Raw genomic sequence first — 110,000 nt, 5'->3', positions numbered from 1 at the left:
GTGGCCCCTGCCCTGTGCTCTCCTGTCCTTCATATCCACCCCTCATAGCAACTCCTGCAGGCGGTGCTCGCCCATCATTCAGCTGTAGTGTGGAGGAATAGCAGAGAAGCTCTCATATGGATGAGCTGAACTGTCACTCCTCTTGTTTTGTTTAAAAACAAAGCAAGGCGTTGCTTGGAGCAATAGTTGGAGTAAGCAGAGCACACATCTGGTCTTGGCTTCGCTCAGCTTTCAAATCATTCTGCAGTCACAACAGCCTCATTTTTTTTGGATATGGGTCGCTGCTGCTGTTGGGCTGAATGAACTCGGTCAGGCATGGAGCTCTGTGTGCCAGAGCACAGAAGCCCCAAGTCTTGGGGGGGGGGGGGGGGGGGAAGAGGGAGGCTGGAGGTGCTAGAGAGACGCGTGGTGTGTTTGGATATACACAAGGCAGCTTCTGTTCCCCTTAATAATTTTGGAACAACTGTTAAATTGTGACCTGCTACCTCCAGGCTGCAGCCAGCAGGCCAGGAGCCTGCTTGTTTCTGGCCCCATCTCATGAGTGCAGTGCTTTTGGCGATGCAGGCCTGCACCAGGCCTGGCTGTGGGGGTGCTTTGGTGCCATGCTGCAGGGAGAGGCCTTGGTCTGCCAGGGATGGGGGCCCTGGGCGGGTGGCTGTGTTCAGTGCTCACGCCTGCAGAGACCGCAGGAGGAGATAGTGCGGTAGCGGCAGCTGCCCCTGAAATTATTTGTGCACGTGTTTGGTTCCAAAGGCTCCTGCACAGCTGGTTGGAGGTCACTGTTGATGCTGATAAGGATTTGCCAAGCAGCAAGAAGATGGGACAAGGTCAGGGGCTCTTCTGGTAGTGAGGCAGAGTGTGTTTAGCAAACACCGTTATCTCCTGAATTGGGGTGAGAGATTTCATTGACAAAACACGCGGGGGAGGTCTGGATGCTAGCAGAGGGCAGGAGAAATGTGCTTTACAGCTTTTGGCTGGGTTTGAGAGTAACATGGGAATGGCTGCTTCCTTTAAAGCTTCAGGGAGCTGAGGGGCTGGGTGCAAGAGGAACTGCGGGGCTTTTTCTTATTGTGGCTGAACACCTCGTTGCTGGTGACAGGGCTTCCCTGTCACCCCCAGGCTGTTGCTGCTGCGCTGTCCCCTTGCTGTGCAGCTGATGGCAGCACATGGCCTTCAAACCTGTCCCTCACCTGGGGATTGCGACCCTCAGCAGGGGCTGAGGGCAGGGCACCCTCACATCAGACACAGCTCTGAGTGCTACTTCTAGGAGCGGAGGGGATAGTGCTCCCAGAAATTTCCATTAGGGGACAAAGAGTTCCTGACAGGGACCGTGAGGGGCGCTGTCTCTGTAGTGACTTGTTTCTGCCTCCAGTCTCCATCTGCCACTGTGTGTACTGATGTTTAGCCCTTGCTGGCAGCAGCATTGTGCCCACATCTGGGAGCTTCTGGAAGGTTTGAGGTGTTTGCTAATGCCCGGACTTTTCATTTCCTGATAGCGGACCAGTGAAGCCCCTCACCCACCTCCCTGCCTGGACAGAGATGAGAGCACTGCTGAGCAGGCAAGGCAGCACCTCTGTCTGCATGGACAGAGCAGGTCTGGGGATGCCCACCCCTTCTCCAGGCCCATGGAGTTCTTCCTGCTGCTCTGCTCCCATCTACTTGCACTGCTGGCAGAGCCAGTACCATGCAGCCACTGCATTACCTTGCAGATAGCTGCCTCCAGGCAAAATGCTAATGCACAGAGGCTTGGTTGTAGATATCAGAGGTCTGAAGTTAGTATCACCCTTTTTGTTAAAACTGCAAATGTAAATTCTGAATTGTTTAACTATCCCCATAACCCTTCCTCCTTCCCCCTCCGGGCTGCTCTCCCTCTTGCCCACAGATTTCCTTCTTTTTTTGCTCAGTACTTGCTTCAGGTGCCTGTGCTTCTATCTGCTCTTGCTTTGCACCCTTCCGTGCTTTTGGGCAGGTGGAAGCTCTGGCAGCTCCTGGGGGAGCAGTTACAGGGGCAATTTCTCCTCCTGGTGAACACACGCCCTCCACAGTTTTCAGGATGGCTAAAAGTGAGTGAATACAAAAGTGAAATGAAACTTATAAAGGGGAAACCCTGCTTAGGCATTGGTTTACTGAACTCAGTGAAGAAGAGTAGAAAAAATTACAGACTCTTTGCTATAGAAACAAAGAAAAATCTTTCCTTTAGCACTCCCTGCCCACTTATGCCTCCTTGTGCTCATTTATGCTGAGTGCTTTTACTTGTAAATTGCAGGTAGAGGAAGAGATCTTGTAGCATCCAAGGGCTACCTGAGCTCTCCAAGCCATACAGGTAGGGCTTGGTCAGCTCATTTTGGTCTGGGCATGACCTCTGGAGGCTGTTCCTCACGTGGAAATACGAGGTTTTCAGCTCTCTGAAGTGCGGAATGATGGAAGAAGCAGTCAGATGGGTTTGATTTTCCATAACAGACTTGTGAGAAACAGCCAGGCCGTACAGAGACATTGACCCAGATTTTTGATCTGAAGGAGTGTTGTTTACAGGTAAAAACACCTCCAAATTGTGAGGCTGGTTTGCCATTACAGTACCTCATTTTAAACAGTAAATAATGACTATATTTTGTAGTCACTCTTCTCTTTTAGGTGAATGGCTGGTGCTTGTCAAGCTGGCATTGGTGTTCAAGGATGACAAACAATAAGCACACACATGTTGCTTTCTCCAGGCTCTTGCTATGGCAGAGGGAGTGTAGGTCCACCAAGGCTTCATCAGGTGGTCTCCTTTGTTCTTAGTGGGCATTTTGGTTAGCTTTCTACTAGAAGCATTGTGCTGGTCAGAGAAATACTTTCAGGTCTAGCTGTCTGTGAGAAATCAGAGCGTGAAAAGGAAGAGCTGGCCTCTGAAAGCTGAGCTGGCCTCTGAAAGCCAAGCTGGCCTTGCGCTATCATCTGGCTCATGTAGTGAGTAATTAAAAAAATAAAAATAAAAGCAGGAATGTGAGAGTAGGAGGAGAGTGTCGGAGATGCCGTGAGCGCTGCTCCCAGCCGCCTGTCGCGAGTGTGAGAAGGCACAGGTAGTTCTCAGGAATGAAGCCCTGCAAGTCTGTGGTAATGGCATACCCCCCTGCTAAGGATGAGAAGATGGTTCTGACACGACTCCTTGTATCTCTGTTTCTGACTAAGTCCATCGTTGGTTTTAATGAATAAGTAAGTTGTGTTTTGAACTGATGAACACCCCGCAGTCAGTTTCCCATTTTATTTCACGATGAGCATGCTAAGGGATTTGGGCAAGCTGTAAAGGGCCTTCAGTGTAAGATTTAAGGTGTAATTCAAAGTGGGAGGCATTTCTCAGAACTAGCATAAAAGTTTCTCTCACCTCCACCCCCAAAACAGAGATAATGTCTCCACAGACTAAGCAGTGTTATCTCTTAAAACAAGACGGTGACTGCTGCAAATATGGCTGGTAGTTCATTATCACAGTGAGATATTGCGTGTTATGAAACATAAAAATGTCTATTAACTGTTTCACTGCTAATCCTTCTAGAGACAAAATATTACGTTTGTGTGTCTATCCCACAACATAAAACTTCCTTCTCCTCCTTGAACACTGAAGGCTTTCCTGTCCTGTGCCCACCTGCTTACACTTCCAAGCTTGAGCCTTACTTCTTTTGTAAAGCAATTGCGTGCTTTACAAAGGAGAGCAATTTATATCCCCCAAATCAGGAAATGTGAGGCCAGCGTACATGGAAAGAAGATCAAGATCAGAATACATCTTTCCAGGGACTGCCCCTACAGCAGTGCAATTTGTTTTTGCATTAAATTAATTAAAAATCTCCAGTTGAAAGGTAAACAGAATTTATCTACTGATAGGGGGTGATAGCAAACCCCTTGGTGAGTTCACTGCCGAGTATGGCTTGTCTTGCAATAGATGGAGCAGGGTTAGAAAGGCATGGAGCAGAGTTAGAAAAATCCAGAACCGAGAACCCTTAGAAACTCGCATGCAGAAAAACTTATTTTTCTCAAATGCTGGACAGCTATTGCTATTTTCTGTGCTTCTGAGACACAAGAAAAGGAAGCCACAGTAGCCTTCAGACAGGCTTTTATGAGTCTAAAGGCCAAAAGTAATGTCTGGCACAGATTATTTCACTGGGCTAAAGGGGAAATAAGGCTCTGAGGCAAGGAATTCAATTTACCATTTCCTTAAAGCTCTTGGTGCAATCGTGAGAGTGAGAGCAAGCTCTGGTTTGTGGTGATACAGAGGCTTTATCAGTCTCAGATCTTGGCAGGACAGACCAGACTGGTTGTCGATTGCAGTGGATAGTGCTTTTCCTGCCCATCAGAAAGAACAGAAAGGAACTGACTTTCCAGCACAAAGGACTTGCCTGAGGTTTCAATCAGTCTTTTCTCTGTTCAAGTACTTGAGACTTGGTCTGTGATGCTTGGTGTCTGTCTGTCCCTGTTTCGTGGAGGGAATGTCCTTCCATTTTCCCAAGATAAAGCTGAGCCCTGGAAAAGGAGCAGAAACCAGCAATCAATTCAGCTAAGATATGAACAACTCTAGTAGGTCAAGGGAAGGCATGCAAAGGAACCGTGTCAGTGCTGAAGAGAGGTACTTCAGGAGCCAGACTGCTAACATCACCAGAGGACTCACCGTTTCTCTTTCTTCATGTTGTGTGCCCGGTTCACTATAATGGCAATCTTCCCACAGCTGCTCCTGCTGTTCTGACCTTTATCTCCTACTGAGCACATGGGTATGTATTAATGACTGTGTGACACCTCAGATTTAACACTGATGGGAAAATCTATGTAAAACAAGTAACTGAATGCTTCCAATGGTAACGGCGTCTGCATGTGATTACTTGTTTGGCTGCATTGGCTGAAGCTTTAGCTGCTAACTCAGCAGACTGTGAGTAGACAGTATTGTCTTTTCAGTTCATTCTGGCTGCAGTTCAGGGTGTTAATAATCTAGAGGGCTATGTAAGGCTTGGATCCTGGCTATCAGGAGCCAGGTCTCTCAACATATAGGTACAGGAGGTGAGATTGGGGAGATGGTCCTGCTGACAGCTCCCTAATGCAGCCATGAGTGGCAGGCATCTGCAGCAGAGCCCCGTGCCAAATCCATTATTTATTAGGGCATTACTTAGGATGCAGAATGGGTATATTTATTTGGAGTAAAGCGTGAACATCTTGATTACAATTTTAGCATGTTTTTAGACATCAGCATCACTGCTATCGGGATACTTTGTTTTTAAATTGGGAACAAAATATTCCCTAAAAGCTAAACACTGGGCCATGTTGTTATTTTCTTTCTTTAACACATAGGACAGTGCTGAGAGAAGGCTCTGGCCAAGCCAACAGGCAGCCAAGTATAATTTATGACTTATTTTAAACTGATTTGTTGACTTCTTGAAAGGCCCTGTCAAAAAGAACAGTCCCCTGAGTCCTAACAAATGATAACAGTTGTATGGCGTCAGTGCTGAAAAACTCTTGGATAACAGTGAACCCGTCCTGAGAAATCCTTTTAAAGTGCCTGAAAATTGCGCTGTCTAAAAATAAATACAGCTAATGCTATTGTTTGGTAGTTCATTTTGGTTTTCTTAATGCCTCGTACATTTTATTTTCCATTGGTTAGAATTTTCCCTTAGAAGCATGAAAACAAATCTCCATTTGCCTAGTAATAAAAAAAAAAAACCCACACAGCATTCACATGAGATGCTTCTAACAAGGATGTGTGTTCTGTCTCATTTATGTGCAGTGTTGAATTTGCAAGTGACATCACTATTTTTTTTATGTACATCAGTGTGGCGGACAGCTGGAAAAACCGAGATGTGTATCAGCTCTACTTCCCATTGCAGTATCTCGCTTAAGTACAGACATAGCATAAAGGGTGGCCTCAGTGCCCAGCCAGGGTCTGTGTCATTTAAAGCTTCTTTGCTCGAGGGCAAGGCAGGCATGCCCTGCTGTGGGCTCCATTCACATTAGGCTGCTGCCTATGAGGAGCTTACAGCCACTGTGCCTTGGCTCTTCTGACACTGTCCTTGCACCTGCCCTTCAAAAGCTTCCATGCTCATCCTGTCCTCACCTGGCTGTGAGAACAGTGAACAAGAGTTGTAGAAGAGCATCTGTTTTCTCTATTTTTAAAAGCAATTTCTTAGTTATATTCAATACTGTTTCACCAAGCTATGTTTTTCCTGGTGGAAATGCAACGCTTCCGGCAGAGTATCTTCCTCTAAAATCTTGGTAAGTTTTTCAGGCTTTTTTTCCATCTCTCCCTCAGCCTTTTTGGGACCAACATCACAGACCTACAGTGCTGCAGCTTTGCAGGTCTTTGGATGCTTTCCCATTGGTCTTATTTGAAATTGCTGAATATTTTGCTGGTGAAATTCTGGCTTACAGTTAAACAGGTAAAACAATGTCACAGCAAGAACTATAAATATGCCCTTGTCTGAGCACATAACAATGAGTGAGTCTATGAGTGACAGTTCAGATCTGGTTTCCTTCCACCGCCGTGGGAAAAGGAAGCTGCTCCTGTGCTTGGGCAGCTGTGATTGCTTCCTGTATGTGTGGTGGAGTGGGGCCAGCCCCTCCTCGGCCCTGCAGCATGGCATGGCTGTGGTGCCAGGGGCTTCACACCCTCCCACCCACACTGGGCTAGAAGGGACCGGCCCCTGCTTGAGGCTTCTGCAGAATTCAAAATGGGGCAGGGAAGGAGGACAAACTCTTGCAAACCACTGGGAATTGTTAGTCCAAGGTCCTGATACAGGCGAAGCATCTCCATAGCCTTGGGGGGGCTTTTGCAGGCCTCTGTGGCCTTCGTAAGGGTGTCTGCTGGAACATAACCTGCTATTTGTGAAACTGTGAGGGCACAGTAGTACTAAAAACAGCATGAGTCTTGTTTCTTCTTTCTAGGAAAAAAACACAACCACCTCACAGTAAAAACCCAATTAATTTTGATTCAAGAATAGAAGTGTTTTAAGGCAGAATATCTGTTTCATATGAATCCTTGTGGAGCACTCCCAGTGTTAACTAATGAGCCAAGACTGGAACCATTAACACAAGCAGGACTTCTGTCATTTACTTCAGGCTGAGCAGGTTTTGATATACGTCATAATTACCGTAATTTTCTTTTACCATCTAAACAGTGAAAGTGCTGTGCGGCCCACACAGTTGGGTTCTTGTTTTCTGTGAGCAAAGCAGCTCCTGCTTATTTTATTGGTAGGTGCAGCTGGGTAGGAAGCATTTTGAGCAGTTAAACTTCACTTAAACAAAAAAGAACAATGGATTTTGGGCCCACCAAGAATATTCAGTGTTGGTTTGTTTGGTTTTTTCCCCTCCCTCTCTTAGAGGTAAACCTATTGTATGTTATTTTTCTTTTTTTTCTTGTTAGTTCACATTCCACAACTACCAGGGAAGATATTATGTTATACGTGTGGCTGTAATATTGGAGGGTGGCAATACAGATTGCAGTCTAGGATTCTGTATTTCATTGCCTCTCACCAATCCCATGTTAGATCTGCATCGATTGGAAGTAAAAATATTGTAACAGACTTTGAAAACTCTCTTGTAATTACCAGCTCCACAAGCTGTACTTGACCTTAGGGACGCTAAACCCTGTTTCTGGCCTAAGCATTACAATGATAAAAATCCTATTAGAATTTTATGTCTCTTGATGATGCAAGAATCAGTTTGAATCTGTTTCACCTGTTACAGCTTGTGGAAGCAGTGAAGTAATGCAGAGGCTCTTTGTTATCGTTAAAAACCTCTCTCTGATTTGCAACTCTGCCATTTTATGGAGGAGTATTTAATATCTGGAGTTGTGGAATTGGGTTTTTGAATGCGTTCCTCCTTCCTTCCTTCATTACTGAAGCTGGCATAGAAGCACAGGGAAGCATAGGAGGGCGCAGGGCTGGGAAGGCACCCTCTGCGCACAGGACGTTCTTAAGAACCTTTTTCTAACCGTAGCCAGTAAAACTTGTTTGGAAGAGCCTTGCTGGGCCAGAACATCGGCCTTCCAGTCAGCTGCTGGCCTTAATTATCTCCCCAGCTCTATGTCATGTAGCAAAGGTTAAAGCATCCCGACAGCTCATCAGGTTGACTTTTTAATCTTTGTTTTGAAAACGGAAAAATCTCTTTAAGCAGCAGATAACGATTTAGCCAGGTGTGAGCAGGGCACGTTTACTTGGGTACCACCTCGCTGCCGGAGCCCAGCGGGGGACGGGGCAGATCCGTGAGCGTTGGTTAAAGGAGAAACGTGATGTTCCAATCCGCGGGCAGACACGGCACCAGATCCTCGCTCGGCCCCCCAACATGGCGGAGCCCCCAACGTCCCACGCGCTCAGCGCCGCCCCTCGTGGCTGTGCTGCCCCTCTTTACCTTCCCGGAGGCCGCCTCTATGGTCAGGGGCGCGGCGGGGGCGGGGCGCGGGGGGGCGGTTGGAGCGAGTCCCCTTTGTGTCTGGAGCCAGGCGCGGCCGCTGGTGGCGGCGGGCGGGAGGGGGCGCGAGTGGCGGCGGATCGTGGGACTGTGCGGCCCTCGGAGGGCACGGGGAGGAGGAGCCGCGGGACCGCCCACTGCCGGCGCAGCCCGGAGACGGGGAAGGCGCTGGCGGCGCGGAGGGACCGAGCCGCTCCCCGCCCCGCGGGCACAGCTGCGCCCGGCCCCGCTCGGAGCTCAGAGAGGTTGGCCGGGCTGGCGCCGGAGCGGCTCGCGGAGCGCTGAGGAGGACGAAGAGGAGAAGGAAGCGGCGTTCTACAGCGCGGGGCGAGAAGCTCCGCGGAACGCGGCCGGGCGCCGGGGCCGCCGAGGAGGGGCCTCGCTCCCGCCGCCCCGCGCCCCACCTCCGTCGGGGCGGCCGGGGGTGGCGTCGCCGCGAGGGCCGGGCCGCGGAGCCGGCTGGCGGCGTGCGGATGGGCCGGGGGGCGGCCGTAGCCCCCACGCAGACGGCGCGACAGGGCTCGCCTCGCCGCGGAGCGTCCGCGGGCGCGTGAAGGCGGCGGGGCCGGCTCTGCCCCCAGCCCGGCCCTCGGAGCCGGGCGGCGCGAGGGGCCGCCGTGAGTGACAGCCGCCGCCTCCCGTCTGGATATGTTTCCTTCCCAACCCGGCTGCTTCTTCGATATCGTGAAGCTGCGTGGGAAATAAGCGCGTTCCCGAGGCGGGCCGCGGTCCCGACGCCTTTCCCGGAGCGGGGCGGCAGCGGCCGGCGTCCTCCCCGGAGCCGCGGAGCCATGCGGGCGGGCCGCCGCGACGGACTATCAGCACAGCCGGCGCCCCTCACCTGCCGTCCGCCTTCGCAGACCGCGCCGTGAGCCCGGAGCCCGCCGCGGCCGCCGGAGAAGCGAGGAAACCCCTCTCGTCGGTGTCTTTATTTCCCACCCGGCCTCGACCCCCGCACCCCAGGATGACGGCCTCGCTGCGGCACCTCGTGCTGCTGCTCCTGCTCGCCGCCGCCCCTCGGCCCGGCGCTGCGGCCGGTAAGTCCAAGTACCGGGCACGGCGGGGCGCGGTCCGGCCGCGGCTCCGTGCGGGTTGAGGGCCGAGCGTCGGGGCGGCCGGCGGCGTGAATGAATGTGCTTTATTGTGTAAATGAGCCATCCGCAGTCACGGTGCGTGTGTCGTGCGGCTCCGCTTCTCTCGGCTTCTCGCTTGGGTATTTTTCCCAAATTGAAATAATCTTTTCGTTTTGCATGCCGCGCCCTCGGGAAGGTAATGCGGGCGTTTTTAATATATATTTTAATCGCCGGCAGAGCTGTGCCGGTTGTAGTGTGGGATCTCTGGGCACAGCCATTTTTAATTTTATCGGCATCCGCGCTCTTAGGGCCTGAAGCGTGTGCTGCAGCCCTGTGACAGACCCATCGGAAGGTACGTTTGTTTCCCAGGGCTGATCTGAAGCAAACGGGCTGCTCCTATTGTCGCTCGGTGTTGTAGGCCAGCAGCACAAAGCGCTGATGAGGAACGCTGGAAGGTCTGGAAGAGAACTCGTTTTAAACAAGGACGTGGAAGCTTAGATCCTAAGGCTGTCTTTAGCCATATTTTGGGGCCCTTGGACCTACTTTTAACTTTGCTTGGAAGCTTCACGTTTGATACCTGAGATGTTTGATCCCGATTTTGGAGGAGAGGTGCATTGGTCTCCCACTTTTGGCTCTGTCCTGGTGACAGCTGAGCACGTTGGAGCTCCTCAATGCGACTGCCATCAGTAGGCACCAATATCAGTGCCCACCGAACCATCACTGTATTTCCCAACAGTTCTGAGAGACCCCTACAACTTTCCTGTCATTTACTAATCAGAATCCAATTTTGCAGGGCTGGGTTCTTGTGGTGTTGTTTCAGTGTCTGTGTGTAGTTCACAAATGAATTCTTCCTTGTAAGAAAATCATGGTGTGTAGCCAGTTGGTTCATTGCTTTGACTGGACAGCCCCAGATTGCTTTGCTTCCTCTTCTTTAGAAATCTCTTTCAGGAGGATATTGGCACGAAACAACTGATCTTACCAGTATCATCCTTACCTGTGGTTGTTCTGTTTTAGATTGATCTCTGTCATGTCTGTGTTGGTTACCTGGGAGTGATTTTTCTTCAGGAAGAAGGGACTTCTGAAGGTCAAAACTCTTGGTATTTAAAGCATGTAGGAATCAAGAGTGCCCACTACCTAACCTTTCCAATGTAACACTAATGATTAAAAGGAGGACAGGATTTTTTCCTCCTTGAGATGAACGCTTGGGCAGGTTGCTCGTTGCTTTGCCGTGGTGAGGAAGAAGGGCGGTGAAAGAGCGAGCACAGCTGTGAGGCAGGCCCAGGGCTGGGCAGGTTGCTGTGTGAGCCCGTCCACACGGTTCTGCCAGTTCACCTCCGTCCTGACCTGGCAACAGTGTTTTTACATTTCAGTTCTGGTCTTGCCTCGTTACAAGAGTATTAATGATGCAGGCTCGTTTGGCTGTTTGTGAATAGGGACCCATTTTCCCATTGTGATTTATTCCTTAATTATGAAATTTGAACAATCCACATTATACAAACTTTGGTTGTAACCCTCTGTAAGAGTAATTACACAAATGATTTGAGCTTTACTTAAAGTAACTAATGGTTGATTTTAGGTTTACACTGCATTTCAGGGGGAAGAAAAGAGTCTATACACGGTGAAGCTACACTAATGTGTAATTCTGCCCTTTTATGTTCATGAAAGAGCCAACATTATTTCTTCTCTTCCCCTCCCCCCAAAGTATGAACTGCATGCTCACATCAGTGATAGTACTTGTTCTGACCTGGAAACCCTTTGTTAATTGGTGCTTTTGACCGTCGATGGGTGCTGTGTCTCTGCAGTACTTGGAACTGAGTGTTTATAAATGCAAAATCATGACATCAGAGGGAAAGTATTTTTGTGATAGGTTTGTAGCTTTCTGCCTTGAGAATATGGAGATCTCTGTTGGGGGAGCTCAGTGAAGACCTGAGCTTAGTGTGGTAGTCCTTCCTTCACTCTGCTAGATGAGTATATAATGAAGAATTAGATTCAGGTGGGGTTCTTTGCCTCTTTTTTCCCCATTGGACTTTATTAGGATAAAAACACTGCTTGCTTTCTCTGTAAAATCCACATCCTAACAAGTACTTGGTAGCTTTGTATTTAGGTGTTGTATTTTTCACTGCAGCCATTCTCTTAAAAAGGGGAGAGTACATTTACCTCCACCAGTTTTAGGTAAAAGATTGAGGCATTTTAAAGGATGTGGAGGAAAAAAAAAAAAAGATTTGTGCCACTTTGTTCTTCATTGATCAAGTTACTTGAAATGTCTCTTTCTAAATCTTGTTTAGAGCTGAGACATATTTATGCACCCTTATATTAAGGAGGATCTGGATGCACTAATTGTGAGGGCTGTGCCTGAGAGGTGGCTGGTGAACCTTTGAACTGTTCCACAATAGTGCTGAAGAATTTCATTTGGGTGTTCGTATGAAGTAGATATTAATCTTGGTTCATTTGCTTGCCTTATGTGATACACAATACTAAACCACGATTCCTTCTTTCTACATATCCACAGCAGACAACATTCCTTTGTCTAATGTGTAAATGACTTGTGGAAAACATGAAGTAAGAATTAAAGCGAGCAGAATGTCTTTTTATCTTTGTGGGTCTTGCGCTTCTGTATGTGTGGATCAACAGGGCTGCAAGATTTTCAGAGTGAAAAGAACTGCATAGGGATTGAAGGAGTGTTTTTTTTTCTTTCCCCCCATATGATTGTTTTAATTATTAATTAAAATGAGTGAACCGAAGCTGCTTTATCCTGTTCTGTCTTGCCAGTTGGAGCTACTGTGGTGTCTCAACATAATTTGTTTGAAATATGAATTGTGTGACATGAGAAAGAACTCCTTTTGGCCGTTCAACTCAGTTACTTTATCAGTGTTTTGAATTAGTAACTGACTTATCTTGCATATTAAACAGTTTTCTTACATCTATCTGTTCTTGAGTGCCTACTTCTTGACTAGAGCTATACCCATCGTTAATGGCTCATTCAGTTGTAATCTAAAAGTCATATTTACTTTTCTGTTTGGTTTGGGAGCTTTCTCAGAAGTCCAAGCGTAGCAGCTGGACACAGGCTGTCAACGTGAAGGACACAAGCAGTGTGCTGGATGGAGGCACACAAGCACAGCCTGTGTCAGACCAGGGCTTCATTAATTCTCCAGTTGTGTGGCTGTGAAAGTGTGGAATGGTGCGCAACCCCCTCCACCTCTTTGAGAACAGCCTTTTTTCATTAGGCAAATCAGCCTGCATGAACCTCTTTGATATTTCAGCTCTGCTGCTTCCAGTTCCTGATCAAACCTGGGTATTTCTGTACCATGTAGGCATATCCTTTAAGGAAATGGGATATACGCTGGCCAGATTGCTCAGGAGCCCAAATTCTGAGACCTGAACCATTACACAGATGCTTCAGAATGGGTGTTTTACCCTCAAAGGAGCCATGTGTAAATGCTGGCTGAATTGTCTACCCATTCTTCCCTGATGCAGGAGGGCAAGCCTTATTTCACCGGGGACAAAGATGGAGGTATTTCCTGTAAGTATTTCCACTCTCATGATGAAGCAGCTGTTTTGATGACCCCTCTTTAGCACGTATTGCAAACTTCTCTTAAAAATCAGCATATGTTTTTTTGTGTGTGTGTTGATGTTTTTGATGATTATGTCCCACTTGGTTTTTCGTATCTCATTACGTATGGTCAGCAATCTCTAAAGTCAGTGTCACAATCTTCTTGGCAGATGTTTCCTTTCCTTACATTCCTCACTGGAGGGAAGAGAAAGGTGATCTGTTAGGTTCTTCACAAATGCTCTGTTCCCCCAACACAGTGCATGGCTTCCTGTCACAGGAGTTATATTGTATTTGGGCTCAAAGTCCGGCCATGCCATGAACGTGTGCTTTCATTTTCTGAGCAGACTGTGCGTAAGCAGGGCACAAAGTTCCATTCAGGACAGAATGTTTATGTCTGAAGGAAACAGTCCTGATGATGCTGTGCATTGGTAGGACAGGAATCTGTGTGTAGCTTGCGTGACGTTGTGTTAATTTTGTTTAAGTTTGTAGACTCAGTGACATTACTGACTGCTTCACTTTCAACTGAAAAATAATGCAGATCACCAAAACACTTTGAGTGTTGAATATGGTTTAATTGTTTAGTACGCCTTTGAAATGAGCCCACAGAAATGTAAGGCTGGAAGCGACTCCGGTATCCTACGTGGTCTGGATGCATTAGTATAGGTAACCTTTGTCTAACCTCTCCAGGGTCTTCAGTGAAGGATTGAGTAACCTGTCCTGTTACAGTACTTAGTTACTATGTATTTTGTAATGCAACAGTAGCAGTGCCCCTTCCCTGATACAAGATTGTTTATGATAGGCCTCAGTTAATGTGGTGTTGCACCTGAACTTACAGCACACCGTATGCACACAGGCAATCAATTGCCGGAGGGCAACAGAGACCTGGTAGGTTGTTCATAGGTCAAAATGTAGCATCTCAGAGTTAATTCTCATGGCCTGCAGAGCTGGGTGCTGAGCTGAGCCAAAGTAGGATCTGCTTGGGGAGGTCAGTCAGTGTGAGTAAATGGAAGGAGCAGGTTGCAGGGCTGCAGGAGTTTGAAAGGATGAAGGGCTGAATTTGTTTTGCAACAGATGAGAGCCAAGGCATATCAGACAGACGTGTCTTGCATTTGTCAAACTTGCTGGAAGAATGCATGCCTGCAGTTGTGTAGGGGAAGGAGGTTTTTGCCCTGGGGATAGGGAAAGAAAGTATAGTTGTAGGTAGCAGTTTTGAAGGCTTCTGGTGGCTGTTGAGAGAATGAGTGAGACCTAGTCATTTAGATCATGTCTTTACCCTCTTACTCTTCCCTCAACCTCATAAACTTGAAAACCACAAGGTGTCAGGGAGGTGATGGCATTTTGTTCCACATCACTGGGGGCGTTCTGTTTTGTTCATTGCCTGCTTGGGTTTGTAGTGAATCCCATGTTGCGTTTGGGCTGTGAAGGTGTCCGTGCCCTACATCTCTCAGTACTCTGCGTTTTTCTTTTGTCTCTTATTTCTCTGTGAGACAGGGAGAGAAAAACTTGGAATGCAGGTACAGAAGACTCCTTTTGATGTCACTGCCGTCTGCAGGCCCTTCTATTTTCATCAGTAACTCCTGAATCTGCTGGCCAATTTCAACCGTAGGTGAAAGACACTAATAGTCTCTCAAGAGATTAGTTTACTCCAGCTTTCACAAGAATTCCAAGGTAGAGCTTTCCCAAGGGAAATGCTGGGCAGAACTGAGCCCCTACAAGTCTGTTTGCTTAGAATTGGCTGCCCAGCACAGCACATGGATGCCGTACACCTGGTGGTATGTGGTCTGCTCTGGAGCAACCGTTGCAGGTTTGGGCTTCCTTTGGGGTGACACGGGGGTCTGAGGGGCAGCTGGCAATCACTTCTGTGGGAGGGGTGCATTGGGTAAGAAACGTGGAAGAAAAGGAGTGTTTTTAGAAGTTAGATGTCTTTGGTCTGCAGCTGGTGGAACGGGTTGTGTTTGGGACACAATGTACTCAGCACTTTAACTAAACTTCCAAAACAATGCCCAGATCACCTTACTGTGTGATTGTCCTCCATTTATGACTTCACTGTGTGTGTGAGGAACTTGCAGTTTATTGCCTGCATTGTTTTGCACCCTTTTAGAACTAGACTCTATTATCCTGTATATACAGTCCTGTGTATGCAGACTCCTTGTTTCAGACATCTCACACATTAAATGTATTACAATTTCTTATTATGACATCTTTTCAATGTTACTGTAGCGTATTTTTCTTGTGGACCCTTTGAGTGCTTTTGTTATGTATTATACTTGCTTGAATCTGTGAAGAGCATGAAAAATAGTTGTATTATGTGTGTTAAGTAGATGGACTTGAAAGGCATTTACTGTGACATGCGTGATTGGAGTAAATGGCAGATGGTGACAAAGCCACTGGTACTGTGAACCTTTGCTCCAGGGTACTGATTGTCCTGGTCAAGTGGGCTACAGTGATGCCAGCAAATTGCTGGTGCTTTTAGCTGGAAGCTGGTGCTGCGTTTATTCTCTCTATTCTATATGCGCTTATTCTATTTGAAGTTGCAAGAGTTTTTTGTTTTTTTTTTAATTTTGAGATAACTGAAAGGATGATCATAGGTCATATATATATTAATTGGGTTCACAAAGTTATATATTAGAGAATGCAGCACTGAATTGTTATCACAGTGTTGGGGATTGGCGATGAGGCAGTGTCACCTGAGAAGCTGCTCAGTCTTGGCCTTGAGTGAACTTTGGTCTTCTTGTCACAGAGGTCAGGTTCACCCGGCTTCAGCAGCCTTGGCATAGTCCAGAAGACTGACTGGACATGCTCTGCTGCTTTTGCTTTATCAGACTCCTTCTGTTTGACTCTGTTTCTCTTAAAAATAAAACATTCTATTTGTGCCACCAAAGCAGTGTGGATCTGGATACTTGGAACAAAGCTCTTGGAGCATTATGGAACCTTAATTGGATTTTCCAAGAATTTCCAAGATTTTCCAGAAAAAATATTTGATCATGTTATTGTACAAACTGTTTATTAATGAATGTATTAAGTAACTCCAACCTTATAAAGTATATTGTTTTAGGTACTTAAAAATCCTCTTTTTATGAGTCAAGTTTTTCTTTTAGGCATCTTGGTTTGGGACATCTTGTGTCCTTGTAACTTCTACATTGTGAAAACCTTGGTACAGGCCTAGCCACTTATCCAGAGCGCGTGCCCTCTGCTTTGAGCCTTACCAGTCATTTATTTAAACCAGAACCCAAGAAGTGATTTCTCTATCCTTATTTGCAAACAAGGGACCTTCTTACTTGAAAGTTATTTATTCACCATTACTGGTTCTCAAATACAAATTTTAATTATATTTAGCTGAGACTTGAAAGATTGGTAGAGCCAGTATTTGTAAGCTGAGGAAAGCTAAGGTTGTAGCAAGAGAATTTTAGCACATATCGCTTTAGTTACTCTATGGCACCTCCATATAAATGCAAAGCAGGCACTTAGACCAGGAGGGATCTTTCCATATTAAAATAATTCTAGTTACAGAGAAGGATAAAAGGAACCCTGTAATGAAGCTTGTCTAGATGCCATCACAGTGTGGGTTTCTTATGCTTGCATGTTTAAAATTTTTCTTTATTTCTAGCAGTAATCGCCCAGGCCAGGGATCTGTAGCTGGAGCAGCTGCCATGATTGAAATAGACATACATGCTCAGGTCTGCAATCTGAAGTGGGAGCCAAAGGCTTGCTGCTGTGCACACACACCTGCCTCGCAGCACTCGCTGCTGGGACTTCAGCAGGAGGCAGCTGATAAGTGGAAGAACGTGTTCCAGTGCTCTGTGCTTTCTGTGCTTCAGGGGCTGTGATGAGAGTCCATGATCCTCAAGTGAAAAAGATGAGAAAATAGTTTAATTCCTCTTAACTTGGGGGAAATTATTTCTGATGCCCTACGGGAGTATTTGAGGCTCTCTAAACTTTTTCTATATGATGCATCAAAATTACTGATGGTAGTGTGTATGCCTTATATGCGATGAATATGCATATGTGTGTGTTTATGTATGTAATGTATGTGCCTAAGTATTCCATGTGCTATTAAATTTCCAGTCCGCATCACTGCTCAAAACTAGTATTTTAATATTAGCAAATCACCTATTTGGTTGATATTGCTGATTTCCAAAAACTCCTTAAAAACAGCTTGTTTTGTGTCACTGGCTGGTAAACTTCACACTTAATTGCATCCAAGTTTTTTATCAGAATCTGTTAAGTAATTTCTCTTTTACTTCAAAGATGAATCTGGCTTAATTACATTTTAGTGAAATTAAGTTTGCAATAGTTAATGCTGTTGTAGCTGAGCACAATTATTTGGCCACAATTGTTTATATTAGCTCATCATTTAAAATCGCACACTAAATGTTTTTATTCCTTCTGTAACTGTTCTGTGCAAGCGTAGAAATAACTTAAGTGAGGAGTACACTTTCTTTGCTCCTATTGTATCCTGTCAGAGAAGTAGTTCTGCTATTGAAGCTGTCAGCAAATGTGGCTTCCCTTATTATAAGAAGCAGTGGTGTAGAATGTTTGTGTGTGAAACAAAGAATTCTAGTTATTGTTTTGTTTACCTGGACGCAGACTACATGATACCACTTATAGTTAAGGTGTAGCCTTTGCACAGGAGTATGGAATCCAAATATGACACAACATAGCAAATTAATTTTAAACATGAGATGTGCAAAATAGAAATAACGATACAAAAATGTAACTTGAACAGTTTCAGTTTGAGAATGCACAGATACACTCTCCTCCCTTACCTGTGTGCAGGAAAAAAAGAAAAAAGCAGTGAGGTGCTAAGATATGCATAATAAGAAGTGCTTCATATATGGGAACTGCAAGTGTATTCTGAACAGGAGATGCTTCACTGAAGTTGAATGCATTGTAAGAGATATCCACCATTGAATGGTGGATATCTCTTACAATGCACCATCATGCATTGTAAGAGATATCCACCATTATTCTGGCAATATTTAAACACATGTGATGCAAAATATAAATCAAACAGTGTCAGCAACCTTTAGCAGGGCTCCTAATTTAAGCTAGTTAAGGTAATAAGAAATACTGACCTATTACTGTATCAGCCAACTTGTCTGCTGGATCTGATTACTGAAAGAAAAGTGAAAATCTGTGTCTGAGTTCTACATTTACTCAGAAATCTTTATAAAGTTGCTCTTTTTATGCTCTAGGGATGTCAGTTAAGAACCTTTCAAGATTTTTTGTTTGTTTGTTTTTTGACATTTTTGCATTCCTGCTGATAACCAGAACCACTGTGGGACAGTGCAGTTCAGGAACATTAATTTATGTTTTGAGATGCTGAGGTAATCTCACCCACTTCTTCAGGATTGCACTAAATATTTTCCTCATGTATATTTGCCGCTGGTCCTTTGGACTTGAAAGAAGTTTTGGAGACCAGGTATTTTAGTGCAGCTATTAGGAAACTCTGAGGAGGGAAGCTAATGCAGTATCTTTGCTTCTCCAGATAAATGAGGCATGAGTCCTAACTGGTTGTTTAACACCATTATTCTGGGAAAAGGTCCCTTCCCTGCCCCCAGTGTTTTGGTTTTTTGTTTGTTTGTATTTTTAAGGTGGATGGAATGAGCTTATAGGGTATGTACCTTTATGTTACTGATGCTACTACATTGCAACTAAATAGTGTTAAATAACTCAGGAATGCCACGTGCAAATAGTCATCACTTTGAGCTGAAGTACATAAATAAGAAATGAGAGTGAGGTATGCAATGGAATCTGATAGTAAATTCCTTTGTGGCAATTACAGAGAGCTGTTAGTTGCAACATTTGGTTGATAACACCAGAGTTTGCCTCACTTCTGTTGAGGTGAGGGAATATGAGGTGCAGAGAGAGGTAACTGCATTCCATCAAGTTTCAGTCTAGACAGGCATGAGAGCATCGTTCTTTCTGTACCAAACAAGGAAAAGTAATAACCTTTAAAAAGTGACCTTGCAGTTGAAGAATGTGTGACGGTGGGTATGTGGAAAGGCGAGAGTTCAGTGTGATCACCAGAAGTATTCTTCCTATAGTTAAGGATCTTGACTTGAAAAGATGCTATTTGGATTGCAAACCGTTGGTTTCTTGCCATTTCATAGAGCTGGTGGTTTTTTGCAAGAAGTGATTTAATGAAGTGCTGTAGAGTTAATTATATTTGATTGAAAGGGAAGGTTGATATCTAGTTGGAGTGGCAGGAAGTTCACAGTACAATTTTATAGCAAAAGGTATTAGGAAACAGTATTAGAGATTCATTTCCCTCCTGTAATTGAAGAGTAGTAGGGTGAACTTTGGCTTTTTATAATAAGATTTCTAAGGAAATGGGTTTGTTTTTTTTCTTCTTCTTTTTTTTTTTTTTTTTTTTTTTTTTAATAGGATACATGTATGCTTCTAAGGCATATCAAAACTGGGAGGTAATATGCGATGCAGCATAGAGCTGAACCTAGTTTAATTAGTTCAGCTGGACTTGTTAGCTTGACTCCTCAGTAGCTCCTTCAGTCACTGGGGAGGACTCCTGGGAAGGGAACATTGTGGAGCTATGAGGAAAGTGTGGAAAGGCGTTGTCCAGTGTTCTTGGTGATATGAAGACATGCAGTGAGCAGCAGATGTCCTGATCTGGAGGTAGTTGGCCCTGCCTGCTGCAGGGTGGTTGGAGCTTGATGATCCTTGAGCTCCCTTCCAACCCAAGCCATTGTGTGATAACCAAGGAGGCACAAGCTGTGGGATTCACCTTGTCAATCTGAAAACAAATGTTAAGAGTTTGTGAACAAAGAGATGTCAAGGAATGGGATCAGTTAAGATGGAAGCAAAATAATTTGCCAAATGCTTTGCTTTGATCACTTCTGTGCACATTTATTTTGAAGCATGTGAAAGATGTTGCAGGTGTGCATGTGCAAAGTTGCTGCAGGATACTTGATATACTGCAAATACCCACTGGAGTTCAATGTTTTATCTTATCTGGCATGGAGTGTTTTGTTTGTTCTCCCTTGTCAATTGTTTTGCTAGAACAAAGGTGGAGATAATTCCCCTGCAATTTAAGGTGCAAGTGTAGCACTTAAGGAAGGGGAGTGGTAAAATACTGTATTTAGAAGAGGAAAAACATCACTCTATAGTTTGTTTTCAGTAGCAAAACCTTAATTACTTCGAAGCAGTGCTTTAAAAACAAACATGAGTTCAATCTTGAAGAAGTAGTTATTAGAACTATCTGTCTAGCCTTTATTCAGTTGCATGTTGCGTAACTGTGATACATTCTATGAAATGTTTTTCTCTACAGGATCTCTACCTCATTTGGTGGGAAAAGGAGTAATTTTAGGTTCCTGCAGAGAATTAAACTGTTGTAGTTATAGACCTTGCTCGTCTCTACCCCATGGATGCTATTTCCCCCAGTTTGGAGGTGATTCTTTACATGCGCTTCTTCCCTGGTATTCTCCCTTCTTCATTTTCCCTTTTCCCCATATTTCAATTATTTTGAAAGACATTTTGAAATTTCAACGTTGCAGTTTATGCATTTCTTTGCTGTAAAGAAAAGAAACAAGCTGTATCATGTTACTAAAAAGAGATCTTTGATAAGTGCTCAGATCACCAGGGATGCATAAAGGAAGTGCAAAAGACTGAAGTTTATTCTTCCCTTAAGGAATGCTTAGCTTCCTTGACTCTTCTGGTATGCTTTCTAAAAGTGGGTCATTCTTTTGCTCTGTCTTCTTTTATTATCTTGCAGAGCGCAAACTAGGAGAATCTTGATTAGCAGATAACACAGATAACAGATCCTCTGTGAATGTATCACTTGTTCAGGGGGAAGTGTGGTGGGGTGATCTGCAGAGAAGGTTGATGAGAGGCAGTATAGGACAGTCATTGTCTAAGTTAACTTGGCTCATATCTCTTGGGAGGTGGCTTGTCTACTGGACTTATTTAAAAGGTGCATGTGCTTGAGTAAGTAATTGAGGAAGCGCTCTCAGATGTGTATATTTCAGTAATGATTTCATAAGAATCACGCAAATCTTGGTTTAGGATTGCAGCTGAAGGGAGGGAGCCAGCTGGGATGAAATTTTTTGAAGGGCTCTTCAGATCATTAGGAAATGTAACGGTTCTGTGCCATAGAATTCCTAGCAATTTCTCCTGTAGTGAATTAATCAGAATATTCAAGGACACCTGAAAGGCAAGCCGATAGTTTATTTTTTCCTCTATATGTAGAAAAATAAAAGAAGTGATTTTTAACTACTGAATGTGTGGGAGAAAGTGTGACAATTCCAGAAAAGAATATAATTGTCCTGTTTTGGAGATGGTCTACTCATGAATGGGGTGGCAGATTGAAATGGCACCAGGTAACTTTCCTTTGTAGTTCTTCTAAATTCATTTTGAGTTCTCATCTTTGTCTTCATGTTTGTATTGTGTAAGACTGATGAGCTCAAGCTTTGGAAGCTAGCTTACAACTGGAGTAGCCTTTGCTTGCTCTGCCCTTCCTATCCTTCCGGTTTCTGTTCACCAAATGTATACAAATGTGAATACAAAGACCCTCTTCATCTCAGAAGTCTTTGTTTGAAGACAAAGATAGAATTCCAAGGACGTTCATTCTCCCCTCCATACTTGCCGTACACTGGCATTTACCCAGTTCTGTTCAGAATTGAGAAAGACTTTAGTTCATGATAATAAAATCTACTAACACTGAAATAAATGTTCAGAATTAACTAGGTTTCTAGCAATGGTATTCCCAGAGAAAAGCTTTTAGATTTCTCCTTCATGATGGGCAAAATATTTGATTTTGATCGTCAAGAGCTCATAAGTCATAGTGCTTATGGCTTGTCTCAAGTGTTAGAGATCACATCTATGAGCAGTGCTTAAACAAATGGCAGTAATGTTTGTGTGAGATCTGTGCCTCCTTTGTTCATGCTGGGGGGGGCAGCAGGAGTGTCAGTCTGCATCTCCCGACTGGTCTGCTGCTTCATGTTCAGGCCTTCCCTAATTCAGGATTGCTATTTCTGTGTGGAACAGAAATAGATGCATTCAAAAGTGAAGTCGACTGCTGCCCTTTAAGCAGAAGTTGGTTTTCAAGTAGTATTCAGCTTTTGCAATGGGTTGTTGCCAGCTGCAAGCCCAGATTCTTTGTAAAAGCAGCAGAGGGAAAAGGAAATAGCAGCTAGGTGAAGAAAGGAAATGGGAGCTTCCCTCAAGTGCAGCTACTATGCTAAAGAGTTAAGAATAACTTCTTTGTAAGCAATTGTCTATGTTACATAAACATTGTTGTTTCTTGGAAGTTGGAAGCAACTCTCTTTCCCTGGATTTTCTTTTCTGAAACGCCGGTTGTGTTTTGAGAACTTGTTCTGCACGTACCACTAACTACTGCAGTACAGATATACACACACACACACACACACACATATATATAAAGCTCTGAGGCCCAACTGCGACTGTAATGAGAAAAACCATCAGAGTACTTACAAAGCATATGGCTAAAGGTGGCAGGAGGAGCAGTTATATGAAATACCTTTCTGATAAGCATTCCACAGGAGCATATCTTAGGTTTGCTGGCTACCTGTCATCCACCTCACCATTTGGGGTTTCATTCATTATGATACCAGTCTGATGGGTTTTGGTACATCTCACAACTAAAAGTCCGTTGTGAAAAATTGCTTACTAAGACTACAGCTATGGAAGTAAAAAGTGAAAAGCTGTAAAACATACAACTGCCGGAGATATGCAACTTTGGCTTTAGAAATTTTGCAACCACATTTTTTTTAATTTTCTTACTACTGTTAACCTCTTTCAATTCTATACGGATAGTTCAAAAGTGGAGAATGTTTTCATTTGGAATATATTGTTTTATTTTACTTCTCTTTGAATTCTGCTTAGTTAAACTGAAGTTGCCATGATCGTCCCTGACCTCTCATTTTTATCTACTTGTAACTCCAAGCAGCCCACAGAATCCAAATATCTGTTGTTTTCTATAATCTGTTTATCTTCTGTCTAACTGAGCTGTTCCCATGAAATTCAGTAAACAACTGAACAAATGACCAAGTAGTTTTCTTGGTAGTGTGTGCAGTTGTCCAACTCTGTAAATATATTTAAGATGCAGCAAAAATGTGTGTATTTGGAAGGCACGTGGCAGATGTTCCTTATTTTAGATGAAAGTGAATTTCTAATATTGAGCTGCTTCTCTTTCTAAATTGGGAAGTCCAAATGTCTATATTCAGACGTGCTTTCATTGCTCTGTTTTCAAAGCTGTGGTAAGCTGAGAAAGTTCCTTTTTTTTTTTTTTTCTTTATTTTTGATACTGAGTGTCCTTGTTCTTTATTGCAAGTGTAACAATGAAGGGGAGGGACCTGAATACTTTGTTGTTTGAAAATTCATTACTCTTATTTCCATTCTTCATCTTTGTGTATTGCCCTTGTGTTTCTTCACTTATTCCCCCCAATCATATGTTCTTCAGGTGCCCATTCTGTCTGTGTAGTAGAGTGAAGAGGTAACCTGGGCCTCAGCATCATCCAATTATGTTGCTGGAATGTTTTGTGTCTACTACTGGTACATGTGCTATTACTTTGAGCCCTCTCTTTGATGAAGTTTTTAGGAACTGCCGAGGCACAAAGGACTTCACAACAAGCATACAAACCCCTGAGAACGTTTTGTTAAGCTATTGGTTTTTCACATCTGCAGTTGTGAATCATTTAATGTGTGGGAGTCTGGTTGGCTACAATATATATGTTTTAGAACTCATTTGTGAGTATTGGTGTTGTATTACTTAGTGAACAAAATTAATGGAAAGCAACTGTGAACTTGAGGAATCAATGTGATTTTTGTTGCTTCCACTTGTTTTTCTTCCTTCTTTTCTCCCTTAGCTCTTTCCCATTGCAATTCTGCATTGTGTCTGTCCATTGCCAAAGGAAGGTAAGCCCTAGACAAGCAGTGTTTTAGTTCAAGGTGGCAGTTAACCAACAGTGAATGGTGAGTTTGTCCTGCTTTTGGCAGAGTACTGGCATGTATTAGTTATTTCTCCACTTCAGGTGCTCTGATTTGCCACACTCAGACCATACTGTGTAAGACTGACTCTCTCTTTCATAGACCATCTGATATTTAGTAGTTTTCTCCTGGTGACTGTTGATAATACACTGTTAACCTGTTGTTGTATGAGAATCAATAAAACTAGATTACATGGTTTACTCAGATTTTGCTATCCTTTGTTTGAAAGATAAAGCACTGCTGGGGATGGACACTTTATTTTAACAAAGTGTTTGTAAACTTTTGTCTTTTTAAAAACAAATATTTCTTGCTACTTCTATCCCCATGAGTGCTGAAGAATAGTAAAATTTTTAGTCTGTATTATTGTGAGTGCCAGACAACATGCAGTGGCAATATGCCAGTGAAATAGGGCTGTGTTATCTTCTAATTTTTCTGATTAGGAATCAAAGCACAGAAGGTAGCTTGCCTCAGATCACCTTTGGTTGTCTTTGGTGTAACACTGACTTGAGTTCTGTGCTTGTGCTCAACTACTGTAACTATTGGGTAGTTCTTATATTCCTGGCTCCACCCAAATGATTTCATTCTATGGGACCAGAATTTCTTTTGGTTACAGTTTGAAAAATGTTGTTGGTCTTGTTGGGAGATTGTTTGGTTCCATAAATGTGCACTGCTGGAAACTTTAGAATCCACGTGCATTTTCACAGCCTTTTTCTCTTGAAGAATTGCACCTTCTCTCTAAGGCTGATTCTCTATAGATCACATTGAACCTACAAAGTACCTACAAAGGGTCCTAAGGAAGATGAATGAAATTGGTTTTACAGGCTTTCTTGCATCCAGGTACTATGGTGAGAGCTGCATTCAGTAAGGGTATGGAAACAATTAATTTCAAAAGAGTAGGGGGAAAAGGAAGAGCCTTATATTGAAAACAAGATGTCATTAAATGGAAAAAAAAAAAAAAACAAAAACCAACCACAAACAACAATGAAAAACTATCTTGCATGTTTTGAACATAGCTGTTTATTTCTTACCATTTCTTAATGTAGTATTTCTTTTCCTAAGCACAGTGTTATGACTAGAATTACAGAATAAATGCCAGGTTATTGGCCAGGTACCTAGATGGGGAGCAAAAAAGCCACTTCTACAAAGTAAATTTGTTTTTTATTCAATTTTACAAACATTTCCAACATCTGTCCCTTTTCTCTATTTCACTTGCATCCCTTACCTTAGCCTGCTTCTCTGAGCAGTAGCACCATTGCTGCTTTCTCCTCTGGCTGTCTTCTCCATGCTTTCCACATATTAGTATTCTTACTGTTTTAGTTTCTTTCTATTTTGTGTGCTTCCTTAGCAAGAGGAAGGAGCACGGGAGAGAATCTTGTTTTTATTCCAGTTTTACCAGAGTAGGTGCTTGGCTGTGGGAGGAGGGCCTGAAGATGAGTTCATCTCATCTTGTTTGTAATGCAGCTGAGCATATTTTTACCTGCTATGGAAGCAGCATGTGCACAACTGAAAGGCTGGAAAGCATGTCCAGTGCTGCTGGTTTGTGAAAAATTGAGTTTCCAAACTGACAACCTCTTCAGAAGTTTTTCAGAGGCCTATAATTGTGTTACTTTGTGAAGAAAGTGAGCAATCCTCCCTCTGTTCCCCTTCCACTTCCCCAAAAGAAAAAAAAAAGAGCTAGCCGCAAACCACCCAGAGGCCACACCCTTGGGATGAGGCGGCCCGTCTGCCACATCTTAAATTCTGCTCCAGCTCTTCCAGTTTTAGAATCTGTCAACAAAATACTTGCAACGAGTATTTTAATACGGGCTTCACAAGCTATTTTTTTTTCTAGCCTTACTCGCAGACGTGACAGAAGCATTTTAACTGAATGTGTTTTGGACTTTTAAGTAAAATAGGAGCAAAACACCTGCTGTGTGCAATCTTTGACCACAGTGATAATTTGGTAAATGTCTTAAGCAACTGAAAAGTAGAGTTCTTCTGAGATGTGTCAGAACCCTTAATTACAGGTGGAGTTCCAAGCTTGGTTGTAATAAATATTCTCTCCCCTCTCAATTTAAATTAAAAGTAAATGTAAATAATATCAATCCTACTGTCCTTCAATCCACCCTTAATTGGCTAACATTGAAAAGGTGGTTAACAGTGCAATTAGTTTAGAAGAGATCCTAAAACTTGAATTTCAGGTCATGTATACAAACATTTTGAGATGAAATAAAGTGAAGATGAACTGGAACAGGAATACCTGTGGTGATGATGGTCAGTTTAAGAAAACCAAATCATGATAAAAAAAGCCAACAACAAATAATTTGTTATTTGTTATTGCAAATATTCATAAACTATTTGACCGGAGTGCCATCATGTCTTACAGTGTTTTGCAGTTTTGGTGAAAGCATTCCTTGCGTTTGCATTTGTTTTTGAAATGATATAAAATTAATTTAAAAATGCAGCATTTGTTTAAACAATTTCACTGGGACTGCAGGAGAAAATCACTAACTCCTGGCAAAGTGTGAAGATGATGGCATTACTGGCATTACTTAAAGAGGGAGAATTCATGGCATGGTTTACTCTGCAGTTTGCTCCCGCTTCGGACATTTTCAGAAGTTGCTGGCTGGGGACGATTGTATCCCAGTGGCTGTTGCCCCACCTTACTTTTTCCTCTTTAGGCAGGGAGATTTGTTCTCACTTGAATGTTTTTAATGGATCCATTCACATGCAGAGCATGGATTTCTTCAGAGCTGCACATGCTCAGGGTTTTATAGGGACGCTTTCAAGTAACAAAAACTTACATCCCTGCGGAGAGTTTGTATCCTCTCTCTGGAACTACCCCAGTGACACACATTCTGTGTTTGACAAGTAGTTTTGCACATGAAAGATTGTTCCAAAGGCCTTGCAGGATGCATGGAATTGCCAGCATTCCTCTTGTGGAGACAATGGTGCAGTTTCTAACTGGTTTAACCAGGTGAGGTGGTACCCTTGGCCAGCAGGGGTGTTGTCCCTCCATGTTCTTAAGACCCTGCACGAGGCAGTTTACTTTTTTTAAGGGGAAGCAAAAAGAGGCTTTATGTTTTTTAATTGTCCTTGAGTGTTATTTTTCTGTGTATGAGACATAACAGATCTTGTAAGGTATATGAGAGACTGGCTCCGAGACACAGGGATAAAAAGCAAACACTATTGTGGAGTGAACTAGGGGGAAAAAAAAACCAAAACAACAAAACAACAAGTGAGAGTGCCCCCTACCCTCTCTTAACCCACATTTGAAGCTTACAGTGGCTGAAAGTTGCCCTTCTTGGGGTGGTGTTTCATCCCTGTGTTGTTGAGCTGACTTGCTGTGGTTCTTGCAAGGCAGTGCTGTGGGCTGCTGGTAGGGCTCAGGGTACTGCGAAGCACTTTGACACTCATGTTTGAAATTCCAGAATGCAGTTTCTGTCACTGCGTATGATGAAATCATGTAACTAGTCAATGATTTACAGAGGCAGGGCTAGATTGGCAGAGATGCCCTTATTGTGAAGTGAAAGCTCCCTAAAGCAGTGAAACAATAGAGTAGAATTAGAGCGGAATTTAAATGAAGGAAAGATTTTGTGGCAGGCAGCCAGAAGGCCAGATCGGGTTGTCTGAGGTACTGCAGGGGTTTGTCTTCATGATCTGATGCTGCATCCCTGGAAGCTTGTGGAGCTTTCTGGTTTTGTCTATAAGGTGACTGAAATGTATGATTGCTGTAGCATCTTCTAATAATTGGTCTGACATTTTTGCTTATCAAGAATGTGCAAGTGGTTCACAGATCCTTTCTGGCTTATATTGCCAGCAAGCCTAGGGAGTAGAGGTCTGTTCAAATCAAGCTCATTTAGAGAATATGGATGTAGATCTTTCTGTTCTACCTCCCTCCTGCTCCTAGCTATGTACTTCTTTGTACTCATTCTGAACTCTTCATAGAGCAACTTTAAGTTACTAACTTGGCAGAAATATAAGTAGTGTGTCTGTGGGGCTCCTGGCCTAGGTTTTTGCTAGACTTGCAAATTACAGCAGCTCGTGGGGGCTCCTGCTGTTGTGTGGGCCAGTTTGCTAAACAGTGGCAAGTGTACAGCAGTAGGGAGGAAAGGGACTGGGGGGCAGACATGATTGCTACTTTGAGGGACACTTTCAGTTTTCTTCTGTAACTCTTGTCCTAAGCTTCAGCATTGTGTTTTTGGTGTCTTAGTAAAGTACAAGATTTTATGGGATGCTTATTACATGAAACTGCAATGAAAATTTCAGAGTATTCTGGTACAGTCAGTGCCTTGCCTAAGAACTTTGTGTTTGAAGGAAGGCAGGACTTTGTTTGAGCCTAAATTCACATGGAGCCTAAATTCAAATGAAGCATTCTAGCATCCATATTTGGCAAACATTTGCTATTATCATCCATGTTACATCTGACCTGCGAAGAAAACAGATGTGCAGTCAGCATAATATCCTGTTTTAACAGGCGATGACTCAACTGGAGACAAATAGAACTCCTGCACCTGAAGTTTGTTATAGACTTAAAATAGCGTAACAGCAACATCTTTTTATTTTGAGCTTAGCTTTATTGAAAATTGATTTCTTTGGTTGCTAAATTTAACAAAGGTGTACATGAAATGTTTCCATTGGTTAGTGTTATCCTATATAGGATTCACTGGCTCAGCCTTCCATTTAAACATTTGGCAAATGAATAACAAAGTTGCCACCCTGCTAGGGGAACTCTTTGCATTGTTTCAGGTTTTGTTGCCAACACAGATATGAAATAGTGCCATGAAATCTACCATTAGGAATGCTGGCTAACAAATTGTGCTGTTATCGGAAATAAAAATGTGATTTGAATTTATTGCGTTGTTGGAAAGAGAGGAGAAAGGAAGATGACGCCTTGGTTTTAGTGTTTAAGGATGCTGACTCTGGTAAAATTTACTATGGAAAGGAAAAGAAAGTGAGTTACTCTTTCCAGTAAAACAGGAAATTCATTAGCTCTGAATCTGAGCTCTGATAATTAATGGATTGATACGGCGAAAGAAGCCCATATCCCTAATTATCATGCTTTAAAAGTTTTAATATTACTGGCAATTATTCTGGGAGGGAAATTTATTTCTGCTTGCTTGCTGTTTTTCATAGAAACATAGAATGTTTTGCATTGGAAGGGACCTTTAAAGATCACCTAGCCCAACCCCTTGCCGTGGGCAGGGATATCTTTCATCTAGGTCAGATTGCTGCCTCTAGCCTGGCCTGAAACTCCTCCAGGGATGGGGCATCTGCGACAGTTCTACAGCAGGGCAACCTGTGCCAGTGCCTCACCACTCTCTGAACAAATAATGTCCTCCTTATATCTTACCTGTAATTATTCATGGACTTCAGGACTGTTGGTGTTAGAACAAATCTGTACATGCACTTAGATTATGTGAGTGGTTAAGTATCTTAATAATACACATCTGAAACCTATTTTATACTACAAAAGCCTGTGACACTTCCCTCTGCTGCAGAATGAATTGCATTTTTTACTTCATGTTTTCAGGCCAAAATTTCATAGCTGGTTACCTGAACTTGCACTGTGAAATACGAGTGCTTCAGACTGATGGACATAATTTGTGTCTGTTTTAAAGTCTGATCCTTTTGACAATGAGATGAACAACTCTAGCAATATAGAATTCAATGGTGTTATAACAACAAAGGTCAATGTAATACTTATTGCAAAATGTAGAATTAAGAATTTGTATGATGTGCAAAGTAGTTTACAAGTAATAAGAAGATACCAGAAATGTCTGGTAATGCTTAGTACGACCTGGTTGATTCATTAGTTAAGCTTATAAGATACACATTTTTAAGACTTAACAGAAAAAAGAGTGTAGTAGCTGTATATTTTTTCCTGTACTTGGCCTGCTTGTATTTTTCATATTTTTATAACTATTATGTAGACTTAAACAATGTAGAGTGATGAAGCAACTTATATCTTCTATTATTGTCTGTTAATTTCCATAAAACTAGTTTAGATTCCCTTTGTTGTGTGATATTGTAGTTGTGTTCCTTAATAATCTCTCATCATGTATCAGCTCTGTGTGGGACTCCCTCTTCATAGTGCCTTTTTACCTTATCTTAGACGAAGAGACGAGATATTTGTGTTGGACTAAAGTGCAAAGTTGTCTCGAATTTCATGGATGCTTGTGTGTAAGGAAAAGCAACACTTGGTATTCTGATACCCACTGGTGTTTGTCCAGGTCATTAGGAGTGAAGTTACTTGAGGTCAGTATAAAAAGGAAGGAGAAAGATTTACTACTAAGAAACATCTCGGAAATGCCTATGCAGAGTAATGACATGTGGGAAACTCTTTGGGAATAGGAAATCTGAAAAGGCCAGAACCAGAGAGCTGTAAGATCTGGGCAGAATCCAGGCACCTGTGGCAAGCAGGCCCACTGCTGGTTTTTCACTGATTTCACTGGCCTTTCAATTGTATGGAAGCTGAGAAGTCCTTTGGATTGTTCGGTACTGAGGTTTTCATGATTTAGTCTTCGTACAATTCTATACATTGACTGCTCAATATAGGATAGTATTACAGGCTGAACTTCAGTAAGATTCCCATAAAACTACCATAACATTTGAGTTGATGGATGATTTAAGAATAATTTCCCCATTAAAAGAAGTTCCTCCTAGTTAGTTGAAGTGTGGGTGGTATCACACAGCGGGACACTGAAACCATCCGCTGACACATGCTGTTTGTTGTTTACAAACACTTCTTGCAATACTTCTCCTAGTCAGTGTTTGATAAGTGCAGGCTTTGATATTAGTGGTCTGACTGGTGACTCCAAGATACTGATTATTGTGCATTTGTAAAATTGTTATGTCAGTTTGCTTTTGAAGGAGGCAGTGAAGATGAGGGTACACTACAGTTCCATGAGAGCTGATCTCAACCTGCATGCAGCTAGCTGCCAGGTACGACCTTGCTTCCCACCACTTCCCTCCTGTGTGCTCCGTAAGTGGTTTGGCTTGCCTTCTTTTTGCACGCAAGCACCTGTGCTTCAGTGTGCAGAGAGACAGCTCAGACCTGACCTTTGAAAACTTAGCTCTCCCTGCTCCACTGGCTTGTTTTTACCCAGATCACCTCTGAATTGGTTCACTGTGCAGTTGTATGTCAGGGCTGGCTCAAGAAACAGCAGTAAGAAGGGAGGGGAAAAGACAAAATTGGGCTAATCCCACTTTAGATTGGTTTAAGAGGCAGCCTAATGGCCCTGAGAGAAAGAGAGTATTATTCTCGGATTACTGAATAACAGGGTTGTCTAGAGTTATTGAACAGTTGATCAGAAAAAATCTTTGTCTAACCAGAAGTGAATCTACAGAGTGTGAGGCACTGAGTAGTGTAACACCATATGAAACAATTTAAAAACTGCATTGCCTCAATTAGAAGCTCAGTTTTAAGAGCTGATGCTTGGGTAAATTCTTGTCTAAAGAGGGAAAGCTCTTCTTTCATCCTCTGTTCCCATTGGTAGTGTCCTTGATTTATAGGAGGAGGAGGCTCACTTGGGACTTGACTACATTGTGCCTTTTAGTGAGCTTTGGAGTAGGCCTTCTCTGCAGGGCAAAGGGAGCGGAATGGCTTTGAGCTTGTTGTGTTCGATACACTGACTTTCATTATCTTTTTGAATTTCTGCAGTGATTTATTTACATTTTTAACTCTTCTGTCACTGCATAAATAGCAAATGGTGGGAATGTGTAAGTGGGGAGTTTTTGTTTTTCTTTCTCTCTTTTTTTTTTTTTTTAATTTTTTGTAAGGATCCATTTTCACTTGAGAAGCATTGCTTTGTGGTGCTTCCCAGTTCTTCTCTTTTGTTTCATGGGGCCTCAATGGAATACTTAAATATGTTAATCCCTGGCAGCAGGAGGGTAAAGGCTTTTTAAACTTCTTGGTTTTGTGTGCCTTTGGTTGCTTAAGATAATAAGAAAATGTAAATAATAAAGATAAGTAAATGATGTGCATAATTATTTGCCAAGAAGCTTATGGCAGACCTAGTTTGCTTTTAAAAGACTCTTAGAATAAAGTGGAGGAGATAGGAGGATACATTTGAATAGCCAATTTGCAAAGCTCTAAGGAACTGTTTCTAACTCTACTGCTGAATCACTTTTGATGTCTTCTAAGTTGACACGTGGTGAAAGGGGTTAATACTGTTGCAGATTCTTAAAAACAAAACAAAAACAACCTGCTTGCTTAAAACAAATGGTCAATACAGTTCTTTACGTTACAGATAAACTATAAACCTTTATAGGTTTCCTACTGAACAATTGGATCTTGAGGTTTTTTTTCCTCTTCCATTTCATCTTTTGTTCCTTGGATTATTTTGCAAAGGGATAACTGCGTGATGGACACAAGCTGCTACTCTGGTTTTGTGTCATGTTTGTACAGGCTGTAAGCATTGCACCAAAAAGAATCTGCAAGTAATTTTTAAAAAATTATTATTAATTTTTGCATTTATGAAGAAATAGGAGACTGTTACAATCTTCAAGTTAGACAGCTCTGTAGTTTGAGAGATACCAGTGTGGGGAAGAAAAGAGTGAAGGAAATAAAAAAAAGGCTTGATTTTATCACACTGTGTTTGTGATCTGCTGCAGTTGTACTAAATATTGCCTTCAAAATCATAATTCCTTGAGGCACATACAATGGTAAACTAATGAATCCTTATTATTAAGCTCAAAGTTAAGGACGTTCTTATGTTCTGCTGAATACTGGTTTTGAGATGTTAAGCCAAACCAAGACGTCTATCTTCTATTCATAATAAGTGGCTTGAATTTACAGCAAGTAGGACTTTTTTTGTTGTTAATTGCTTTGAATGAAATAATGTTTTATAACTGGTTTTATATAGTTGGATAATTCTTTTATTATTATTATATTTTTCCGTGACCTGGCAAACAAATAGTTTTAGTAGTAAAAGCTTACACATACTGAGGCTGTTTGCCTCTTCCAACCCTAGAGAAAGATGTAAGTCATTTCAAGATTGAAAGAGATCATTGCTAGCAAAATGTGGTGCTTTTAATGCAAGCCATTTCCTTCCTGAAGAGAATGCTGATTAATTATGTTTTAAAGTATTGAATTGCACTTCAGATTTCAAATATTTGAAATCTACATTTTAGTTCAGTAAATGCTGTGAAAAGTAAATCCTTTTATAGGTTTTTTTCTGTGCAAGTTGTGATTTGATACAGATGGGTTGTTTAAGATACACATGTGCAGAATGGAATACAGTGGTAAAAAGGAGGAACATTCAATATATACCTTTTTAAACAACAAGCTTGGAGATTCCTAAACTGCAGATGGTTGGAAGCCAGAAAACTACACTGGAAAACATTATATGGTTGTGTCTAGCATGTGAAACTGGTCAGTACTGGAAATGATCCAAAACACATATGCACTGTAAGTTTAGGATTTAAAAAAATACTGTTACTGGCACAGAACATCTAGCTGGAGGGAAATTAATGTAACAGTCTGAGATCTTTTAATGCCCTGAGCAGTCAGCTAGCTGAGGTGTCCTTTAACCAGCTGCACAATAATGCTTGTAGAAGATGTGCGTTAGGTCACTGGGCAAAATCTTTGAAAATATTGAAGAAATGGGTCTTTGTTATGATTGCTGAGGCATCAGCATTATGAGATTTTTCCCGTCTTGTTTGTGTTTGCCCTACAGAAGGGAGTTGGTACAAATAAGTAAGGAGTGCACCTTCCAGAAGCATGCCATCACCATGTGAAGAAGGAGCAGATGCAGAAGGCTTTCCCAGACAGTCCTAGTCCCAGCAGTATCATGTAGGCTCTGCTTCATTGGGGGGGGATCCAGACTCTGCAGCTCCTCGCTCCAGTGCTGCTGATCCTGCTGCTTTTCTGCTTTGCTACCCTGATGTGTGCACTGCTGGTGCCTTTTTGCAGGCTCTCTGTCTGATTCCAAGTCTGCTCAAGTGCATCTAAAGGAAAAGATCTTCCACTTCCTTCTCTCAAAATACATTATGCGTTGCAAATATTTGCTGGTGTGATTATGGAACTTTATTTCACTGCACCGTTACAAGGCAGATTTAAATGAAATCCAGACTAAAATTTGTGTCCAGTTTGGCAAGAAAATATTAAATAGGAAAACAGGTTTTTCATGATAGCAGCCTGCTAAATTACAGGTTGCTGGATGTTGTTAAGAAGGGCAAGCATTTCCGTCTCCTCTGTGTTGTTAATTACACAGGATCAGTGTCTCTTCTGGAAGATCCTAACTTATAAGTCCTTATTTTTGCATTTCACAGGTGTTCATTTGTATGTATTTTATAGTCTGAAATTAACAAAGTGCTGTGGTGATGTTTGTGCAACCCTTTTCTTCAGTACCTACAGGTTGCTAATTGAATTTTAACTAAGTGATAGCTAGTATGTAAAACCATTATTTTGGTAAAAATGTAGTTTCGTATTTCAGTTGATAGCAGTGGTGTGCATAAATTGAAAGTATGATTTGTGGTTGCTGTGGCATTTCTACTTCAGTGGTAACCAGGGCAGAGCTTTACAATTGATGGGGGAGAAATGGACTTATCTGCCACCTTCCAGCACTTTTTCTCTTGACCTTTATGCCCTCCCTTCATGTGTCCTTGCCCACACTTTCTTATTTGCTGTTGAGATTTCCCACACTTTCCAAGCCTTCCTGTCAAGAGTCAGTTGGAGGGGCCTGCACTGCCCTTCTGCCTCTCCCTGCAGCAGGGTGTTGTAAGGTCATTTTTAGAGCATTTATTATGACTCTGTTTTGTGCTTATTAAAGCTTATCCTCATGTTTTATTAGGTACAGTTTCATATTTATGTAATAACAATGTGGAACATAGGAATCTGGTTCCCATATTCAGTCATACGTGATCAAGCATTAACCTTCCCCCTTACCTTTGGAAAAGCTTGCTCCGTTTGGGCAGAGCTTGTCTGGGTAGAAAGAGCAAACGTGTCTCGAGGGCAGTGCTGGTCCTAACCTATGATTTGCTTGGTATGTTCATTAGGCACTGCGAACAGAATGTGGCTCTGTCTTTTAATGTAAGCTTTGAAGATCAAGTGTTCTTGCTAAATAATGTATACTTACTGCTTATATGTAATTTGTATGTGTAAAACAAAGGACTTGAGATGAGAACTGCTCTCAAAATGAGATGCTGGTCGGGTATTGATGGTAGAGGAAGTAAACTTCCTCCATGTGCTCAGACAGCACCAGCACGGAGCCCAAGGAGGGTGGGTTGTCCTGGGTTCTCTGCTGCTGATGTACTGAAGTTACCATTTGGAGCTGGGGCTTGGCTGCCAGTGGGGTCTGAATGTATGGCTTCATGCAATGTGTCTCTTGTACATGAGCATCATTCTTGAAAGGAAATGTTCTGGGCCTTGTTAGCAGGGATTTAGCTTATGCTCTGTAACATGATAGCAGGTCAAAACCAATTAAATGATAATTTTAGTAGAGTTTGCCCATTACTACAGAAAAAATACTGGTATTTATTTCCGAGAGACCTAAACAGGAAAAATCTTCAATAACTGAATAAGAGAGAGCACTTTGTGTTCGTGGTTCTTAATATCCTTACTTTATGTTGAAATTTGAAACTAGATGCTGATGCAGCTGGAACCAAAGAAACTGCCATCTACGGTGTAGCTGGGTTGTGCTGTGAGCTCTCTTTAATCAAGCTTGTAGTCAGTCATAAGGGGAGATTATCTAAAATATGGATATGAAGCATGAATATTAATTATTGTAATTTAACAAGTGGCAGTATGAGTGGAGTTTGGTATGAGTTACACTGACTGGTATCACTGCTGCTTTGCTTGTTAGCAGAGAAGAACACAGCTGGTTTAAGAGAAGAATCTCCTCTGTGGAAGGTGGTTTCCATCTTCACAACTTGCCTTATCAGTCATGCCTAGAAAAGCTGAGCTGATGTTGTTGCCCTGGCTAGGTGGGGCAGCCTGTGCCAAGTATGGTTCTGCTGGGAAGGAGAATCCCAGCTGTGGGGTGCAGCTTTGGCATGGTTGGTGCCTGCCTGGGGCTGGCTGTGGTGATACCAGGGCAGCGTCTGCAGAGCTGGGAGCTGCAGGCCCTGGATCAGGCAGCCGGGAGCACAGCCAGCCATTTGGGGCCACAGAGTGCAGCGTTCTCTTCTGGGTGAAGAGAAGCTGTTCCAAAAGGGAGGGAAGGAAAGAAATGTCTGCTCTGCTTTATTGTGCTAAAAGGGTTACCTAAGTTCTTGGAAGTGAGCTTGTCCTGTAACTTTCTCAAGCTGTTGTAAAGTTGAATGTGTTCCTGTCTCTCTCCCTTTTCCTTTTGCGTTAGTGAGACAATAGTTGCAACAGGATGTTCAAAGGTCTTCCGGTATTCTTAGTAGATGAACTTCTCTCATGCCATTTTCTAAATTAAGTGAGAGACAGTGTATATTAAAGAAGTGAACATTGCCACCTTAGAAAAATAAGGAGACTTGAATTGTTACCAGTGCTCTAGTTGTCATGGCTCTCATTCATTGCAAGCTACAGATTCTTTCCTAAAAATAAATATTGTAATAAATTCCCATTCTTAAACTGTGACTCATCATAATTACTGTAGAACATAAAGCAAGTTTTTACTAATATTGAAAGGTTGTTCTACATATCAGTCACAAATATAGGGAAAAGCGTCATATAATTGGTAACTGTTCTGAAATACTCAGTAGCTGATACAAATGCATCTTGAGAGAGGAAAAAAAGAGAGTGCTTTTTGAAATGAAATTCTGCAGTCGTACCAGAAGGATTTGCAGCTTTGCTGTCACTTTTTCCTCTCTGTATTTAACCGGTGGCTATGATCTGGATAAGACATAAGGCTTTCAAAAAACATGGTAGCTCTGAGCGGTGCTAAAACACTTTTCATTTAAGTCCTACGCTGTTGAATGTTTTGAACAACTCAAATATCAAATTGTGCCCTCAGATATCAGTAGGAAGACAACCCAGGGTAATTTAGTGTTCCAGTAGCTGAGCCATTATAATGTGAATGGCTTTGGGAGTGGGTTGGGTGAGTGTGTAACTTGAACGCGTCTGGATCAGTCGCTTTTGTGTTTTTTTGTTTGTTTTATTTTTATTTTACTTTATTTGTTTTGCTTTTACAAATAAGTGCTCCCAAAAATGGAAGAGGAGGTATGGGGAAGCATGAAAAATAATTACAACATGATTCCAGCCAGGATTGTCAACTGTGAGAGGTGCTACTTGCTCGTGTCAGCTGAATTGTTTTGCAGATTTGCAGAAAACAACTCTTTTCCAGACCTTGCTTTAGAAATTAGTCTGCATGTTGATTTAATAATTTATCTAGGGAAATGAAAGCACTCTCAGATTTCATAAGGCAACTTCTTCCTTCAGAATTAAGTTATGAGTTTTCCCTTCGGTTGTACCAAGTTCATGGCAAAATTTTTAAAGCACTGCTTTGAGAATAGAACCTGATAATGAGCCTGAATATTTGTAAAACTAACACGTGGCCCCTTAAACTCCCTTAGCAGTTGCAGTTTCAGTCAAAAACCTTCTAGAGATGCAGCAGAAAGACTGTCATGCACTTTATGAATGGATGTTGCAGTTTGCTGTGTCATACCTATAGTTATCTTTTTGTATAGTGAGGAGTATGTTTAGAAGGTGTTTGTTGCTGCTTTTCAGATGTTGGGTTTGTTTAGACTTATTGAAGTGCTACTGAATGAGATAAATTATAGACAAGGAGCCTGTGCACTGGTGAAATACTGCTGTTTGTTCAGCTGCAGAGCAGTTAATAGAGGCATGCTGGGTTTTGTTGTTTGTTTTTGTGTTTTGTTTTTTTTTTTAATGCAAAGAGCCAGATGAGAAAAGGTATCTGAATAGTCCTATATTGTCTGAAAACTTCATCCTTAGTTAGCTGGGCTGATTATGGAGGAGAAAGCAGCCTGTCCCACACTATGCTGTTAATCGTTTTCTCAAAGAGAGACAGTGCAAGTTGCAGACTTAATGAGTGGTCACAGTTAGCTTTTAAAGCATTTGTTTTACAGTGCAGATAAATTTTCTGTGCTGTCTGAAAGAAAATGTGCTTCTTATTCACCTTTTTAAAGCAACTTAGAGTTACTGTAAGAACTGCACAGATGGATTTTGAGTAAATGCAATGTTACTGTCTTCTGCTCATGCATCTTTGGAATAGGGGAAGAAATAAGAATAGAGAGAGATGAAAGCAGTAGTCATCTGTCATCAGCATGTGATACTTTGAGCTAGGGGGAATTGATAGTGTCTTGTAGAATTAGTTTAATTTTAGAGGTATGCCAGCCTTGGAGCAGGAAGCCTGTACATCTTTTTTACAAGAAGAGCTTGTAGATATCTAAAAAAACAAAACACTTGAAGGTATCTAAAACAACATACGGAAAAGGTAAAAATAGGAAATATTGGTAGTCAAGCTGAAAACCACAAAATTTTCCTCCCAGTCTAAAAAAAATATGCTGTTTTGAATATTTACAATGTTAATACCACACGGAAGAAATGTTCAACAGTTAGTGATATTTTTCCTATAAATTTTTATCCATAACTGCTGCAGCTTATTGATTTACTAATGCTAGAATGGAAGACTGAGGGCAAGACAGTGAAGTACCTTACAAAATTTCAACTCGCATTGATTGAAGAATGTGATAAAGTACAGCTCTTTTGTAATTGGTTTCATCTTTGGCCAATGTACTTGGAATATTTCAAGACCAGTTTCCCTGCAAAGATATCTATTTGAATCAGAGTTCCTGATGTCTGTCTGAATTTTATTATAGAACTAAACATATTCATTTTTCTAGTATAATAGTAAAAAAAAAATCCCACATCCAGATGCATTTTATTATCTGAAGTACCAAAAATAAATAAATAAATAAAATTCAAAACATCCTCAAACGTTTTTGTTTTTGATCTTTTTCATCGCATCAAAATAACATATATCCCTCACATTGGTCTTAAATATCACTTTGATAGTTTAGAAGATTGTGGCTTTCCTTGAAGTTCTGAAGGTTCTGAATAACTATGATCTGAATCATGTCTAGTTTAAATTAGCCAGACAAATATATGTATCATTTTTTTCCTCTGCCTTGATGGCATGCCAGAAACATGTAATCAAATTTACATGTCTGGATTTGCATTTAGTAACTAAATTTCCATGTATGTAATTTAGAAAATCTTTTTTGTTTGTTAAATAAAATGTTTTTATTTAAGAATTTAGACAGCATTTTAAGAAATGTTCTTGTTTACTATAACTATGAATCATAGTCTCTTGTGATTGCTTTCAGATTAGATTTTGCTAATGCTAAGCTGTTTCTCAAACCTGAACTTCACGTTGTAGGACGTTCATTGGAAATTGCAGACATGTAATGAGTCAACCATGGTAATTTTCAATACTGAAGCCTGGAACTCTAGAAGGAAATATGTAGGTGTATTCCATCTAATATTTTTCAACTGTAACCCTGACTATACTAATTTATTACTTATTTGTATGATTTCCTCCATTATTTTTTGTACTGCTCCCATTTTTCCTATTCATGAATTCCTTATGAGACTTGCCAAGTATTTGGGGATGTGCTAGTTAAAGAATTTTGCCTCAGTTCTAATGGACTGAACCATCTCTCAGCTATAACAGAAATTTGTAATAAAAAGAAAACTTTCCATGAGAAGGACTTGTGTTATTTCTGTGAAATAGAGGAGGGAGGACTGAAACTCCAGAGCACAAACATATTGCTACCATGCAACCATATTCCTATGTGAAAAGTGAGGCTTGCAAAAAATCTTGTAAAATTCTGGCATTTGTTCCTGCTGTGAGCGATAGTGGATGGCTCTGCACTCTTTGTACCACATTCCTACCACTTAATTCAGGCCCCGTGCTAAAAAGAAAGGAAATTTTAAAAGCATAAATATTAGAAATTCATGTTGGAACTGTGAGATGGCTTCTGCAAGCAGAGAACTGAACGTATGTCTTGCTAATTATTTTTCAGATTAGAAGGCCTAGCCATGGAATCAGTCATAAATTTTCATATATGTATATATATTTTTTCATGTATTTTTGGCAGTGGGAGTAAAATGGAGAACTGATGCGATGAAGTGCTCATTTTTACTTGAATATTGTAGTAGCAGTTATAGTTTGTAATAGTATAGTTTAAAGATCTTTTGGTTGGTTGTTCTTGCTCCCATAATACTGAATTTCACTACTTTTTAAGTCTTTGATTCAGTGATGCACAGCCATTTCTACAAATTACACTCAGGTAGTTAGGCAGAGCTCATAGTTAGACATTGTGAAGCACCAGGGAATATTCAGAAGGCAGTTCTGTGAGCTGGGCTACTGCAGAAACTTCATGTGAAGGCTGCAATTCTGGGTCCACTGAAATATGTGGCAAAACTGCCGCTGACTTTAATGAGGTCAGCAACTCTTTGCTTGTAAAGGGACTTGAATAAATACCCTCTGTAATTCTTTCCTTGTTTTAGTGGCACTTCACTTTCACTAGTAGGTGAAAATGTCATGATATTGTATTTTTGTTTCAGAACTGTGAAAATAGGTGAATGTATCTGAGTCTGTGTGGTTTTTGCAAGAGAAAATTCTGCACCAGCTGTCTCTGCTAGTCTTTGGAGGCTTTGCAGGAGAGAGAGACACCTTATAAAAAAGCAAGATAGACGTGGCATTTTGTTCCATCTGGAATCTGAGAGCATTGCATCAAGAAGACTTCAAGAGCTACAGTTGCTATAGTGATACTTGCAGTGGTGTTTTTCAGAACTTATTTTCTTTGAACACATATTAAAAGTAAAGCTTAAGAAAATAGAAGTTGACAGCCTAGGACTCATTTAGCTTTAAACTGTGGCTTTTGTGGAATCTTTTAAATCAATATATGCATATCAGGAAAACTGTATAAAATGGAAAGAATGTCTGTTCTGTTTCTCCTGCTGCCAAAAGCAAGTTCTTTTTAATAAATAAATTATCTAGATTCCTTTATGATCCTGCTTGTGCTGGAGTAGGATTAGTGCATGCTTCTGTAGAAGGTGCTCAGGGTGTGTACGTAGATCTCAAGGGAATCTGATTGTAATGCTTAATAAACAGGCACTGCTATGAGGAGCTTATGTCTTATTTTAGATTACAGCATGGCAAGACATTTCGTGTTCCTTTCATTTTCTTTTCTGTTCCCCCATCCAAGCTGACAACAGCAGGACACGGGAAAATGGTTTTAAGTTACAAGAGGGAAGATTTAGGTTGGATGTTAGGGGGAAGTTCTTCACTAGGAGAGTGGTTAGGCTCCGGATCTGGCTGCCCAGGGAGGTTGTGGATGCCCCGTCCTTGGAGTGTTCAAGACCAGGTTGGACGGGGCCCTGGGCAACCTGATCTAGTAAAGGTGTATGTTTGGTGGCTCTGTTAGGCAGGGGGTTGGAACTACATGATCCTTGAGGTCCCTTCCAACCTGGGTCATTCTGTGATTCTGTGACTCTGTTGAGACTTAAGCATGGCTGTTCCAAAAAGAAGCAGCGAGCATCGCAGTGTTGCCCAGCATCTGCCCTGACATCATCTAATTGTAACGCTGATATTTGGCACATGACTGGAATTAAATAACTTCAGTACAATCTAAGCTAAGTGTAAATGTTAAAGTGTGTTTATTAAAATGTTGAAGTAGTGAGAAATGTGGATTAAATCTGGTGATGGAAGAAGCTTTGCCAGGGCTCTGTGCGGCCTGCCAGGGCTGTGTATGGCTTGCCAGCTCTCCTCTGAAAGCCCTTGTGCTGTGTGGAATATGAGGCACTCAGAGGTAATCTTACTTTCCCCCAGAATGTCTCTGGTGTCTAATAAGCACCTTTTCTTTGGGCTGGAGTGGTTGTGCAGCCTTTTGCCTTCACTGATTTCTCTTTAGGAATTAGTATCCAGGAGGTCTTTAGTTTTTTGTCGAACGAGTTGAAAATAGCAACTGTGCTATACTTTACTGTAGGGACGGAGCATAAAAAAAAGTATCTTTTTTCCTCACCATCTGAGCTACAAAGTGGATGTGGTTAAGGAGGGGACAGTTGCATTTCTGTGCTGGTGGGTACAATCCAATGTGGGAGAAATCTCCATGGATGGACATGCAGCACTGTGCTCATTTGGTGAATGCTTGCAGGCCCTGATTCTTGTCATACTTTCCCTGATTTTGAAGATACAAAAGCTTTACCCATGACATGAGGGAACAACAGGGACTGATAAACACTTCTTAGTAATAGGCAATGTGATTGTAATGGGACCTTTCTGAACTGTCTCACATATTCATTGTGTTCTCATTTGAAACCATGAGTTGATTCCTGTCCCAGTTTTTCTACTCAGAGCAAAGGCATGGTGTAATGACTAGGGGCAAAAATGCCCAAATGTGGGCTTGAGGTCTCAGGCTGAAGAATGCCAACGTGGAAGCTGTGTTCAGTTTAACACACATCAGCATGGGGGTTTGGTTGATGCTTTTTTTTTTTAATGACTAGGAAAGGGGGTGAACTCATTTCCAAATGATAGATATAAGTTGTGGTAGAATTGGAAGAAAGGTATCGAGTGACTTGTTGGCAGTTTGGCAGTCAGTCTTAGAAACCATACTGTACATGCAGAGAGTGACCTATAAAAGGTGACTTGTGGGAGAATCTGGCAGCTGCTGTCAAATGCATCATAGGGGAACAGCAAGGAAATGACAGATGGAAAAACAAGTGAGAGACTGAATGTGGTAGGGCTCTGAAAGCAAAGATGGGAAGTATGATGAAGAAATGAGATCTGTTCAGAAGGAACGTGATTGATGGCATATTTTGGGCAGACAGAAAAAATGTTATGAGGTAATAATAATAAGAACTTTTTATTTTGCTGTTTGGATCAAAATGCTCCTTTTTCCCATTAAATATGATCCACAAGAAAGAGAGAGGACTTTATGTTCAAAGGGTTTGAAGGTGAAATAGAAGGGAATGTAATAATAAACTGCACTGGAGAGGAGAATATGCATTTAAATATTATGGGACAGATCCTGCACTCGTGGTTTCAGTAGCATTTAAAGTCCAGATACCACTCTTATGTTATTTTTGTAGTGTATTACTGAATTTCATTGTACTTCGTTTACATTGTCCATATCATTTCAGTCACGAGTCAGTAATTTTGCAAAGTCTTTGAGCTGCCGTGTTTTGTTAACGTTCTTTTGTAATGTTGAAAATATCCTCAAACTTGATTTTGACATGGAAAAATCAATTATTTTTGTTTCGGACTTTATTTACCTACTTTTTTCCCCCTCTTATTTAGCTTAGTAGCGGATTGAGAAGGATTCAGCTGAAGGGAATAGAGGCCTTCTGCTGGAAGACTTTCTGCAGTTTATGCACTTGTTAACTTTGTAAAGAAATTGCAGCCAGTACTGAATGGAATTCCCTGTTTTTTGTCTATGAGATGCTCCTGTTTCCCTTTAAGCAGCATTCACTGCTCATTCTCGTTTCAGATGAGAATGGTTGCACCCTAAACATGACCTGTGTTTTTTTTTCTTTTCTTGTTTTGTTCTATTTTTCCTTTTACAGAGAACAGATTTACTTGTTTGCCAATATTTTCATTTTTTTTTACTTCCAATTTTGCATCAGTACCCATGTCATATGTACTTCACAGTTCAGTGTTCTCAAAGAGAACTTACGTCACACTAATTAGGAAAAAATAATGAAGCTGAGTTTGTGATGCTTTTTCTTCTCTCTGAAATGAAGCTGATTCTGTTGCTGTGAGCTTCTTCATTTTATCTTCTGTTAGCATTTTCTGGTCCCTGAGAAGTACTGTGACTAGGTAACGTTACAGCCCACATGAATAAAAGTATTTCCTGTTTTCTTGTCTTCACTGTCCTCACTGACACGCAACTATGATTTAGATGAATAAAAAATAGAAGTAAAACAGTTTATGAAAGTTGAGTTGCTAATGAAGCTCAGAATTAAGCCTTTTGTTGCCCCTCTTAGCGATCTTTACATGTATAGATGGGTCAGGACAAAGAATTCCAAGAGCCTTTAAACAAGAGTGAAAAAAAAAGTTTGCAAGCTTGAAGGATTTACCATTTAGTGTTATGGCACTAAGGCAGCAATAAGACTTAAAGAAATAACTTTTTTTTTTTCCCCATAAGTAATAAGGCTGGGGATAAATCTCTGGTAAGCTTCTTTCAACTACACTGCTTCATTGAGGCAGAGCACTTACAAACTGTGAATGGCAGTTGTTTCATCTCCTAGGAAGATGTTCAAAGACATTTAAATCTCCAAAAGGTGAGGGAAAGAAGACAAGCTAGAGAAGAAAGGAGGAAGGGAAGAATAAACCATGTAATCTAAAAGCTTTCTGGAGAGCCATGCTTAGAATAAGTAACTCGTTTCTATTTATACTTCTGCAGTTACCCCAGGGCTGTCAGATTTTTCTCACCTGTCTGTGAAATTCTGACTACAGCTGCTTCTTTTGAGATAGAAGGGCCACATCCATATCAACAGGTAGAAACTATGATCAAGATGGTTTTGGTTTTTGCCCTGGAGTCCTAGTTTTCAGTACCTCATTCCAAATGACACAGACCAAGCCTGCGTTAGTCAAAGCAAACCATACACAGAAAAAAAGAAAAAAAGACTACATTTATATTTCTGATAGAACGATACAGCTTTATTGTTCATTAAAATTATCTACTGAGGGCATTAATTCAATTTGTTCTTCGTCTTGGATTTGCTTCAGTGTCATCTGAAAGGGGGGGAGTTACCGGATAAATGAATCACTAATATAATTTCCTTCCACATCTGAATTTTCTGTATAGTTAATTAATTGTAAATTTCCTTTATAGTTGTATCAAGTTGGAGTGATGCAATTGTTCTGCTATTACCAGTATTGCAACTCATAAAGATAACATTGAAAGAAGAGTGTTAGGTAGGAAATCTAATGATGCTTCCTGTTTTTGGTTAGCAGTGCTGTAAACACTTGAGTATCTTGTTAAATGCTGGGTTCTCCTGCTTTCCTGTTCAGCAGTAGCTCAGTCTCCAGGGAGAACAACAATTATTTCTCATAACCTTAAGCAGTTTTTGGGCTTTAAGGTATATAGTATTTGAACAGTTCTTAATATTAAAGATAATTCATTTGTTGAGGGGCACTGGGAGTTTAAATTTTACATTTTTTTTCCCCTACACTTGAACTGAAAAACCATTTGAGAACATTTTGAATGCAAATCTACGTCTTCCAAATTGTGCAGTTTTAGTCTTTCCATTATTGTACCCTGGAGTCTCCTAGAATGTAGGAGTTTGGCGTTGGTTTTTTTTCTTTTTCTTTAGTGAGATCTGGGGAAAAGATTGAGAAGTCAAACTTTAACTGTGCAACCTGGCAGTGTTCAGTATTTCTTGTCACTTGTTCATTTTGTCAGCTTTCACTGTAAATGTGGTTTATAATACTTTCTAAAAGCACATGTAATTTATATTACTGAAGTTCCTTTTCTAATGTATAATTAAACAAAGAGTTAGTGTAACGTTATTCTGATGTGCCCAATTCTCAACAATGGAGTATTTGTGAAAACACTTTCTAAATGAGGCAGCCATCCACAGTCTGTGATAATCAGCTGTGATGGGACAGAGGCAGCTGGTTCCTTAATACTTTGATTGCAGTATTAGTTCGTCTCAGATTCTGAAAACCTGTCTGATCCTGTTAATGTGTTTAGTGAAGTTAGTGGAATAAATTATATATTGTCTTAAGATGCTGAGACATATTCAGGTTGTGAGCTGTTTATTTTCACTGTGCTTGCAGATTTTCCCCTTTTTTTGATGGCTTTTTTTTTCCTTTCTAAAGTCATGTTCTTAAACTGTTCATTTAAAAATAAAAAGGGGGGGGGGGAACCTAAATTTGTTTAACACTGGAAGGATAGTTCTTATCTGGCTTATCATCATGTCGAGTCATTTCAACTCAGATCAGGATCTATTAGTTAGAGAGATATTGCAAATAGGATTTCTGTTATGCAAATGATGCTTATGTTCAGAGTATTCTGTACATCTATTTTGCTTATGAAGAAATATTAAAAATGCATGTGCAAGCATGTTTTGTCATGCTATACTCTAATTTACAGAATAGCTTGCTCAAAAGAGAGAATAGGTATTATTAAGTCTGATCTGAATTGCTTCAGCTGCTGTTTAAATGTTTGTTGCAAGTTTTATTGCTTTCTAATATTATTACTTCAGATTAAATATAAAAGTTTCCCTTACTCAGTTCATAGACTATTAATATCCTCTGTAGTGGCTGATGAAATTCTTGATTGTAGTTTTCTTTCTAGAGCCGTCTAAGCCAAGCAACTAATATTTGTCCAGTGTCCCTGTACACCACTTGTGCTTTTGCTAAGGTCTTTCCAAAATGCTGAAAGTTCAGAGGGGAAAAGCATACTTTTTTTTTTTTTTTTTTTGGTAAGATAAGGTTTGTTTTTGTTGCTTCCTTCTTTGTCCCAAATGCCAAGATGCTATTTGTGCTTATTTCCTGGCATTAGACCATGTCTGGTTCAGAAAACGTGTGAACTTCAGAGATTGCAGGGAGCTGGGCAGCGTGTGGGGCAGCTCCTACATAGAGTCCAAGCACTCGCTGCTTCTGCATTCTGGACTGTAGCCTCACCTGCTAATGGCCCCAGAAATTTGATGTTTTCTGCTCTTGTATCTTGCAAGATATATTAAGTAATGCTACCTGAGTGGGAGTGTGGGCTTAGGATGGTCTTCAGAGCATAACTGTAGTCACCATTTTCAGGTGTGTAATGCAAAATGTGAAACAGATTGATCACAGCCTTCTATTTAGGTGTCTGTAGTTTGGGGAACTCCCTCTTCAATGTTACATGTCATTAGTCTGGGAATGCTGGTACAGGGGGCAGCTGTGGCAGGCATCAAGCCATCAGGTAAGTGCAAGGAACTTCAAATGGAATACAACTTAAGCGACAGAACAGTCAACTAGAATCACTGAAAGCAAACTTCTGCTTGTGGAAAACTAGTGGGATTTTTTTGTTTCCTTCTGCCCCGAAGTTTGTTTCTGTGGTGTGAGCCACAGTACTTCAGTTCCACAGACAGGAAATCCTTGAAATGAGTGTATTCAGTGCTGGCTTGTCTGCATGTACCAGCTGTTCCCTTTTTAACTACTTAGCTTTAGAAGCCAGAAATTAAGGAAGAGCTTGTTTTGACTTGACTCTGACTTTTCTCACTATACACTGTTCACTAAAGTTGGCTTTTATCAGCCTCTTGTATGATGTAGCTATTGGTATAAGAAAGATTTAAATATGAAACAATGAATGCATAAAGAAAATGCATGAATCTATTTTAAATGGTTCAGTGCTGTGGCCATAAATTTCTAACACCATAACGTAACACCAAGAAATATATGAATGATGCCTCTGTTCAGTGGGCTGATGACTTTGAGGTTTGTCAAAGGTCACCATTATCTGGTGTTGCCCATTTCAACAAACACATAAAGATACATAAGTATATTGAGCTCGCAGCTCTTTCCATACCTCCTGTCAGGTAAGGAAGGTGGTGCAAAAGTGTTTGAAGTGGGTCCCGGTTCTTGCAGCACCGCACAGCCTTAGTCCTCATTAGCACTCTGTAAGTCGGCTTTCACCTTACAATGGCTATGTTTAAGGGGCATGGGGAGTTGTTGTACTGAGTTGATGGTTTGTGGAATGTTTTGTGGCACACCAACAAGTTGCCTTGAAGACAAAGGCTTGGGAGTTTATGAACTTGCAGGTATATTTTTTGAGGAATTATGAAAAAGTGAGAGCTTTGGCACACTTGGAAAGCAGAGCAGCGTGGAAGCTTGTTTCTGCCTTCTGCTCCTCTTGTCACTTGTCTCGGGGTTTAAGACTTCGAAGCCAAATAGACTGCATTTCTGTAGTCAGCCAAAAGGCATCATAATGTGTATTACTGAGGGTAAAATATGATTACGTTTTTTGATCTTAATTTCATTGTACCCTCAAATCACAGAAAGTTTCCCCATTTTCAGATGTTTCAGTATATCACCAGTAGTGTAAGCTTCCTACAAATAAGGAGAACTTTTGTAATATACTGTGAAGGACAAACTGTATGGATACTATCTTGCTCCAAACTGAAGATACTGAAAAGTATTCCAGAAAATCTTTGTCATAATATACCCAGAAGAAAAGGCATCTGAGCTTACAAGGAAAGTGCATATAGCCATGTGGCCAGTAACAGGCTTTTTTCAGTGCAATTTGACGTAGACTTCTAAATAATGGATTTTGCTCTGGAAAGTTTGTTACATCTTATTTTGGGGCAGAAATACCACATCATTAGTTTGCTTTACTGTTGCTTTCACTGCAGAGTTTCCTGTGTTATTCCATGCAAATACTTCAGTTTGACAGCCCAGATAAACAGAAGCCAGACACTCATACCCAGAAAAAATCCCTGAACTCCAGTCTAGGGCAAAGATAAAGAATCCAGGCTCTTTCAGCTCTGTGAGCAGACGTTGACCAGTGGACAAGATTTTGTGTGACTAAGGCGGTGATGTTTTCTGTTCTGACATAATTGCTTAACAGAAACATTAATATTCTTATTTTTCTCTGAATGCAAACATAGTTATTTAGGAAGTGAATAATGTTAAAAACAATGGAAAAAAAGAAAAAAAAAAAAAGAAAAACAAAAAGCTAGGTTTGTTTAAATCCTGTAACATACTGTTTCACACTTTCAGAAGATTAATGTAGGCTGGGATTTTTCCAGGAGACCCAGAGGAGTTGGGTGTCTAAGATCCCATGGAGTCAGTGAATGCCAGCTACTTACTTCCCCATTTTCTCCACAAATCCAGTGGCCTTGAGTTTGTGTTGTAGTAAGACTTACTACATAGTGTTCAAGTTATGTATTAAAACTGGCTTACAGAACCCTTTTTTTTTTAAATTATTTTATTTTGACCAACATAATGAGCCTGTGAGTAGATTCTTTCTGAGCTGATTGATGCAAAAACTGGGATTCCTCTTAGCTCCTAAGATAAGTAACTGTTTCATCTTGAGACAGAGGTGATGGGAGAGCAGAAGGCTGTGCAGATTGGACAATTTGATTTGAAATCATTTGGTTTGAACACCCCCCCAGCAAATCTGCTTCTTCTAATTGGGTGATGTTGCAAAAAGCATTAGGACTCCAGAGCAATTTTTTTTTATGCTGTCCTCCACTAATATGTTTAGTCTCCTTCATAAGTGAGTGTTAAGCGTGTGCTGTGATTTGATACTTCTACAGTATTTAATGGTCTAACCATTTAAGTGTTGCACTTTTCAATTTTGTAAGATTTGATAACTTATCAAAAGGCTCTTTGAGTAGGCTTGGATCCTTGTATTGGCACATTGCATGTGCTGGCTGAATCTGCTTTAATAGGGTATGAGAAGTTTTTTGGAAATTACTGTAAGCTGCCTGTAAATTGCAGTCTGACTATTTTAAGGCAATGAAAGTGAATGTTAAAATGTTGTGTATTTTATTAATTATTTATTTATTAAACACTGCAAAAAATAAATAAAAATATGAAACAAAAACTCAACAAATTACACGCAAAGCATTTAAGTGAAAAACTGTGATTGAACGTAGTCAGTCTCATGCCATCATTGAGCCAAGATAACGTTATCTCTTTTAACGTGCCAGTGTCAGCTTTTCACTGCTTACCTCTGATATACTTAGGAATTTCATGTTGGCCAGACTGATAACATTCCTCCACTACCTGTTTGTTTCATGCACTTCCTTTTAATTGTCTTGTTAAAAAAATGATGGTAATTTAGCTTAGGGAAAGAAGATGGAAGGAAGGAACCTGCTGAGCTAGACAGACTTACAGTAAAAAATGTCCTCAGTGTATACCAGTGGTGCACAACAATAGAATCTTAAAGAAAGTACTGAATCATGTAGGACAGTAGCTTCTTGTTCAGATGCATGTTTTCTGGAGGAAGTTGTGCAGGGGGGTGGTTGCATTAGTGGTCAAAGTAGAGGTAATAAAAGGTCATGTTGACAGGGCTGTCATTTAGACTTTAGGATACTTGGCTTTAATTCTGTAGTGTGTCCTCCTGTGACCCCGGCTGAGTCAATGTGATACCTCTTCATTAGATTCAACTTGATCTTGTCTCATGCAAGATGAAAAATGCTGCAACCTCGTGATGTAAACCATGAACTAGTATTAACTCTGCTGCTTCAAATTTACTTAAAATGATTGAATTTTGCCCCAGCAGTTTTTATACCAGAACATGGATATCATTAGCTTTCTTGCAACTGTTGTATGGGCAGTGTAATTACTGTGTCCTGTGCTCATGGTAGGAGCGTGTTCTTGTGGCAGTTAATGATTCACGTGAGGTTTGCACAGCAAGGTGGTCCAGTTGTCTTCTGAAACATTTAGAAAGTTGAGGAAAAAAAGGCACTGAAACAGCGCATGGGTGGTAAGCTCAGGTCCCCTCTGCGTGAAGTCTGTCAATGTATGTGGACTACGTCATGTCAGCTGCTAGCAGTAAATCTCTGCTGTCCTGTCTCTCACCCTCAGGGCTGCTCTCACTTAATCTGGGTTCTTCTAAGGTAGCACTTCCTTTTAGAGTAAATTTGAGGGAAGGGTGAGCGAGGCCTTCATTGAAGAACTTGGATTGTATCCTTTTTGGCTAATCCATGCTTCCCTATTTATGTCAGTTCTAAAACCCTGTGTATGGACATACCATACACAGACATGGACATACCAGAGAGTATGTGTTGGGGGCATGCTGGTGGTCAGGCTCTTTGCACTGGGTATCCCTCAGGGCAGCCCAGCTCAAGAGGAGGCCACGATTCATGTGCTGCCACGATGGTGCCTGAGTGGGAAACAAGCTGTGAACTTCATATACTACATGATGTCAAGTGACCTGGTTCTGTTATATTCCATTAGTTACGTGAAGGCAGCAGACCACTGGTACTTCTGAGAGCAGTTGATACCAGTCTGTGCAAGGACTGTTTAAGAATACAACAGGAAAAAGTTGGCGTCATTGCTGTTGCTGATAGTGTTTATCAGCAGACAACACTGTGTTAGAAAGCAAATAAAGGGAAAAGAGATTTCAAAATTACTTTCTTTTTTAAAGTATAGATTGAGGAAAATGAAAGACCAAAGTGCAGAACAAAAAGGCACTTGAATTTTCTAGAGTCAAATGATTTTAATAGAAAAGGGTCTTATAGCATTCATAAATTATTCAGTCATATGTGTGCTCAGTTACTTCATCACTTGAAAAGGGATATCAGAACTAACAGTCATTTTAGTTTTGGCACTGCTATTCAATCAAAGCCTGGCTTCATGCAATTACCATCATTTGAAACTGATATGTTGTACCACAAAAGCAGAGAAAACCAAAATAATTTTTGTCAATGAAGACTGGGAACATGCAATATTGTGAATAGAGTATTCCAGATTTTAATATTAGGTATAAACTGTCAGGGGTTTGTTGTCATAATGTATTTTGCAGCGTATCTTGTCCTGTAAGACACTGATGGAAATTTTAATGATTGTGATATTTATTTCTTCACATTTTTAGAAGGAGACAAAGGATTGTAACTGCAGATGTAACTTTCTGAGGCACCTTCTTTACTTTCCTGCTTCCCTCCTGGAAATCAGTGGGCTGTGCTTTCCTGGGTGTTGCATGGTGCTGCTCATGATCTCTTACTCAAAAAGTCCCCAGGCCATTTACGGTGGTTTTAGACCTTTATGCTCACATCCCTAGTCCTTAAGCATGCAACTTATTTCTCTTCCTGAGCAGTCAGTCCAGAGTTCTACAGCAGGTTTGATCAAACATGCTACAAGACAGTGTTTGGGAGGTGTAATGGAGAAGATGACAATCAATTCAGTTTTTTTTCATCCCAGTACATTGGTATTAAAGATGGTCTGTCTGCAGAAGAATGACTTTTGAAAAGAAGTCTGTATGAGACATTTTCATGCAAGTGTGTACACGTTTAGATTTATTTGTAGTTAGGGTCTCTGTGGAGAAAAAGATGGAAAAGGCAGCAGTGAAGAGCATGCTAGGAAGTGATTTCTTCAAGCTTATTTTTCTCCGTACATCACGTCAGAACACAGCTGTCAGTAGTTGAGAAGATATTCTCAAAGGAGCCTCCTGGTATACTTTAAGGTGATATTTTAATCACCTTTGTTTTGCTAGCTTGCATCCTGTAGACACGTGCTATCTCATAACCGAGCCTCTAGGGTGAAGATGTTGCCCTGGATTGTACACATTAAAGAGCTTCACAGGGAGCTGGCAGGATCGAAAGAAAAGAACTTTCATGTCTTCGGCCCTTCTGATTAAAATCTCACTAATTAAAAGGACAACTTACAGGAAAAAAAATGTTAATCATTTCAAAAAATCTGTTGCAGCCTAATGAGGTTCACTGTGGAATGTATAGTGGCCTACATTTAAGAAATCCTATTAAAGGCAAGCAAATGTTCACAATCCTTTTCCTTTTTTTTTTTTTTTTTTAAAAAAATTTCCAGTTCCACACCTACGTGGTCACGAAGGCGGTTGGACTTAATTACCAAAATGGTGTCTGTATGTCTTTGATGCCAGGAAGTCTGTTTGCCAAGGTTATGTACAAATCTATCTTCTGATAACCAGCTCAGTGTTTAATTCATGATTTCTGCATTGTGAAATACATTGACTGACACTGATTGCAGAGCTGAAAATTTTGGTGTTTATCCTGACAGTTAGAATAGGCAGTAAAATAATTCTCTGTAGCATTTCCTTCCTTTCCCCTTGCCTTTACACTTGATGCGAGTTCCATATACAGCATTGAATAGATGTAAGGACAGGAAATGTTGATTAAATACTAATGGAACCGGCTTCCTATGCTATTAATAAAAACATGAGTCATGTTTTAAGAATTTGCAGTTGGATCCCTGTAACTTTTGGTATTTCTGTTGTAATTGTTTTCAGTAATTACGTTCTCCAGTAACACAAAAGTATGAGTGTATTAGAGTAGTATAAGCAATAGCGACGTATAAGTTTGTATAAATCCATTGTAGTGTAGATGAATCATAGTCACAGCATGTAAGTTTTCTGACACGGTAGATAGACTTCTAAATTTATTTTTATTTTACTTTTTCAACTCTCTTTCTAGTTTTTCCTTTCTGTGATAAGGAGGTAAAATGCCTGGTCTACTTTTTGGGAATGGTGCCTCTCATTCTTGTTTTTGTTGGAAATCCCTGCTGGATGAGAGAACTGAATTTTGAGTTAACTTCATTATTTTATTAAATTATTTTTGTTATAGTTTGTCTGGCTCACAAGTTCAAGGGAAATGGAAAATAGGTATTTCAAATCTTTTTTACTAGTTGCTCAAATTTTACTCTTTTGTCCCTTTCAGCATTAGCCCCATCTATTTCCAGTTGTCTGAAGTGACAAACTGTTCAGTAGTTTATGACATGTAAGCACTCCGTTGTCGTTTGTTTGAAAATCTCACTGTGTCTGTTATTGGAAGCGAATTAGAACATTTGAATGTGTGAGTTCTGTGTGACAAGGAAATACATATACTGTAAAAATAATGGTTTTTAAATGATAATGAAAGCCTCAAAATCCTTCTTTCTTCTTATATGCTTAAAAGAAAAACAAAGTAGTAGGGTTTTGTTTTGTTTTTTGTTTGTTTGTTTCCATTTTGGAGGTAGTCTTTAATGTGACTTCTTCCTTTTCTTTGTAATTATAAAAATATGGAAATTATTACTTTTATTGCATAATGATTAATCAGATTGTTTTGATTTAAGTACCGTGAACTCTCTCCAGTGGACCCTTCCCCACCACCCACCTTTCTCAACCAAAAAAGATTGTTCATTTGATCCAGTAGGTGTAGAATCTTTGGAAGAACATACACATATTTGACATTCTTTTCTTTGTTGTTTTAGCTCTGGTGATGAAAGAGTTGTTATAGACTTTCACATTAATTAGAGCAACTGCAGTCCAGATGAATGTTTTTAATGCAGTTGTTTTCATGATGCTTAGCTTGTGCAGGAGTAAGAAGATGAAGGGGGCTGTTATAGAGTTGCTACAAAGTATCTCTTAATAAGAGCAGAGCTCTGAAAGATGGTTTCCATAGTGCTGCTGTGTGACAGCCTTGGAAACCTGTTCTACCGCTTGCTTTGGTGCTAAGTGTTGGGTTTGTTAGCAGAGCGTGGTGCCGGGCATTTCTAATCTGAGGAGATGCTGCTTAGCTTGACCTATAGATGGCCCCTGCATTTCACTGGCTTGAAGATGCAAACAGATGGCTACAACCCAGCACAGCCTGCGCCTGGTTCAGATCTTGGCTCCCAATCTGACGGAAAAGGCTGGCCACAAGGAGCACACCTACAGGCAGAGGAGCAGCAGCACTGTGCATGAAGACCAAGAGCTCTGTTGAAATACAATTTAGAACAGACACCCCAGCACCCTCACATATTTTTATTGTGGATTCTCCCTTTTTGGTGAGGGAAGGTTTAGGCAAACTCATGTGACTGCTTCCAGGGCCTGACTTCAAGTTTTCCGATACTGAAAGTTTTTGGAACTGACTTGTTCCACTGACTGGCAGAGCGAAACCCTATTAGCAGATTCCCAGAGCAGGAATGTGCAGAAACCATGCAAGGAAATTGAAGTGACTCATCTATTCTGTGGTTCTTCCGGATGGTTTCTTGAGATTTGAGTGTCCCACCCAATTCTCCTTGGCATTAGAACTTCAACAATGAACCTACACAGACCATAGAAAAAACTCATGTTCCCCAGATGTTCCAAGCCATCAGAGAAGGGGCAGGGGTCAGCAGAGTATTGCGGTGGGTAGAGCTCCCATAGGGGCTGTGCTACTTTGGGTTATAATCGAAGCATGAATGTGCAGAGGTCAGGATGAAAACTCTAGTTCTTGGGTACGTAACCTTTATTAGCATTGGAAAAGTTTCTCACTGAGGTCATCTGACACTAAACTGTGGCAAGTGAACTTGCATTTTTGTTGGTACGCTAGAAAACTGATAAGGACTGGCACTTATTTGCTATCGTTTTCTCATGCTTACCTCCTCCTTCTGCAGATATTGTTGTAGATTTTCTTCTAATCAGAAGAGCTTTTGGTAGTGATGGTCATTTTCTGTAGTGTGCAGTTGGACAGCATCAACACTTAACAGCTTTAACAAGTAGCTTCATCAAGTTCTTGCCTCTCAAATGTGAATCTAATAGGAAGCTAGAAAAGTGAAGAGTCCAGAAAAATGATAGTTAAAGTGGTCTGTGCCTCAGGACATGATGCATATAGCTATACCGTATACCATATGTATTTCTTTGTATTTCTTTGTGGGAAGCAAAATAATAATAATAATAATAATAATAATAATAATAATAATAATAATAATAATAATAATAATAATTACCCCCCCTCCCTCTGTTTAGTTCTGAGGTAAAGCTTTTTTTTTTTTTTTTAATCAACCGAGGTATTGTGACTGTGGACTTTTCTTGGAATTCTGTGGAGTTTTTATTTTCCTCATTAAAATTTATAATTAAAAAACAAAACAGGTTTTTGATAACCAAATCTGTCTGATTTTGATAATCAAATATGCTTTCTAAGTTCAATTTTTTAAATCTATTTTTCACAATAAGGGCAAAACATGAAAGCTCATCCTGTAGCAATTTGAGCAGTCAATAAACAAGAAACAACACAAGTGACCTTCGTCCCATTCTGCTATTGCACTCAACTGATTTAAAAACCTCCATAGCGTCCCTTGGAGTAGATACATCATGTTTCACAAGAACATGTGGTTCTGTCCCGTTCCCTCTTGAAAACTGTATTTCAGTTGTTTTGGTTTTTTTTTACTTTCTGATTTTCAAACTCATACAGCTCCCGTTCTCTTGCAGTAGTGGATTGCTACTCTTTCCTCCATTATTTCTTGTCCACCCCGTGTCGTGGAGTAGGGAATGTAGGACAGATGCTTCACGCCTGGCATACTCAGCTGTTCCTGAGAATAAAACTGCTGCGTGCTACTGGCAAGGGCTGCTTGAGGCAGCACATGCTAGATCTTAAAATATGACCTGTTTGTCCTCAATAACTTAACCAGTTCTGCTCATTTAGAAAGAAAGAGTTAGATGTCAAATTTGTGCAACTGAGTTTCTCTTCTAAAAGCTCCTGCTTTTAATGTATGTTTACTGCCTTGTAACCCAGGTTGCAGATGTAAAGGATAAACTGTACACTGACCAGTGCATAGTAAGGTGGATGGATAATGTGGCCTAGGTTAGTGCTGTATCTGGAGCTGCAAGTGATTGAATTACAGTGGCTTAAGAAGTTCCTGTTGCCTCTTCTGAGAGTTTTACTGCTACTGAACTGATCTGCAGCTCAGCTGATCGTGCACACCCCACCAGACCATTAAAAAATGCACTAAGTTGTGCTATTTTAATTACTGCTGCTGCACGATGAGCTAGGAGTTGCTGTCAGATTGCTTTTCTTCGTGGTGTAGCTATTTAAAGTTGCCTCAGCATAAGAGGATATTGAGTTTTGACTCTTTAATGAATAGCAATAGTGTTAGAAGTGAGAACATATCTGAACCTAGGTGTCTTGTTTTGTCTTTCCATTACTAAATCATCTGCACCAATAATACAATGAAAGAACATTTTTGCAGTAAGTCTGCAAAGACAATAAGATCAGGTGATCATGTGTATTAACTTTTATACCCTTTTTGTACGTGAAGTCTTCTTGCTGGATGTTCTATGGAGATGGTCTGTGTACAGCTTTGCTCTTATATACAGTCAGTGGTCTTGTATACAGTCAGATCCATTGGCCAGAGTTGTTTGGATTTTACTCAGCTGTTTGTTTTTCTGTTGGTTGTTGTAGATGTTGTGTGAAATAGCCCAAATTAATGGGCTGCTGAGGAAAAAGAAGCCATTGCAACAGATGGATAAAATGTGAAAAAAAGAGAGATCAGTGTAAGGGGGAGCATGACACCATGAGCAGGTAGCACTGGGTTGGATGGCACTCTGAACAAGGTTGGCTTGGTTTGCAACCTGGGAACAATTAAGTAACACTGTGGTTGCTGAAGAAACCAGCCAACAGTTGCATAACTTATGCTTGTGAACAAATGATGCAGGCTATGCAATGAAATGTTCTTCAAACATTTGCTGATCCATTTTGAAACATCTTCGGAGTTAAAATTAAAGTTAATTGTTTGAATGAAGTCAGTGACAAAAACTATTTTTCTTTCTTTGTCTAAAGCTGCACAGAGTGAGGAGCGGCTGTGTGCATTTAAGGACCCGTATCAGCAGGACCATGGAATCAGTGAGAGCCGAATCTCCCAAGAGAATGGCACCATTTTGTGCATGAAAGGTAGCACCTGCTATGGACTTTGGGAAAAAACACGAGAAGGAGACATACATCTCGTAAAACAAGGTATGTGGCATTTTGTTGTAAATGCACTAGTTTCTGCTACTCTTCAGCTTCTTGTAATGTAGCAAATAAATCTGAGGATGCTCTGTTGCAAAATTGATTTTTTTGTTTGTGCATTGTACTAGTTTAACTTTCTATTTAGCAATTTTGAATACAAACAGAAAGTTTATTGAAATAAATGATTTCTGGAGGAGATTAAAGAGCCCAATGTACAATTAAAGGAAATAAAACTCATATTACTCATTGCTTAGGATGTCCAGAGGAAGATAGCTGTCTGGTGTTATTATAAATTCAAAAGTGAATGTCTCTTTAAAAATGTACATTCATGTCAATTGGGTGCTTGTTAAGAAAGGGAACTGCAACTCTTGAACAGAACTGTAACATACTGAATGTCACTTCATTATTTTTTTACTGAGAGTGTGATGGCAAGAAGGGGTTGAATGTCTTGCAGTAGCTGAAGATGAGCTTTGATTTCCATTTTCAGAGACTCTGATAGGTGATTTGGGTACAGGTTAGTGTAGTGTAATGTATGAACAGAATGAAAACTAGTTAACAAACATGTGCAGTTCAGTTTGGTTGCTTGCTTCTGCCCCTACACTGCCTCCTTCTATTCCTGGCACTTGTTCATAAATGATGCTTAACTGCCACTGACTGTATTTGACAAGGGACAGTTGCTGTAGGAAGACAAAGCCTGCACTAAGCAAGAAATAAGTTGTGGTAGAAGATTCCAGTAAGATTCCAGTTGACAATTAAAAGGACAGAATTGTTAGAAATTATGCAAGAAGCACCAAATTACTGATGTGGTCTTGTTTTCTAGCTCTAAGAGGAAGACTAAGTCACAGTTTTGTCTAGACTGTGGATTAGATGGTGGTGGTGTTGTCTTGGTATCAGAGAAGTGGGGAATAGCATATGTCTGCTTAGAAGGCTCAAGAACTCAGGTTTTGTCGTACTGAGGTGTACAGGTAGACACCTTTGATGTTGATCTGTACCACTGCCTGTGTTTCTTCTCCTTGTCTATCACAAATTCTGAAAGAAATTACCCAGTTGTTGGTTTAAAAGATGGTAGTGAAATCATGAAACCAATTATGATAACTGTTTCCAGTCCATTGCAGCATATAATTGAGTATTATATGGTACTGATTTCTATAGGTGTGCTTAAATTGTCCATACAATAAAATTGATTTAACACCCCCTTTACAAGAACAATTATTTAATTTATCTTTTTTACAGGATGCTGGTCTCATATAGGAGACCCACAGGAGTGTCACTTCGAGGAGTGTATCGTTACAACCACCCCTTCCTTGATTCAGAATGGAACATACCGGTTCTGTTGTTGTAGCACTGACTTATGTAATGTCAACTTCACTGAAAACTTCCCGCCTCCTGACCCAACAGATACAACGCCTTACAGTAAGTCAGAGGTTTCCATTTCTGTCATTTCACGGTTGAAGTCATTTAGAGCATGATTTTTCTTTTGTGCACTGTAAAGTATGAAATGTGACCTTTCTAACTGTATGCAGCAGTGAAAGCAAGCAGAACAGATCTTTTCCATATAAAGTTTAATGTGTTTATTTATTCCATGATGCTCTGCAAAGAATGAGTTAAAGGCTTGCAGGTATTTGTTTAGGGAACTGCTGAATGCATATTATGTTTTCTAAAATGGCCTTTAATCTTGGGTGCTTGGGTGTTCGAATGCCTGACTGCAGAAGCCTGTGGGGATATTCAGAAGAATTCAGGCTTATCTTAAAAATGAGCCAGGAAGTTTGTTAGAATTGTGGCACATTTCAAAAGTCTGCCACATCTATTCAATTCTGTTTCATGGATAGCTTTGGGCAGCAGAACCAGTCCTAAAAGAAGATGATCAGGCTGCGGAGGTTCTCTCTAACAGTCTTACAGTGCTTTGAAATCTGGCTTTTCTCTTGTATACCTCTGGTAGAGATTAAATCTGAATTAATGTTCAAAGAGTACTAGTTCGAGTAATTTAGTTTTCATTCAAATTAGGTTAAATATTTATTTATTATAAAATGAACATAGTGCATCAATCCATATCAATATATTAGACCTCTTAACCTTCTGTTTCATAATGAGTGTCATGACTAACAGACACTCTGTGATGCTGCCTTCCTAGCACAAAGAAACACAGTTGTTTAACCTAATCTAAACTTCTGGACACTCTTTTCTAAATACAGACTGTGAAAGAGAAATTGAATAGAGGCAGGCTTGTAAATGGAAATGCAACTGCTTCAGCATGTTCAATTCTTTGTCATAGAAAAGTGATTTGCGAAATGAAGTTAACTTTATTGGGATGGTATTTACAGCAATAGAATGTGGGAAAAAAATAGTTTGTATTTTGGAATGATAATTCAAAGAGTTCACATAGTGATGATGTTGATACTTTCAAAAGTATTTGTAGGATAGAGATGTTATAAGCAGTTTGGGGCTAAACGAGGGCCTGGCATGCTAATGGGGAAAAAAGGGAAAGTAACCTTTTATTGGGAATATGCACTGGGTAAAGGGAGCTGGTAAGGTGTATGGCACCTTTTGTCTGATCATACTATTTGTACAGTAAGCATCACTGTTTGGAACCTTTGTCAGAACGCAGTACTGTGCAGTGCTGAACAGAAACTACTTGACTCTGGTAATAGATGTGCAATAGAGCTCCCCAGATATGACTGGAGTTACTACTATGCAGGAAATTCAGACAGGAAGGAAAAAAAGCATGTAGTTCCTTTTCCTTCTCCATCCTCCCACGGTAGGGAGATAAAACAACTTGTGTTTGTGCTTCTATTAGGGGGTAGAAGTTACAGTCTGAGGTAATTTACTGCATGATAACATTTCCGAATAGCTTTTAGACTGAACTTCTAATACTGAAAAATCTAGCTCAACTTGCAAAGTGAGAGGAAAAACATTAAACGTGTAACACAGTCCTTAATTCACCCAGCTGTAATTGAGTGTTGCAGCATACGTTTCTACTGACTCAAACTGTTTTATGTTATTGTGTTGCCTTCCATTTTCATAATATGCAAATTTTGCTTTAGGCATAAGCAAAGTAGGTTGCTTTCCGGCACACTTGTTTGCCTACATTAGCTGTCCTAGAGATGGAGATTGGCTGTTCTAGCACCAAGGATGGCCTTATTTACCATTCTGATGTTTTATTTATAAAACTCTACTGCTGCATCTGTTGGAGACTGCGCTGCTTCTGGCAGTGTATACTCCATACGCACTCAGCACTGTGGAGGCAGATGTTCTAAGAAGTTAGAAGTATGAACAAAGAAAAAGGTTACTCCACAAACTCCTGCAGTTTCTCTGAACTGGAGTTTGACTGTCCCTTTCCCAGCCCTTTTTACTCTTTCTAAAACCCATTTTGATCCTGTAAGATTCAGTTTTGCCACCTCAATACTGAGGACAAAATTCTTACATGTTCATATGGGAAATCTTCTGCTTATTTCAGTATGAACTCTGAACTGTACATATTCACATATATATACTTTATAAGATATTAAAAATATTGCATATGGAAGAATTTTTCAATGACAGAAAATAAGATACTTGGTTTGATTGAACTGTATTTATCTTGATGATACTATAAATTTCAAGGCATGTTTGAATAATATGTGGTTAATTGTGTGAACCCGAATGATTTCAGCAAACAGTCAACTCTTGAGTTGAAACCATCCCCCCAAAAAATAAGACGTGAATTTGTATAATCACTTGGCTGTTATGTAGGACAAATAACAGTAGCACATTAAAAGATGTAACTAGAATATAAATGTTTCGAGACTAGAAGTTAATTAAAATTTTCAGACACATTAAGTACAAAAAACCATTGTTCTCATCAAGTTTCTCACAAAAATTACACTTAGTTTTTATGTCTCTTAGGATATAGAAAAAGTTTGTATCATAACCATATATATCTTCACAGAACAGAGTGCATTGTTTTTGTGTAGATTGATTCTCAATTTGTCAGAACACAAACACAGAAAATCTTGTCTTGTAAGGAAACATTTATGAACACAACCAATTAAGTCGAAGGTGAACTGGTTTTTGAATCCTGAAGTTTAGTCCTTTTTGCTTCTTAATTTGCAGATGGTAGACAATCATACATCTGAGTAGTCATAATATTATTTTGTTCTATCTTAAGAGTAAACCGGAAAGATTCAAGTAGTTAGTAGTAAATTGGCTGTCCCTCCAGCTAGAATTTTGCAAATGCTGTAGGAAGCTGTGTAGTCTGGAGCCCACAGTCTTGAGTTATTAAAAATGCAAAGATTCAGTTACCTGTTTCCTGAAGTGCCAGAAGTAGAGATTGGAGCATGGAGTTCGTTTCAGCTCTGAAGATTTTATCTGTGTAGTTTAAGGCTACTGAAATGCAGAAGTTCAAGAACAACCTTGCATCCTCAGCTCTCACTTTTCAGTCAGAGTGGGTGGAAATACTTTCTCATGCTTTGCAGAATTACCCCTGGATAGATTCATGATTCTTACATCTTCTGTTTTCACAAAAAGAACCCCACCATCTTAAGTTCAGATAGTGTCTGTATATAGCCTTTAACCCCACTTTAAAAGGGCCGGCTATTTCTTTGGGTAAATGTTTTGAGATGTGTATGTATTCTATTGCCTTTGTCCAACATTTATTTTAAGTCTCTTGTGAGCTACCTGTCCCTTGTGTCTACAGAATACTTTCCAAATTCTGAGTTAATTTGAAGGTAACTTCATTAATTCTACATTCATTCATAATGACCATTTAAATAGAAATTAAGCAACTAAAGAGATAAATGTTCTTCCTCATTGGTCATAGATATATTGCTGTAATTAATCATTTAAGTTAAAATAACATCGGGATCAAAACAACAAAGCCATTTTTAATTATAGTTTCCTTTTTTCCTCAAGGCTGCATTCCTGGCACTGCACATAAATTAATCTCACAGCAACTGAGTGTTAAGTGTACATCTTTGCACGATGGGTAATGCATTTGCAGGATACATGGGAAAAATCCCTGGTATCAAGAGCTGAGCATTGCTGGTTCATACTATTGTTGAAACAATATTGTTGTTTTTTTCCCCCCCATAACAACAAATGGTGGCTGTGATTTTTAGAGAACCTAAAAACTTATTACATAAGAGCACTGAAATACGGTTATAAAGAAGCTGCTGCCTCATGTAACAAAGAAAGCTGGTGTTTCTTTATTCTTCACCACTGATAAACTGATTTATCTTTCCACTGTACTCTCTTGGCCTTTCTTGGCCAGCTTCTTGCTACACATATATCTGGTTTTATGTGCTCACAGAATTCAGTGTAAACTTAGCTAAGGAAAGCTACCATTTTTAAAATAATGTAATTATTGAAGTGCATGGCTAGGTCAGGTTAATTATGGTAGTAATGGAAGGTTTTGATTCAGCTATTACTTCTGAGAGGTAGCAGTTAGACTCATGTTGCTGTGGGCGTGTGGCCCAACCTAGCTTCACTGAAGATGAATTAGATCACGTCATGCTAATTTCTCTAAGTTGTAACACTGTTCTCGCTCAGTTCTTATCTTGGATTGCTTGTTCTGAGAGAGTAGCATCCAATATTAATTTGTAGTTGAACTGCCTTTTCTTTCAGCTGGATTTTTCTTGGCAAGTGCAGAGCTTGGTCAGCAAAGTTTTTAGCGGTCGTTTGAGCAGTTCTTCCATTTCTGCGTCATGTAAGAAAACATTGTAAATGAACGTTCTCCCCTATTTGTGTGATACTTGTCCTTCTGATGATTTTGATGTATAGAAAATGGAAAATTACAAACCTTTGCAATATGTCTGATCTTCTGTTTTGAAAGATGGAGACAGGAATGGTCCACATGAGAATGAACATTTAACTGGGAATAAATCAAACACATGTTATACAGCTATGGGTTAAAATGCTGTATGTCATCAATGTATCTTCACTATATTATGAGGCAGGGAAATGTATGTGGGAAAATAGCAGTAAATATTAAGGCAGTAGTTAAGGGCCTACTTTTATTGTGTGTAGGAGGACAATTATATGCCTCTTAGGAAGTTATTTACTGTGACATTGTAGAAGTTGGAGTTGTAAAGGGAGAAAAAGTAGAACTGAAAGTTGCTTTGGGGAACAAACAAACAGTATTATAGCAATTAATGATCGTTCTGGATGGTTATGTAGAAATTGAAGTGAAAGCCTTAGTTTCTGTACAGTCAGTAGAAGGTTTCACAAGTCACCCAAGATAACAGGTAATGCTTGTTGAGTAACTTCAGCTCAGTGATTCTCATTACAAACAGATATATCAAAAGCAGAATCTCACAAATTGCTGTTAGCAGCACATAATGTTTTAACTTCTAAGACATCATATTCTTTTGAGATTAAACTGGCTTCTTTGCTGAATTTCAAATTAAAGCTTTGATGTACAATTGGAGCCTGAGTATGAAGGCAAAGCCTTCTGTACGTGTGAATATGAAGGCAAAGCCTTCTGTACGTGTAAATTTTTTTCTCTGACAGAAACATTTAATCAGGAAGGTGAAATTGAAATGTGTTGCTTACACTGAGGTAGAAATATTTTGGGGATATTTGGAAATGTTGTAAAGCTTTTACTATGCACCAAACCTACAAAATCCTGAAAATTATGTTAAAGAAATGTTGGTTCTCATTTTAAAGTGGAGAAACATTTCAAGTATTATTTTTACTACCAGAGAACCCACAGGTTTTGTACTGTATTTCCTGCTGATTTAACAGTCTACACCAGGTAGTAAAGCTGTACAAGATAACTTCAGAAGGCAAGAAGCATCAATTTCCCTGGAGCATAGCTAGTGTTTGCCTTCTTCAGAAGTAGTGAAAACACGTGTTGTAAATTGTCTAATGTCTGTGAACAGGGTATTCACATTTCTTGTATTGTGCAGTTCTTGATGCTGTCATTTGCATCTCTATTGGAAATCAGCTGCTTAGAGTTGGTATGTTTTATGCACCTCTCCTCAGAGTTTAAAGATATACAAATGTCTTTGGTAATACAAATATTGTAATGTGTTCAAAAACTTTTTTTTTTTAATGCTAAATTTTGAAATGCTCTTTTCTGACTTTTGTATAGATATTAATAATATAACTTTGCCTGTATCTGTGGTGATGATGCATTTGGGAGTTTTATTGTGAATACCTTATAGATGCAAGGCATAAATAGATATGACTGACAAGAGTGGAACTCATTATGCAAATAATAAAGATTAGAAAAAGGTCATAGTATTTTTACCTCCTCTCTCCTTAAAGTGAAGAGAGGAGCAAGCAAGATTGCTATACTTATTGTCTTTATTCAAATGCTACAATATACAGTAAACATTATTCTAAACACACTACGCTGCTCGTATGTCTTGAGGGTGGGTGAGAGCTCGCTGGAAGGGGAATGGACACAGCAGGATGCTTTTTGCAGACTTTTGTGATCAATGAATTTTCTGATGTAGTACTAATAGTAGACTTCTACTAAATGTTTTCTCCACAATTATTAATAATGATTACTTACTAATTTCTAGCTCTTTTATTTCTGTACCTCTAAAATTTTAAGACTGCATGCTGTAAATCTTAAAATATCAGATTGAGGTGCATATGATTATAATTCAGTCAGGGGTAGTCATGTCTGGTGTATTTAATGCTAAGATATGAGATAATTGTTTATCCCCTTGAAGTTTGAGTATAAAAAATTAGAAAGCATCAGTGACAAATTCAGCAGTTTGCCGTTCTAGTCTTCTGTGTTTTCAAGTTGATGACACTGCACTCAGTGAATTGTTACCAAAGTGGGTACCCCTATCTAGTATATCCACTAAACTAGCCAAGAGACTGTACTTTGTTGGCATTACTCAGTAAAAGGTGATGTTAGGCTGGTTGCATCCCTCATATTTGATTTATTTATTAGTTTCAACCATGGTTCTACTCTGTTCTTTTTTTAAAAAGTTGAAATGAATGGAGTTTAGATGAAAAAAAACAAGAGCTCTGCAAAGTTCAATTACAAAGCACTGCTAGGTGCTGCCAGCAGCTACTGATAAATTCCCATCCCCAGTTTTGTCTGCTCCTGATACAGTGCTAGTGAGAAAGGTTTGTGACCACAGGCTGCTAAAATAGAGATAGACAGGCTTGGGAGTGGGAATGCTAAGCACAAAACTGAATATTGCTTATAAATACTGAGTCCACTGTTGACTGTGCAGTCGTAATAAAATTATCTATGTGGATTAATATTTCGATCACAAAAAGCCTTCCATGTATTTTTCTTCCTCCTTAATTGGACATATTCTCTAAGCTTCACTACTTACTGTGCAATATGCTAAGCTGGCTGGCAAAAGTATCTAATCCCATGTCATGGTTCTGCCTAACACAATTTACACTCTCAACTCTGGAGCTGATACAGTTTTGAAAGAAATCTTCAGGGTTTTGGCACATGCAGTGCACCTGGAACAGTCCCCTGTGAGCTCAGCTGCCTCGCAGGCTCCCCTGTGTTGTATGCCTATATCAGCACTGGGGAGCTCAGCCACCTGAGCAGAGACAGGCCTATAGAGTGGGTACAGGGATGTGGGCTCTGCAGGGCTGGTCTTTTATCACTGGTCTTTTGTGAGCCTTTTTTGGTCATTTTTTTTATCTAGCAAATATGGTGAGCCTGGAAATTCTATATGTGTTAATTTCTAGCTCCTGTGCAGTGACTCTTCAAATGGGAGATTACCTGGAGGTAAACCAACAGCGGTGTTTTACAGTCTGGTAAATAAATCCTCTAGGTTTTTAATAATGTAGTAAGCTGCTCCTAGGAGCATTTTGAATTGTTTTTAGACCAAATGTTCTTAAAGCAGCATGAATTCAGTCAGTCAGGTGTCAGTGGGCTCCTGCAGAGGCAGGCATGGAGCAGGCTGCCTTCTTGCCAGGGGCTGGGGGCCACAGCCAAAGGCAGCACTGTGTCCAGCCCCCCCTAGGTCTTCTGTTAGGAGGGCAGAAGCTGTATTTCATGGAAGCTAGAGTTTGTCTTCTTCCACTTTTCAGGGAAAATCTCTTTTGTAGAAGGATACTGAGGATAGGGATTTTATTCATTTATTTGTTCCTTATGAAGAAAGGCCTAAATCCTTTTCATTAATGACGGGAATGGTACATTCCAGTAAGTGCCTCAGGTACTAAATTGTGAATGAGTGACTAGTTGTACTACTGGAACATGGAGTTTTATAATTGGGCATCTAGCTCCTGAAAAGGTGCATGTGTCATGCTGACTACAGGCATCTCTGTTTTGTTCTTAGGAACTGAGCTGTCTGGGATGTTCAGATATCACAGATTCTGAGGTGTTCTGTTGGCTTTCTGGCTAATGGGAACCATGGGCTTAAAAGAACAGGGAAGAGCTCATAGAGCACCCAGGAAAGCCCACACAGACAGAGAAGCAGCATGTCAGTGTGCTCCTAATTTTTCAGTTCAGTGCTGTTGTTTTGTTGCTATCTGAACAGGAGATGATGACACTGAAATGTTCACAAAGACACCAGTGAATGCGAATGTTTTGTTGATAGAGATTCAAGATGATAATAAAGACCATTCGTGTTGATTTTATAAGCAGGAATTGTTGTTAGTAGAATAAATTAGAGTGAAAGAAATTCATGAAAGTTCATGTAGTAGACATGTATGAAATATGAAGAATACAGTTCCTCAATCTGCAGTTTTTTCTGTATGTGTGTACTGAGTCTTTCTGTGTTTCTTTGTTTTGAAGTATTTGTGTTCATTACTCCTTCCAGATATGTTGCAGTTAGTATGTTGCTTCTGTGTTTTTAAAAATAGTTGATATATACATGCATTATTATTTTCACTGTTTCATATTTAATAAATAAAGTAAACAGTGCCCCATTGTAATGTACAAGGGTTCCTGAGCATGAGGGAATTAACAACTCTTAGTGTAATCTGCAGCTTTACTAAGTATGCATTCAGGTCCTCTATTGAGAGAATTTATATAAATCGTAGAAAGAACTGGGCCTAACATGAATTCAGAGGAACTTGACCAGTCACTGGCCACCAGCCTGTTGTAATCCTGTTTACTTTAGTCATTGGAGCCCAGCCCATCATCCAGTTGTTTGCCTATCATGTTATCTATTTGTCTAGCTGTATGCTGGACATTTTGTCCAAAAGGATACTGTGAAAAACAGTATTGAAATTCAGAAAGATTTCATCAAGTGGCTTTTCTTGGTTGCCTGAGTAACCTTGTCACAAAAAGGAATTAGATTTGTTAAACAGGACTTTTCCATTGTGAACCCATGTCAGCAATAACCTGTGTCTGTGTTGTCTTCCAGATCCTCTCCATAATTCTGGTACACCAAAATGAAATACATTTCCCCACTCCTGCAAGTGTACCCTATCCATGTAGGTGTTCTAGGCCAGGTTGGATGAGGCTTCAAGCAGCCTAACTTATTGTTTGGCAGCCCTGCTTGGCTTATGGAAGGGGGTTGTGATTGGATGATCATTAGAGTTCTTCCATTGCAAGCCATTCTGTGATGTCACATGAGTGTGGTGATGGCATATGTTTGTGTGTGTGAAACACTTTCCCTTGTTACAGTTCTCATTTTGACTGAATTTTGAGAGGAGGTAAAGTTTTTATTGCCACCTGGTAGGATACTCTGATATTGAAAGTATGATTTCATACTTTCAATATCAGAGTAGATGTGGATCTTTTGAATAGTCAGTGTAATCAGATTTGTGTAGAAAGTTCATATATATCTTTTGATCATCTGTGTATTCATTTGGGACATGAAGATATTTATTCTGCAACATACTTGTTAATTTGAAGTGAATACATTAGTCTTAGAATCTAACTTAAATTCTAGTTTATTTCTGTTAATTTGGGTATTACACTTTTATACGTTAGTCATGCAGATATGTCTAAAGGAGAGAAGTTAGAAATTCTGTTTGAAAGGGCAAGTAAAGAAATTGTGAAGTGGGAATCGTGAAGACTTAACATTGCTGTAACTTTTATTTTAGCATTGACTGAGAGATTTGGCATTTTCAGAGGCATGAGGGAGGTCTTAATTTTCTAAGACAGGATACAAAGTTGCACTGAGACTGAACTGAGGTCTTTAATACTTTTGAATACCTTTGAAGGTTCCGTTGAGATGGTTTTGGTAGAACTGTTCTATGCATCTTAAAGTTTAATTCTAATAAGTATGGCATGAATCCTTCTTGGTTCTAGGCCGCTTACTCCAGAAAAGTATCTATAGATAATATTACATAGCTTTTTACTTTGGCCTGGATTTTGCTTTCCTTTAGGCTGGTAGGATGAAGCTCATTTAGAAGTGTCTGCAAGCCTGTAAATATTTTTCTAAGCTAGCAAAAAATTCCTTGTTCCAGACATTCTTATTGACTTAAAACTAAATATACTCTGAGCAAGGGTAAGGGATCATTGCAGCCTGCACACAAGCACTTTTCACTGCAGTGATACTTGTGACAGGAAATAAGGGTTATAGATGACTCCTTCCTATGCAAAACCAAAATGTTCCCATTTATCACTGAGTGATGACTCAGAGCCATGTATGTCAATGTCTGCACAATCAGGATGTGTGTATCTGAGGAAAACATGATGCTCTAGCTAGCCCTAGCCAGACCTTCTGTGTGGAGCCTATAATAGTATTGGTGCTTGGTCATAGTTCTGTTTCTCCCATTAAAGTAGTAACTCACCATATGAGTAGTTAGAAATAGAGTTTTAAAACTCAGCAAATTAGTGTGAATGTTGTAAAACAGAACCATGAACTCCTGGAAGGTAGATATCTAAAATGCAGCATGTACAAACTGATTATAATATACACACAACAGCAGTGACAAATAAAATACCACAGAGAACAATTATATGGCACGCTTTTGACGTCACTCTGAGAGTGAATATGCTTTAGGTCCTGCTCCTCCTCCTGTGGCTGTAAATCACTAAATTACATGAATTCTTGAATTCTTACACAACTGCTAAAAAAAACCCTCAAAATGTAGCAGTTTATGCTCACCTTCCAACTGCCAAGTTAGCAAGCAAGTGCACAGTTATAAAATGAGCATGTCTTTGATGAACACGTAAATGAAGTATGATCCTAGCGTGCTAATTAAATAGTTAGTTTTGCATGTCCCCTGCTATTGGAAACTTCTATTCCTTAGCATGTATAACGTCATGACCACCCAGCTGGACTTCTATTGAATGCACGACTGTGCTCGCTTCTGTTCCCTGCTCTGCATAGTCTGCAACAGCCTCTAACACCACACAATAATTCAGTGCTGGACCAAGTCCAGCAAAGTTGCAAGTCATTGTGCAGACATATCTTGGTTCTTTAGTTCACGAGTCTATTCTGGAATAGCCAGTAAAATATGGGATTTACAATTGATGAGTTTTCCTCCACTAGCAAAATTTAAACATTGTCTTTGTAATAGATATTTAACACTCTGAGCCTACTATGAAAACTTTCTCCCCACATCAGAGCTTGATGGTTTCTATAAGAACAAACAAACAAACAAAATTTAAAAATCGCATTTAACTGATCTGTATCAAAATAAGAAAAATATTACCATGTCTGAGCTATATAGAAAATCTCAAATCAGTTTAAAATCAACTCCTTGATGCAGACTCTCCCCTGCTGCCATTATACACTAAGTACTCTGTATTTAGGGCAGGATGTAAGAAGTCTCCTATTTCCAAAGCTGAGCACATCTTTCACAGCACTCTCACTGAGTGTGCCTGTACAAGAACTCTGCAAGAGCTACAAGGCCTGAGGACAACGTGCCTCCTCGAGCTCCTGGCACCGCTCTCAGGAGATGCGTAACGCTTTTGGTTTACAGTGTGTATTTATTTCACCCACACACATTTTTAGATTGCTCCGAAGATGCTATGAATGGCTCTGCAGCTGGGAGTGTCCAATGTGGGTGTGTGCAGTGCTCCACACACCCAAACCTACACGTAGTGGTGAACATTTCCCATCTGCATCAGCACTGCTTGCAAGTGTGTGATTGATCTGCTGGCAATGCTCACAAAGGCAGGGGAGCTTGAGTTGTTCTGTAGAGTCATTAAAAAACTTCTTAAAAAAAAAAAAAAATTAAGATATTTTCTATACATCCATCTAGCCATGACTGCTGGTGTTTTTCTGAGCTTTATTTCGCAATACCTTTTCACCAAGTTTTCTCTGTTTTCCCGTGCCATCCCAGAGACAGCAGTGTCTGGACCTGCACTCACAGGAAGAACATGCAATTCACAATAGCTCAATCAGCACCATCCATTTTGCCCTACTCACTGCAATTGCATCCACGGAGAACAAAAATGTAGGGAAAAATAATAATAGTATTTTATTTGTCCTGCTGTTGTGTTATGTCAGTAGCAGTGTCTTATTCCCAAAAGTGCTATTGACACAGTGGAGCTCTGTGTTATGATGGAGCTCTTGAGTTCGGTAAGTAAGCTTTTCCATTCTTTCAAGATGCAGTACAGCCATACAGTAACCAAGTAGATGCTGGTAACTGCAATTTTTACTTTTCTTCTGGTGAAGCAAATATAAGGACTTTTGAAGTTTCAGTATCTACTTACTGCTGAAATGTAGCTGTATTAGTATTGTTTGGAACATAGTCTCTATACATGTTCTTGATAGCTAGCTATGCTATAGCAGTGCTCTGGACTCCTCACAAACCTTCCATGGATTTGAAATTTTAAGCAAAGAGTTGCTTAGAAAGAAAAATACAGAAGTATATATAGTGCAAGCTGAAAGAATAAAGTCGATTAAAGTCCCCTGTTTCAATTGACAGTCAGCTAATGAGGGTGGTAGAATTACATACTGCTAAATCTGATTTCTTTTAAGACTAGGGTGAGAATGGTGGGGAAAAAAAATTCACAGGTCTATTGTCATAATTTTGGGTGACAAATACATATTAGAAGTGGGCAAATTTCATAGTATCTTTGAAATCTAAAAGTCCTTTGGTACCCAGCTGGGAACCAGATGAATCATATCAAAACCTTGCCTGTGACTGCTTGTGTTTTGTGATGTATTAAAGCAAGCACACCTGTCAGGAAAGTCATTCTCAAGTTTAAATTACTTTTATTTGACAAAAAAGATTTCTATTCATTTTATGGGGCTTGAATTTTTTTCCATTCGTTTAACAAGATTTCATGGTACGTTCAGGATTTGAGTAAATCAGATTGACAGAAACCTGCTTTATATTCATTTTTAAAGAGGCCGTGTTTCCCATTCTAATTTCTACCCTTTGAAGCAAGCATTTGTCTAAACATATCTTCTGAAGTTACCAATCTTAAAAATTAATTGTACAATGTCATTAAGACAGTTAAAATCAGTACACAGGGCTCTGACAACTTCAGCATTTGATTTAAGAATTATTTTAATTACATTGAAAGTGTATTTAAAAATAGAAGAGCTACAGACACGTTATAGTTTAGTATGCAGGAGGGTTTTGTTCAGTCTCTGAAACTAGAAATCACACAGATTCCAACATTTTTCAAAAGAATCAGTTCCACAAGATTGTTCAGTGTCTCCACATTACCTAATTGAATCTGTGTTGAAATATTTATTGCTGGTTTAAAACAAGCTTGTTACTGTGGGGCAGAAAGAGCATGTTATACAAGTAAGGTCAGCTGTATTTCTCATATGCCCACGGTGTAATGCAAATTGATGGCTTTGATAGCTGCCTTCACGCTGGATTGATGTGTATTTGTTTTGGCAGGGCTGCTGCCTTCTAGATCTTCCTCCATCCCCACTCCCCATGATCTCCCTGCTGGCTTTCTTACCCAGCTCACTGCTCAGCATATCTGTGGTTGTGCAGCTGGTGGCACTGCTAGGGTGGGACATGCACCTGGAGCAGGAGGCGGAGAGCAAAGCTTGAGCTGGCACCCATGCTGCAAGAAATGAACATCAAACGATGTCTGCGTTTCATCTGAAGTCAAGCACCTAGATCTGTGGAAGCATTTTGCATAAGTGCAGACTAAGGATTGCTATTTATCATTATTGCCTTTTTCATCTTTATGTTATTTTAAAATAATCAGAATATCTTTTGAAGTTAGGGAAGTTACTGTTTTCTGCGTTGTATAACTGGCTAAACTAAAACACAGAGAAACAAAGTAACCTACCTAAGATCAGGTTATTCAATATCAAGGCTGGCTTCATAGTTCCGGTTCTGGAAAGTGCTTCCTTCCTTGAAGGGGAAAAAATTACAGACCCAGATACATAACATATGCACTTGTGCACCCTCATACAAGCTGTAGTTATGTATTTGGAGGAGGATGCTTTGGCTGACAGCTCAGAAACAGAAGCTGTGTGTCAATAACTACTATCTTGCTGGGATCTGCCTGAGGGAAAGGTCATTCCTTCACTGTGTCCGTGTATCCATTGCTCTTTTGCCTGCTGTGTTCTGGGTATGCCTTTGCCTCCTTCTGCCATGCTCTGTTGTGTATTCAGGTTTCTACATCCTTTTCTGTTCTTCTCTTCATTTCTTTCTACTTAAGAGTGTCCCCAACTACCTTCCATCTCGTGTATGTGAAATATCTATGAGAAGATGGTTCTTCCTGACAAGAGTTGGCTGAATCTCAGTGTTAATGAACGGTAGGGAAATAGCCCTTGTGAAGGTCTCTTTGCTGGGGAAAATACATCTTCCAGCAGGAACTAGGGGAGGTTCAGTGGGTCGTTGGCTGCAAGCATGCAGGTGTTAGACATGGGCGATGCCAGTGTATGGATGAGAACAGAACGAGGAATGGGAGTGAAGGAGGGATGAAGATATGCTGATGCTGACCGAGGGTGCCTGGGTCTCAAGTAAAGGAGAAGAGACTGTTCATTGCATTTCTCTGGGACCATAGAGCAAGGAGGAGGGGGATTTGGGGCTTTCTGCTTCATCTCTCAATAGCTTCTAACAGGAATTTCATCTGGGAAGCATGGAAGGGAATCTGGTGAATATTAGGAATTATTTGGCTCTACAGGGAAGACAACAGGGAAGAACAGGGAGTGTGAGTGAGGATTAGAGGGAAAATAGAGCACATGCTTTCATCTTAGACTTTGCTCTCCTAGGTCATGATGCGAGAAGCTGGAGCAGACGCATGCTATGGTGTTTGGGTTGGTATTAGCCAGACAAACACTACCTATAGTAACTGATGTTAAAATATCAGATAGGTTTACCTCACTGCTTTTAGCAGGTACTTCAGAATCTAAAACTACAGAACCACGTACAAACAAGAACGTGCACTGTTCCGAAAGTACAGAAAAATGTTCTGGAGTCAGAAGATGTAAGTTTTAATACCAAAATACTTACTAAACTTAAGGATTACAGCATTAAGCTGATTTAGGGCTCTAATTCCGAAAGACTGGGGCAGAAACCAGAAGCATTATGAAGGGTTTTGTCAAACTCATTCTTGCTGTATCATTTTGTATAGATCTTGATTTTTCATTTGAACAGATTAGCTGCCGACAATTCTGCCCTGATTAAGGTTTTGGTGCATGGTTGGGGCAGTGATTTTGAAACACCGCACCACATAGTCATGTCTGGCAAATCGGTTCAGTGCTCGCTGCATAATGCAAAAGCTGACAGAGGAAAAACATCCCGACTTCTCACTTGGTGGTGCCCAGCTCCAGTACCAGGCAAGGAGCCCCACTTTGCTTCCCCACAAGCAGAGCAGGAGCAGCTGGGCAAGCAACATGGCCTTGCTCTCTGAGGCAGCCCCAGACAAAGCAAGCGTTGCACGGAAGCAGACAGCAGGCCTCCAGCCTCAGCCGCGGCCTGGCTCCACGTTCTGTAAACAGCAACATCCGAGGCTCCGGCGTGGCAGGCAGTGGCTGCCCGACTGGTGTGCGTGCAGGAAGTGCCTGCTTGTACAGGCCCGGCTGCACTGCTCAGCACTGGCATGGCCCTCCTGCTGGCAGCCCTGGGCTGACAGAGCGAGGCAGCACCGCCAGCTCGGGGATGGCCATCCTGAGCTCACGGCTATCGAAGACACAGAACATGCGGGGGCTATCGAAGACACAGAACATGCGGGCATGCTGGATCACAGCTGCCTCCTTTAAAGGAATTTGTGGTTTTGGGTTCACATGCTCATATGAAAATACACATTCAGTGTTTTGATGTCATTTTTGTGCTTTATTTTTAGTAGAGCAATATGCCTGGGAACATTAAGAATATGAAATATGTAGCTATTGAGCCAGCTGGATTTCAAATAACTTTAAAGAGGCTTTATTAAGTGTGTTTTTTTCTCTGCTTTTTTTTTTTTGTGTGTGTGTTCCAGTTTCTACAGACCATGGCCCAGTGCCATTATGTTACTGCCACTGTTAGCACTTAGTGTGATGAGGAGGAAGGCCTTTAGGCTCACAATCTATAGAAGGGGATAATGTAGATGTTTTTTCAGCCATTTTATTATTGAAAAAAATTACAACCCGGTGCATGGTTTATTGTCCAAGTCAGCGTTTGGTTAAACTTGAATGCAGGGTTCAGGTCTGCACTGAAGTGTCGTTTGCTTGAAGTAAGATACTTCCTTTCTTTAGTTAATGAATGTTTAGCTATGTCTAGAGCACTTCAGAAAGATGATCTAAATCTGGGATTGAAGTTGCTGTTAAGTTTACATACATTGTAATTCTAATGGAGTGTTCAAGCAGTGTTAGAAATGGCACTGAAAACTCAAAGATGAAAAGGCAAAGAGGTTGGGTATAGTTTTTATCTACTCAGGAGTATTTCTCCAGGAAGGTGACAGACTGCTAATTTGCGTCCCTGTATCTACTCATCAAAGGAAGTGCCTTAGTTAGAGATTGCATAACCCACTCCTCTGCCAAAGAAATTACCACACATGCTTAATTCTTAAATTTCATGTATCAGTGCAGCCCTCAGTTTTCAAAACAAACAAAGACAATGAATCCAGTATGTGCAGCCTGGACTGCTGGTAGATGCTCCTTCAGAAGTGGATGGGGACTGGGGAAGGGAATCCACTCAAGCACAGGGAGCTCCCTTTGAGAAAAGGCTTGGAGAACTCCCATCCGACCTGCAGACTACAGCAGGTTTCCAAAGATGTCTGCCCACCTTTTGCTGTAGCTGACTTCCTCTGGAGCATGCTATGGAAAATTATACAGTTTGAGCTGTAAAATCTGTATGTTCGGGCATTCGCTATGGAGCTCAGGGAACCTGCAATGTGTTGTTGCCAGATCAGGATATTACTGCAGCACTCATGGGGGTCCAGTGCTTACTGAGAGCCCAGGGTGTGGATGTCTGCAAGATGACCTGAGATTCTGTTGACCTCTAAAATATAAACAGAAATGTTAGCTCTTCAGATGTGGAGAAAATCAGAAAAAGATGCTGTAATGGACACTACATAACAATATGATTTTATATAAAAATATGATACTGAATGCAAACTGGAAAGATATTGGTGACTGCTTAAACATTTTCTTCAAATAATGAGATGACTGGAAATAGTGCAAACTTTCTGCTCTGAGCTTTTCAGACTGCAGTAGAAAACAAGGATTTGCTCTTGAGTCTGGGCAGGAAACACCCATTTTCAGTTATGAAAGAAAATTGCCTTAGGTTTACTGCTTGGCAGGCTTGTTTTGCTAAGGAATGTCGCACCATCTCTCACAAAAAAAATACTCTTCCCATTGTGCTTTTCATCTGTGCCAGCACCACATGCTCGGTCTTCTTCCACAGAAGTTTCTTTGCTAACCTCAGCCATTGTGTACTCAGATGCTTGGAAGTAAAATAATGTTTGTTACTTGAACCTTGCTTTGATTTTTGATGGTGGTCACAGTGATCTGTATTAGATATTTACATTTTACACTGTCTTGGGTTATTACAAAATTTTGGTGTGGATTTAATTTTATTAATAATTTGTCACGTGCTGACAGGAGGGTACAGTCTCCCTTCAAATTTACAGATGCTTAAAACAGAAATAAGGCAATAGTCATTTTAAAGCATGTGCCTATAAAAGTTGAGGTGCATGGCAAAAATTTGCAGGGCAAAAATGTTTAGGAAATGCAGTTTTTTTCCTTTCATTATTCACAGCTGGCCATATGGGCAGCAGGATTTGCCTTGGGGAACCCAGCCCATGGCAGGCAGGTTGGAATTTCCAACATAAGCTATTCTGTGATTGGATATTTTAAAGGAAAACTGGAAATAGCTCCTGTTGGAGTTCATTGTGGAGATCTATAGAGAGAAACTCAAGAGAGGTATTGCATCCTTGTGGTACCAGCTTAACTGAGAACGTGGGTTTGTGCGTTTAGCTGTGTGACTGCATTTCTTCTCTATGTGTTGAAGAGCCTGCCGCAATACACCAATGTATGTTTCTTTCTTACAAGTTCTCTGCTTAACTTTTTACATGCTCTTCCTTGAACTGAATGAATTTAAGATTCACTTGAAATAATTTGAGTCATTTTGATATGTTGTTTATATTTGGAGGTATTCTTGTTATTTACTCCGACTTGCTGAAGATTGAGCTCTCACATTTCAGGATGGTGGATCAGCAGTGAGGTAGTGCTTGGTGACAAGCAGATGGCCTGGCTTGCATCGTAAAGTCCATTTCATATAACTGTGTGTAGGCCAAGCAAATAAACCATTCCTTGAACATTATGCACAGATATTCTGTAAGCAACCACAAAGTATTTTAATTAAAAAAAAAAAAAAGCTTATAAATACAAACAAGTATTTTTTCTTTTTTTAACGCAGAAATGGGAAATAAAGCACACCTACCATGACATTGTTAACCTGGCAGAAAATACAAAAAAATTTAAATCTATGGGCTTTTGGAGTAGTTGATAATTGTATGATTTTTCAAATAGCTGAGACTTTTGTGACAACAAAGTTATACACAGTGACTGTGAGGAGAAATGGAACTTGAAACACGAGTTAATCATGCTTACAGAGTCCCTTTTGCAATTTGCAGGGTAAATTTGAAGTCTTCTACAGCTGAAGGCCATATTGTCTACACGCTTCAGCCTTTCCTCTTGTGTTGTGTTTATGATCTAAGTGCAAGGTTTCCCCCGTGCTTCTGATCTCATCCTTAATATCATTACCATTCTTAAATAGAAAAGCAAATTCAGTAACAGTCTGGCAATGAACATATTGAATTGATCACATCAAAGAAATAGTTGTAGGATGGCGTTAAGACTCCGCTTCTTTTTAAAGCAATCTGCACGGGCAGATCTCGGAGTCGCTGTGCAATTGTGCTGACTTTGATCACAGTCCATGCAGCTGGAGTTGTTTTGAAGAATCAGATGTTACTATGCTGTGGAGGTTGAAGGGTGGTGTTCTCCTTACTTTTTGGTGACTACTGTAACTTGGTAGTTAATTGGTATTACAGGAGTTTATCATTTTGGTACCAATTGGAATGCTGCTTGGCCTCTGCAACATGGTGATACCAGCAATTCTGTGGGAACACAGGTAAACTTATAAAAACTGGTTTTCATTATAGGCAGTAATTGAAGCATTTCTCTAATGTGCTGTTCTATGATACTTACCTAAACTTTAAGACGCACATGTATTTTCTAGAATTATTTACTACTGTGGGACAAGTACACAGCTATGTGTCATTTACTTGAAAAACTGGAAGCGAAAAACTTTGATATCAATACAAGAGTCTGGCAGAAATTGGTTTCATGTGCAAATGTGAAACCATTTCCAAATTACAGTTATCAGAATACAAATTTCTGCAGGTATTCAGGGTTGTTTTCGTACTAGGTATGTAAATACTTATATAGGGTATACGTGTGTGTGTGTGTGTGTGTGCATCTCTATACTTATCATTCAAAGATTATAAACTCTAGAGTTTTGTATTCAGTCAGTTAAAGAGTAGGAAACAATGTAATTGCTTTCATCGTTCTAAGAGCATCTCCTTGTTTAGCTTTATGTTGTGATTCAGTCTTATTTACATAACCAAATATTTCCCCGTGGGATTCCTAGTTTTTGAACATGGCAAACACTCACTGTTCTCATGGTTTCCTTAAGATTTCTTATCCTAACAGTGATCTCTGCTGTGTCCCAGGTTTGATGCCCGAGAGATGAAGATCTTGCAGGCAGTGACAGTGAGCCCTTGGGCTATAGTGCTTTAGCAGCTTTGATGCTCTCTCCTCCTGATTTTCCACTCGATACCTTACACTTTCAGTAATAGTTTTAGAGTCAACAGTCTGATGCATTTTGAATTGGAAAACATGGCAGTCCTGTGTGGGTTCCCATGGTCTCTCAGCCAAGACTGGAATGTTTTAGCTTTGCAGCATGGACTATGGCACTTGAACTGACAGTATCTTAAATGGTGGTGGATAATGGAGGTTTTATCGTAGAAACGTTGGATTGTTTGAGTTGTAAGGGCCCCTTAAAGAGCATCTGGTCCAACTCCCCTGCAATGAACAGGGACACCTACAACCAGATCAGATTGCTCAGAACCCCCTGTCTACAGGGATAGGGCATGCACTGCCTCTCTGGGCACCCTGCTCCAGTGCCTCACTACCCTTAGTGTAATAAACTTCTTCCATATATCAGATCTATTTGTCTGGTGGGTAGATGCACTACCGGCAAGGGCAGTCAGGGGGCAGATGGCCAGAGATGTCACAGTGTTAGCTGATGGGAAGGGAGGGCACAGGAATCCTTCACCTTTCTTCTGGCTCCAAAGGAATAGTGCTGCAATGTTTGCGGGCTCTTTTGCCACTGGTCAGCATTACCTGGTTTTGTCCCAGTTTCCTTTTTTTCTCAGAATGTTCTTTGGTAATAGGATAAATGCTGATTTTTAAAATGTGGCAACTGAAAACATACAGAGGAGGCTTTCAATTTTGAAAGTTAAATTACCGAAAAATAAGTCTTTTCAACTGTAGACATAGATTGCAATACTTCAATGCTAATTAATATTACAAGCTTGTGTTTATAGTGGAAAACTTAATTGGAAGGAAAAATATTATTCCTCATGACGTCATTAGCACCATCAGCATTTTTTTTTTGTTGTCATTTCATAGGAAAACTAGGAAAGGAGCGGTAGGAAAATTGTGTGTGGCGATATGGAAGCTTAATTTTAACATCTAATTTACCAAAGATATTGTAGCAGTGTTTGGCAGCTATTATGGCAGAGATGTCCTAGGGAAAGAAGGAGAAATGCTTAATGTGGTAGCAGTGCGCATAGTGGTATCAGAAGTGCAGGGCCGGGTTCAGCCTGATGACTCGTTTCTGACCGAGCACTGGAAGCATTGCTCTGAAATGCCTTATTTGTGAGTGCCTTTGATGAAGTTCTCTCTCTACACAGGGTCTGTTGTACTTGGGGTTTGGAACACAGAAATAAGCTCTGTGCTGCTGGCAGGGTCAGCATGCTGCTGGGAGCAGTGCTCTGCGGGTTACCAGCTGCTCCCCAGCCAGGAGGAAGGCATCTCTATTTTAATCATTTGTGCTGCTCCTTTTTATTTTTATTTTTATTTTTATTTTTATTTTTATTTTTATTTTTATTTTTATTTTTATTTTTATTTTTATTTTTTGAAGGCTGCTGATACTATTTGTTGTGATATTTCTTTGGGATGTAATTGGCGCACTTCAGAAAATGTTACATCAGAATTACTGGTAGAATCGTTTCAAGACAGAAGTGCTGGATGCCTTCTAAATAGCACAGGCATTGGTTACACTTTGTTTCTTTAAGCTGCTGCTTGAAGAGTCAGTAGCTCAGTTCTTCCCACCCAAACAGGTTGGTTCTGACCGTGTCCTGGGCCTTACAACAGCTTTTGGTGACTTATTCTTGTATCAAGCAGTTCTGTTTTAGATTGAAAGCTGAAGTAGGAATGTTTTTCATTCTCTCTGCTATGTAGAAACAAAAACTTCACCATGGAAGAAGCAAATATGCTAACCTCTGCTTACAGAACATAAACTGGAGGGAGCTTTGCTGATATTTTCTGTGTACAAGTGTGGATAGACTTGTGATCCATAATCAACTCTGCAATCATTACATTTCCTACTGACTGCAGTCATCCTCTCAGCATGTCTTTCTATGAACTTAGACTATTGTTTTTATGCAATATGGTGGTTGGGGAATAATATTGGGATATCAATTATCAATATTCTTGGTCTGAAATTTGAATGTAGCATCAAAAAGTTGATGCAGTTCCTTCTGTTTGTCTCTGAAGAAATACCCAATTACTGATGATGATTCCAACAGGTTGAATTGAATTATTGAACAGTGGTTATGCATGTTAAAAGCAGTGTTTTGCCCATCCATATTAACTTGAACTGTACATTACTAATCTGCTGAAATGTTTGGTTACCATCATTAAGGAAATTATCCCTAAATTTGTAAAAGTTGCTTGACAGTCATCAGTAGTAAATCCTACTGAAGGACTGACTGTGACTATCTGGATAGTTGACAACATTGTTTTAAAATGTTTATAAGAAGGAAAAAATGGTTCAGGATAAGCCAATTTTATGTTTTGTTAAGGAACAACTCTGCTTTAAAAAAAAACATTTATTTTCCTGTTGAACAGCAGAAAAGTTCTTTACAGCAATTTGGCGAGTGCAGAGATGCACTGAAGATAAAAAGTTTCCAGAGGGAATGGTCCATCAAGGACCAAGAATGCAATGATCATTTTTCTCAACGTGTTTTCCTACAACTGATCTCTACAAAACTTTGTATTTGTTGTTGCCAGGCCCCATAATACATTTAATCATGTGCTTCTAACGGGAGAAAGCCAGTGTACAAATGCTGCCAGACTCCCTAAGAAGTCAATGCAGCTCAGAATACCCTTCCCTGGTGGTACTAGGAGCAGAGAAGCTGCAAAATCCTGTTCCAGAAGACAGGAAGGGAGCAGGATGGTACCCTGGTGGACAGAGGTGTGCTGCCTGCCTGCGGATTGTAAGGGTAGTCAGAATGGAGCTATCAGACTTGGGCACGAGATAATGTTTGGGAAACAACTGTGGAAATGACTACTGTATAGGCAGTAGGAAGGCTGTGAATGGCTACATGCTAATTATGTGGTCCAGGAAATACAACAGAGGTTATAGCAGGAAGCTCAACCCCTTAGAACCTGCATTTTCTTAGTGTGAAGATGGTATTTAGCACCATCTTGAACTGATGTAAAAGAAACCAAACAACATTATGTATATGCAAATATGTGTGTTTTTGTCTGCATTTTTATTGATAAGCAAAAAAAAAAAATAACCTATTCCATTCACAAAAATAGAATAGTTCAAATTATGATTATCCTGCCAACAATTATACATTTTCACACACTTATATAGTATTTTATATTCCTTTTGTGTTGTATAAGGTTCCTTTATGTTGCATTTTTTAAATATATAGCATGACTGGGTGTGTATAGGTGCATCGTTTGAATTTGTAATCTAGGTGAAAACTGGAACCTCGGGTTTTTAATCTCCAAATGGTAGAAATCCGAACTATGATTACATAGCACTGTGCTCTGTGGCAGTAGTTTATTTTCCTGGTACAACTCTGACCAAAACCATTAGAGATGGTATTTCTTTTGACAGAACAACTTGAAATTTGGTAGTGTCATGATTACCACCAGCTCCCTCTTGTTTGAAGGGTTACTCTGGTATGTGCTGCATGTTATTTTCGAGGGGTAACTTTTCAGGTAAATAATCACAACTTTAATGCTCTCTGTTTTGTTTTTTGTTGTTGATGATGCTGTTTTGTTTGTTTTACCAGCTGTTGAGTAGTTCTGGTTACCATTACAGTTTTGTAAAAATGCAAGCTGATGTCTTTCACGCCTGATTTCTTTACTTACCTTTTTCTCCACTGTTCATCCATGCTGGGAACTGGAATAAATGAATCGTGTTTAGCTTCCTATAAATACAGTTTAAGCAGTGAATTTGTCTGTTTATTCAGCTAGTGTAGACTGGGATAAATTTTATTTCAGTCTCACCTAAGAATTTATCCAATGTTTAAGCCTTGTGTGCATTATATATTTTGTGGTTTTAGAATAGTTGGGTCTCATTATGAATCTTTTAAGGAGTACTTTTAGCAGTATATAAGACAAGTTTAAACATAGTTCACAAACTTGGTTTTAAAGCCAAGGTAAATGAGGTCTTGTAATGCCACATTCCAGTGATTCTGACATCAGAGAAATATCTGCAGTAAGAAATTTCTGTGTTAAAGTGGCTGAATATTTACATGCCTGAAAGAAGCAAGATTGGGATCTGATGTGGAGTAGCAGTAAGGTAACCACTGAAGACAATAACAAATGTTTGCATTAAAACTATTTCTTTTAGCATTTTTTCAAAGGCTAAAAAACACCAGTCGTTTTATTTTCAGTGTTTTACTATTGTTTCAAGTTGTTAGATATTCTGCTGCTGTTTTTGGAAATGTCTGTCTGGTTTACATAGTGAGAATCATGCTGAGAGTGACCTGAGCACTGACACAAATCAAAAAAACAAAACAAATTTGAAGTCTTGGCACAGAAGATCTTGCATCTAACATATGTATGGATGTTTGAGTACGAAAGAATAATTATTCTTCATATTGTGACATTATTAATCTTTTTTTTTTATTTTATTGAACTTTCTTACTGAGATCTTCATTTCTGTGATGGAATAACAACCATAAAAAATAAGGTTATAAGCCTGATTCATAACAGGAAACTTGAGTAAGAAATTGTTAGCTGAACAGGAGTGCATCAGTTTTGCCTTGGATGGCTGTGCTGAGCTTTTCCAGATAGAAAGGAGATTCACTTTCTGGTTTTATTGCCTTTCTCTGGTGCCATTTGATGGCAGTGATGGAGTAGGGAAAGCTGCAGATGAGCTGGGCTTGAGATGATCAGCTCCCCTGTCATCCTTTGATTTTAAGAGGAAAACGAGTTTAATGCAGTGTGTTATAATCAAGAGTGTGTTTTTTTTCCTCTTTGTAATAATGTGTTTTTACAGACCTGACTTTTTCACATTTACAATTAGTCTTCATCTTGTTCTATTTCAGATTCTTCTCATTCTTTTCATCGGGATGAGACGATAGTTATTGCCCTTGCATCAGTGTCTGTACTAGCTGTCTTGATTGCTGCTCTGTTCTTTGGATACAGAATGCTTGCAGGTAGAGTTGGATGACCCTATTTTTTAATATTGTTCTTCAGACTGTTTTTAAAAATTGCTTTTAAGTATTCTCCCCTAGTCTCTCCCACATGGTTGTATGTAAAGTTCCCCTTTCTCCTCTAACATTTTTTGGTGATATTCCTTTCATAACAGTTCAGAGAGATTTGTGATTCTTTTTCCATGTCGGCATTTTGAGGCCTGCTCTTCCTCAACGTATCCTCTACTCAACACGCAAGTGTTGTTGTGAACATATTTTGCAGTTACAGCCAGTGATATTTAATTATCAAAACAGGTGTGTAACAGGTTGCTTTAAGTTTGCAGCTGTCAGTACCTTTTCTGCTGATTTTACTAACTCCGAAGAATTTAGAGTATTCCTTTCTATTTACACTATAACACTATGTGTTAATGCGAAGTCCAAGGCAAGTTTGCATTTTCACATATAGTTATGTCACAAAAACAGAAAGTGTCTGATTCCCTTCCCATCTCTTTCTGTACAGGAGACCGTAAACAAGGATTGCATAGTATGAACATGATGGAGGCAGCAGCATCAGAGCCCTCGCTGGATCTGGACAATCTTAAGTTACTGGAGGTAAATGTTCAACTGTTTCTTAATCTTTTTTCTAGTGTAAGAAAAAAAAAATATATATATTTTTTAATATAAAAAATAATATAAAAACATAAAAGTTATATTTTGCCTGGTTTTGTTAGCAGTATCGTATAAGCTAGAGCACATTCTGTCTTGAAAGAAAATATTAAATGCTGGAAATTAATGGGGATGAGGAGAATTTAAATGTGCTTTATTTCAGCACTGCATCAAACTCCTTTTTTACTCAACTCTGATCATTTTAAGTACAATATCTTAACAGTAGTCACTTGAAATGCTTTAGTAGCACCTGTTGGAGTATAGAATTTACTGCACATAGGGCCTTATTTGTGCTTTAATGTATTGTCATTAATCACAGTGGAGTACTCTCTATTTCCATGGCAGCTAGGGGCCAACTAGAACCTTTTGCTGAGCTTGGTGTCAGATGCATTGTCAGAAACCTGAAAAATGCTATGCTTTCATTGGTATACTTAGTAGAACTTGCATGGAATTTGTAAAAGCTTTTTGGTAGGGAAAAAAAAATCAGTATAGTGACTGTGAAAGAGATTGAGAGAGGTACTTAGGTACTTCCTGTTACCCATCAGAAATCACAATCAGAGGTGCTGGCTGCAGGCATGGCATCCTCACTGCAGTGTGTTGTGGGCAATGGGAAAACTAACCAGCAAAGAAACTTGGTTGGCACCTGCCAACAAAAAGTACCGGAGGCAGGGTTCACAAGAGTACAAAGGCACGTATTGTACAAGTGTGCAAAGCCTCAGATGAAATCACTCATACTGATAGGTAGTCTTGGAAAAACCATCAGCTTTCTTGGAGAGATCTACAACAGGGTCTTCTCTCTTCTTTCTCAAACACTAAGGAGCTGACATCTCACTTCCAGCCACAGGGCATCGCAAAACAAATTGTCTTCACCTGTGTTTGCTTTTTCATGTCTCTGGTAGAGATGTGAACATACTGTGTTTGTACCTTGAACTGACTGTCTTTGCAGTCCACTGTTAGGACTCTGACATTGATGGACTGAGAAATGGAAAGCATTATCTGTTAAATGATATTCCTGCTAGACAATGTCATCATTTTTAGAATCATAACGTTATGATCCTTATGATCCCTTCTGCTTTCCCCTCCTCCTCCCTATGTAAGTATTTCTAAAAGTAAAAAGATACTTGTCTGTGAAAACCTTATAGTTTCACATTAAAGTCTGCATGCAAACTATTTGAATGCAATAGATGTAATTCTTAAGTAGTTCAAGTGTTCTGAGCTTTAGAAATTAGGACTCTTCCTGAAGGTGGTCTAGTGTTCTGGTTTAGAGCAGAGATTGCATCTTTCTTCAGTTGCCATGGAGATGGAAAAGGCTTTACTGTGAAGACAGTTTAACATTGTGGGAGCTAGAATAAAGATTTACAGGTAGCACAGAGTTCATTACTCCTTCCTATTAAAACTCATTTATCTCCTTTGGAATCTGTTTTCCACTACAAATGTGTGTAGAGTCTTTTTTAACCCCAAACATATGGCTTTTGAAGCTATCCTTAGCCTAAAATGTATAGCTGGAGTTAATTAAAATTGATTATACAAAAGATATAAATGTTTAATAGTCAAAATTTTAATAAGAGAATTATCAGCATAATGCACATGGATTTATTGATGTTTGATATAAAATGGCTGAATAGGTTATTTGCAATTTATTTAATGGGTATGCAGACTATTGGTCAATTTAGTAATACAGGTCTAAGTGGAGCTATCGTAGGAATTCCAAAATCTCTTTAATGACATTATTCTAATTCTGGTCCTCATTATAAAATGTTTGCTATTTCCCACAGTGAAATTGAGTGTAAAAGTTGGTATTTAATCTTTGTTGAGTGAGAACTCTAATTTTTGCCTTTACTTGTTATTAAGTGAACTAATTATTGACTTCCTTTTTTGCAGTTGATTGGCCGGGGACGATACGGAGCAGTGTACAAAGGCTCCCTTGATGAACGCCCTGTTGCTGTGAAAGTATTTTCTTTTGCTAATCGGCAAAACTTTGTCAATGAGAGGAATATTTACAGGATTCCACTGATGGAACATGACAACATTGCCCGCTTCATTGTGGGAGATGAGAGATTCACTGCAGATGGGCGTATGGAGTATTTATTGGTGATGGAATATTATGCCAATGTAAGTGCTTCAGAGAAATCAATTGGATTTGTTTAGATTCCTAAGAATAGCCACATAAGAAGGATGTGCTTCAGCCTCTGGTGATTCTTGCACAGTAGTCACCTTTGCCTGGTGTAATGTAAAAATGATCCATATAAGATACAATTTTAATGAACCATAGTATGGTTTCCTGTAATACCCTTTAAAGTTGCCCAGTTACTGCTACCAAATGTGGTTTTAAGAATTCTTAGCTGTAATATTTTCCTTTTTTTTTTCTTCTTTTTTTTTTTTTTAAACAACTGGAATAATCAAGGGCAGTATTTGAAGAATTGTTCTTACTTTAAAAATAATTAGTAAACTTAAAACTACCTGATGTTAAAAACATTACACCTCCATCAAGGTTGTTGCAATCTCACTCAGTGCAAATGGCAAGGGTTTTCTACAACAAAACATAGGGAATCCAGTGTTGTTGTTTGTGGCACTATAAATTGTGAGGTGTTTTTATATTGATACCTTCTTTAAAGCTTCCTGTGGCATACCCTACTGGTTTTGTTATACTGTACGCTGATACTGAAGAAGTCTTACAGCAGTGTTACTTTGCAGAACCTTAACTTCTCTTCTCTTGGGCTAACTTTGTGCTACACCCCTCAAACTCATTGATCTGAGTTCTCAGTGTAGTGTGTACATGTATGTGGAACAAGAATGTTTAAAATGCTCAACATAAAATGAGAGCTGCTTATCATGAAAAGTCATAAAATGTAACATATGAGGCATTGTTTTCCTGTTGTATAGAAAAAGACGTTAACTGTTCAATTAAATATACTTCAGTGAGCTTTTTGGTCTCAAGTAAACAAAGGCATTGTATTTATTCCATTGTGTAAAGGTGATGACTGCAGGCTGATTGTTATGGGGGGCAGGAGGGCAAAAGCAACTTATTAAGTATCAAAAAGAAACAGAGCAGCAGTAGGTAGCAGTAATGATAGCTTCTCTCTTAAGATGTTTCAGGTTCTATATGTATGTTTGTGTTGAAAGTTAAATGCACACATGTATATAAAAATCTAAATAGATATGCAAATTGTAGAAGACAGCATATCTTTTCACAAATATAGAAAGAGTGTCCTGACCAAAACTCTTAAAGTGAGAACACACTTGATTGTGTCAGTTTATAAGAACTGTAAAACTAAGAAGAGATTGCAAAGATGAGAAATGACTGTAGGAAAGCTCAGGCATGTCTATACCACGTGTATACTGTGACAGAGCAGGCTTACTTTCAACTATGTTAAGAAAGAATTCTGTTCCTGAGCGGACACAGCATAATTGTCTTAAAAGGCAATCTGGTTTTGCTGTTTTCTTGAATGAAAGATTTTTAGTTGACAGGTAATTTGATTGGAAATTTTGTGTCTTCTATAAACAGGATCTGTTAACAATCTGCTTGAATGCACAGATGAAGTTTACAACATATTATCGGATACTTTCCTGATATGGTGTTGAAAGCAGCAATATTAGCCTGAAATCAATCCACTGGTGGTTTGGAAGTCATTGGTAAAAGTGCACAGCAGGTGTAATTAAGGCACAGTACGGTTCTTAATTCAGTGAGCAGATGTTCTGCTGTATGCTGAGCTAACAGCAGGGAAGGAACCCTGCTGAGGAAGTGCTACTAGAAGGGAATGGCGCCATTCAAACTGTCATCATAAAACTTGCTTCAATAAGAGGCAACCCATGCAAGATGTGCAGCTGAAATACTCCCCATCCAAAACATCATTTTTCTGGGGAAAAAAAATCCTTCTTGGAAGTAGAAACACACAAAAAAGAACATTTTAACATAGAAAATTGCTTTTGGCATGGCTTTGGTGAAATCAAGACTGATTAAATTAAACCAAATCACAATATTATCGAAACACCAGAAAGATGAATGCATGGGAGCAGGTAATAACATGGGGCATATGTGTGTTGGCTGATCATGCCGTTGTGATGCTGCAGTGAGGTACAGCAAGTAAATGAGCAGTGAATAAGTTGCAAGGATGACACAGCATGATATAGGCAATAGTCACAGTACTGTGCCCCCGGTGCTCAGACATTCATGTCTTGTCAGAACAATTGAAAAATTCTTTAAAACACGGTGGAGTTTTATGGTTGTCAGAACAAAACTATCAGTTTTATCAAAAGTCATAATCAAAAAATATCTTCAATTTAATGCTTAAGCTCATGACTCTAAAAAAGAACAATCTCAAGTGCAAGTCTCCCTCACAAAATCTTAACTAAAACTTTTCCTAGTTGTCGTTTATAACGAACTTCACTGAGAGCATAAAATCACAGCTCTCAGCCAGCTTAAAAATACGTGGTGGTTAGAAAGCTCTGAGATCATTATATGATGTTTCCTGCTTAGGCTACAACAACAGTCTTGTTGCCTCCATTAGAATGGGCTGGAATGAAGGGTGAAGTGGAGATTTATACATCAGAAGAAGATATGTCATCCATGACATGTGCAGTCTACCTTCATATAATTTAAGTTTATAGATAAGCAAATCAAAATCTGTATAGTCCACACAGTCTTAAATCTGAAAAGCTGCAAGACTTCTGTAATTTTATTAAGGAGTGTCAATAATGGGATTTTAGTTTTAGCACTGGATTAAAAAAAAAAAATTCTAAGTCTTAAGTCATTTTAAATGTTGGTTATCTGTGTGCATCCATTTGAACTGTGCACGTATTACCTACCTGAATACTGACTTTGAATGGACTCAAATGGCAAATACTTACAGTTATTTTTTAACCAAATGTTACTTAACTAATGTGTCAGTCAAGTGTTTTTATTTGCAGCTATGATAATAAGATATTACATGCTAGTGCATCTTCATGATTAAAAATTTAAACAGGCAAATGATGGTAGTCATGTTCATAAATAACCATCACAATATGCATGCAGAGAAGGCTGGACCTCTTGTTCTTTATGCTTGGGGATTTGCTTTGTTTAAATTGAGGATGTTGTTACCAAGGACTGTGCATAAAAGTGCACAAGACATCACAGTTGCAGATCTGTCCCTTTTGTCATTTTGCCTGTGTTTCTAGAATATTTCACTGTCACAATTGACGCTTTGTTTTTAAGATTTCACTGCAAGTGATAAATATTTCTTAAAAAACAAAGAAAAAAAAAAGAAAAAACCACAGCATTTTATTCACATTTAAATTATCTTTTTTAAAAAGTATGAAATTCTTTTTTCACATTTCTTTGCTGTATGTTGACTTGCTCCTATTCTGAGCCTTCCTTGGGCCTTTCTGTTTCAATGACTGAACTAATCACAGCAGGTGAGATGCCAGTGAGGGATGTTCAGTGTTCTTCTGTAAATGCTAAAGGTTCAGAGTCCACTAATTAGTAATCCCGGCTGTTATGTCTGCAAGTTCCTTTCTCCTTCTGTTGTTCAATAACAACTTTCTAAGAATAAAAGAAATTAGTATTTGGCTTTTGTCTGTAATACTACTAAAGGCAATTTCTATTATTATGCAATGTATGTTACATTTTTCTTTGTTTCCTTACATAAACTGAATGACACCACTAAAAATTAATGAAACTTTGATCTAATTTTATATGCTATAACATCTGGGTAAACACAGAAGCAGTTGCAGGAATATGACTTTCAAGAGCAATGGATAAAACTGTCCTTCTTCAAGATTTTGACTTGATTGTTTTGTAACTTGGTAATTATTTTAATCTACTATTTGTTATTTCATTTCTCATAGGGTTCACTGTGTAAATATCTGAGTCTCCACACAAGTGACTGGGTGAGCTCTTGCCGGCTGGCACATTCTATAACCAGGGGCTTGGCGTACCTGCACACAGAGCTACCTCGAGGAGGTAAGGCCAAGAAGGGATGCCAGAGTATTCAAGATGTTGCCATTTCTGTCAGGCAAAAGATTGCTGTCTTTATTTTTCATTTGTGACAGTACAATGAGTAGGAAATGCTTAATCCAAATACAGATTCCTCACAACTTCTGATATGTTTTTCCTTTTGAGCAATTCCCTGTTGTGGGCTTTGCCAGTGATGCTTGCATGAAAACAGGGAGTAAGAGCCAGCAGTGTCCCAGAGACAGACAAGAGGAGGAGGCAGAGCTGTGCAGTGCTGCTGTATCATGGCAACAGATTTCTGGAGACCTGAAGCACTGGGTGTCTGTCTAATAGAGAGCAAGCAGATGGAGTGTTCTGTTTGTTTTCTGCAGTTCCAGCACAAAGCGCAAAGCAGTTTTTAACTGTAAACATGAAAAATAACTACATTTCTTAATTCCACTGTAGTTTTATCATATCTCTTGATTTTGTTGAAGGGTGAGGTCCCATTCTTATCTGTAAATAAATGATATTGCTGGATTTTTAGTGACTTGCTAGAGCACTGGATCTGACAACATGTTGATATATTTATCTCTGCTTGTTCACTTCAGCCCACCATTTCAGCCAGTGAAGTATCACAATTATATAACAGGTATTCTGTGCTATAACAGGCTGCAGATTGTGGCCTGGCACTGAAGCATTAGTTTTTTGGCAATAAATGAAAGGATGGCAATATTAATTCTACATAAAGTTACTAATGTTGAGATTTAAGTCCTAATCCATGTATCTCAAATATTAAGCACCAGCTCTCCAAAAGAATGGAAATTGACAATACTGTTTAAAGTGCAAGGCTGAAAATACCTAAATCGATATTCCTATGTGTGATTGAAACTGCAGCTATCATCTTAACATCATCGTTTAGAAATATGCAGACCCGTGTGTCCATTAGCAGCCAGAAAATGTGTAAACCTTCGATCATAAAGAAGAGACAGACATAGACTGAACTGTGTGAATCCATGGAGTAGAATGAACTGCACAGTAAAATTGGTTCTGTAGTGCTTGCTGTTTTACTAAATAAATTGCATATAAATGAGGAACTACTGAGATTACTCTTTGGAAAAGATCAGATCCCTTGCAGGAATAACATGCACAGATTCTCTGGAGAATTATCGTCTACATATCTTCTGAATAGGTGCCAATCCTAATTATAATTTAAGTACTTGGTATTGCACCGAACAGAGGACTATGGATATGAGAGAGAGCATTTGGAATGGCTGTCATGGCTGTAGCAGCAGGTCTGTGCTTAAGTACATAATGGCTTCCCTGCCAAAATCCTGCTGCAGTACCCTTTGGAAGGAAGCTTACTGGCAAACACTAAACCTGTATGCAGTGGTAACCCAGTATAATGTATAAAGGCAGTGAAGCTCTGAGTGCCAGTCTGTTTTCTATAGATAGCGTATTGCAGAGCTCATTATAAAGAAACAAATATATTAATTTTCTACAAGATAAGTTGATTTTCTGTATTTAATAGGTGAGCAGACTTAATGAGATTCTCTCATTTTGCCAAACAGTAGAACTGTTCAAAGAATAACAAGCACTTTCATATGTCCAAATAGACCATTACAAACCTGCAATATCACATCGTGACTTGAACAGCCGCAATGTACTGGTAAAGAATGATGGAACGTGTGTAATTAGCGATTTTGGGCTCTCCATGAAGTTAACTGGAAACAGACTGGTGCGCCCAGGTGAGGAAGATAATGCAGCCATTAGTGAGGTAAGTACAAATAAAGGTAGGCCTGGCTAAAAAGGAAGATAAATTAATATGGGAGTGACACTGAGAAACAGTTGTTACAAGATTAATATTATGGTGGCACAATTCTTTTGATGGGGAATTGCTGCAGTAGAGGCAGCCTTGGAGGTGGAAGCTTTGTATATGAGAGATGATATATGCGAGGTGGGTATGGTTGCAGAGGTTACAAAGATGTGGGTGCAAGCCCAGTGAGTCTTATACTGCAAACATTACTTAGACCCAGACAGTCTTTGGAAATTGAGGTAGTTAGATTTTTCTTCTTTTTTTTCTTTTTTTTTTTTTTCCCCTCCCCTTCCATGTCCTACAACCACTTATTTCTGTGTGTCATCTGTAATTTGATGGACTTTAAATAGATACAACAGGGAAAATAAATGTGTGTAGAAAGGCATGAAGCAATTGAGAACGAACTAGGACAGAATAATGGGGAAAGTTTGGAAGAGTAACCTATGAGAAAAGATTGAAATAATTAGAGTTGTTTAGTCTAGTGGAAGCAAGTCTTCAGATATGTAAACAAGCACTACAAAGAAAAAGGAACAAACTGTTTGCATTCAGTTTGGATAGGAAAAAAGGTAATGGGATTATTTTGTAGGTTAGTTTAGGGTAAGTTGTGAAGAAACCTTCTGAATCTGCAGAAGTCAGGGTCTGCCAGGGAACACTATAGAACTTGCAGCCTTCAGTGACTTTATGGAACACACTGGAAAAACATCTGCTAGGGATGGGTTAGAATGGTCTCTGGGCAGAAGGAGGAAACTGAGTTCTTAAGCTTTGTTTTTGATGATGCAATGATTCAGAAAGTGCTTGCTTTTTCTTATGTTTTAAATAAGTGTAAATGCACAGATATTTGAATATAGGCTACTCAAGTAATAGTTGAAACAAAGACTGGAAGTCCCGCACTGCCTCAGGATAATTGTCATCTGTGCTTTTACACTGAGTCTTTACATTTCATTCACGGAGTGTTTCACAGTGCTAATCTGCATCCTTTAGAGAGCAAGTGTTACAGGAGTAATACCTAATGCACAAGTGCTTTTTTTAGATCTCCTCTCCGTGAACAAAGGAATGGGGAAACCACCATTTAAAATACAGGGATGTGTAATAGTCCTTTGACAAAATACTGCACCATAAGGACTGATGAATGACTGCTCTAATCTAACATAGGTATTTGTAAGACTAGGCCACTGATAAGGGTAGCAGCTGAGGGCATTGATTAGAAGAGAATTGCATTTTCCATCTTAACTTCTAGAAAACATTGAAGCATAATTAAAAAACAAAAAACCAATATGCATTCACACACACACACACACACACACACACACACAAAATCAATAAGGAACTCAAAACCTTTATAGTAAAATTGAATTTGGAAATTAATTCTTGATTTAAAGCTTTGATTTTTGCCTTTCCAGGTCGGTACAATTCGCTATATGGCCCCAGAAGTGCTTGAAGGAGCAGTGAACTTAAGGGACTGTGAATCTGCTTTGAAACAAGTAGATATGTATGCACTAGGCCTCATCTACTGGGAGATATTTATGCGATGCACAGACCTCTTCCCAGGTAACTATAAAAACTAGAAGAAACAATATTAGTCCCTGGTCATAGCTTTTTAAGTGAAGAAGGGAAATAATTTATCATTTGTTTTTTACTATTAAGCTGGTGCCATCTAGCGTTTGAGATGGTTATTGTTAACAGTACACTGTGTGGATGCAGTGAGGATCATGCAGAGAGACTTCAGATTGCCCATTAAAGCAATTTGCAGACTACACGGCAGTGCTGTTTGAGCACTGTTGTTATTGCCCACTACCATGAACACTGGTAGTTGGACTGATGGCAAAGGCAGTACTTTCAGTACTTAGACCTGATATACTGCCCAAAATATCTTTCAGACTGTCCTCATGAACAAGTAGATGGAAAAGTGCTGTAATTTAATGTGGTATTTAGCCATTCATACTATTAATTATGATAGTGATGTGAAAAACTGAGGTAACATAAATCTTGTAAAATAAAACTAGAGGAAATAAATTGTTAGCAAACAGAGAAAGTATAGTGGCCTTCATCATCTTCCTGAGCTACAGCATATAGAATTAATCTGACATACAGTATTCCCCTCTATAGTTACACAGCTGCACAGTGCATGCAGGGGCTTGTAATCTGTTTGAATTTCCTCCCAAAGTATGCTTAATGTTGATATTTCACAGACATTAGGTGTTATCCTCAGGCTCAAGGATGTTCTGAAGATGCCCCTCAGTCAGAAAAATTTGAAGATGTTTTGAGAGGTTTTCAAACAAGACTTAATTCGTTTGTGGTTAATTCAGCATTTCTGGGGAGAGGGAGGGAAGCGGAAGAGTATGGGTTTGAGGGTGGAGTCAGAATATCTTGATAGGCAACAACTTTGATGCTACCTTTCATCACTTGAAAGCCCTTGCCCTGCCTTCCTCCCCCCCCCTCCCCCGCTCCAAATCTGTGACTTTGTTCATTCTCTCTTTTGCTAACAGGGGAATCAGTGCCAGAGTACCAGATGGCTTTCCAGACAGAAGTCGGAAACCATCCCACTTTTGAAGATATGCAAGTCTTGGTGTCCAGGGAAAAGCAAAGACCAAAATTCCCAGAAGCATGGAAAGAGAACAGCCTGGTGAGATAGAATAAGTACTAAGAAACAATCGAGCCGGCTATACGGTGCTATCATTTCTTAAAAGCAATTTCCATATTTGCAACGACTGCCCACATATTCTCCAGATTCTGGATGAGAAGTATTTCATGCCTTTTGAAATCTTACAGACTAGTAATGCTCTTAGACAGTACGAAAATACAGTCTTCCAATACTGAGCATTTTTATGAGCATTTTTAATAAACTGTTTCTGAAGAAGTATAGTCCTCAGAATTTTAGTGGCTACAGTTTATAGCAGTTATAACTACATTCAAAAAATGTATGTGGCTTCACAGTTTTTACTTGAAAAAGTAAAAGCAGAGTCAGTGCTGTTTGTTGTTTTGAATTAGTATTGCTATGGCTTAGAGCCTTGCTTGCTGCTGCAGGCTGACAAGTTACTGCAAGTCAGCTGAACTCTGGTAAGAGTCTGTGTTTACTTCCATCTGCAGCAAAGGTGAGGTAATGTGACTCTCCTCAGCGTGGTGGGGATTGTTTCTTTTATTACAAGCAAAGTGAAATGTCAACAGTCTCTGGGTTCCACCTGATAACATGATGGCTTATTTAAGCAAGCATGGAAATTCATATATTTGACTCATCTAAAAAGATAGTTTTAGGAATTCACTTTCTGAAATTATGCCTTTTAATCTTCAGAGACTTTGCTAGTTGATAAGTATGTAGCTACTGTGCAGATAATGGGGAGCCTAAGGCCTCATCTCTGCTGGTACTTGTAAATATGTATGAAACCATTTTCAGAAAGGAGCATAGCCTCTGGTATTAACAGTGCTATAAAACGTGTTGTAACTGAGTTGGGAACTTCATAGAGAGCTTCTCTTACTGCACAGTTTGGGCCAGTCTTAACAGAAGCTAAAAAACAAAAATCCACACCCAAATTGTGTAGGAAATCAAGCAGCAACTGTTTTAATTACAGCCATGTTAGCAAATGTGGTGCTGGAAGAACCTGAGCTTGACAGCTGTTTTTGAAGACAGTTGAAACAAGCAATTTAAGGTTTGGTTTGTTTTGCAGGCTACCATTTAAATGCCAATTGTGTTCTTCTAAGTTGATAGGCTCCAGAATTAGTAGACACTGACCTAGCATTATGATCCCCATATTTAAGCTGTTTAACACATTCTTTGTGATGTCACTAACATTTTTTTTCAACAATCCAAAATAATAATAAAAATAATGTTTGGCTTTAAGGATGGATTTATATCATCACTTTACAAGAGAATAATTGAAAAACAGTAACCTGTAGCTCTCTAATAGGTATTAAAAATGCACTCTTACCCCATGCTAGTCTAGGATAAAATCTCAGTAAACACTGAAGAGATGTCTTAGAAAAATAATCTCACCCTGGGCCCAGGTCCTTACCTCCTGTATCTTATACATGAGATAAGAGGCTTCTCTCCATTATTTAAAGCTACGCTGACATGTTAGAGTAAAACACTTTCATGCATATTGATCTATTAGAGAAATGTATATACTCTTTTCCTTTTAGAAATACAAATAAAAATGGAAGGACATTAGTATAATCAGAACTATGCAACTTGCTATCTTTCATCTTTTTTATGAATTGTAGAATTTCTCAATGGTAAATTTTAAAGTAGATCCCTTTGAACCTGAAATAAATTGAAAATACATTATTATGATAAATGTGAAGCTTTAGAACTTCAGTCTTGTTAACTATCTGTACTGTCAGCACCATGTTCCTTTCAGTATCCTTAAAACACTGAAAGAAAAAGATTTGTTGGAAGAGAGGCTAGTAAATTTAATAAAGATTACATTTACAGCTGGTGAAACCTGCAGGGGAGAGCTTCATATAGGGGCAAGATGGGAGTTCAGGGTGTCCACTAACTTAAAGATGCAACTAGATTGCACCTAACTGAAATACTAAAAACTGAATTAAGCCTTGTATTTTGGTAGAGAAAACGTATCCAGTATTCTATTTGGACATTGTCCCTGATGGTGTTTTCAGACTTGTGTCCCTCAGCTGCAAGTGGTTCAACTGCTTATCCTCTCTGATTGATTGTGGGAAAGGAATTAGAAGACTTCCTTGTTTGGGAGCTCATCCCCACCTGTGCAGCCATAGCTGCATCACTGAGTAGCAGTGACTTGCCAGATGCGAGTGATGCCAGAGCTCTGTGGGCGAGGAGCTCTTCACTAACAGGCAGAGCTACTCCTGACTTTTCCTGCCAGAAGCGAACAAGGCAGTTCTGGCACAGAAACAATCGGCAGGCCCTACTGAATGCTTTAGTGCCCAGCTGGGACTGTTCACAGTCACTGGTGCTGGTGAGATTAAAGCTGAGCTGAGATGTGAGACATTCTGGCAAATGGTGGCCCATCAATGGGCAGCCGTGGCCCATAAACGTCTGCTTGTTTTCTGTGCTCAGGATGCTGTAGGAGTAGAACTGTTCAGTGCTCGTAATTTCAGTTGTCTCCTCTCCAGGTCTTTGACCATATGGCAGCATGATTTGATGGTCTTGAGCTCTAATCCTGGCTGCTCCATTCACCCCACAGTGTGATCACTGGGAAGCATGTCTGTTTCCATTTCTCTGTCTGTTAAATAAGGGCAGCAATAATCTCCTCCCATAGTGCAGACAGAATCACTGATACTAATGTGGTATTTGAATGTTACATTAGTGGACAGAAGAAGCCTGATGAACTGGGCAAGGCTGTGTCAATTGCATACAGTGCAGGGCAGTAAAGCAGGGACCATTAGCTGAATTGCGAGGACACCAACGATGGCATTTCCAGAGCCACCATCAATCCTTTGTACGTGACTTTCATAAAGCAGGGAGAACGAGCATGTGTACCTCAACAAGGGCAGGCTGAAGGTTGCATGAACAACTCTAATTTTTTCTAAATAATTATCTTTCCATTTTTTTGCATATGATGTATGATAATATTAGTTCTGCAGCACTGTTGTTACTAGCATAAACTAGCACTGAGCAATTGTGTTGTGTGTCTTCTGTTTCCTTATATCACCAACTTGTGACTATTCTCATCCATGCAGAATACTGTCATAGGACAGTAAATTAGAAGCACAATATAAAGGGAAAGTAATTTAAGAAAAAGTGTTTTTGTTTGTCTGTCTCCCGGCAGGCTGTGAGGTCACTTAAAGAAACAATCGAAGACTGCTGGGATCAAGATGCTGAAGCTCGATTAACTGCCCAATGTGCTGAGGAGAGAATGGCAGAACTTATGATGATTTGGGAGAGAAATAAATCAGTTAGTCCAACAGTCAATCCAATGTCGACTGCCATGCAAAATGAGCGGTAAGAGAAAAAATAGACTTTAGTTGGCAATGAATGTCCAGTGCTTAGCTCACTACAGGAAGGAAGCTAGAGCACACCATTCACATAGTGTTTAAAAGAGTTATGGGAGCTAGTCTACATGTGGATTTTGTGTATGATTCTGATAGTTTTGCATTGCATGAATCCACAAAATAAACATTTTTATGGCATTGGATTCTTACAATTGCCAGAATTCAGACATGTTGTATGTAAACAACTGTTTTTATCACAGTGAGGCCTGTTAAGCTGAGTTTAGACAAACTATCCAAACGAGCTTGAAAAGACTATGAATTGTGTTTAAAGACTTTTCTAAGTGATGCATTGAACTTCTGTTTAAAATGTTCTGCTATAAGCTATCAGTTCTGACAGTAAGAGTTCGTGATATCACCAAGACTTGAATTTATAGCTATTCAGTTTAAGAACTACAAAGCCCTTGTTAAAGTCATTGTTATTCTGGCCCAGTGAGAGAAGTGATGGGTACATCCCTTCTCTGATTGCAAATGATGCAGAACTGACATTAGTGCTAACATAATAGACACCATAGTAGAGATCTGGATTTGAGAGAAGGGTAGCATTGGCAGGGTTTGTCATGAAAAAATTCTGTTTAAAGCGTGGAACACCTAAATTGTTAAAATTATACATTTTTCATGGTTTAGAAGATTGTGACTCTTTCCCTAGCATCATTTTCTGTATCCTATGCTCTTGAGTATAGTTTCCCTTGTTCTCTTGTTTCCCATCTTCAGCATCACTTCTCTGCAACTAGACCAGTACCTTAGCAGTGAACTGTACAAATACAAGTATTGGACAAATAGAAGAAAATTGCTGTTATGTGATTTACTTCTGTCAATAACATTCGTGACAAAACTGCTGTCCTAGTAAAATGATTGTCTGCTTCCCAGGATTTTTCAAAGAGGATCTCAGTTTTTTAATTGTATCTGTCCTTAGTTTATGCACAAAAATAAGTAGACATTCAGTTCTCTTAAATTAAAGGCTTTATAATATACAGCAATATTTACATATATGATCTTAATATCACTGATTTTTTTTCTTAAAGGAACCTGTCACATCATAGACGAGTGTCAAAAATAAGGCCGTACCCAGATTATTCTTCTTCCTCCTACATTGAAGATTCAATCCACCACACTGACAGCATAGTGAAGAACATCTCGTCTGAACATTCAATGTCCTCTACACCACTGACTTCAGGGGAAAAGAATAGAAACTCCATTAACTATGAGCGGCAACAAGCACAAGCTCGCATCCCTAGTCCTGAGACAAGCGTCACCAGTTTGTCCACTAATACTACTACCACCAATACAACTGGCCTCACTCCTAGCACTGGCATGACCACAATATCTGAAATACCTTATTCAGATGAAACAAACTTACATACTACAAACATCATGCAGCCGGGTGGGCCCACGCCAGTTTGTCTGCAACTAACAGAGGAGGATTTAGAGACAAATAAACTGGATCCAAAAGAAGTAGACAAGAACCTGAAAGAAAGTTCTGATGAAAATCTGATGGAACATTCACTCAAGCAGTTTAGTGGACCAGATCCACTCAGCAGCACTAGTTCCAGCTTGCTTTATCCACTGATAAAACTTGCAGTAGAGGTGACAGGACAACAGGATTTCACGCAAGCTAGCAATGGTCAAGCATGTTTGATTCCAGATGTCCCATCTGCTCAGGTCTATCCTCTACCCAAGCAACAGAACCTTCCGAAGAGGCCTACTAGCCTTCCTCTAAACACCAAAAACTCAACAAAGGAGCCACGGTTAAAATTTGGTGGCAAGCACAAATCAAACTTGAAGCAAGTTGAAACAGGCGTTGCCAAGATGAACACTATCAATGCTGCAGAACCTCATGTGGTGACGGTTACCATGAATGGAGTGGCTGGTAGAACCCACGGCATAAACTCTCATGCTGGCACAACCCAGTATGCCAATGGGGCAGTGCCGTCTGGCCAAACAGCCAGTTCAGTAGCACAGAGGGCCCAGGAAATGCTTCAGAACCAGTTCAGTGGAGAGGATAGTCGATTGAATATTAATTCAAGCCCTGATGAGCATGAACCGTTGTTGAGGCGGGAGCAGCAGGTTGGCCATGATGAAGGTGTTCTGGACCGCCTAGTAGACAGGAGAGAGCGACAACTTGATAATGGCCGAACAAATGTTAATAACAATAACAGTAATCCATGTCCAGTGCAAGACACAGCTACACTCAGTATCCAGAATGTAGCCAGAAATCCTGGGCAGACTCAGACTAGAAGAGCACAGAGGCCTAATTCGCTGGATCTATCTGCCACAAATAGTTTGGATAGCAGTAGTATGCAGTGTAAGTGCCAGCAGAAGTTGAACAAGTTTCCCTGATGCATTTTTTTTGCTGAATAATTATGTATATCTACTTGAAAATACTTCTGTGTCCCCTTTCACTCCTCCAAGTGTGCCTATTAATCTCATATAAATTCAGTTTCTATCAGAACTATTTCAGTCTTCTCAATAAAGTCCTGTGTTCTGTCTTCATCAGCTCCAGAGTGCTTTAGGTCACTATCCTCTTTCCAAATACATGGGAAAAATCCATCCCTTTCTATTCTCTCTACTTTGATTTAGGGAGAGGAGCCATTTCTACTGTTATTTGTTGCGAGGCCGTGGCAAAGGTTATTGAAATGTCTCCTGTTTCTTCCTTCAGGGACATACTGTGCCTTCTTTTCCTTGTTTTTCATCATTCATAAGAGTAGCTGGCTCTAAGATGCATTGATTAAAATTATTATTACACACTTACTACTTCGTAACTTTTAAAGCGACTGATATTATTGTATTAGTCCAGCCTATGTGGGCATTCAGGCATTCTCTAGCTTACTATCTGAGCGTTAACAGTTAAAGCAATCCTTTGTCAGTTTACCATGTACATATTAAAAAAATAAGCAAAGTAGTTAGAGAATGGATTTTAATAGATGCCCTTGGAAAAACTGCCTTAGATTTTTAAGCCTAAAAACGTAAGAGGTTACAATGAGAATTTCTTTATCATGGTAAGAACTCTGTCTGTATTTATACTTCAGTACATAGAATGAGTTTCTTTGGAGTCTGTGGGCTGTTGGAGAGACTTCCTAGCTAACATGCTCCAGAATACATTGTCAGTGTCAAAAGATACTTGCAAACCTCTGAATGTGTTTAGGTAGAGGCTGTCATACTAGCAAATTAACCCGTGGTGCCAGCCATTGGATGCTTGGAAAGAAAAAGTTTATAAATGAGCTAGGACAGATCTTTCAAGAAATGTAGTTGAATATTCAGCAATTTAATGTTTAAGCTTTCCTTTTAAGTAGGAAACCTTATATTTTCATCTTTACTTGTTAACTTGAGTTGACATTTTATTGAAGAGAAAAAAAAAAAGAATAACGCAGTAACTTTCTTTAGTTGAAATGAAGAAGAAAATAAAATATTTGAAGCTTAAGATCAGATTTCTACTGCTGAATTTTTGTTACATTTGAAGCTGACAAGCAAGTGTTTTTTCCAGTTTTGCAATGCAACATCCCAAATCCTGATTTAGGATCCTAAAGAATATTTGTCTCCTGGCAAAGGCCTGAGCTCTTGCCTGAGGTTTTGTATGTAAAGAACTGCTTTGCGAGGCCAAGTAGGACCAGGGGATCTGTGATTTAATTTTGCTATCAAATGTTTAGCCTTTGCCATCCTGTAGTAGCTACATTTTTTTTTTTTTGTACCTTCCATTACAGGTAATGTAAGATACTATGATTGCAAAAGCCCCTCAAATATCAAATGCTGATTCTGCTGTTTGATGCCAATGTGCATTCAAGGTAACACAAATTACTTCACTGAAGTAATTTCTGAAAGAGAACAGAATCTGCCCCTTGTTTTAGTGACAGCCACTATCTGCTGCCACCTCTCTGCCATACAGTTGCTTAATTTAGTAGGATTTTCTGCTTTTTGTTCCATTCTGCATGAGTAACAACCCTGGACTGTCCAGTCTGTTCTTTCCTGTAATAGTGTTTTTTTCTACTTTTTGTTGTTGTTGTTCAGTAGGTGACTCCTCACAGGATGGCAAATCGGGCTCAGGAGAAAAGATCAAGAAACGTGTGAAAACTCCTTACTCACTGAAGCGATGGCGTCCTTCGACATGGGTCATCTCCACTGAGCCGCTGCACTGCGAGGTCAACAATAACGGCGGTGACCGGGCAGTGCACTCCAAATCCAGCACTGCCGTTTACCTTGCAGAAGGAGGCACTGCCACCACAATGGTATCTAAGGACGCAGGAGTGAACTGCCTGTGAAATACTTTAAAAGCCGACAAATGACCTTTCTGTTGGTTTTGTTTTGTTTTGTTTTTTCATTATTTGAAACAAACATACAGAAGACATTTAAAAAAACTGCTTTCTCCTCCTGTCAGCAACCCCTATCAAGGACTCGCTTTAAATAGATTTCAGCTATGCAGAAAATTTTTAGCTTATGCTTCCATATTTTTTTATTTTGATTTATTTTTTTGAACGTTTTTGCACTTTTATTTAGTATCGCTGAAGTTAAGTCTGTCTGTTTTGACCACGGAATATATATATGTGTATCAAAAATGTGGTCTCAAAATATTTTTTTAAAAAAAAAACAAAAAAAGGTATTGCTGATAATCAGTTTGGACCAGTTTCTTAAGGTCACTAAGATCACAAGCAGACTATAAGACAGGTTTGACTGCGGTGGTGTCTTGTAACCATGTTTTGATTTCTGTGCACAAGCTAGTCTGTATATTTCTATGTTACAAAGTGTATTCTCTTTTGCCCCTCCATTTTTCTTGTGTCATGTTGAAATGTGCAATAGTCTATAGTTCACAGTATGCTTTATTGAGAAGTGTTTCTAAAAATGCCACGTTCCTGTTTTTGTCTTTGTTATGTTTTCCCTGACAGTTGAGCAGTCAGTCAGTTGTGACAATTAACTTTGCACACCATAGCCAGCTCAAAGCTGCTGCCTGTATCACATCGTGCTCTGAGGTGACAACGTATGAACTTTCCCCAGTTTGAAAGGGCTTTTAAAAAGGAACAAAAATTGAGTTCAGTACCCTTCCTTTGACCCTTCTCAACTGAAGTGAGTTTCCTTAATGGTGGTAGATGCCAGCCCGTCAAGTTCTGAGTAACCAATTGTTGAACAAATGTAAGGAAACAATGTCAGCCATTTTTGTACTTTATTTTGTGTGCAGTTCTACCCTTTGTATTTATGTAAAACCTTGCTTAGATCACTAATAGTGTACATTGAAAAATGCAACTCAAACAGAAATCTAAGTAACAGTCATACTTAAGAGCTCTAGTGAAGGTAGGTTGCGAACATATTTTGTTAACAAAGAGGAAAAGATATTAATCTTATTTGGCACAAATCTGTCCTGATAGTCTGAGTAGAATCAGCCTGATGACCTGCGCAGGGTGGGTGCATCCTGACTGGTTGCTGTTGCTGAGCTGAAACTCTCCTTCCCCTCAGGTTTTCAAAGCTCTTCATTCATCTTGGTAAAATCAACTGCATGCTTTTAAAATTCATGGGTATGAGTGTTTGGGGGGGAAGGCTGGCTTTTTTCTGGTTAAATACTTTCAGTTTGTATGTAACACTCCACACATTGATTTTAGTTTCAGTGAATGTGACTCTGTGTTGAGATTATTTTTCTCATCATCTTATATACATCTTACTTTATCTTAATCATTTTTACTGGAAGAAAACTAATTTCCTTACTGGTCAGGCCTTCCTTTCACTTGAGAATTATCCATCCACCTGAGACTCTGATGGAAAACACTTCAGTAAAAACTATTTAAATTAAATATATATATTTGTGTGTGTAACACATGTCAGTCTTTGGTAATGAGGTCAATTTTACCTTGGGAAACTGGTAATGTTCAAAAAATAAAATACAATAAATTCTATGCAGCCATCCTGCCAAACTCCTATGGTAGGCTACTGGCAGCAGACACTTGCCTCTCCCAACCTGTCTTCTTCTGGCAGTCAGAACCAGATGCTCTCTGCTTTCAAGCTTGTTTGTTTCCTTGCTATTGTGGTTTTTTTTCCCCATGAGGCAAAGTTGCCAACTCTGTTTTATACATCTGACATAACTAGTATAATATATACTTTGACACATCTGATTCTTGCTATTTCTCAAACCCTTGCTTGTGCTTTATGAATTTATTCTTTAATGTTTACTAAATGTTTCTTACATTTTTGTAGGTATCTCCAAGAGATGACTCTAAATCCAAATTTTTCATTCAGTGTAGTTGTAGAAGTACAGGCTATGAGGTATAGTTTGGGCTCCCTGTGCTGTTTAAGCACCAGCTTAAATAATAACTCTGAGGTGCAGTTCTATTATCCTGATGTATAAATACATAGTTATACTTTCCCTCATCAGAAAATACGGCCTTTCACCGGTTTTACTTTTAATGCACTCCCCAGCTTCCCATCTGCTACGATCTTGCATCCCAGATGTTGAAAACTTGCCAGTTGCTCAGCTGGGTTTCAAGACCTCAATCAGAATTTTTGGCATTCTGTTCATAGTGTTGGCCACGTTTTTCATCTCTTTTGGACTTCTTCAAGTCTGCATTTGATGTACAGTATGTTGTCTTGTGATGATTGGTCTGTCGTGCTTAATGAAGCCTCTTCACTCATTTTCCAATGACTTTCTGGTTTGCCTTACATGTATAATCCATCAGCATTTCAGAATGTGGGCTGAAAAGCTATTTAGGACACTTATCTAACTTGACAGACTCTGGGGAAAGAAAAGTTATTTACTCCGACTAGTTCTTTCTGCTAAAACAGATTTGCTGTGATATTCCAGCCTTTCTTTTCAGATCAGTCCTTTGTAAGAAACCCAACTTCTGTTATGCTTGATGCAATGAAAATAATTTTGATACCAGATGAAGATTCTTGTGCAGTTTTTGTTGAACATTTTTAAAGCATGCATGAAAATATCATTTCCTTTATCTTTTTTTGTCACTTCCTGGAGAACCTTTTGGGGATGCATTTTAATTAGTAAAAGGTATTGGATTTGTAACCTACCATGGATAAATATAATGTGTAGCATGACAAAAATGTGTACTTTATCACAAAATATCCTGTAGATTGCATAGGGAAAAGGTATTTATTTGTAAAGGTCAGTCAAAACAGACTCTTAAGTGCACAACAAAATACTGTGATTCTGCACAGCTAGATGAGATCAGATTGTTTGTTTTTAGTGCTTATTTTATTAATGCCCTATTTTATTTTATATTTTTACTCACAGTGCATAATCCAGTCTCCACAGAATACTTTCTCTGTAAATTAAATGATACTGAATTTCATCTCATGTCCTGGAGAATCATCCTTAACCAAATAGAATACACATAAGAGAGAATTCTACAGATCAGACACGTGGATAAGTGGTAAATGTACTGCAATCAAGGGACAGAAATAGTTCTGTTTATTTGTTTGTTTTAGGGTAATGATGAAAGTTGATAATATTTTATCAACATCTTGTTGTATATTGCAGACAAGTTAAAAGTAGAACAAGGTGAAAAAAAAAGAATGATAGTGTAAATACCTATGAGTTGTGCCACTGTCAAATAGGCAACAGTAGAATATTTGTAAGGTAATTTATAATGTATAATTCAAGTAAAATATTACAGCAAACATTTGTGATGTTTGTATATATAACCAAAATCCAAAAGCTTATTGTTTTTTTAAAAAATGACATGCTAGTAGAAATTAAATGAGTTAGTTAGGTTAACGCAATGTCTCTTTCTGTTTCCTATGTTTCCTCACCAACATTACATGGTTTTTAGAATGTGAATTCTAACCATTTGAACAGACATGCAGGTATTGTCAATTGTAGGCTCTTCTAAATTGGAAATTTGCAAGTAAAGTTATCTGAAACATTTCCCTGACTTTGCTTATGAAGCTTGATAGTTTCATGTGCTGAAGTTATCATGTCCTTCTTGTAACTCTGAGATGCACTTAACTTACACAGCTGAAAGATAAAGAAATTCCTAATTTAAAAGGAGACCAGTTAATATCATCATCTTTAGAATGTTCTCTGAAACAAAGAATATTTTTTCTATATTGTGCTTTCTTACCACAATTCATGCCAGTCTTGTTTCCATTTAGAAAACAATCTCATTTCCATAGGCAGTCAAGATAGACTATTTTTTTTCAGTACAGGGTACAAAAGGCAATACAAGATGGATGCTGTCAGGTTTCTGGAAAAAGCAAACAAAAAGCCTTATAAATCTGCTTATAAACTGTGTGTTTTCCCATCTGTCAACTTTCTTAAAAATAATTCATTAATTCTGCTTGCCTCAGAAATGAAAATAAGGATGTTCTGTATTTGTATGGAGTGGATTACTGGGCAAAATTTAGCAGTAATGAATTGCTATGTAGAAAATACAATCATATACAATGTATGAGTATATGCCATAATTTCAGTGTTCAATCACTCTATACGTTGCTTTTATGATACCCCTGAAGAATTCGTAGGTGTTTAAAACAGCAATAGAAGTCCACTAATATAATATTACTGAGTCAATGTTCAGGTGATATTTTTCTTTCATTATAAACATATTCAAAAGATCATAGCCATTCTGCCACTGAAACACAATAATGGAAATTTCCGGCCTAATTAAGGATATTTTTTTTAAATTCACATTGCAGTTAATATGGGGAAAATTGCATCATACTGTAGTTTTTACTTACATGAAAATGATGAAGTTCTCAATGCTGAAAATGTTTTTTTTAAGTCATAAAAATAATAAGTATCTAGTATGGTAGTATGTGCATGACCTAATGTATATGAAATTTGGAGCAGCTTACTAAAGAAGATTGAAGTAGGTTTGATTAGTCTATGAAAGTTGGGTTATAGAGTGGATGACTTTGTATTTTGCATAAATTGCATTATTTGAACTTTTCTCTCTAGTCTCCCACTATGCATTTTGCCAGGTCAATATATTTAAACTCACTTTTGTTTTTTTTTAATGTACTCACTTAATTTTTGTTCAAATTTATTCCTTTCTTCAAAGAAAAATCTATTGCAGTGGAGCCAAATATATATATTTTTATGTAAACTCTGTATGTATTGAGATGCATATGTATGTCATGCAGAAATTTCAGGATTAAGTTCTGCGAGTTACAGCATCAGATGGTAGCACTGGTAGCAAGTATAGCATTCTTTTTTAGATACCATTCTTAAATCATCTTTATAATAAAATTGGGCTCAGCCTGTGACATAACCCAGAAGTGTGCGATCCCCCATGACGTACTTGTCACTTTGTCACTGATTTAAGGTTCCTCCTTTCAAGTTGGAAAAACAAAAACAATACAAAAACCCTCAACATTTTTAATCCATTATAATTTTTACAAGGCTTTTTTATGCAGTAGCTGCTGAGGTTAAGTGTGTAGTAACCCTTTGAATATGGGGGCATGGTTTAAGCCATTTAATCCAATTGCATTTTAGGCTTCTGGGTTGTCATAGAAAAACTCAAGCTGTAGACATACACCTGTTTTATTTTTCTTATTTATTCTTTTCCCCTAATTATGTTCAGTTTTGATGTGAAATAGTAAGAAATCAGATTTCTCATTTGAGGTTTATTTTGTGCTGACTGAAACTGGTCTTGGAACTTCCTCATCTGCAGAAGAGATTGAGGCGCTCTGAATCAAAATGGGAGTCCCGCTAGGCACAAACTTAACTGGGGAAGTCAACGTATCACAAACACGGATGTCTCAAACAAGCTGGTGCTTGAGCCAGGTGCTGTTGAAATCAAAGAGGTGTCTGCCATTAGTTAGGAGCAAAGAAGAGCTGGCGCTGGTATTCTGAGGGCTGCTAGCTGGTGACTTGGTTCAGGCCTCCACACTGGGTCAGTACCAGCTCAGCTTGGTTATTGTTGAGAAATGGGACTATACCAGAGGGAGGGGCGTTGCGAGGTTTCCAGATAAATCCTCATTCACACCAAAGTCCTTTGATGTTCATCCGGGCTTAATGCAGGTCTGATTTAGTGGCTGTTACAGCATGTATGGAAATATGGAATTACTTTTTATGAGCAATTCTATTTATTTCACTGTAGTTTACATATGTGCATAACATCAAGAGCTCATTGGAGTTATGCTAATATATAGTGTAGTAGTCAGATTGCTTTAAAAGCCCTACTAACTGTGTGAAGTTGCAGGTCATTGGGTTGGTTAACTACAGTGCGCAGGTCACCCCCCACTGTCACAGCAAGGAAGGATTTCTTCAAAGCTCTGCTTCTGCAGATAGATTACATCTGTCAGGACCACAGATCTTGCCTGGTAACTATTTTAAAGCAAAAATAACTGCCTTTATAATTTACTGGTTTGTAGATATCCCCAAAGTTAATTTTTGTAACCCATTCACTAGTTTTTAAAAGAGCAAAAAAGCGTGAGGTTTATATTTCTAGAGCACTTGATTCACTTTTTTTCTTTTGTGCTTCAGAACTGTATCATGAAGTATCACACTTCCATCTTGTTCATTCACATGGAAAGAAAATAATAGATGTTTCTGTAATCTTTAGGTCGAAGGAACACAAAGAAACAGGCAAGTCCATGTTGTTGCTGCCTTTCATTAGTCGCTTTTGAATTTCTTGATTTTTGTGACTCCTCTCTTTCACAGTGTTGAAATGTATTTAAAAAGGTTTGTCTGTAATGTTTCTTGTCTGCTTTTTGTCTCTAGAGGAAAGTGTGCTCTATTCACATTTATATAAGCTGGAATCATACTTTATAATCGCTGTCGATTATTTTTCCCCCAAATGCAGAGGAAAATGAACACAGCAAAAACCAATTTCTAGGGTTTGGTCTTCTGTAGAAGCTGAAATAAGGATATGTGAATCTGACACGTTCCTTATGACAGACTATAGTAAGGAGAGCATTGATTTCTGAGCGAGCTTTTCTGGGGGAGAGGGGGAGAAACCCTAGAATATGGAGTCTCATCAGAACCCTTTTGTTAACGGGTATTTTTGTTTGTTTGTTTGTTTTTTCTCTCAAATGATTGAGTAAATATCATGTATGAATTTATAAATAATTGCTTTCAGTTATTTCTTTTGTATAAGCTGCCCAGTACCCTTGCTATGCTGTATAAGTTGTGTTTCATGGAACAGTGTGAGTATGAAATAAAAGCTAATTTTTGTTTTTTAATCATCTGTGGATGCCACTATGAAAGCTGACATTGTTAAAGCCACTACAGAGTTTTCTATGAATACTTGTAAGAATTGCTTTGTTATATATAAACCTAAATAAAGAGATTGTATTAATACAGAGACATTGGATAAGAACATTTAAAAGGCTATTCTTTAGGTCTAAAAGAAAAGGCTTGCTGTAAAATGGTGCATTATTCCATTTATTAAAGATCATATTAATGACAAAAACCATAGTCTTTCATGGGTTTTTCATGGCTGTGGGTAATAAGACACACTTCCAAGAGTGAACATAGATCTGTTGCAGTTCTGTTCTGTTGGTGGAAGGATAAGGAACTTCTTCATTACTGAGAGCTGAACAAGACCTTGACATACCTCGGGCACATGACAGATGGTACTTTGCACTGTTATCAGATAACTGTGAAATAATCAAAGCTTGCCTTTGCTATGCTAACGCAGTGCCTCTGCTTGCTCTTTCACTTATTCTCACTGGTCAGCAGTTAAGATGCTTGCACTGGCAACTAAATAGCATTTGTGTACGTTTCAGAGTGCTGCAACAGGCATCTTGCACCTTACAGTCTTGGTGCTTGGTCACTTTAAGGTGAGACCTCTCTGGCTTTAGCTCTTACTGTTACATGCAGGTCGGTGGGGCCCATCCTACACCTCAGTTGCTTTGGTGTTTACATTTCTTGACTTAATTCTTGTCAAATTATTTTTCTGTACCCACAGCGATAATGATTTTTACAATCAAATGAGACGGTGTTGCAAGTTTGACACTTCTTTGGCCAGAGGACTACCTCCAAAATGCAAATGAAAGAGACAGCATGAATAGCTTTCTTGCCATCATAAGGATGAAGCAACGAACTGAGGCAAGTAGCACATGGGTTGAACACCTGCCTATACTGCAAATCAATACAGCATCACAAATGAATTCAGAAACCCCTGGCTATAGGGAGGGACCATTACAAGCTTTACCTCTCCTGGGAGCAGGAAGCAGCCTCAGCCTCCCACGGTGTTCCAGGCTGGATCTGCAGCTCCCTAGGGGGTTTCTGCATCAAAAGGATTAGGAGATTAGAACAGTTATTGACAAGGAGAAGGTCCCTCCTTGAAAGACAGCACTCTGCTTGCATGCAGTGGCTTGCTCTTGGCTCAAGGTAACTAAGCAATCCCAGATCACAGGAAAAGAGAGGCTAGCAAACCAGATTTTATTACCTACATTTAAAGCTTTAAGGACAGGCTCACAGAGCTCTTTTTTTATCCAGATGTCTCAGTGACAGCAATGGGAGCTTGAGCTGTCTTAAGTCCTCTCGGGATGAGCTCCAAGAAATTGA

General features: G+C 39.5%; 1 protein-coding gene and 1 long non-coding RNA gene across 2 annotated transcripts; one reads left to right on the top strand and one right to left on the bottom strand.

Annotated features, from left to right (window-relative positions):
* Nucleotides 1–2,096: 2,096 nt before the first annotated feature.
* Nucleotides 2,097–4,759, bottom strand: LOC146760119 (uncharacterized). The gene is made up of 2 exons (XR_014948353.1): nt 4,637–4,759; nt 2,097–4,491 (listed from the first exon to the last, which is right to left on the bottom strand). It is a non-coding gene; the product is annotated as an uncharacterized LOC146760119 (long non-coding RNA).
* Nucleotides 4,760–9,323: 4,564 nt separating this feature from the next.
* Nucleotides 9,324–108,900, top strand: BMPR2 (bone morphogenetic protein receptor type 2). Its single transcript, XM_015868188.3, has 13 exons — nt 9,324–9,455; nt 57,101–57,274; nt 58,502–58,681; nt 83,121–83,231; nt 83,728–83,819; nt 85,755–85,985; nt 89,700–89,814; nt 91,398–91,558; nt 92,998–93,145; nt 94,084–94,220; nt 97,336–97,508; nt 98,581–99,860; nt 101,561–108,900. The coding sequence occupies exons 1-13, from the start codon at nt 9,383–9,385 to the stop codon at nt 101,809–101,811; spliced, it is 3,126 nt and encodes a 1,041-aa protein (XP_015723674.2). The 5' UTR covers nt 9,324–9,382; the 3' UTR covers nt 101,812–108,900.
* The last annotated feature ends 1,100 nt before the right edge of the window (nt 108,901–110,000 follow it).

This window comes from Coturnix japonica, chromosome 7, assembly GCF_054131305.1.
Source record: "Coturnix japonica strain WE chromosome 7, WE-NBRP24, whole genome shotgun sequence".
Lineage (NCBI taxonomy): Eukaryota > Metazoa > Chordata > Aves > Galliformes > Phasianidae > Coturnix > Coturnix japonica.
The sequence above is the reverse complement of the archived record's forward strand: the minus strand, read 5'-3'. Positions and strand labels throughout refer to the sequence as shown.

Excerpts from the sequence above, each read along its gene's own strand:
- BMPR2 (XM_015868188.3), top strand. The coding sequence starts at position 9,383 with ATGACGGCCTCGCTGCGGCACCTCGTGCTGCTGCTCCTGCTCGCCGCC. Across the intron at positions 83,232-83,727 it reads TGGATACAGAATGCTTGCAG|GAGACCGTAAACAAGGATTG; the intron begins GTAGAGTTGGAT and ends CTTTCTGTACAG. Across the intron at positions 91,559-92,997 it reads ATAATGCAGCCATTAGTGAG|GTCGGTACAATTCGCTATAT; the intron begins GTAAGTACAAAT and ends TTGCCTTTCCAG.